Source organism: Cherax quadricarinatus, chromosome 14, assembly GCF_038502225.1.
Source record: "Cherax quadricarinatus isolate ZL_2023a chromosome 14, ASM3850222v1, whole genome shotgun sequence".
In the NCBI taxonomy this organism is placed as follows: Eukaryota; Metazoa; Arthropoda; class Malacostraca; order Decapoda; family Parastacidae; genus Cherax; species Cherax quadricarinatus.
This window is the reverse complement of record NC_091305.1, coordinates 7008014-7115782: the sequence shown is the minus strand read 5'-3', so window position 1 is coordinate 7115782 and position 107769 is coordinate 7008014. Positions and strand designations below refer to the sequence as shown.

Below are 107769 nucleotides of genomic sequence, written 5' to 3'. Positions count from 1 at the left end.
GAGTTCAAAGTGCTGGAAGTCACTTCCTGCCAGGCCTTACCTATAAGGCTTATGCAATGCAGGATATTGAAGTGATCCCTCCAGAACTCTCTTAGCGTCAGTTCAATGTCCGAAGTCACTTCAAAGAACTTTTGAAACACTGCTTTTGTGTAGAGTTTTTTGAAGTTAGAAATGACCTGCTGGTCCATGGGCTGGATGAGAGGAGTGGTGTTAGGAGGCAAGAACTTCACTGTTATAAAACTGAAGTCCCTAAACAATTGGTCTTCTAAGTCTGAATGATGAGCAGGAGCATTGTCCAGTACCAGGAGGCACTTAAGTGGCAATTTATTTTCCAGGAGGTATTTTTCACACTCGGGCCAAACATTTCATTGAACCAATCAAGAAAATGTCCCTCGTGGCCCATGCCTTATTATTAGCTTTCCAAAACACGCACAATTTACTTTTCACAACATTGTTTTTCTTGAACAGTCTGGGATTTTCAGAGTGATACACTAATAAAGGCTTCACTTTGAAATCCCCACTAGCATTACCACAGAACGAAAGATTTAGCCTATCCTTCATAGTCAGTGCCTTTTCCTTCTGCGTGATGTAGGTCCTCTTTGGCATTTTCTTCCAAAAGAGGCCTGTTTTGTCACAATTGAACACTTGTTAGGGGAGGAATCCTTCAGCATCTACATACTCCTTGAATTCATCAACGAATTCTTCAGCTGCAGGTTTGTCTGAACTTGCAGCCTCACCATGCCTTACAACACTGTGTATGCCACTATGTTTCTTGAATCTGTTGAACCAGCCTCTGCTGGTTCAACAGAGATCCGCATGCAACTGCCTTGCCTTTTTGCAAATGATCAACTCCACAACACTATCTCCCATTAACTGTTTTTCATTGATCCACACCAACAACAACTTCTCCACATCTTCAATTGTTTCTGATCTCTGTTTCATTAGCATATTCACCCCTTTTGCAACTTTTGCTTCCTTGATTTCTACTTTCTTTGCCAGGATGGAACTGATTGTTGATTTTGACTTTCCATACATCCTGGCAAGCTCAGCTAAACGTATGCCACTTTCATATTTTTCTGCAATCTCTTTCTTGAATTCTTTTGTGTTTCTCACTTTCTTTACCAAAGGGCTGGCACTAGGAACTTTCTTTCGGCCCATGGTGGCTTATTTCGCAGTTGTAAACAAACACAAAAATTGTGAAATGTTTCGGATGAATGCTCACTCAACCAGTAACAGAGCCAGACTGAGGCGATGTCCCAGGCGGGCAGACACATCTGATACGTATGATTCCCGGGTCACAGTACGAAATCCGGAGCAAAATTTCACCCCAAAAAATTTTTTAAATCCAAACCATCTGATATTCTGTGCGGTCAAAATCCGAGGTTCCACTGTACACAGTGGAACTTCTGGTCATGAACGCCTCTGAGCAAATCGGTTCATGACCAAAACATTCGTCAAATTTTTGCATCTGGTCATGAACACATAATCAGGTACTGAACAAACACAGCCACATTAATTTTCACATTTCGTACCAATTTTCTCCACTTCCTATTGTTTGTGTACACCTAACTAAGACCCTTGTGATAAATGCAGATTAGCAATGTTTTATCAGCAGGTAGTGTACAAACATCTCACAGTGCCAGTACCTGGCTAGGGCTTGCCATATGATTTTTGGTAAAAATTTTTTTTTTCTCAGTTGTTTGTTGGGCTATCTTATTGAAACTTGGGCAATGTATGATGGAAAGATGCTTCTTAACATACACCAGAAATGAAAGAAATTGGACAATAAATAACAGAGCTTGCTTCTCAGCCCTTAGATGTCCCTTAAAAAAAAATGTTCACAGCAATCAGTTTGTAGGAGCCTAGAACGGACTCATGCAGTTTTAGTTTTCTCTCTTGTTCAAGTTTTTCTCAGTGTTATTCAAGGTTTTTACCTTTAGTTTACTATTAGTTTACTATTGCATTCTATGGTATAATTAACTATTTTTGTGCTTAAAAATCTTACAAAAACAATATTGACGTACAATTTGTAGGGGTCTGTAACAGATTAATTGTGTTTACATATAATCTAATGGGAGAATTAGGCTCAGGTCATGACCAAATTGGGTCACAACCAAAGTTTTGTAATGAATCATGGTCGTGACCAGAGGTTCCACTGTATATATACAGTGGTCCCTCATTTTTCGTAATTAATCCATTCCAGAGAGTGTGACTATTATCGAAATTGATGATTTGTGAAACCATTTTCCCCATAAGAAATAATGTAACTACAATTAATCCGTAACAAACACCCAGAAGTATTAAAACAAAATCATTTTTTACATGAAATATAGATGTACACACACAGAAAATAATGAAACATGAAGATTTACCTTTATTGGCGATTCTTCTTAGTGTACGGAAGACTGAAGAGGGGAGAGGTTGGATTAATTACTGCTTCGAAGGAGAATCCCCTTCCATAAAGACTTCAGGTACTAAGTCCTTTTCTGGGGTTACTTCCCTTCTTTGTTTTTTAATGCCACTAGGACCAGCTTGAGAGTCACTGTACACCTGTGACACTAAATGCTTGTACAGAGAGCTCTGTTTCTGGTGTCTCTTTAAAATTTCCCTAAAATGGAACAAGACTTTGTCATTGTACATGTTGCTGACACAGCTTGCAACAGCTTTGTCAGGGTGATGTTTTTCCACAAATCTTTCCATCCTACTCCACATTACACAAATCTCCTTAATTTCTGAAGAAGGCACCTTCGTCCATCTCTCTCCCTCCTCCTCTGAAGCAACATGCTGAGCTGCGGTCTGTTGCTGTTCCAGTTGAGGCTCTTGCAGCTCTTCAGTGGTTAGCTCTTTGTTGTGGTCCTCCTCCAACTCTTCCACATCCTCCAAACTCACATCCAACCCCATGGAACTCCCCAATGCCACAGTAGATTCCACAACTGGCAAAGGGTCCTCATGGTCAGGACAAACCCTTCAAAATCCCTCTTCTGGACACACTCTGGCCACAAATTTCTCCAAGCAGAGTTCAAAGTCCTGGAAGTTACTCCCTCCCAAGCCTTACCTATAAGGCTTATGCGATGGAGGATACTGAAGTGATCTTTCTAAAACTCTCTTAGGGTCAATTGAGTGTCTGAGGTCACACCTTTGAAACATTGCTTTGGTGTAGAGTTTTTTAAAGTTTAAAATGATCTGCTGGTCCATGGGCTGGAAGAGAGGAGTGGTATTAGGGGGCAAAAACTTCAGTGATGAAACCAAACTTCTCCATAATTAGGTCATCCAAGTTTGGAGGATGAGCAGGTGCATTGTCTATTAGCATTATTTTCCAGGAGGTATTTCTTCATACTGGGGCAACCATTGTGGTTTAGCGCTTCTTTCTGATTATAATAATATAATAATAATTCACACTGGGGCCAAACACTTCATTGAACCAATCAAAGAAAATGTCCCCCGTGACCCATGCCTTATTATTAGCTTTCCAAAACACACACAATTTACTCTTTACAACATTGTTTTTCTTGAACACTAGGATTTTCAGAGCGATACATTAGTAAAGGTTTCACTTTGAAATCCCCACTAGCATTACTACAAAATGTGAGAGTTAGCCTATCTTTCATAGGCTTGTATCCTGGCAGTGCCTTTTCCTCCTGAGTAATGCAGGTCCTCCTTGCCATTTTCTTCCAAAAAAGGCCTGATTCGTCACAATTGAACACTTATTGGAGTTTGAATTGTTCAGTCTGTATGTACCCCTTGAATTCACTTACAAATTTTTCAGCTGCATTTATGTCAGAACTTGCAGACACTCCTTATCACACTGTGTATGCCACTATGTTTCTTAAATCTCTCAAACCAGCCTTTGCTGGCCTTAAAATCATAAATATCAATACTCCTTGCAGGCATTTTCTTTAAAAGATCGTCATGTAACTGCCTTGCCTTTTCACAAATAATAGACTGCATAAGACTAACTCCTGCTAATTGTTTCTCGGTGTTCCACGCCAACAATAACTTCTCAACATCTCAACTTCTCATCATTTCTGTGAGCATATTTACCCCCTTTGCAACAGCAGCTTCCTTGATTTTCTTTTTCTTGCCCACAATAGAAGCGATGGTTGTACGGGGTTTCTTATACATCCTGGCCACCTCTGCCACACGTACGCCACTTTCATATTGTTCAATGATGTTTTTCTTGAATTCTATCATATTTCTCACCTTCTTTACCAAAGGCATGGCACTAGGAGCTTTCTTTGGAGCAATGATGCCTTATTCAGCAGTTGCAGGCACAAAAATGAATGGATTATGAAATGTATTGTATGAATGCATGAGGTGATGGTCACTCACAGATAAACAATGGCACACTGGTTGGGAATGGGGTGTGAGGCCACTCGGGGCTGTGCATATGCGTCCGGGACGAATGACTATTTGCGAGTCAAACGACGATTCGTGAGTCAGTGTTTTGATGAAAAAAGTTACAACTTTTGAAAATTACGACTTTCAATGCTTACTAAAAGTGAGGGACCAATGTATATACAGTGGTACCCCAAGTTTTGTCCATAATTCTTTCCAGAAGGCTGTTCAAGTGCCATTCTAGAGAGATGGGCAGAACATTTTGACAGCGTGCTGAACCGTCCATCCACCATCAACAATGAAGCCATCGAACGTCTACCTCAGATTCCGACCAACGAGATGCTGAATGCCATCCCCACTTTGGAGGAGACTCAGCAAGCAACTGTCCAGTGGCAAAGCTCCTGGGTCTGACGCCATCCCAGCTGAAGTCTACAAAGAAGGCGGAATGGCACTGGTAGAGAAACTTCACCAACTCTTCCAGCTTGTATGGCAGCACGAGACAGTTCCTCAGGACTTTAAAGATGCTTCCATCATGCATCTCTATAAACGAAAAGGAAACCGCCAGGCATGCAACAACCACTGTGGTATCTCCCTGCTCTCCATCGCAGGCAAAACCCTGGCTAGAGTTCTACTCAATCGGCTCAACGAACATCTAGAGCAAGGACTCCTACCTGAAAGCCAGTGCGGCTTCCGGAAAGAACGCGGGACTATCGACATGGTGTTCGCTGCTAGACAGCTACAGGAGAAATGTCAGGAACAGAACGCCAACTTGTACTCCACCTACGCCGATCTGACCAAGGCCTTCAACACCATTAGTAGAGAGGGCCTTTGGAGAATCATGGCGAAGTATGGCTGCCCAAAGACGTTCATCGCCATCGTACGCCAACTTCACGATGGAATGCTGGCCAGAGTCCAAGACAACAGAGAGACGTCTAAACCATTCCCAGTCTCAAATGGAGTGAAACAAGGCTGCGTGCTTGCTCCCACCCTGTTCAGCCTGATGTTCTCGGCCATGCTTACAGATGCATTCAGGGACACAGACGCAGGAATCGGCATCAGGTACCGTACAGATGGGTCTGTCTTCAACCTCAGGAGGCTTCAAGCAAAAACCAAGGCTGCAACTGACACCATCAATGACCTGCTATTTGCTGATGACTGCGCCCTCAACGCTGCTTCAGAAGCCGCCATGCAGCACAGTGTTGGGAAGTTCTCTGACGCCTGCAACAACTTTGGGCTGACAATCAGTTCAACGAAGACTGAAATGATGCACCAGCCTGCTCCGGGAAAGACGTATGTTGAGCCAAACATCACCATCAATGGGCAGCGACTGAACGCCATAGAGAAATTCACCTACCTCGGCAGTACCCTTTCCAGAAACGCTGTCATTGATGATGAGGTGAATGCCAGACTTGCCAAAGCCAGTGCCACCTTCGGCAGGCTCCACAAGAATGTATGGAACCGAAGAGGCATCACCACAAGCACCAAGATCAAGGTGTACAGAGCCATAGTCCTCACCACACTTCTCTATGGCTGTGAAACCTGGACTGTCTACAAACGTCACACCAGAAAGTTGAACCACTTAAACACCACACGGCTCAGAAAAATTCTCGGCATCAAATGGCAAGATAAGATCCCAGACACACAAGTGCTGACTACAGCTGGCCTGCCTAGCATCTACACCATCCTAATGCAGACACAGCTTCGCTGGGCAGGTCACGTTGCTCGCATGCCAGACCACCGGCTGCCAAAGAAATTCTTGTTTGGCGAACTGCAGAATGGAAAGCGCTCTCAAGAAGGCCAAAAGAAGCACTACAAGGACACCCTTAAGACTGCTCTGAAAGCTTTCAACATCAACCACACCATGTGGGAGCTGATAGCTCAGGACAGGAATGACTGGCGAGCAGTTGTCCAGAAAGGGGCAACATCCTGCGAGGCAAGCAATTGGCCTGACAAGTCATCTGCGTACCCTCCAACTTCGACCCCAGGATGACTAGATGGTCCTCGTCAAATCGACGGACAAACAACAACAACACCGAATGAATATGTTCCCATATGGAATAATGTAAATTAGATTAGTCCATTTCACTACCCCAAAAATACACTTACAAAGCACTTACAATAATACACTTACATAACTGTTCGAGTTGGGAGCTGTACGAAACTCGAGGTACCACTGTATACACAGTGGACCCCCACCTTACGTTATTAATCCATTCCTGAGAGCTCATCATAAGCCGAAATTATCGTTAGCCGAATTAATTTTCCCCATGAGAAATAATGGAAATCAAATTAATCTGTTCTTGACACCCCAAAGTATGAAAAAAAAAATTTTTACCACATGAAATATTAATTTGAATACACATAAACTGAAGAAGACATGCACATTTACTACTCTACTAAGAATAGAATACATGACACTTTCCTTTATTGAAGATCTAGTGATGATTGATGGGATGGGAGGAGGGGAGAGGGTGGAAGTTATTGTTTAGAAGGGGAATCCCCTTCCATTAGGACTTGGGGTAGCAAGTCCTTTTCCAGGGTTACTTCCCTTCTTCTTTTAATGCAACTAAGACCAGCTTGAGAGCCACTGGACCTCTGTCACACAACAAATCTGTCCATAGAGCTCTGTACCTCCCATTCCTTTAAGACTTTCCTAAAATGGGCCATAACATTGTCATTGTACAGGTTGCCAGCATGGCTTGCAGTAGCTGTGTCAGGGTGATTTTCATCCTTAACCCTTTGACTGTCGTGGCCGTATATATACGTTTGCGAGGTACCGTGTTTGACGTATATATACTCATAAATTCTAGCGGCTTCAAATCAGGCAGGAGAAAGCTAGTAGGCCCACATGTGAGAGAATGGGTCTGTGTGGTCAGTGTGCACCACATAAAAAAAATCCTGGAGCACGCAGTGCATAATGAGAAAAAAAAAACTCCGACCGTTTTTTTTAATTAAAATGCCGACTTTGTGGTCTATTTTCGTATAGTATTTGTGGTTGTATTCTCGTTTTCTTGGTCTCATTTGATAGAATGGAAACTATATTATAGAAATGGAGGTGATTTTGATTAATTTTACTATAAAAAGAACCTGGAAATGGAGCACAAAGTACAGGAAATGTTTGATTTTTGCCGATGTTCAAAAGTAAACAAATGATGTCATTGTCCAATAAATGTCCAAATAGCCATTCTAATACGCAGTCATGAATGGGTTGATGTAATTTTTACAATTATTACAGTATTGCAGTAGTCTGCATAACAGTAAATCTTCTATTTTTTGTTTGAATAAAATTTCAAAATAAAAAGCAAGAGTAATATCACAGGGACCTGGAGACATGACTGATGAACAAAGAAAATGTTATTTTAGAGCCAGGAATGTCTGCATTGTTCATTCTGGACCTTATTTTGAAATTGTCGTATTTTTTAATTTTCGTGAAATTGGCCAAATTGCAAATTTCTGACCATGTTATTGGGTAGTTGAAATCGGTAAATGGGCAGTTTCTTGTACTCAATCGATAGAAAAAATAGAGTTCTGAAGAAATAGTTATGAGTTTGGTTGACTGGAATAACGGAATTAGCCGAAAATAGGGCTCAAAGTGGGCGAAATTGCCGATTTTTAAATATCGCCGAAGTCGCTAACTTCGCGAGAGTGTAATTCCGTCAGTTTTCCATCAAATTTCGTTTTTTTGGTGTCTTTACAATCGGGAAAAGATTCTCTATCATTTCATAAGAAAAAATAATTTTTTTTTTTTTTTAAATTTTGCAACACCAGGAGACACCTCAGGATTTGGGGTTGCGACAGTCAAAGGGTTAAAGGTTTGCAGTTCAACCCAGCCCTTTTTACCACAGGGATGGCACTACAAGCTTTCTTGGGGTCCATTATGACTTATTTTGCAATTTTATTTTATTTATTTTATTATCACACTGGCCGATTCCCACCAAGGCAGGGTGGCCCGAAAAAGAAAAACTTTCACCATCATTCACTCCATCACTGTCTTGCCAGAAGGGTGCTTTACACTACAGTTTTTAAACTGCATCATTAACACCCCTCCTTCAGAGTGCAGGCACTGTACTTCCCATCTCCAGGACTCAAGTCCGGCCTGCCGGTTTCCCTGAATCCCTTCATAAATGTTACTTTGCTCACACTCCAACAGCACGTCAAGTATTAAAAACCATTTGTCTCCATTCACTCCTATCAAACACGCTCACGCATGCCTGCTGGAAGTCCAAGCCCCTCGCACACAAAACCTCCTTTACCCCCTCCCTCCAATTTTTCCTAGGCCGACCCCTACCCCGCCTTCCTTCCACTACAGACTGATACACTCTTGAAGTCATTCTGTTTCGCTCCATTCTCTCTACATGTCCGAACCACCTCAACAACCCTTCCTCAGCCCTGTGGACAACAGTTTTGGTAATCCCGCACCTCCTCCTAACTTCCAAACTACGAATTCTCTGCATTATATTCACACCACACATTGCCCTCAGACATGACATCTCCACTGCCTCCAGCCTTCTCCTCGCTGCAACATTCATCACCCATGCTTCACACCCATATAAGAGCGTTGGTAAAACTATACTCTCATACATTCCCCTCTTTGCCTCCAAGGACAAAGTTCTTTGTCTCCACAGACTCCTAAGTGCACCACTCACTCTTTTTCCCTCATCAAGTCTATGATTCACCTCATCTTTCATAGACCCATCCGCTGACACGTCCACTCCCAAATATCTGAATACGTTCACCTCCTCCATACTCTCTCCCTCCAATCTGATATTCAATCTTTCATCACCTAATCTTTTTGTTATCCTCATAACCTTACTCTTTCCTGTATTCACCTTTAATTTTCTTCTTTTGCACACCCTACCAAATTCATCCACCAATCTCTGCAACTTCTCTTCAGAATCTCCCAAGAGCACAGTGTCATCAGCAAAGAGCAGCTGTGACAACTCCCACTTTGTGTGTGATTCTTTATCTTTTAACTCCACGCCTCTTGCCAAGACCCTCGCATTTACTTCTCTTACAACCCCATCTATAAATATATTAAACAACCACGGTGACATCACACATCCTTGTCTAAGGCCTACTTTTACTGGGAAAAAATTTCCCTCTTTCCTACATACTCTAACTTGAGCCTCACTATCCTCGTAAAAACTCTTCACTGCTTTCAGTAACCTACCTCCTACACCATACATTGCAATTACAAGCACTAAAAACACTGAGATAATGTGAAATGTACTGAATGTATGTGTAGATGCGACCACACCGAGTGGCTTGTGAACACTGGCGCTGAAGCAACACGTGGGATGTGTCCCGGACGAATCACATAAGACGAGTTTTTTATCGTGAGGCGAGGCAAAATTTTTGCGTTCAAATGCTTCATATGGCGGATTTAACGTAATGCAATGCGTTCGTAAGGCAGGTGTCCACTGTATATATATAATTGCATGTGTGTGTGTGTGTGTGTGTGTGTTTACCTGGAGTTTACCTGGAGAGAGTTCCGGGGGTCAACGCCCCCGCGGCCCGGTCTGTGACCAGGCCTCCTGGTGGATCAGAGCCTGATCAACCAGGCTGTTGCTGCTGGCTGCACGCAAACCAACGTACGAGCCACACCCCGGCTGATCAGGAACTGACTTTAGGTGCTTGTCCAGTGCCAGCTTGAAGACTGCCAGGGGTCTGTTGGTAATCCCCCTTATGTGTGCTGGGAGGCAGTTGAACAGTCTCGGGCCCCTGACACTTATTGTATGGTCTCTTAACGTGCTAGTGACCCCTGCTTTTCATTGGGGGGATGGTGCATCGTCTGCCAAGTCTTTTGCTTTCGTAGTGAGTGATTTTCGTGTGCAAGTTCGGTACTAGTCCCTCTAGGATTTTCCAGGTGTATATAATCATGTATCTCTCCCTCCTGCGTTCCAGGGAATACAGGTTTAGGAACCTCAAGTGCTCCCAATAATTGAGGTGTTTTATCTCCGTTATGCGCGCCGTGAAAGTTCTCTGTACATTTTCTAGGTCGGCAATTTCACCTGCCTTGAAAGGTGCTGTTAGTGTGCAGCAATATTCCAGCCTAGGTAGAACAAGTGACCTGAAGAGTGTCATCATGGGCTTGGCCTCCCTAGTTTTGAAGGTTCTCATTATCCATCCTGTCATTTTTCTAGCAGATGCGATTGATACAATGTTATGGTCCTTGAAGGTGAGATCCTCCGACATAATCACTCCCAGGTCTTTGACGTTGGTGTTTCGCTCTATTTTGTGGCCAGAATTTGTTTTGTACTCTGATGAAGATTTAATTTCCTCATGTTTACCATATCTGAGTAATTGATATTTCTCATCGTTGAACTTCATATTGTTTTCTGCAGCCCACTGAAAGATTTGGTTGATGTCCGCCTGGAGCCTTGGAGTGTCTGCAATGGAAGACACTGTCATGCAGATTCGGGTGTCATCTGCAAAGGAAGACACGGTGCTGTGGCTGACATCCTTGTCTATGTCGGATATGAGGATGAGGAACAAGATGGGAGCGAGTACTGTGCTTTGTGGAACAGAGCTTTTCACCGTAGCTGCCTCGGACTTTACTCTGTTGACGACTACTCTCTGTGTTCTGTTAGTGAGGAAATTATAGATCCATTGACCGACTTTTCCTGTTATTCCTTTAGCACGCATTTTGTGCGCTATTACGCCATGGTCACACTTGTCGAAGGCTTTTGCAAAGTCTGTATATATTACATCTGCATTCTTTTTGTCTTCTAGTGCATTTAGGACCTTGTCGTAGTGATCCAATAGTTGAGACAGACAGGAGTGACCTGTTCTAAACCCATGTTGCCCTGGGTTGTTTAACTGATGGGTTTCTAGATGGGTGGTGATCTTGCTTCTTAGGACCCTTTCAAAGATTTTTATGATATGGGATGTTAGTGCTATTGGTCTGTAGTTCTTTGCTGTTGCTTTACTGCCCCCTTTGTGGAGTGGGGCTATGTCTGTTGTTTTTAGTAACTGTGGGACGACCCCTGTGTCCATGCTTCCTCTCCATAGGATGGAAAAGGCTCGTGATAGGGGCTTCTTGCAGTTCTTGATGAACACAGAGTTCCATGAGTCTGGCCCTGGAGCAGAGTGCATGGGCATGTCATTTAACGCCTAAATTCTAGTGCCCTCAAATCTAGTGGGAGAAAGCTGGTAGGCATACATATGAAAGAATGGGTCTATGTGGTCAGTGTGCACAGTATAAAAAAAATCCTGCAGGACACAGTGCATAATGAGAAAAAAAACTTTGACCATTTTTTTGGAATAAAACAGCGACTTTGCACTGTATTTTCTTATGGTATTTATTGTTGTATTCTAGTTTTCTTGGTCTCATTTTACGGAATGGCGGACATATTACAGAAATTGAGATGATTTTGACTGGTTTTACAATGAAAAGTACCTTGAAATTGAGCTCAGAGTAGCAGAAATGTTTGATTTTTACCAAAGTTCAAAAGTAAACAAATCATACCAGGCATCCAATACACGTCAACTGGTGAGTCTAATATTCTTTTGGAAGTGCGCCAATAGTATTTATATCATTTTTTACACTAATGCAGTAGTCTGCATAACAGTAAATCTTCGATTTTTCATGAGAATAAAAATTCAAAGTGGAAAGCAAAAGAATGTAAGAGGGGCCTTGAGACATGACTAATGGACAGAGGAAATGTCATTTTAGTACCAGGAATGTCTTTCTTGTTTATTCTGGACCCTATTCGGAAATTGGCATCTTTTGAAATTTGTGTGAAATTGGCAAAATTGCTAAATTCTGACCACTGTAGTGGATAGTTGAAATTGATAAATGGGTGGTTTCTTGCACTCATTCGATAGAAAAAATGGAGTTCTAGCGAAATATTCATGTTTTTTTGTCGACTTGTACAGTGGAATTGGCCGAAAATGGGGCTCAAAATGGGCAAAATTGCTGATGCGTAAACATCGTAAACATCGCTGAGACTGCTAACTTCACGAGAGCATAATTCCGTAAGTTTTCCATCAAATTTCAAACTTTTGGTGTCATTATGATCGGGAAAAGATTCTCTATCTTTTCATAAGAGAAAATTATTTTTTTTTTAAATTTGGCTGACCCTGAGAACGAGTCTTGGAGAGAGCCTGTCGACCCTCAGAGGGTTAAAGATATATTTTTCCCATTTATGTTACTGTAAAAATTAATAATTTTGTAGCAGAAGAACCTTAGAAAACTTACCTTACCTTATTATAACAAGTGCAATTTAATTTAGTTTAATTCAACTAAATAAATTTTGGATAAGTTTACAATAATTTAATAATAAATAAGCACAAAGAAATATATTTTTTTCATTAAGTTCAGAATGATTTTACAGGTCCTCCATCACAAATCCGACATCATTGGGACCTGTAGTGTGCCGGATTACTGAGTTTGCCAAATTACAGAGTGGTTAGGTTAGAATACACTTAATAAAATTAACCAACTTGACTTACACAGTTCATTGAACATCGGCAAAAATCGAACATTTCCGCTACTTTGAGCTCAATTTCAAGGTACTTTTGTCATGAAAACAATCATAATCATGTCTATTTCTGTAATATATCTTCCATTCTATCAAATGAGTCCAAAAAATGAGAATACAATCATAAAAACCATACGAAAATATACTGTGAAGAGGCGGCTAATGGCTGAGAAGTGAACTCCTTTATTTATCGTCCGTCTTTTTTATTTTGTTGCACGTTAAAGTGGTGACGTGTACTTAGCTCTGTGAAGACCTGTTTGCGCGCTCTCTACGAATTGAAGCAAGATGCCCTCCATCGAGCAACTTTACCAACAGCTTAAGGAAGAATTGAGGATGGCGAAGATGGAGATTCGGCGACTGACCGAGGAAAACAAGAAGATTCGTAGTAGTCCTCCTGTTTTGAGTCCTCAGGTCAAGAAGGGAAACTGGTCAGTGGCTGGACAGCAGGGAACGAAGTTGACGATCAAGAAGACGAATGGAAAGGTAGAAACGATGAAGAAGAAAGAGACTGCCGTGGAAACTGTTGTGGAAACATCTAATACATTCTCAGTGCTACCCGACGAATGTGAGTCGACTACTGGGAACGTCACGACGAACGACACCAAGGAAGGTAAGAATATTGTTGTTGTTGGGGATAGCCAAGTTAGGTATATGGATAGGGCGTTCTGCTTGAAGGACAGGAGTAGGAGACAGAGAGTTTGCTTTCCTGGGGCTGGGATGGAGGATATTGTTAGCCGTCTGGATGACATCATGAGAGGTAATGGGAGCAATCCTATTATCTGTCTCAGTGCTGGAGGCAACGATGTTGGCAGACGTAGGAGTGAAGACCTGATTAGCAGGTATAGGTCAGCAATAGAAATAATTAGGAGGAAGGGTGGGAACCCTGTCATATGTGGTATTTTGCCAAGGAGAGGAGTTGGAAATGAATGGTTGTCCAGGGCAATTGGTGTCAATTGCTGGCTGGACAAATACTGTAAGGAAAATGCGGTAACATTCATTGACAACTGGGACCTCTTCTATGGCAGAAATGACATGTATGCCAGGGATGGGGTTCACTTATCTAGGTCTGGGGTGGGAGCACTGGCAACTGCAGTGGAGGGAGCTGTTAGGACTTTAAACTAGGAATAGTTAGTGGTATGGGTTTTGGCAGGAAAACAGTGAAGTCCCAGTGTAGTAATATTACGAGTTCTAGGGGAACTAGTAATAAGCAGAACGAGGTAGATATTGAAAAGCCAGTGACACTGGGTGATAAGGACAGTAATAGGTTTAGTAGAAAAACAGAAATGAGCAGGAAGGGTAAAGAGAAAGGAGAGTCTTTCAATGTTTATTATGCTAATAGCCGTAGTGCTAGGAATAAGATGGACGAGTTGAGATTAGTTGCTAGTGCAGGTAACATTGATGTATTTGCCTTAACTGAGACGTGGTTTAATTCAAAAAGTCGGGACATGCCTGCGGAATGTCACATTCAGGGTTTTAAATTGTTCCAAGTAGATAGAAGTATCGGGAAGGGGGGTGGGGTGGCATTGTATGTCCGAGATCGCTTGAACTGTTGCATAAAAACGGGTATTAAGTCTGAAGTAACACATACAGAGTCTGTTTGGATAGAATTTTCAGAGGGGCATGAAAAACTGATTTTAGGAGTGATATACCGTCCCCCAAACTTAGATAGGGACCAAGGGAGACTACTATGGGAGGAAATTGTTAAGGCCACAAGGCACGATAATGTAGTAATTCTAGGAGACTTTAACTTTAGTCATATTGATTGGAATTTCTTGACTGGGAATTTAGAATCATACGACTTCTTAGAAGTAGTTCAGGATTGTTTTTTGAAGCAGTTTGTGACAGAACCTACAAGGGGAAATAACCTGCTTGACTTAGTTCTGGCAAACAATGAATCCCTTGTTAATAATTTAGAAATTTCAGAGGAACTGGGTGCTAGCGACCACAAATCAATTACATTTAGCATTGAATGGAAGTACGATAGTAGCGATAACTCAGTAACAGTCCCAGATTTTCGCTTAGCAGATTACGATGGGCTTAGAGAACACTTATCATCTGTTGACTGGGGTAACGAAGAGAGCTATCAATATGACAGTTTTCTGAACACTATACATGCTGCTCAAAGAACGTTTATCCCATATAAAGAAATTAGATCAAATAGAAATGACCCAAAATGGATGAATAATAGGCTGAAATATCTACTAGGGCATAAGAAAGGAATTTATAGGCGTATCAAAAGAGGTGAGGGTCATCTTATGAATCAGTATATTGACATTAAGAGGGACATTAAAAAGGGGATAAGAAAAGCTAAAAGGGACTATGAAATTAAAGTTGCTAGGGATTCTAAAACTAACCCAAAAAGTTTTTTCCAGGTCTATAGAACAAAAGTTAGAGATAAGATAGGTCCCCTTAAAAATAACTATGGGCATCTTACTGACAAAGAGAATGAAATGTGCTCGATTTTAAATAATTATTTTCTCTCGGTTTTTACACAGGAAGACACTAACAATATTCCAGTAATTAATTTTTATAGTGGGCTAGAAGAAGATAAATTATGTAACATCACAGTCACTAGTGAAATGGTTGTGAAGCAGATAGACAGACTGAAGCAAAATAAGTCGCCGGGTCCTGATGAGGTTTTTTCAAGGGTTCTTAAGGAATGCAAAATGGAACTCTGTGAACCATTAACTAATATTTTTAATTTATCTCTTCAAACAGGTGTAGTGTCTGATATGTGGAAGATGGCTAATGTAATTCCTATTTTTAAAACAGGGGACAAGTCGTTACCGTCAAATTACCGCCCAATAAGCCTGACCTCAATTGTAGGCAAATTACTAGAGTCAATTATAGCTGAGATTATAAGAAGCCATCTCGATAAGCATAGCTTGATTAATGATACTCAGCATGGATTCACAAGAGGCCGGTCTTGTCTAACTAATTTATTAACTTTCTTCAGTAAAGCTTTTGAGGCTGTTGACCACGATAAAGAATTTGATATTATTTACTTAGATTTTAGTAAGGCTTTTGATAGAGTTCCGCACCAAAGACTGTTAAAGAAAGTGGCAGCTCATGGCATTGGGGGAAAAGTGCTCTCGTGGATCGAGTCATGGCTCACAGACAGGAAGCAGAGAGTGTCCATAAATGGGGTTAAATCCGAGTGGGGATCTGTAACAAGTGGCGTTCCACAGGGATCAGTCTTGGGCCCGTTGTTGTTTATAATATATATCAATGATCTTGATGAAGGAATTACTAGTGATATGAGCAAATTCGCCGATGACACAAAGATAGGTAGGATAATTGATTCAAACGTAGATGTTAGGGAACTTCAGGAGGATTTAAACAAACTCTATTCTTGGTCAGAAAAGTGGCAGATGCAGTTCAATGTAGATAAATGCAAGGTTCTGAAGCTCGGGAGTGTCCATAACCCTAGCACTTATAAGTTAAATAATGTAGAACTTAGCCATACAGATTGCGAAAAGGACTTAGTTGGTTTAGAAAGACACGTAAGCAAACACTATAACATATTTATTAGAAAACGTTTCGGTCCTGGGACCTTGATCACTTCTAACATACAGAGGTAGAAAGACATTATATATATAGGCGGAGAGTGAGATGTGACGCACGTGACCTGAGGAATGTCATAAGAACATAAGAATGGAGGAACACTGTAGAAGGCCTACTGGCCCATGCGAGGCAGGTCCTTATCAAAACAACCTCTGCCTATGATGAGGACGGGTAGACGATGAAATCATGTGACTCCTGTGTTGTTGGGTTGGTGCTGCTTAAGTATCATGTATGCCAATGTTTTTGAAATTTTGTAGTTTCCAGTGTTGCGTTCTATAGTGTCGGTGACGGCGATTAGTGAGGCTTCTAGGCACCGTCGGCGTCTGAGGTCTGGTTCGGTGAGAACGAGTTGTGCCTCGTTCCAGTTCATCAAATGCCCCGTGGAGTCTCTGTGGAGGACACAGGCGTACCTTACATCGTCTCTGTTAGAGGCATTTCGATGCTCATTCAGGCGGACTGCAAGATCTCTGCCTGTCTCGCCTACATATTTCTTGGGACAGAACCCACAGGGGATAGTGTAGACGCCTGCTGTAGAAGTTAGAGGTGTGGGGCTGCGTTTCGTAGTGAGGTCTTTGATAGATGATGTGTTTATGGTGGAAACGTTGATGTTACTCATAGCAAGTGCCCGGCGAGTATTCGTGGCAACATCGCCACATGGGAGTACTATGAACTGTTTAGGGGGCTGTTCCATGGGCGGTTTGTTGAGGATAGCTTGTGCCTTGAGTCTGCAATCTCGGATGAAGAAAGATGGGAACTGAAGACGTGTAAAGGCTTGTGTTATGTAAGTGTTCTTCTTCTAGAAAACAAGGGCTGGAGATGCGAAGAGCTCTCAAGAAGAAGCCAATGAGGACTCCTCTCTTAGTGCGGGTGTCTTGGTGTGAATAAAAGTGTATAAGATCGTCCTTGTTGGTAGGTTTTCTATACACTTTGAAGAGAAGTTTGTCACTGTCGGGAGATCTGCACAGTAGAACGTCGAGGAAAGGAAGTTTGCCATCATTTTCGAGTTCAAGTGTAAACTTTATTGATGGTTCAACTGCATTGATCTTGTTGAGAAGGGCCTGGATATTGAGACGTCTCGGATAGAAAACCAATATATCATCAACGTATCTTAGCCAGGTAACGGTGTTGGGAATGAGCAGTTGAACCATCAATAAAGTTTACATCTTCAATATCCAGGCCCTTCTCAACAAGATCAATGCAGTTGAACCATCAATAAAGTTTACACTTGAACTCGAAAATGATGGCAAACTTCCTTTCCTCGACGTTCTACTGTGCAGATCTCCCGACAGTGACAAACTTCTCTTCAAAGTGTATAGAAAACCTACCAACAAGGACGATCTTATACACTTTTATTCACACCAAGATACCCGCACTAAGAGAGGAGTCCTCATTGGCTTCTTCTTGAGAGCTCTTCGCATCTCCAGCCCTTGTTTTCTAGAAGAAGAATGCACTTACATAACACAAGCCTTTACACGTCTTCAGTTCCCATCTTTCTTCATCCGAGATTGCAGACTCAAGGCACAAGCTATCCTCAACAAACCGCCCATGGAACAGCCCCCTAAACAGTTCATAGTACTCCCATGTGGCGATGTTGCCACGAATACTCGCCGGGCACTTGCTATGAGTAACATCAACGTTTCCACCATAAACACATCATCTATCAAAGACCTCACTACGAAACGCAGCCCCACACCTCTAACTTCTACAGCAGGCGTCTACACTATCCCCTGTGGGTTCTGTCCCAAGAAATATGTAGGCGAGACAGGCAGAGATCTTGCAGTCCGCCTGAATGAGCATCGAAATGCCTCTAACAGAGACGATGTAAGGTACGCCTGTGTCCTCCACAGAGACTCCACGGGGCATTTGATGAACTGGAACGAGGCACAACTCGTTCTCACCGAACCAGACCTCAGACGCCGACGGTGCCTAGAAGCCTCACTAATCACCGTCACCGACACTATAGAACGCAACACTGGAAACTACAAAATTTCAAAAACATTGGCATACATGATACTTAAGCAGCACCAACCCAACAACACAGGAGTCACATGATTTCATCGTCTACCCGTCCTCATCATAGGCAGAGGTTGTTTTGATAAGGACCTGCCTCGCATGGGCCAGTAGGCCTTCTACAGTGTTCCTCCATTCTTATGTTCTTATGACATTCCTCAGGTCACGTGCGTCACATCTCACTCTCCGCCTATATATATAATGTCTTTCTACCTCTGTATGTTAGAAGTGATCAAGGTCCCAGGACCGAAACGTTTTCTAATAAATATGTTATAGTGTTTGCTTACGTGTCTTTCTAAACCAACTTGTCGGTATTTATTACCAAGGTTTATACCATTACTACACGTACATGTACAAGGTATACAGACATAGCTGACATCAGTGACATACTACTGTATAGAAAGCCACTTGTTATGCTGAGTATTTCAAGAAAATTAGGTCAGTGTCCCAGGATAACACCCACACTAGTCAGCTAACATGCAGGTACCCATTTACTGATGGGTAAACATAGACAACAGGTGTAAAGAAATACGCCTAATGTTTCTACCCTGGCTGGGAATCGAATATTTACCAAAAATCATATATGGCTAACCCAAGCCAGGTACTAAAAATAAGCCACAAGGACTTTTTTGGAGTTATCCTAGGTTCTCTATACATATGCTGCTATGTGTGATAATCTATAGAGAGAAAATAACTTTTTTGTTTCATGTTTATGGTGGAGTACGAGTGTATATCATAGTTAGCCCTGTGCTATACTCTGTTTTCTCTAATATAAGCCCCCAAGACAAGGATAGGAGAATGGTATTTGTTTACCATATCCTCTTCATAACTCTGTTGAACTGCTCGGTGTTATGCCAAATATTATTCATTCTGGAGTATTTAACATGTTTTATGTTATTTATATTGTTTCTTATGTCATATTAGATCAATTGTGATAGGCAAATAAGCTGTAGTGTTGATATTAGCGTAATAATAAAGCATATTCTCCTACTTCATGAGACGCACCGACAGTGGCTTCAAAGCCACCTTATCTTTAATGGATAATGTACTGTGTAGGTGCTTTACATAATGAGAAGCATTTCTTTTATTCATTGGAACCATGGCTAGGGCTAAAAGTAAGCAGGTTAAAACAATAAATGGAGAAAAAGAAATTGGAATGACTTATGCAGCAAGTAGCGCCACCAACCAGTACCAGCAGGTTGGTGTGGCGACCCTGGAAATTTGAAATTATGCTAGCCAAAATTAGTGCCGAATAACTGATTGCCAGATTTAGAGCTATTAGCTGTTAGAGCTATCACTTGGGAACAAAAGACCTCCAATCCGCCGAGGAGTGAGAAACTTCTTACCGCGAGGCATGGTGAAAATGGACTACCAAGATGGCGTTCCCACAATGCACCGCTGAGTCCCAGATTTTTTTCACAGGGTGCACACCCACCACTGAGACCCATTCTCTCTCATGTAGGCCTACCAGGCCTTTCCCGCTTGATTTGAAGCCGCTAGAATTTATGCGTATAGATACATCAGAAACAGTGGCGCGTAAGATGTATTTATATGGCGTAAACAGTCAAAGGGTTAGATGTTACCATTTTCTCGTCCCTCCCTTTTAAATGGACATGCTGTCTGGTGGGTGGCTACCCCATAATTGCCAGTGACTTCTATATCACTGACAATATATTTATGTATGTAGTAGGTTGGTAGACAGCAGGCACCCAGGGAGGTATTACCGTCCTGCCAGGTGACTGTGAAACAGAAACCTGTAACTGTTTTACATGATGGTAGGATTGCTGGTGTCTTTTTTCTATCTCATAAACATGCTGGATAACAGGTATATCTTGCTACTTCTACTTACACTTAGATCACACTACACAGGCATGCACATGCATATATATAGATGTACACACATCTAGTTTTTCCTTCTTTTTCTTAATACATGTAGCTCTTGTTCTTGCTTATTTCCTCTATTTACCAACAGCCATTATAACTATCTTGTTAAATCATGCATTTTAAAGAGAATAAACTCAAGACAGCATAGTATTACTAGATTAGGCTATTAAAGTAATGACATCATGTACCTATTATATTCAGCATAACCTCTATTGTCCATGGGGAAGTGGAAAAGAATCTTTCCTCCATAAGCCATGCGTGTCGTATGAGGCGACTAAAATGCCAGGAGCAATGGGCTAGTAACCCCTTCTCTTGTATACATTTACTAAAAAATGGGAAGAAGTAAAACTTTATAAAACTGGGATGCTTGAATGTGCATGGATGTAGTGCAGACAGGGCCAGATTAAGAAGTCTCCGGGCCCTAGGCTATTCAGATTGGCGGGGCCCCTTTGAGTTACGGGTAAGCGAAGCGACCCCTTCCAGCTTGGGGGGGGGGTCGGTGTGAGCCTGTTTAAGGTCTAATTAAATACATTCTGCCTATTTAGATTAAATTTAATAGGGAAAGTACATCAAGACAACCAAAACCATTTACCAACAGCCATTATAACTATCTTGTTAAATCATGCATTTTAAAGAGAATAAACTCAAGACAGCATAGTATTACTAGATTAGGCTATTAAAGTAGTGACATCATGTACCTATTATATTCAGCATAACCACTACAGCACTATTATTCCCTTTATAAATCACTGACCATTATTATTATCATTGCATCATGCATAAGACTATCAAATCATATAAACTCAAGAAAGTAAAGAATTGTTTATATTCACAGGCACTTCTTAAATAAACTTTTTTCTGGATTTCATATTGGCAAAATCATCAATTATATTCTGAAAATCAATATTTCTTGTTAGATCAGACTCAATGGTCAACAAGGCCATTGTTGAACGGAGCTGGTTTTTCACTCTTTTGAAAACAGAAAATGAACGTTCTCCTTCAGATGATTGCTGATGTTATGAATGAAAAGAAGTTGGATGTCCTGGCCCCAAGCAAAACAAAGCTGAAGGGGGTAGGCAAGTTTCAGTGGGGAGAAATAAATGGGATTGGAATTAAGTCAGGAGTATCTGAGAGAGTTAGAGCTAAGGAAGGGGCAGCAATAATGTTGAAGGATCAGTTATGGAAGGAGAAGAGGGAATATAAATGTGTAAATTCAAGGATTATGTGGATTAAAATAAGGGTCGGATGCAAAAAGTGGGTTATAATAAGTGTGTATGCACCTGGAAAAGAGAAGAGTGTAAAGGAGAGAGAGATATTTTGGGAGGTGTTAAGTGAATGTATAGGAACCTTTGAACCAAGTGAGAGAGTAATTGTGGTAGGGGACCTGAATGCTAAAGTAGGAGAAACTTTTAGAGAGGGTGTGGTAGGTAAGTTTGGGGTGCCAGGTGTAAATGATAATGGGAGCCCTTTGATTGAACTTTGTATAGAAAGGGGTTTAGTTATAGGTAATACATATTTTAAGAAAAAGAAGATGAATAAGTATACAAAATATGATGTAGGGCAAAATAACAGTAGTTTGTTGGACTATGTATTGGTAGATAAAAGACTGTTGAGCAGACTTCAGGATGTACATGTTTTTAGAGGGGCCATAGATATTTCAGATCACTTTTTAGTTGTAGCTACAGTGAGAGTAAAAGGTAGATGGGATACAAGGAGAATAGAAGCATCAGGTAAGAGAGAGGTGAAGGTTTATAAACTAAAAGAGGAGGCAGTTAGGGTAAGATATAAACAACTATTGGAGGATAGATGGGCTAGTGAGAGTATAGGCAATGGGGTCGAAGATGTATGGGGTAGGTTTAAAAATGTAGTGTTAGAGTGTTCAGCAGAAGTTTGTGGTTACAGGAAAGTGGGTGCGGGAGGGAAGAAGAGCGATTGGTGGAATGATGATGTAAAGAGAGTAGTAAGGGAGAAAAAGTTAGCATATGAGAGGTTTTTACAAAGTAGAAGTGATGCAAGGAGGGAAGAGTATATGGAGAGAAAAAGAGAGGTTAAGAGAGTGGTGAAGCAATGTAAAAAGAGAGCAAATGAGAGAGTGGGTGAGATGTTATCAACCAGTTTTGTTGAAAATAAGAAAAAGTTTTGGAATGAGATTAATCAATTAAGGAAGCCTAGGTAACAAAGGGATTCGACAGTTAAAAATAGGAGAGGAAAATTATTAAATGGAGAGTTAGAGGTATCAGGAAGATGGAGGGAATATTTTGAGGAATTGTTAAATGTTGATGAAGATAGGGAAGCAATGATTTCGTGTATAGGGCAAGGAGGAATAACATCTTGTAGGAGTGAGGAAGAGCCAGTTGTGAGTGTGGGGGAAGTTCGTGAGGCAGTGGGTAAAATGAAAGGGGGTAAGGCAGCTGGGATTGATGGGATAAAGATAGAAATGTTAAAAGAAGGTGAGATATAGTTTTGGAGTGGTTGGTGCTATTATTTAATAAATGTATGGAAGAGGGTAAGGTACCTAGGGATTGGCAGAGAGCATGCATAGTTCCTTTGTATAAAGGCAAAGGGGACAAAAGAGAGTGCAAAAATTATAGGGGAATAAGTCTGTTGAGTATACCTGGTAAAGTGTATGGTAGAGTTATTATTGAAAGAATTAAGAGTAAGACGGAGAATAGGATAGCAGATGAACAAGGAGGCTTTAGGAAAGGTAGGGGGTGTGTAGACCAAGTGTTTACAGTGAAACACTATTTAGATAAGGCTAAAGAGGTTTTTGTGGCATTTTTAGATTTGGAAAAGGCATATGACAGGGTGGATATGGGGGCAGTGTGGCAGATGGTGTAGGTGTATGGTATAGGAGGTAGGCTGCTGAAAGCAGTGAAGAGTTTTTACGAGGATAGTGAGGCTTAGGTTAGAGTATGTAGGAGAGAGAGGGAGATTATTTCCCAGTAAAAGTAGGCCTTAGACAAGGATGTCAGTCTGGCTTTGTCTGGGTGAGTGAGGAAGCTTCTGCTCATTCTTCCAAATATTTCGCTATAATCCATTGTTTTTCGTGGTTATTGATTAAGTGCAACTGTGAAATAAGTAAGCATGGCCCAAAGAAAGTTCCTAGTAAAGTTCCTTTGGTAAAGAAAGTGAGAAACACGATGAAATTTAAGAAAGAAGTTGTTGAAAAGTATGAGAGTAGTGTTCAAGTACTAGAACTTGCCAGGATGCATGGGAAAAACAAATCAATAATCACTTCTATTCTGGCAAAGAAAGAACAAATCAAGGAAGCTGATGTGGCAAAAGGAGTAAATGTGATAACCGAACAAAGGTCACCAATAATGGAAGATATGGAGAAGTTGTTGGTTTTATGGATTACCGAAAAACAATTAGCGAGAGATAGTGTTGTGGAGTCGATGATTTGTGAGAAGGCAAGGCAGCTGCATATGGATCTTGTAAAAAAAATGCCTGGAACAAGTGCTGCTGTTAGTGAATTTAGGGCCAGCAAAGGCTGGTTTGGGAGATTTAAGAAGCATAGTGGCATACACAATGTGGTAAGGCATGGCGAGGCTGCAAGTTCTGACAAATGTGCAACTGAAAAATTCGTGCAGGAATTAAAGGGGTATGTAGAGGCTCAAGGATTTCTCCCCTAACAAGCATTCAATTGTGATGAAACAGGCCTCTTGGAAGAAAATGCCAAAGAGGACCTACATTACGCAGGAGAAAAAAGCACTGCCAGGACACAAGACTATGAAAGACAGGCTTACTCTTTTGTTCTGTGCTAATGCTAATGGGGATTTCAAAGTGAAGCCTTTATTGGTGTATCACTTCGAAAATCCCAGAGTGTTCAAGAAAAACAATGCCGTCAAGAATAGATTGTGTGATGTGGAAAGCTAATAATAAGGCATGGGTCACAAGGCACATTTTCAAAAAATGGGTCAATGATATGTTTGGCCCCAGTGTGAAAAAATACCTCCTGGAATGTAAATTGCCACTTAAGTGCCTCCTGTTACTGGACAATGCTCCTCCAGGCTTGGAAGACCAATTGTTTAGGGACTTCCATTTTATAACAGTGAAGTTTTTGCCTCCTAACACCACTCCTCTTATCCAGCCCATGGACCAGCAGATCATTTCTAACTTTAAAAAACTCTACACAAAAGTAGTTTCAAAGGTGCTTTGAAGTGACCTCGGCCACTCATTTGACCCTAAGAGTTCTGGAGGAATCAATTCAGTATCCTCCATTCATAAGCCTTATAGGTAAGGCTTGGCAGGGAGTGACTTCCAGGACTTTGAACTCTGCTTGGAGAAAAACTGTGGCCAGATTGTGTCCAAGAGAGGGATTTTGAAGGGTTTGGGGCAGACCCTGAGGACCTTATGCCTGTTGTGCAATCTATTGTGGCACTGGGGAAGTTCATGGGGTTGGATGTGAGTGGCAAGGATGTGGAAGAGTTGGTGGAGTACCACAGGGAAGATCTAACCACTGAAGAGCTGCAAGACCTTCAACTGGAACAGCAACAGACTGCAGCTGAGGAAATTGCTTCAGAGGAGGAGAAAAAGAGAGGGAAGAAGGTGTCTTCTTCAGTGAATAAGAACATGTGTGCAAAGTGGAATGAGTTGCAAAGTTTTGTTGAAAAGTATCATCCTAACCAAGCTGACACAAGCCATATCTGCAACATGTTCAGTGACAAAACCTTGTCCCATTTAAGGGAAATCTTAGAGATGCCAGAAACAGAGCACTCTGAACAGTAATTTTGTGTGACAGGGGTCCAGTTACTCTCAAGCTGGTTCTGGTGGCATTAAAAGACAAAGAAGGGAAGTAACCCCAGAGAGGGACTTGTTACCTGAAGTCCCAACTTTCTCTCTCCACCTCCCTATCTTCCATACGCCAACAAGTCTTCAATAAAGGTATGTAATAGTGATTTAATTGTTCATGTATTTATTTTATTTAGTTCTCATTGTTTTGTGTATGTAAAACTATAATTAATCTTTAAAAAATGTATTTTTTGTTAATATTTTTGGGTGTCTGGAACGGATTAATTGTATTTACATTAATTCTTATGAGAAATATTATTTCAGTTTTAGGCCACAATAAATCATCTCAGACCACTAATTACCCAACAGAAGGCTGCAGTCAGAATGATAACAAATTCCCACTCAAGGCAGTATACTCCACCAATATTCAGAACTCTAAACTTACTCACCATATAAAACATCCACATTTATTATTGTGCCTACTACATACATAGAACACTAAACTTGGATATAAACCCTCCCCTCAAACTTCTCCTTACCAACCTCAACAGAACACATGACCATAACACAAGATGTTCCCCGTGTCCATCTCATACTGTAAAAACTCAATGCACATAAAAGGCCCAAAAATATGGAATTCATTACCTGTGAATATAAAAGAAATACTGTCTGATTATCAATTCAAGACTCTTCTTAAAAACCACTTACTCAACCACAACAAAATAAATACTGAATAACTATTTTTTTTTTTTTAATTACATTACCTAACAGTATACTCTATTCTCTTGAATGCACAGTAGCTCATCTAATGACCATATGACCTGTTTCTGCACTACAATTCATTGATTTTACTCGATCTGATTCAATTATATTATACATTGTTATGCTACAAATTTGTACAACTTTTATGCTTCTTGTTTGAAATACTCATTTGTACTTCATGTTGTAATTTGTTTACTGTAATTTTTACCACTGAATATATCATTGCTTAGTTAATCTTAAGTTAATTTTAAGCCTGCCCATAATGCTCTGCATACAAGGGGCTTTTGGCATGTACACCCAATCACTATATTTCTTTGTACAACTATGTATCATGTCAAAATAAAAAAATAAATAAATAAATGTAGTGTATTTTACAAGAGGATAAGGACAACACACATTTGTGAGTACCATCAGTGAGAAAATAGTCTTCTCACAAACCATCCCTTGTCTTTAACCTTTGACTGTTTTGGTCGTATATAGACACCTTACGAGCCACCGTGTTTGATGTATATATACTCAAAAATTTTAGTGGCTTCAAATCAAGCAGGAGAAAGCTGGTAGACCCACATGTGAGAGAATTGGTCTGTGTGGACAGTGTGCACTATATAAAAAAAACTCCTGCAGTGCATAATGAGAAAAAAAAAATTCCGACCGTGTCTTTTGGATTAAAATACTGACTTTGTGGTGTATTTTCGTATAGTATTTTTGGCTGTATTCTCATTTTCCTGGTCTCATTTGATAGAATGGAAAACGTATTATAGAAATAGAGGTAATTTGGGGTTACGACAGTGAAAGGGTTAATGTTACTGACCCAATTGACATGGCAAATGCAATAGGGCACCACTTTACTCAAGTCTCATAATTGTCACATTTGTCTCCTGATTTTCTTCAGCCCAAATCCATACACAAGTCCACTCCATTAAATATTACCTTAACAGAGATAAACCCTTCAGTGATCTTTTTTGCCTGTCTTGATCTTGCTTTATTATTGTTAAGGCATTACTGTACTTCACAGTTAATAGATCTAATGCTGTACAGGTTTTCACAGTGGAAATCTATTGTGGATCTTTCTTTTCAAAAACTAGGTGTATTGAGGCATGATCCTTCCAACTGTACATTTACAGCTCCTGATAACTCCATTTGCAAATTAACTGAACACACAGGTAATAGGAGATGAGTATGGTATTGGGAGACACACATGTTTATTCCTCTAACAGAGTGGATGCAGAAAGGGTTATTCCATTTGAGTAATTTGTTTTGGGATATAATACTACATTTCCAATATGGGTACTATGTATGCATATAAATAACAGTTGACACCATTTTTACAAATGCATACATTATAATTTTTAATAAATTTACTTCTTGAATGACATTATTCATATCCAGAGATAGTGTCTGTGTCTGGGGTCTTTTGCTTCATTCATAATCAAATCTTCATCACAAAATCACTAACATATTCATTGTCTCTTATCTTGTTTGCTTCTATTATCTTCATGATTCTAGGACCTATGTAATTATTACTCTCCTAAGTAAAGAACACCTTAAGTCATTGCCGCTCATTCTTTGCCTTCAAACTCTTGCAGTATCAGTCTGTTGCCTTCCTCATTATGTTTACCCTGTTGGTTACTCTTCCCTCCAACTATGAGAAGTCTTAAGAATAAGAATAAGAAGCATATTTTGACATGATACATGGTTGTACAGAAGAATATAATAGTTGGATGTATGTACTAGAAGCCCCTTGGTATGCAGAGCATTTTGGGCAAACTTAAGATTAAGGCAAACTTAAGATTAGGAAGGCAATAATAGTTCATATGGTCATTAGTTAAGTTATAGTGAGTACAAGAGAATTGAATATTCTTTTAGGTAATACTACATGGCTTTGATAAGTCTAGTAGAGAATAATTACTCTATTGAATTAGTTTATAAAGATTACAGTATTACAATAGAACAATTTAAAATAATTTACAATATGATGTATTACAATTTAGTACTATGTATTTAAAACAATGAAATTTAGACATCTTAATTTTGAAGTAGTGGGTAAATGGTTGAGCAATCCTCAGCACAATATGAGTAGCTCTTGAGTAACTGGTAGGTATTAGGTACAGTTTGTTTATTAATTTTGGGTGATGAGGTGATTTCTTAGTGGGGCTTTAAACTGATTTGCAGACAGGGGTCCTTTACTGTGTTCTGGCAATGAATTCCAAATCATTGGGCCCTTTATGTGCATAGCATTTTTGCATAGGGAGAGATGGACATGAGGGATATCAAAGAGTGATTTGTGTCTTGTATTATGGCTGTGTGTTCTGTTATAGTTATCAAGGAGTTTGAGAGGAGGGTTTATATTTGAGTATAGTTGGTGATGTGTATCTGTCCATGCCTCATTCCATTCCTCAAGCTCAGTGTATCTTTACGATGGACACTAGCACCCTCTTCCCTGAGCATTTTCATTCTCACTCACATGCTACTGCTGTGTACACCAGTGGCTTCAATTCCTCTGGAGTGAGATATACGAGGCAGTTTTTCTTGACAACACTATCCAGGGAAGCTTACTCATTACATTGCGTCCTAGTATTTTCGCAGTAGAGTATGCTAACACCTTTGGTGTCAGGATCCTTTTTTCCATATAGAGGTGAGTGCTCCATATGGGCTTGGTTCTTTTGTGAAAAAAAATTATTTATTATGCTACCCTTAGATTTTTACTCAATCACAATGCTTCCCAGATACGATAGAGAGGAAAGTGAATCTTCTTCCAATGTAAAATGCATGATGAAGTTAGTTGACAAAGTGAAATTATTCAGCATGTTTACTAATGGTGACACTTTTACCTCTGGCTGAGCATTTTCTTCTGTGCATTATATTGAGGTGGTGGCAGATAGACACTTTTGAAGCCAGTAGTTCTAAGGTAGCTATGTTTGTAACCCCAGTGTTCTGAAGATGGGAGCCTGCCTTAATGTTTAGAGTGAGTAAATGCAGCAATAGATTTTTTCTGTTGGATGGGCCCATTATACATGGGAAGACCTATGGTGTTTTAAGTCTTGTAATCTTGGGACACTTGGTGGTGCAAAACCCGTTGGTGCAAGTAAGTGCTGGTTTCATAAGTTTACAAAGAGTTACAGCCTGCACAGTGTTCAGATCATGAGAGGCAGAAGCATCACCAAAATTATCCTTCAGAGGATTTACCCTTCTGATTTTGTAAATGTCATTTGCATCACTTTCATCTCTGCATCATTTTTACCCCTGCATTGCCTTCACCATTATCACTACAGTTATAGTAAGTCATTTTTATATAGCTAATTGAAATAAAAAATAAAAAATACCAGCTTCTGTGTTCTAGAGTACTTTTGTGGATTTTTTTTTCATAATCACAGAACTTCCTGGTAGGTAACTGCTATGATTGTGGAAGTTTCCCTGTATATTTATCAGACATGGCCAAGCCATGAGGCTCATTTGTTCAGTCATTGCAGCTCACAAGGCAGTATCTAGGGTCACTTCTTATTTTTGTACTGCTGCTCTGGAGACATTTTTTTGCCATCGGGTAACTTTTTCCTGATATTAACATCTGAAAATTGTTGTGTATATTGCTTTGATCATGAAGGCTTGGCCACTTCTGGCATATAAATATAAAGAACATTAAAATATTTGGGGTAGAAAGCATAGGAACTGGAAATATAGTGTGATGAAAGCTACAGAAACAGTCTGCCCCCACACCAAAACTATATCTTTAAAATTACTTGTGTATACCCTTTGTTTTTATTTTAGGTTAGATTACTGTGTTAGTTTAATGATGAGTAACATGAACACGTGCATTGTTTATTACATGTTTTAAAACATGAAAATGCATTTCTACATCATGGTCCAGGTGGCCCACCTGGAATTCACTACTTAACTTGGTAATAGAAGCCAGTTCCTCCACCTCTCTAGCTGACATTTGAGTTCGTCTCACAGGTGTCTTGGGGGTCAGTCTTGGCACAGAATCACCAGTTCACAATAACAAAACAAAGGAACTGGGGAGGAGAATCTCCATAAGCCACCAGGTTTAATTCATAAGTGTGTTTTTCAGTTTTTCAAAAAAATTATTGTGTAGTGGGGAGCCTGGTGGACCACTTGCAACTTTACCAGTGGCACACATGGAGGAGGCATTAGTAGAATGGACTAAAAATTCAATTATTCCTGTCATATGGACCAGAATTTACATTTATATCTACAGATGGGTGATGAATGTTGCAGCGAGGAGAAGGCTGGAGGCAGTGGAGATGTCATGTCTGAGGGCAATGTGTGGTGTGAATATAATACAGAGAATTCGTAGTTTGGAAGTTAGGAGGAGGTGCGGGATTACCAAAACTGTTGTCCAGAGGGCTGAGGAAGGGTTGTTGAGGTGGTTCGGACATGTAGAGAGAATGGAGCGAAACAGAATGACTTCAAGAGTGTATCAGTCTGTAGTGGAAGGAAGGCGGGGTAGGGGTCGGCCTAGGAAAGGTTGGAGAGAGGGGGTAAAGGAGGTTTTGTGTGCGAGGGGCTTGGACTTCCAGCAGGCATGCATGAGCGTGTTTGATAGGAGTGAATGGAGACAAATGGTTTTTAATACTTGACGTGCTGTTGGAGTGTGAGCAAAGTAACATTTATGAAGGGGTTCAGGGAAACCGGCAGGCCAGACTTGAGTCCTGGAGATGGGAAGTACAGTGCCTGCACTCTGAAGGAGGGGTGTTAATGTTGCAGTTTAAAAACTGTAGTGTAAAGCACCCTTCTGGCAAGACAGTGATGGAGTGAATGATGGTGAAAGTTTTTCTTTTTCGGGCCACCCTGCCTTGGTGGGAATCGGCCAGTGTGATAAAAAAAAAAAAAATCTACAGAAAAAAAAAATTCTACTGAGCTGCTGGAAAGCTCATCAGTCCAGGTTTATTGCAGAGGCTGTTTTGTGGACCTTTAGAAGAACTTTGTGCCTGATTATATTGCTCAGCTTTAGCCACCCTCTCAGTGTCAGCATATCCTGCAAAATGCATACATGACGTGTACAGAATCATAGCAGGAAGCAAGTTACCTTGCACAGTCCTGTGTATCAGTACCCATACACTTGTGGATGCCACTGGTGACAGATACCGTTTGGAAAGTCTATTTGGTGGAGTACCTTATTGCTACTATAGACTTGTGAAGAGTGATACTTTGATTGTCAACATTTATAGTCCAAGTTGTACCATGAAGCTAACATGAAATTCAGAACCAGGTGTAATATCTCCTGATAGACACTGACAATTATGGAAAAATGCCCACCTTTACAAAAACAGTGATGCCTAAAGTCGAAATCTGACATAGAAAGAAACCGTAATTTTTACTTGCAAGAAATGATTGGTGTCAGGTGGGGAAACCATCTGAGTGAGAACCTATCTTAAGATACTCCACAGTCTGAGTGCATGTATGTCACTAGAAACTGTTGCAGATGCAATTGCAGCAATGATAGGGTTCTGTAGGTAAGAGCAAATAACAATGATGAGCACTTCATAAAGGTATATGTCCCTAGGAAGTTGTAAGTTCCATGTGCATGAAATTAATGCAAAAAGACTTTTATCAAATGACAAGCAAGCTACAAGGACACCAGAGTCAATTTTGATATAGGCAATATAGAGAGACAAGGACCTGCCATGGTAGATGCCATCTTGATATTGGCATTCTATACATATGTGACTCAAAATGGGCTATAAATTCACTAGAGGCTAATACCAATCCACACACAAATATGAGAAACCTGCTGCTGTTCCCTGGAATGCAATGAACAGAAGTTTTGTGGTAATGCAGTCAAAAAGAGCCATGTAGGAATGAAACTCCAGGGGACATGAGGAGTCAGATGTGCCTGGAAGTCTTCAAAATTAGCTGTATGCTTTCATTGAAGAGGTCCAGAGGATTCTTGACATCCACAACAAAGAAGCTGGCAAAACCAGAGGTTTTGCCAGCATGGGAAAGTGTGTCCTAGTTGAATGTAGACTGACATGAAAAATTGCACTCATATTGAAATCAGCTTGGAGTAGGCATTAAGACCAGATGTTGGGGAGGTATGAGTAGTCCTTAAAAGCTTAAATAAGATATAATTGAACACACAGTAAGGCATTGATTTGTGAGGTCCATTGGAATGCAATGTGAACTAAGAACTCTCCAATTCTTAGAGTCTAAACAGTCTTTATGTTTGTATCAAATAGACACTTCTGCTTAGCAACTACATATAGGCAGAATATCCATTAACCCTTGAGTTTCCTTATAACATAGGCACATTTATGGAATGAAAATCAGTTTTCTTTTTGAGGAAATGGTGAATTCATTGCATATCTGCATCTTTGTGAATATAAGAGAATGGAGGAAAGGGCTGAGTAAACAGAGGGAATATTCTTGATAGAAAAATGTTGGGAGGCCAGTCCCAGATGCCCTACAGTGAGTACCAGAATAGCAAGATGGCCTAGCACAAAATGTGATTGATCAGAAAGGAGGTAGATTTTGAATTGTTCATTGTGGAGAGAGAGCTGAAGTTGACTATCCTGAATGGTTGTTTATTGATAAGCCTATACTGAGATGAGCACAAGGGGCCTGTCATCATAAGCAAGAGATGACTTTCAGAGAGTTGAGGTATGTGCATCTAATACTGAGTGAATTAGTGCATACAAGGCCTTACAGGGTCTGGAGGTAAGCATTAGATGTGAACATCAGCTAGTTGTGTTCTCCATGTGGGCCACTACACTCCTCCATATAAAATATCATAAATGAGCTTGTCATTACATTTCTCTTTATCTTTTACATTATGTTCATTCTTTAGATACTTTCAGATGGGAGGGTATGCTCTTGTCTGTATGCTTTAATCTGTAGAAAAAACAGCTCTTTTTGCCTCATTATTTTGCTTTTTAGCAGTTACTAAATATTTTTTATATCTTTCCTCCTTGGATGCATTTAGTTTAACTCATGTGTTGTTATAATCTTGCAGTTTCTTTGTTTGACTAACCCTTGAATAGTTACTCCTTATATATTATCCAAGAGAAAGTTACTTATATCAGCTTGCCCTTGTCTTTGTTGTCTCTTTCAGTATGCATATGTCCTACCATATATTATTTATTGTTGAAGTTAGGTATATATATTGTAATCTCTTCAGTTTGACATATTTCTTAATTTGTCTCAGTCACTTATATTACTATATTTGTAGTGCAGCCAAAAATGATTACCATATTTTTTTCTTATCCACAGTTTCTTTCAATAGCTTATGGTTATTTCTAGCTTCCCTTTCAGTCTCCATTCTTGTAAGTGAGGTGGTCCTTTCTTTTGCCTCATCCAACTGTTTCCTTGGTTCTTAGTTATTACACTTGCTTAGTTCTCCTTTAGCTTGTATTTGCTTGAGCCAGTGTCCATGCTGGGTTATTGTCTGGCTTAACTTGTCTGACTTGTTCTTTTGTTTCCTGTAATTTAGTTCCATATATACTTCCTCTGATTATTATCTTTGTTGCTAATTCAATTTCTTTTTTATGTAACTAACTGATTTTGCTATCTTGTCCAGGATGACCTTCCTCTGGTTACATTCTTGTGATTTTTATAGATTTTATAGCTCACTTTTTAAGTTCAAAATTTATTTATTGTGGTTATTTGGATGTACTTCACATTGTTCCACATTTACTAGAAAATTTTTCAAAATCTAAGAAATAATTTTCAGGATATTGTTTACTTTTTTTATGTTTGTCTTGTCATTCTCAGATTTCAAACTATAAGTGGTGTGTGAAGCTCTTTTTAAATACTCTTGCAGCTCTTAATATTCTTTGCAGTGAGACATGTTGTTAGAGATTTTTATTAATACAGAACAACTTTATTGGCATCCCCCTTAAACAAAATGTTAAAGTTTTGTCCAGTGACATTATCTAGCTAGGTTAGTCATTGAAGTGTTTTTGCTAACCACTGGAAACCATGCTAAACATATGAAAGAAAAATGAAGAAGTGGAATGAAAACAAACGCTAGCAGAACTATGGGTAACATTCACACAAAGCTCCACATCTTTCCGCTAGTAAAAAGGTAAGTCCTGCAGCATCTTTGTACCTCTGGCATCAGTCCCTTTACCTAATATTAGTGGCTCAACCTCCTGGCATTGGATATTAAATCTCCTCAGTTCTCTCTCCACCTGTGTTACTCTATGTGGAGTTAAACACACATTGTTTTACCTGCATTAAAAACTAAGTACAGGTCTCCCTCAACATTCGCGTTTTCAACTTTTGTGGGCTTCACACATCCGCGAATTCCCAACTGCCAAATTCCCAGCCTCCAAATTCCCAGCCGCCAAATCATATTTAAGTTTCCCGCCACCTGCGAGTCCCTACTACCCTCCATCCGACCCCCACAACTGGCAGCCAGCCCTCCCACCACTCAGTGTGGCGAGTGCTTTGTTTGTTCATTATTTGCTGTTAAACTACAGTATAAATAATGTAAACCCATTCATGACTGCATATTGGAATGGCTATTCGGACAGGTATTGGACGGTGACATCATGTGTTTACTCTTGAACACAGCAAAGAATCAAACATTTCTGCTACTGCTAATAATAACAATAGTAATAATAATAATAATAAATAATAATAATAATAACAATAATAGTAATTGCGATAGAATTGAAGAAGGAAATTGTACAAAAATAGGAGAGAGTGGTTGACACATCGTCAGTGTGGCTTTGTTTATGCTGGAGTGAGCATTAGTCTCCGTGCTCTTCCAAACATTTCACAATAATTCATTGTGTTTGGTGCTTGTAGATTGAGTGCGACTGGAGTGGTAGAGGCAGTGGTTGAGGAAGCGGTTGAGGCAGTGGGTGAGGCAGTGGGTGAGGCAGTGGGTGAGGCAGTGGGTGAGGCAGTGGGTGAGGCAGTGGGTGAGGCAGTGGGTGAGGCAGTGGGCAGAGGCAGGTGGGTGAGGCAGCGGGTGAGGCAGTGGGTTGAGGAAGCGGTTGAGGCAGTGGGTGAGGCAGTGGGTGAGGCAGTGGGTGAGGCAGTGGGTGAGGCAGTGGTTGAGGCAGTGGGTGAGGCAGTGGTTGAGGCAGTGGGTGAGGCAGTGGGTGAGGCAGTGGGTGAGGCAGTGGGTGAGGCAGTGGGTGAGGCAGTGGTTGAGGCAGTGGGTGAGGCAGTGGTTGAGGCAGTGGGTGAGGCAGAGGTTGAGGCAGTGGTATTTAATAACATACATGTTATTAATAATAATAATAATACACGTTAATATGTATTATTATTATTTATAACATGTTATTAAATACCACTGCCTCAACCGCTGCCTCACCCACTGCCTCACCCACTGCCTCACCCACTGCCTCAACCACTGCCTCAACCATTGCCTCAACTGCTGCCTCACCCACTGCCTCAACCACTGCCTCACCCACTGCCTCACCGCTGCCTCAACCACTGCCTCACCCACTGCCTCACCCACCACTGCCTCACTCACTGCCTCACCCACTGCCTCTACCACTGCCTCAACCACTGCCTCAACCTCTTCCCCAACGACTGCCTCTACCACTCCAGTCGCACTCAATCTACAAGCACCAAACACAATGAATTATTGTGAAATGTTTGGAAGAGCACGGAGACTAATGCTCACTCCAGCATAAACAAAGCCACACTGACGATGTGTCAACCACTCCCTCGTATTTTTGTACAATTTCCTTCTTCAATTCTATCGTATTTATTATTATTATTATTATTATTATTATATTATTATATTATTATTATTATTATTATTACTATTGTTATTATTAGCAGTATCAGAAATGTTTGATTCTTTGCTGTGTTCAAGAGTAAACACATGATGTCACCGTCCAATACCTGTCCAAATAGCCATTCCAATATGCAGTCATGAATGGGTTTACATTATTTATACTGTAGTTTAATAGCAAATAATGAACAAACAAAACACTCACCACACAGTGGTGGGAGGGCTGGCTGCCAGTTGCGGGGGTCGGAGGGAGGGTAGTAGGGACTCGCAGTGGTTGAGGAAGTGGTGGAGGCATTGGTGGAGGCAGTGGTGGAGGCAGTGGTGGAGGCAGTGGTATTTAATAACATACATGTTATTAAACCATAACATGTATGTATTTAGTACAATTTACGATGTTTTCATGTATTTTATGATTGTTCATGGTTCAACAAGTTAAGGAAGCAGTATTGTATTATATTTCCCTACAATATATTGGGGCATCAAACATTCACGATTTTTCAACATTCGCGAGGCTCTTAATCCCCTAACCCCCGCGAATGTTGAGGGAGACCTGTTGTTGAAGCTATCCTTGTTGTAGTATCTAACACCTGTGTGGAAGCTATCATTCTTGTAGTATCTAGTGCCTGTGTGGAAGCTGTCATTCTTATAGTATATAGCATGTGTTGAAGCTATCATTCTTATATCTAACACCTGTGTTGAGGCTATCATTTTTGTAATATCTAACACCTGTATTAAAGCTATCATTCTTTAGCATCTAACACATGTGTTAAAACTATCATTCTTGTAGCATCTAACACCTTGATGGAAATTTATCATTCTTGTTGTATCTACCACCTGTGTGGAAGCTATCAGTCTTGTAGTATCTAACACCTGTGTGGAAGCTATCATTCTTGTACCATCTAACACCTGTTTTAGTGATATAACACTTATGACATGTGCCTTATCTCTCCTTTCTTCTTGCTCTCTCCTTTCTTCTCTTTTCTTTCTTCTATTTTTTCTTCATTTACTTTTCTCTCCTGTTGCTTTTCTCCTCTCTTTTTCCCTCTTCCTTCTTCTATCTTCTGTTTCATTTTCTTCTCTTCTTTTTTGCTTTGCTTTCTTTTCTCTACCTTGGCTTTTTCCATCTCTTCTCTTTTTTTTTAACACAATGGTTTTATAGGGTTAGGTTAAGGGTTCCTACCTTTATTTCCAAGCTAAGAGCTGTTATCAACTTCAGCTCATTTGAAATCCTCTTTATTATTAAGAGATACATGTATGCAGTTAGGGAACAGGATGAAGTTGTAGCCATCTGTGGGACAGTGATTTCATTTGGTCAACACTTTATTTTGTTGATGTCATTATGCTGTACAAACATGTTCCAGACTCAAATCAACTTAAGAATAAATGATCTCAGATGAAGTGATGTTTTTGAGAAGGGTTCAGTCAGAGTGTAGTTGCTTCTTGCTACCCATCTTGTTTTGGAGAAGCTCACTTCTTCCTGTTCATGGAGTGGAGCCAGTTCATACCATGACAATATTGACCTTGTACACAACAGTAAGGCTACCCACTTTCCTCTGGTGTTGAAGGCTCTGCTGAAATGACAGATCTGTCAAGGCTGGGTCCAGGCAAGAGATGAGTCATCTTGCTCTGTTCTCTATTCTGTCAAGAAGCCATAAGATAACATTTGTTCTGATTTTTATCTTGGATGGTTAGCCACCCAGGATAACCCAAGAAAGTCACTGTCTGACTTACTTCCATTAGGGTCCTTTAATCTTCATCTACAGGATGTGACCTACACCAGTCAACTAACTCTCAGGTACCAACTTACTGCTAGGTGAACAGGGACAGCAGGTGTAAGGAAATATGTCCAATATTTCCACTTATGCTGGAGATTGAACCATATACACTCAGTGTGTCAGATGACAGCATTGCCAAACGAGCCACGGGACACATAAATGAGATGGGGCAGGCAATCCGAGAAAGTGGAACACAATCAAGGTGTGAATGCACTTGAGCCTCACACAGAATCTTGTAACCTCTACTGTCGAGCACATGTGAGATACATTGAAGTCTATAAGCTTCCTGGCTGTTTTGTTTGCAAGATTTACTACATGGTTCTTCATAGTCAGTTTGAAATAAAATTTCACAACTAGGATATCAACTTCATCCCTGGGTACCAACATTCTCCCTTTTTTTTTTCTTATCACTTATCCAGTATTACCATCACTGTGCCTAAAGACCATCATCATTTGTGTTTTTTCAGAAGTAAATGTGACCTGCCATTTTCTCCAGGTTAATATAACTGTAAGCTGGTGATTGATGTAAGTTAGAGCAACTGGCATTTCTCTCTTGGATAAGTAAATGTCAGAGTACAGTCGTCTGCATATCATTTTTTTACATGGTTTTACAAGGTTAGATTTAGGGTTCCTACCGTTATTTGCAAGTTAAGAGCTATTACCTACATCAACTCATTTGAAATCCTTTTTAGTGTTAAAAGATATACAGATAGGGAACAGAATGAAGTTGGAGCCATTTGTGAGACAGCAATTTCATTTGGTCAACTGACTTCATTTCATTGATGTCATTATGCTGTACAAACATGTTCCATACACTAGGAATAAATGATCTCAGATGAAGCAATGTTATGGAGAAGGGTACAGTCAGAGTGTAGTTGTTGCTTACTGCCCATCTTGTTGTGCAGAAGCTCAATTTTCTCTGTCCTCAGTGTGGGGCCAAGTGTGGTACTTTTACAATATTGGCCTTGTACATAACAATATGTCCACCCGCATCCCTCCTGTCCAGGCAAGAGATGACTCATCTTGCTCTGTTATCTGTTCTATCAAGAAGTCGCAGATGAGACAGAGAGCAGGCAATCCAAGAAACTGGAGCATACTCAAGGTGTGAGCATACTTGTGCCTCATACAGAATCTTGCAACCTCTGCTGTCAAGCAGATGCAAAATACGTCTAAGTGCTGTAAGCTTCCTGGCTGCTTTGTTTGCAAGATTTGCATCGTGGTTCTCCATAGTTTGGAGCCAAATTTCACCCCAAGGATATCAACTTCATCCCTAGGTACCAACGCTCTCCCATTCATTCTTATCACTGCTCCAGCATTACCATTGATGGTGCCTAGAACCCATCATCATTAGTATTTTCTCAGGAGCAAATGTTACCTGCCTTTGTTTTCCCCAAGCTGGTGATTGGTGTAACTTAAAGCAGCTAGCATTTCCTCTCTTGTAGAATTAAATGTCAGAGTACAGTCATCTGCATATGCATAGGATTCTGGGATGAGTTAAAGATCATAGAAGTAGACATTCCATAACAAAGGCCCAACACACTTCCTTGTGGAACATTTGTACCAATAGAGTGTCTTGTTGACTCTGCCCCATTGAGAACTACTCTTAGAGGTAAGATAAGATAAGATAAGATTTCGTTCGGATTTTTAACCCCGGAGGGTTAGCCACCCAGGATAACCCAAGAAAGTCAGTGCATCATCGAGGACTGTCTAACTTATTTCCATTGGGGTCCTTAATCTTGTCCCCCAGGATGCAACCCACACCAGTCGACTAACACCCAGGTACCTATTTGCTGCTAAGTGAACAGGACAACAGGTGTAAGGAAACGTGTCAGAATGTTTCCACCCGCCGGGAATCGAACCCGGGCCCTCCGTGTGTGAAGCGGGAGCTTTAGCCACCAGGCCACCGGGGTAATCACTGAAAAGGCATAGTGCAGAGCCTGTGAATCCTAGTGCTTGCAGTTTTATCAAGATTCCTTGGTGCTCGGTCGAAAGCACCAGCAGTGTCCAGTGCTACTAAACAGCTGATCATAGATTCATCAAGTGACTGGTGTCACTTAATGGAGAGGTTTAACAACAGATCAGCAGCAGAGTGACCTTTTCCAAAGCCATATTGATGGTCACAAAGAAGCAAATGGTAGTTGAAAAACACTGTCATCTGCCGCAATATTATTGTCTCAAGAATTTTGTCAGTGATTGACAGGAGTGACACTGGTCTGTAGTTGTTGATTTTTGCTCTTTTCTTCTTTTTGTAAAGAACGATTACATTTGCCTCTTTCCACAGAGAAGGCCATTTACACTGCTAGGGAGTGCTGATAGATGTGAGTTAGAAGTGATGATATCTTGGTTCACCATATCTGGGCCCACAGTATTTTCTTGGTCCAGCAATTTAAGAAGAAGACACAGTTTGTCCTGCCATATCGTCACTGCTGACAACCTTGAAACAGTTCCTGTGGCTAGCTAAGGAGGTTTCCTTGCTGGATCAAGTACTTCCATCTTGACAGCAAAATGTTCGGCAAAGAGGTCAGATTTCTCCTGACTGCTAGTAGAGATGGTCCCATCCTGTCAATTTAAAGGTGGAATAATTTCCACAGGTGAATAGCCTTGTCAGTCCTTGACCAAGAATCACCAGGTTTTGGAGCCTACCATTCCTGATGCCAGCTTTCTTTTTGTGTCAGCCTCCCATTTAGAGATGGCCCACTTTTGGACTTCTCTCATTTGCCAACAGGCTTGCCTGTGCAAGTTCCTGTTAGAGATAGTGGGATGCCTCCTATACCTTTTCCAACCCCTGTACTTGGCAGTAGCAGCTTCTTGACAACAAAAGCCAAACTAAGGCTGAACTGTAGGCTTTGTCACATACTGCCAGTGAGGGATGTGGGACTTGCTGGAGATTAAGGATGTGTTCAGTGACATCATTCACTTGGTTGTCAACATCACCTTTTAGAAAAGCATTCCAATTAGAGGTGGCAAGCTCAGAGCAAAGGGCTGGCCAGTTTCCTCTTTCCCACAGCCAGGTTGTATGTGTAGATTCTTTACCTTGTTCTTTTGGAATCTTCAGTGTCGTTAAGACAGCCTTGTGGTCAGATAATCCAACATAGCCAAGGGGTTGACAAATGACTACACCTTCTGCCAGATCACTCACTACTAAGTCGAGGGAGGAGCCAGAAATGTGAGTAGGGAAATCATCAGAGTTTCTCATGTCAAACACTGCAAGAAGGTCATCAGAGTCCATCTGTATAAAATGTTGGTTGAGGTCACCAACAATTATAATATGTTGACATTTGGTTAGCTGACTTTATTTCATTTAGATGTGTTACCATTGAATAGTAACCTGTTATTTAATGACTTAAATGATTCAAACAGTTACTGTAATTACTACACAGCAGAACAATCAAAGGCACTTCTCAGAGCTAACAACAACATAACTATCTTTAACTACAATATCAGATCTTTAAGCAAGCATTATGATGACCTCCTAGCATTACTAAATTCCTTGCATGCCAATATGTCCATCATTACACTAACTGAAACCTGGCTAAAGCCTGATACTACAGATGTCTATGCCATTCCTGGTTACACAGCCATACACAACTGTAGGCCAGACCAACAAGGGGGTGGCACTGCTATATACTACTCAGACCAACTAGAATGTATCACTAATACTTGCACAAGGGATGAACATGGGGAATATATAATAGCTAAATTCAAATCCAAATACCTACAAAAACCTCTCACAGTGATAAACATCTACAGAGTTCCACAATCAAACATTAGCCAATTTAGTCAAAACCTAGGAAGTATGATAACTGATGCACGCATGAACAAAGATCACTTACTACTCTCAGGTGACTTCAATATAAATCTCCTGCAAGACCAGGACCCACACGTTACTGAATCCACAAACACAATGAGTAACTGCATGTTGCTACCAACAGTAACAAAACCTACAAGAGTTACAGAGACTAGTGTTTCCCTACTTGACCACATCTGGACCAACACCATATCCCCTTTAAAATCAGGCATAATTACAGATAATACCACAGACCACTACCCTACTTTCCTCATAACAACTCTTGGTAAAATACCCCAAGACACTACTAAAGTCACCTTCAGACTTCACAATGAGGCAGCCATTAATAACTTCACAACAGCAGTAACAAACATTGACTGGCACACTGAGCTAGAAATCTATACAGATATTGACGAATGTTTTAATAATTTTCTAAAAAAGACCCAATACCTCTATAACAAGCACTGCCCTAAAAAAACTAAACAGATGACAGCTAAGAGACTGAACAGTCCCTGGCTAACACCCAGCATTCTCAAATCCATAAATACAAAACACCGATATGAAAAACAGTACAGAATGGGTCACATAACCAGAGACCAAACAAAACGTTACTCGTCAATCCTAACCAGCCTGATAAGAAGGGCAAAAAAATTGTATTATGAGAACAGATTATCCAACTTACGAGGTGATATAAAAAAGACCTGGAAGACCCTATCAGAAATTCTGGGAACAAAAAAGATATCACGAAATAGCGAAATAAAATTAGCAAAATCAGATGAACCCCAACTCCCACCAACAGAAACAGCAAACAGACTCAATGATTTCTTCTCCACTATAGGACAAAACCTTGCCAATAAAATCCCAAGCTCAGATACCCCACCAAATGACTACCTCACTGGCAACTACCCGAACACACTGTTCCTAGCTCCGACTAACCCATACGAAGTCTCCCTTATTATCAACACACTAAAAAACAAGGCAGGAGATTTAAATACCTTACCACCCTTTATATACAAAAAAGCGTCACAAGTACTATCACCAATCATTGCAACACTCTTTAACAAATCCATTGAATCCTCCACCTTCCCTACAGTTCTCAAAATAGCAAGGGTCACCCCGATCCATAAAGGAGGAGACCAAACAGAGTTGAATAACTATAGGCCAATATCCAATTTACACCCTCTCTCAAAAATCTTCGAAAAATTAATTCATAAACGAATCTACTCCTACCTCATCTCCCAAAACATTCTCAACCCCTGCCAATTTGGATTCAGGCCTAATAAAAATACTAATGATGCTATTATACACATGCTAGAACATATATACACTGCAATAGAGAAAAAAGAAGTCCCACTGGGGATCTTCATTGACTTACGTAAAGCTTTTGATACAGTTGACCATGACTTGCTCCACGTAAAATTGTCACACTATGGTATTAGAGGGCACTCCCTCAACTACCTCAAGTCTTACCTCAGCAACAGAAGCCAATATGTGTACGCAAATGGGGCAAGCTCTTCCGCACAACCAATTACAGTTGGTGTCCCACAGGGAAGTGTCCTTGGCCCTCTTCTCTTTCTCCTATACATAAATGACCTACCAAATGCTTCGCAATTACTCAAACCCACACTTTTTGCAGATGACACTACATACGTCTTCTCTCACCCGAGCCCAGTCACGCTAGCCAATACTGTAAACACCGAATTACAGAAAATATCTACCTGGATGAGGACTAACAAACTTACACTAAACATTGACAAAACCTACTTCATTCAGTTTGGTAACAGAGCTACAGATGTACCTCTTAACATAACGATAAACGGATCACCTATCACAAAGCTAACAGAGGGAAAATTCTTAGGAATCCACCTTGATAATAGACTCAAATTTCATACACATATACAACAAATTTCTAAGAAAATTTCCAAGACTGTAGGCATACTATCGAAGATACGGTACTATGTTCCACAGTCAGCCCTCCTGGCCCTTTATCACTCTCTTATTTACCCCTATCTCACCTATGGAATTTGTGCATGGGGCTCAACAACAATTAACCATCTCAGACCACTAATTACCCAACAAAAGGCTGCAGTTAGAATGATAACAAATTCTCACTACAGGCAGCACACTCCACCAATATTCAAAACACTCAACCTACTCACCATACAAAACATCCATACTTATTACTGCACCTATTACATACATAGAACACTTAACTCTGATATTAACCCTCCCCTCAAACATCTCCTTGCCAACCTCAACAGAACACATGACCATAACACAAGGCACAGATCACTCTTTGATGTTCCTCGTGTCCATCTCACGCTATGCAAAAACTCAATGCACATAAAAGGCCCTAAAATCTGGAATTCATTACCTGTAAATATAAAAGAAACACTACCTGTTTATAAATTCAAGTCTCTTCTCAAAGATCACTTACTCACTCAAAACCAAATAAATACTGAATAACTGAACCTTATAAATTGTATATCCTAAATGTTACTCACAATTATATCACACAAATGTTAAACCTAGGACCCAATCTAACTTTATTATTTTTTTAAATACACTACCTAACAGAATACTCCATTCGACTGAATGTACAGCAATGCATGCAACCATATGACCTGTCTTTGTAATACTCATTTGTGCTTTATAGTTATCTGTTTACAATAATGTTTTATCACTGATTTCATCATTGCTTAGTTAATCTTAAGTTAATTTTAAGCCAGCCCGTAATGCTATGCATATAAGTGGCTTTGGCATGCTGCTCTTACCTGTATTTTTTGTACCTCTGTATGTATGCTTAAATTACTAAATAAATAAATAAATAAATAAGAGCTGACTTTGATGAACGTAAACGAGGGTGGGGGAGGGTGAGCAGGAGCAAGAAAAGATTAGAGGTGACATCATAAGCCCTCCTTTGTTTTCGCTGCTACACAAACATGTCTGTCTATTTGTCTGTCTGTCAAGCTCTCTGTCTATCTGTCTATCCGTCTAGCTCTCTGTCTCAGAGAGAGCCACAAGACTGCGTCATCACATTTACTCACATCTTCAAACAGAGTATAGCACTTTGTCTGGATTTCTTGGGTTATCCTAGGTAATTTACACTATGTATACTTGTATTTATGTGTACCTATGAGACAGAGATAGACAGACAGATAGAGAGAGACTCCATATCTCCGTAAGTATTGATGGTAAAATTTTTTTGTTTATCCTATATGTTTAGAAAAAAAAAATTTTTTTTTGGAAATTTGGCCGACCCTGAGAACAAGTCTCTAAGAGGGCCTGTCGACCCTCAAAGGGTTAAGCCAGGTCTCAGTAAGAATAATGCAGGAGAAGGGTGTCTTTAGCGACTCAAGGAGTGGCAGGAGGTCATCATAGTGTTTGCTTAAGGACCTGATGTTATAGTTAAGAGCTGATAGACTTTGAGCAGTGTTTAGGATAGTGCTGGCTTGTGATGCTGTGTAATAAAGGCAGTTACTTTCCAATAAGTTTTGATTGTGTGTTATGGCTTTTAGTTCTTCCTGTGATTCTTGTCTCCTGTAAGATTCCTTCAGCTTAAGTTCGATATTCGCAATTTCATTGACTAGTGCCTCCCTTCATATTTCAGATATATTAGCCCCACTCAGCAGCTCTGTGACTCTTTGTCTTCATCTGTATAGGGAGCATCTCTCTCTTTCTAGTTTACATCTTCTCTTTCTTTTTCTTAATGGAATGTCTCTTGAGCAGATCTCAAGAACCACGGAATTCATTTTTTCAAGACAAAAGTTCAGGTCTGTGTTGTTTAGGATATCTTTCCAGCTTGTTTCATTTAGGACATGGTTTACTTGATCCCATTGTATGTTTTTGTTATTGAAATTGAATTTTGTGGAGAGACCTTCATGACTACTCACATTTTGATGGTCAGGAGCCCTGTGCATACATGTTTGTACCTCTATTATGTTGTGATCTGAGTGTATTGTCCTTGATACGGTTATATTACGTATCAGATCATCATTGTTAGTGAAGATGAGGTCCAGCGTATTTTCTAGCCTTTTAGGCTCTACTATTTGCAGGTTTAAGGTGAATTTGGTGCAGAGATTTAATAGTTCATGTGTGTGCAAATTTTCATCTGAGCTGCCTCCTGGGGTGATCTCTGCTAAAACATTGTTTTCTATACTCCTCCATTTTAGGTGTCTCAAGTTGAAATCTCCTAGTAGTAAGATGTTTGGAGCAGGAGTTGGGAGATTTTCCAGACAGTGGTCAACTTTCACAAGCTGCTCCTGGAATTGCTGGGAAGTTGCATTTGGAGGCTTGTATACCACCACAATGAAAAAAATATCATAGGTGGATTAATGAAAATGTTTGTATTAGCATATTATATGACATTTAATACTCCTCAGAGTGATTATTATTGCATATTATTATTATCATTATTAATATGGCATCATCAAGACTAATAAGACACTCTTAGTGATTGTAATGTGTACTTGCATGCCAGCACAGTGTGTAAGTTAATTTAGGTACAGATACACATAAGTATAATTATCAGAGTACATATAAAACAGATATATCAGATCAGTGAGAGTAAAAGGTAGATGGATACAAGGAGAATGGAAACAGCAAGTAAGAGAGAAGTGAAGATTTATAAACTAAAGGAGGAGGGAGTTAAGGTAAGATATAAACAACTGTTGGACAGATGGGTTAGTGAGAGTATAGACAGTGGGGTAGAAGATGTATGGGGTACATTTAAGAATATAGTGTTAGCATGTTCAGCAGAAGTTTGTGGTTACAGGAAAATGGGTGTGTGAGGGAAGAAGAGCGATTGATGGAATGATGATGTAAAGAGAGTAGTAAGAGAGAAAAAGTTAACATATGAGAGGTTTTTACAAAGTAAAAGTGATGCAAGGAGGGAGGAGTATATGGAGAGAAAAAGAGAGGTTAAGAGAGTGGTGAAACAATGTAAAAAGAGAGCAAATGAGAGGGTGGGTGAGATACTATCAACAAATTTTGTTGAAATTAAAGAAAAGTTTTAGAGTGAGGTTAATAAGTTGAGAAAGCCTAGGAAAAAAAGGCATTTGTTAGTTAAAAATAGGAGAGGAGAGTTATTAAATGGAGAATTAGAGGTATCAGGAAGATGGAGGGAATATTTTGAGGGAGAACCTTTTGTGAGTGTGGGGGAGGTGCATGGGGCAGTGAGTAGAATGAAAGGGGGTAAAGCAGCTAGGATTCATGGGATAAAGATAGAAATGTTAAATGCAGGTGGGGATATAGTTTTGGAGCGGTTAGTGTTTTTATTTGATAAATGTATGGAAGAGGGTAAGGTACCTAGGGACTGACAGAGAGCATGCATAGTTCCTTTGTATAAAGGCAAAGGGAACAAAATAGACTGTAAAAATTATAGGGGAATTAGTCTGTTGAGTATACCTGGTAAAGTGTATGGTAGAGTTATTATTGAAAGAATTATGAGTAAGACGGAGAGCAGAATAGCAGATGAACAAGGAGGCTTAAGGAAAGGTAGGGTATGTGTAGACCAAGTGCAGTGAGACATATAGGTGAACAGTATTTAGATAAGGGTACAGAGGTATTTGTGGCATTTATGGATTTGGAAAAGGCATATGATAGGATGGAGCACATACGTACAGCATTATGAAGCTAACGAGATAAAGTCAGTTGATCAGATGAAAATGCTGGCCCACAGATGGCTCCAAATTGTATGTCTCATAACAATAAAAATGCTTTCAAATGAGCTGATGTAGGTAAAAGCTCTTAGCTTGTCAATAAAGTTAGTAGGAATCTTTAACCTGTAAATAGTTTGAAAGTGGTGAAAAGTTTTAACGAGGATAGTGAGGCTCAGGTTAGAGTATGTAGGCAAGAGGGAGATTATTTCTCAGTAAAAGTAGGCCTTAGACAGGGATGTGTAATGTCACCATGGTTGTTCAATATATTTATAGATGGAGTTGTAAGAGAAGTGAATGCTCGGGTGTTGGCAAGAGGTGTTTACCTGGAGTTTACCTGGAGAGAGTTCCAGGGGTCAACGCCCCCGCGGCCCGGTCTGTGACCAGGCCTCCTGGTGGATCAGAGCCTGATCAACCAGGCTGTTGCTGCTGGCTGCACGCAAACCAACATACGAGCCACAGCCCGGCTGGTCAGGAACCGACTTTAGGTGCTTGTCCAGTGCCAGCTTGAAGACTGCCAGGGGTCTGTTGGTAATCCCCCTTATGTATGCTGGGAGGGTGTGGGGTTAAAAGATAAAGAATCTAACACAAAGTGGGAGTTGTCACAGTTGCTCTTTGCTGATGACACTGTGCTTTTGGGGGATTCTGAAGAGGAGTTGCAGAGGTTGGTTGATGAATTTGGTAGGGTATGTAAAAGAAGAAAATTACACGTAAATATAGGAAAGGGTAAGGTGATAAGGATAACATAAAAATTAGGTAACAGAAGATTGGATATCAGATTGGAGGGAGAGAGTATGGAGGAAGTAAATACTTTCAGATATTTGGGAGTGAATGTGTCAACAGATGGGTCTATGAAGGATGAGGTGAATCATAAAAGTGACAAGGGAAAAAAGGTGAGTGGTGCATTGAGGAGTCTGTGGAGACAAAGAACTTTATCCATGAAAGCAAAGAGGGGATTGTATGAGAGTATAGTTGTACCAACGCTCTTGTCTGGGTGTGAGGCGTGGGTTGTGAATATTGCAACAAGTGCAACAACAAGAAGGCTGAAGGCAATGGAGATGATGTGTCTGAGGGCAATTTGTGGTGTGAATATAATGCAGAGAATCCATAGTTTGGAGATTAGGATGAGGTGTAGGATTACCAAAACTATTATCCAGAGGGCTGAGGAGGGGTTATTGAGCTGGTTTTGACATGTAGAGAGGATGGAATGAAATAGAATGATTTCGAGAGTGTATAAATCTGTAGTGGAGGGAAGGTGGGGTAGGGGTTGGCCTGGGAAAGGTTGGAGGGAGGGGGGCAAAGGAGGTTTTGTGTGCGAGGGGCTTGGACTTCCAGCAAGCGTGCGTGAACTTCAAATTCAAATTCAAATTCAAAGTTTATTCTCTATAAGGATTACAGTGCTGAGTTTACAGAATTTGGTTATTGTGTGGTTTACATGTAGTAAAATAATAATTACAGAGTGTACCACTAGAACACCTAGCATGGCTAGGCATTTCGGGCAGACTTAAATTAAATCTTAAGTTTAAAATATTACAAAATTATGAGGTAAGTTGGTATTATGGCTAAGTGACTAAATACTAGTTTGTGAGTTTAGCAATGTGAATGCTTTTGTTTTGGCACTATACATAGTTTCAGTATTGGAGTATCACAGGCCAACTTATGACTAGTTAAGATTCATTATTTTGAGATTGGGATTGATATTTCTGTTTATGGTCAAATGGGTGAGTGAGTGTAAGTGTTAACCACCAGGTGGTATTCGTGTAATTAGTTGACAGAGTGTATCAGGGAGATAAGATGTTTTCTGATGGTAGTTTTGAAGGTGATGAATGTGTCTGCAGTTTTAGAATTTTCAAGTAGGGTGTTCCAGATTTTAGGGCCTTTGACATACATTGAATTTTCGTAAAGGTTTAGTCAGACACGGGAATGTCATAGAGATGTCTGTGTCTGGTGTTGTGCCTGTGGGTTCTGTCGTAACTATCAAGAAAGCGTTTTAGGTCAAGGTTAATATTGGAATTTAAGGTCCTGTAGATGTAGATTGCACAGTAGTAAGTGTGGATGTACTGAACAGGGAGTAAGTTTAGATCTATGAAGAGTGGGGGGGTGTGTTGCCAGGGATGGGATTTAGTGATTATTCTTACTGCGGCTTTTTGTTGGGTTATTATTGGCTTTAGGTGTGTTGCTGCAGTTGAACCCCAAGCACAGATAGCATAGGTGAGGTATGGATATATAAGTGAATGGTATAGTGTGAGAAGGGCTGTTTGCGGCACGTAGTATCGTATCTTGGAGAGGATCCCAACCGTTTTGGATACTTTTTTGGTTATGTGTTGGATATGGGTGCTGAAGTTCAGGTTGTTGTCGAGGTATAGGCCTAGGAATTTGCCCTCATTATGCCTGGCAATTAGAGTGTTGTCGATCTTAATGTTAATTTGCGCATCTCCTGCTCTGCTACCAAACATAATGTAGTAGGTTTTGTCAGTGTTAAGCGTAAGTTTATTGGCTGTCATCCAAGTCGATATTTTGATCAGCTCATCATTAACAATGGTGTTGAGGGTGGCAAGATTAGGGTGAGAGATGACATAAGTCGTGTCGTCAGCAAAGAGAATGGGGTTCAGGTGTTGAGATACATTTGGAAGATCATTGATGTATATGAGGAAGAGCAGGGGACCAAGGACACTTCCCTGCAGAACTCCAGTATCAAGTGGCTGTGCTGTTGATGCTGTGTCTTTAATGGTGACATACTGATACCTATTAGTAAGGTAAGATTTGAAATATGCAAGCGCATGGCCTCTTATACCATAATGGTCAAGTTTGTGGAGTAGGATGCCGTGGTCTACTGTGTCAAAAGCTTTTCTTAGGTCAATAAAAATTCCTAGTGGATATTCCTTATTTTCCAATGCTGTGTTAGGGAGCGAATGGAGATAAATGGTTTTTAGGACTTAATGTGCTGTTGGAGAGTAAGCAAGGTAACATTTATAAAGGGATCCAGGGAAACCGACAGGCCGGACTTGATTCCTAGAGATTGGAAGTACAGTTCCAGCACTCTGAAGGAGGGGTATTAATGTTGCAGTTTTATAACTGTACTGTAAGCATGCCTCTGGCAAGACAGTGATTGAGTGAGTGATGATGAAAGTTTTTTTTTTTCGGGCCACCCTTCCTCGGCGGGAAACGGCCGATGTGTTAATAAAAAAAATAAAAAATAATATAAAACCTGAAATAACTTTAAAACACTTGAAATTTTGGAAAGTTTCCAGACATAATGGAGGCACACGGTGCTCATGGAGAATGTAAACAAACCGGGTGGGGCACAGTAACAGTATTTTTATAAAGTCAGGTGGGGGGTGCCTTATAGTGACTTTTGGTCATAATTTGAAATGTCCTTACTAGCGGAATGTCATAAGGCAAAACACTGTAAAGTGGGGCCCTACTGTACAGTACACACATTACTTACTTTACTATTTATTGTAGGAAATCTGATAAATGAAGAATGACTATAATTGAAAACTGCTGCATACACAAACTGAAGAAGAAATGCGCAGTTACATGACACTTACATTTATTGAAGATCTGGTGATGATTGATGGTATGGGAGGAGGGGAGAGTGTTGATGGTCTTAGTGTTTAGAAGGGGAATCCCCTTCCATTAAGACTTGAGGTGTCAAGTCCTTTTCTGGGGTTACTTCCCTTCTTTTAATGCCACTAGGACCAGCTTCAGAGTCACTGGACTTCTGTCGCACAACATATCTGTCCATAGAGGTCTGTACCTCTCGTTCCTTTATAACTTTCCTAAAGTGGTTCACAACATTGTCAGTGTAATAGTCACCAGCACGGCTTGCAACAGCTGTCTGAGGGTGATTTTCATCCATAAAGGTTTGCACTTTAAGCCACATTGCACAGATTTCCTTAATCTTTGAAGTAGGCAACTTCTTCAATTTCTCTCTCCACTCCTCCTAAGCAGTTTCCTCAGGTCTGGCCTCTTGCTGTTGAAGTTGATCTAGCAGCTCATCAGTGGTTAGTTCTTCATTGTCCTCCTCCACCAACTCTTCCACATCATCCCCACTAACCTCCAACCCCAAGGACTTTCCCAATGCCATAATGGATTCCTCAACTGGCATAGGATTCCCAGGGTTAGCCTCAAACCCTTCAAAATCCCTTTGGTCTACACATTCTGGCCACAGTTTCTTCCAAGCAGAGTTCAAGGTCCTCTTAGTCACTCCCTCCCAAGCCTTACCTATAAGGTTTACACAACTGAGGATATTAAAGTGATCTCTCCAAAACTCTCTTAGAGTCAATTGAGTTTCTGAGGTCACTACAAAGCACCTTTCAAACAGAGCTTTTGTGTACAGTTTTTTGAAGTTTGCAATAACCTGCTGGTCCATGGGCTGCAGGAGAGGAGTGGTATTAGGAGGCAAAAACTTGACCTTAATGAAGCTCATGTCCCCACAAAGTTGCTCTGCCAAGTCTGTAGGATGACCAGGGGCATTGTCTAACACCAGGAGGCACTTAAGGTCTAATTTCTTTTCAGTTAGGTAATTTTTCACATTGGGGGCAAATGCTTGGTGTAACCAGTCATAGATAAAGTCCCTAGTGACCCATGCCTTACTGTTTGCCCTCCACAGCACACACAAATTAGCCTTGAGGATATTCTTTTGCCTGAACGCTCTGGGAGTTTCCGAGTGATACACGAATAAAGGCTTCACTTTGCAATCACCACTAGCATTGGCACACATGAGAAGAGTAAGCCTGTCTTTCATAGGCTGATGTCCTGGGAGTGCCTTTTCCTCCTGAGTAATGTATGTCCTGCTTGGCATTTTCTTCCAAAACAGGCCTGTTTCGTCACAATTAAACACTTGTTCAGGTTTCAGTCCTTCACTGTCTATGTACCCCTTGAATTCCTGCACATATTTCTCAGCTGCTTTTTGGTCCAAACTGGCAGCCTCACCATGCCTTATCACACTATGTATGCCACTATGCTTCTTAAATCTCTCAAACCAACCTTTGCTGGCCTTAAATTCACTCACATCATCACTAGTTGCAGGCATTTTTCTAATTAAATCCTGATGCAACTTTCTAGCCTTTTCACTTATGATCGCTTGAGAGATGCTATCTCCTGCTATCTGTTTTTCATTTATCCACACCAATAAGAGTCTCAACATCTATCACTTGCGATCTCTGTTTCGAAGACACAGATGAACCTTTGGCAAGAACAGCTTCCTTGATTGCCGTTTTCTTGGACACAATAGTAGCGATGGTTGATTGGGGTTTACTATACAACCTGGCCAGCTCGGAGACACGTACTCCACTTTCATACTTAGCAATGATCTCTTTCTTCATCTCTATAGTAATTCTCACCCTTATTCCTGTAGGGTTTGCACTAGAAGCTTTCTTGGGGCCCATGGTCACTTATTTTGCAGATGAAATCACCAAAAATGCTGCAATATGAAATGTTCCGATTGTATGCTTGGATGTTACCGCGGAGGCTGGCTGGTAAACAATGCCACCGGCAGAACATGTGAGGCTGGCTCAAGCCGCACATTAGACGTGTCTTGGACGAATAGCGTTGAGCGAGTTTTTCAGCGGTATGCAAGGCTGAATTTTAGCGATAAAATGTATCGGTATGCGGATTTAACGTTATGTGATGCCAACGGTATATGAGGGTCCACTGTATTAACTTTTCCACTATAGCAAGCAAAATCCCAAATGCAAATACTCAGCCAAATCTGTCCTTACTTCACCTATGGTATTTGTGCCTGGGGACCTACCATGGCAAATCACCTAAAGTAAGCAATAATTCAACAAAAAGCTGCTGTATGAATGATCAATTTAGAAAATGCTAGGCAACATACACCTCACTCTTCTAAAGTTTAAATTTATTCAACATATAAAACATTCAGTCATACTACTGTGCATTCTGTTTATGAGGAATAATCAATACGAATATAAATCCTGCTTTGAAGCTCTTTTGTAGAGTGCTACAACAGAACTCATAGGCATAATACATGAAACAAATCCTTCAGTAATGTCCCATGTTCAGCTCAACTGAGTAAAAGCTCTGCTCATAACAAGTCCTCAAATCTGAAACACTTTACCAGAAGATTTCAGAGGTTCCTACTCTTCCAACTTCTTCAAAACCGTTGTAAAAAAATTGTACCTCTCTATACTAAAGTGATTCATGATAGCAGTAGATATATGTCAAACACATCTCTGAAACCTTCCTAAGATACAGTGGACCCCCGCATAACGGACGCCTTGCATAGCGGACAATCCGCATAGCGGACGCTTTGATCGCTAAAATTTTGCCCCGCATAGTGGACAAAAACCCGCTCAGCGGCCTTCGTCCGAGACGCGTCCAATGTGCGGCCTGAGCCACGCTCACATGTTCCGCGGGTGGCATTGTTTACCAGCCAGCCTCCGCGGTAACATCCAAGCATACAATCGGAACATTTTGTATTATTACAGTGTTTTTGGTGATTTTTTTCTGGAAAATAAGTGACCATGGGCCCCAAGAAAGCTTCTAGTGCCAACCCTACAGCAATAAGGGTGAGAATTACTATGGAGATGAAGAAAAAGATCATTGATAAGTATGAAAGTGGAGTGCGTGTCTCCGAGCTGGCCAGGTTGTATAATAAACCCCAATCAACCATCGCTACTATTGGTGGTACAGCTGCTGCTGCTGCTGTACCACCGTCAGCTGCTGCTGCGCTGTCAGCTGCTGCTGCTGTACCACCGTCAGCTGCTGTTGCTGCTGTAGTACCATCTGCTGCTGCTGTAGCATCGTCTGCTGCTGCTGTAGCATCGTCTGCTGCTGCTGTAGCATCGTCTGCTGCTGCTGTAGCATCGTCTGCTGCTGCTGTAGCATCGTCTGCTGCTGCTGTAGCATCATCTGCTGCTGCTGTAGCATCGTCTGCTGCTGCTGTAGCATCGTCTGCTGCTGCTGTAGCATCGTCTGCTGCTGCTGTAGCATCATCTGCTGCTGCTGTAGCATCGTCTGCTGCTGCTGTAGCATCGTCTGCTGCTGCTGTAGCATCGTCTGCTGCTGCTGTAGCATCGTCTGCTGCTGCTGTAGCATCGTCTGCTGCTGCTGTAGCATCGTCTGCTGCTGCTGTAGCATCATCTGCTGCTGCTGTAGCATCGTCTGTTGCTGCTGTAGCATCGTCTGCTGCTGCTGTAGCATAGCATCGTCTGCTGCTGCTGTAGCATCTCTGTGCTGCTGGTGCATCTTCTGCTGCTGCTGTAGCATCGTCTGCTGCTGCTGCTGCTGTAGCATCATCTACTGCTGCTGTAACATCGTCAGTTGCTGCTGTAGCATCGTCTGCTGCTGCTGTAGCAGCATCTGCTGTAGCATCGTCTGCTGCTGCTGTAGCATCATCTGCTGCTGCTGTAGCATCGTCTGCTGCTGCTGTAGCATCGTCTGCTGCTGCTGTAGCATCGTCTGTTGCTGCTGTAGCATCGTCCGTCAGCTGCTACTGCTGCTGCTGCTGCTGTAGCACCGTTGTTGGTGTGGCTTATTGAGAATACCAAGAAACAATTAACCCCAGAGGATTTGCCACCCAGGATAACCCAAAAAAGTCAGTGTCATCGAAGACTGTCTAACTTATTTCCATTGGGGTCCTTAATCTTGTCTCCCAGGATGCAACCCACACCAGTCGACTAACACCCAGGTGAACAGGGAAAATGCCTGGAACTAGTGCTCATATTGGTGAATTTAGAGCCAGCAAAGGTTGGTTTGAGAGATTTAAGAATCGTAGTGACATACACAGTGTGATAAGGCCTGTTCTGGAAGAAAATACCAAACAGGACCTACAGTACTCAGGAGGAAAAGGCACTCCCAGGACACAGTGTCTCATCAGTCATTGCTGCATCTTCAATAAAGGTAAGTGTCATTTATTCTTCATTTAGTAGAGTAGTACATGCACAATATATATTGTGCATGTACTACTCTACTATTGTGCATGTATCCTTCTCTTTGTGTGTAGGAAAATGTATATTTCATGTGGTAAAAATTTTTTTTTCATACTTTTGGGTGTCTTGCACGGATTAATTTGATTTCCATTATTTCTTATGGGGAAAATTCATTCGCATAGCGAACATTTCGCATAACAGCCAGCCCTCTTGCACGGATTAAGGTCGCTATGCGGGGGTCCACTGTACAGTGGACCCCCACTTAACGATCACCTCCCAATGCGACCAATTATGTAAGTATATTTATGTATGTGCGTTTGTACGTGCATGTTTGGGGGTCTGAAATGGACTAATCTACTTCACAATATTCCTTATGGGAACAAATTCGGTCAGTACTGGCACCTGAACATACTTCTGGAATGAAAAAATATCGTTAACCGGGGGTCCACTGTATACTGTGAACTGGAACTTTAAACTCAGCCCATCATCAAAGTTGATACTGTATTGTTATTCATCCTCCTCTTGTGAGACGGCTAGAAGCATCGTTAACTCTCATTTGTAACCAACAAACTTTTGTATGAAACCACAGTTGTACTCTTGGACATCCTCCCTCCATTACTGCCAGTTGTGGGAAAATAGGCTTGCATATCTACTTATTGAACACAGTAGATTAACACATTGGCATTTAAGGTAGGAATGAGAGACCACTGCAAGGATGGTCAGACCTTCCTGAGGATCCAACATATCTTGATCAATGTCAGACACTTTTGGCCCTATGAAATGTTTGTTTTGTTCACCCTTCACTCTGGCTGCCCTTCTTTTGCTGCAGGCACACACTATAATTTCTTAACTAACACCAGGTTGTTACATCAGCTGTGACCACCCTTCTTTGAGCTGATATCCTTCCTTCAGCACCCTCATTTTTTTCCCCCCGTGTCCCCACACTGTCTTTGTTGTAGACGGAAATATCTGAACAACATCACCAAACTACACATTCTATTTAGAAGATTAGTGGCACTTTGGCCATCCACGAAAGCATTGCCAGCTGCATGTAGAATACTCTGTGGAGATCTTACCCATAATATATATCCACTTTTGCTAGCTGTTCAGTGTTCTCAGGTAATGGGCAGAGTTTGAACCCATTACAATCAGTTCTAAAGCAGTTGTTGCCCAAATTGTTCTAGAGCTTATCCCTTTTATTCTAATTGTGTTCCCTTGTTTTTTAAGGTAAGAGCATGTCATATAGCCATGTCATAATTTGTCTTCGTCAAATTGGCTGTTTGCCAACATTTACGTATTCTTGTGTAGCCTTACCCTCGTGGGTTTAGTGCTTCTTTTGATTATAATAATTGTGTAGCCTGCTTAATTCCATCTTCTGTATCACCCACACTAGCTACACAATATTTTCCCCACTACATACTGGAATAAAGGCATTGGAGGTTCATCCAGAACCTCCCTCCTTTATTTCTTAGGTGTTGCCATCTTTGTCTCATTCCTCTACTCAAGATTTCACTTCTTTGGCTCCTTCCTTAACCCCCCAAGATTTCACATCCTTAAATCCTTCCTTCTCTCTACTTCCTTATCCAGTTATTATCTCCCACTGCTTCTGGAGTCCCTGCAACTATTCTCCTCTCTTCTAAGAGTATCCCAGGTCTCCCTGCATAATTCCCTGTGATTGTTATGAAAATTCAAGATCCTTAATCTTCTATACTCTATCTGTTCCATGCCACCACGTTCAGCCCTTTCCTTCTCCTACATTTATATTTGTTTCAATTCCCATATATTTGTCTCTTTTCCTCTACATAGATTGAAGTGAAAAACACACATTCATGATACTCATCCCTATGTAGATTCTCATTTTTCCATGGAATTGTATCCAAGACTATGGAGTATTAAGTGCAGTGAAGCACTAAAAGGCTTCTCCTCCATCTGCTTTAACATTTCTCACCACTTTATCAAGTTGACAGTCTAAATATTGCTCTAATTTGGTTAATAATGACTTTCACAAGAAAGTATGTCCAAAATGATGAAGATTTGGGTGTGGGAAATCAATTGAGCATATTTTTACAGAAATTCTTTTGTTAGTTTTCAGTTGAGGGGTCAAGCTAGTACTAAGCCAAAAATTTTGCACAGTCAAAAAATTTGAAAAGTAATTAAGGTTATCACAAGATGTCTTTCAGTAAAAGCATTTTACAGTAAAACTGGATCCTACAAATTTAAGGTTAATTATTATAATATAAGGAAAAAAATTGTCATCTGTGTTTATACTTATTGGGTATTTATATTCTGCACATACATTGGCTATCATTTAATGTGTTTCACTTATCCTTTGGCTTGGTAGACAATACTCTTACCTCACGCACTGAGTGTCCATGGTTCATTCCCCGGTACAAGTGGAAACATTGGGTATGTTTGCTTACACCTGCTGTCCCTGCTATTTGGAAGTACAGTAAGTAGGCACCTGGGTGTTAGTCAGCTGATGTGGGTCAAGATTGAAGGATCCCAATAGAAATAGACAGACAGTCCTCGATGACACGCTGACTTTCTTGGGTTATCTTGGGTGACTAACCCTTTGGGTTAAAAATCCAAACAAATCTTATTTTCCAAGGACATGCCTTAGCTGTGTGCCTTATTTGATGCTTGCATCACACGTAACAGTTCATTCACATCCATGCAATATTACAACTAAAAATGGATGAAAATTATTATCAGTCTAGTAATGAAATTCATACATTGAAGGATTTATAAATCCCTGTAGTTTTAAGGATTTAATTTTCATGAGTGCATTAAAAGTAATCTCATCCAAAATACTTTTAACAAGACAATTTACAGTGATAATCTTATCATTATATATTTATCAAATTGATTATGTAATGTCATGTGCTTAACAGAAACATCATTTTTTTATACTAGTGTATCAAGAAGGGTTTATTTTGGAGACTATTTTTCAATGTCATTGTTAGTTTAAATCTCAAATAATTGCTAATATACTGTTAAGAGCATACTGATCATTTATAATAATTACAGGCCCAAAGGGAAGTTTTTCAAATAATCCAGTTTCAATTGTTGATCAGTATTTTGTATGATACTTTAATTTTTAGTTTTATCAATTATATTTTAGTCTTATCTAATATAGATAAAGTAAATTTCATATTTCCCAGTGTAAGAAATCTAAAGTTAATTTTATTGACTAGAAAATATGATTTTTGGACTATTCTTTAATAACCATACTCAAAAGCTTAAAAAATTGTGTGTTCATAACACATTTCACCTTATGACCATGGAGACTCTTGAACATTTTAAAACTTAAGTTTCCTAAATTCATTGTAACTCTAGTATGTGAGTACTTTCTGACCAGTTCAAACTGTTTTTTCATCAGTTAACCATATTAATTGCAAGATTATGAATTGTTTAAAACTAGTTTGATGATTCACCTTGTATTAATTGGCAATCAAAAAATGAAAGTTCATGAACTATTGTGTAATTAGTGAAATACCTTAAGTCTCACTTGCACTGTTCCTCCCCTTCACAGCTAACAGCATCTAAGAGCAGTGACCCGTGACATCGACGTCCTTCCTCTCTCTCTTTCCTCTCTGGGGGCTCACGTAAGCACCGATTACTCGATGCTCTGTTTCTGGAGCACTGTACATCCCTGCTCGTACTTTGCATATAATCTGTCAAAGTTGCTTGTTAAAATTATTCAGAATATCTATAATTAATTTTTACTAAATTTTTTGCTTTGAAGTACAGTACAGTACAAAACTGCACTGTAATTGGTTGTATTAGCTAATGCTTTTGCACAAATTTATAGATATAAAGGTACATAAAAATTACATTTTTCAGCAATTATTTTAAAATATTAATTGGTACTTTAAGGCATTTTAGATTTGTTTATTTAATTTTTTAAATCTTGCTACATGGACATTTAATATTTTAAAATTATGTAAAAGGTGCTACCTGAGTATATTAACTTTCTTTGTTCCTTATTTTCTTAATGTTCATATACAATTTCATAGTAATATAGGGCATTGAATTTTGTCTTAAGTTGTCATAGTTGAGGTTGTGATCTTTTATAACCTACCAGTTAATTAACCTTAAACCGAAAAAACTCAATTCCATTTGAACTGTTGAATCTCTCTATGTAAACTATTATCAAGTCTTCATATAAGAGCTCAGTAAAACATTATACTGTATCTGAAAAAAAGTTTGGTACAATGCTACAAAATGTCTTTATTTCTTTCCAAACCAGAGGTGACCTCTGGTCCTGCATGACTGGTATAATACCACTAGTTATATAGTACACTATGTCTAATTCACAACTAAGCATTTTGTTCTGCTTATCACTTGCTTAATATAAGAAATGCTGCAATATTTTAGTTTATTTTGAAAGACTTTAAACTTGATATTGACTTAAGAGTCAGTGTAAACCACTCTATGTAGCTCTATATATATATATATATATATATATATATATACATGTATATATATATATATATATATATATATATATATATATATATATATATATATATATATATATATATATATATATATATATATATATATATATATATACAGTAGGGCCCCACTCATATGGCGGGTTAGGTTCCAGGCTGTCGCCGGAAAGCAGACATCGCCGGAAGGCAGAACACCATTTTTTTCCATTTATAAATGCATGACAACAAGTATACACTAAATTATATTAGGTTAGTAATAGAACTAGGCATTAAAAACACAAAAAGTAAAATACATTCACAGTAAATTCATTACTTATCTTAAAGTATTTGTAATCTTAATGTAGGGAGAGAGGTGAGTAGTACTTATTTGTAGGAAGTCAGGTGCAGGTAGCCCAGGTGTAGGTAGCCCTGGCTCCCCGTCTCATACTTAATATACGATATTTAAAACATCCCAGAGAGGTAAATTACACATACAGTACACTCATTATTTACCTTAAAATATGTGTAGTCTTAATATAGGAAGAGAGGTGAGTAGTATTTATTTGTAGGAAGTCAGTGTAGGTAGCCGGTAGGTGTAGCTCGCCTGGGCTACACCTACCGGCTACCTACACTGTGGGCCAGAGCCAAATTATTAACATCAACATGCCTTGTTCACTGAATTTAATCATTTCTAACAACTACCTTTATATGCCATCATAAACGAAGGTAGAAGTAATGAATAATTCATGCCGAAAATTGTAAACAAAAGCGGAGTGAGGGAGTGGCTGGGCCAAACGGATATTCATACACGTTTTCTCTGATGGCTGAGCAGAGAAAATGTAATGTTGTCCCTCCACCTGGCTACCACACAGCTCTACAAGTATCATTATCAGAGCACATATAAAATATGCAATAAATGCCAGACAACAAGTTTACACTAACTTATATTAAGCTAGCAATAGAAATAGGCATTAAAAACACAATAAAAGGTAAGATATACGCAGAGTACTACACTTATTACTTACCTTAAAATATTAATATTAATGTGTGAGAGGTGAGTGGCAGGGTGTTTATTGAATAAAATCAGAACGGCACACCATCATCCTCTAACTTGGCACTTAAAGCAAGAGGCATACGACTTCTCTTTTTATTACAGCTAACCTTAGACGCCATCGTCAATGAGAGCCAACTAGTTAATGAAAGAGTAAACGAGAGAGAGAACGAGATACAGAGTTGAGACAATGTAAGAACACAAACTGAACCGGTAGTCGGTGATCACTTGGTCAGGTGAAATAAATGCGTATTAATATGTGTCTACTTTTAGTTCATTCACGTCTATTTGTAAGAGTTTGTAAAACATTTACCTCAATATTTTTTTATTATAATAATAATTACCTCACAATACAAATACTCTTACATTGTGTACAAGTTGTACAAGTTAGTTCAGAATAAACAAACAGCAACACACCATTTTTAGAGTGAATGAAGATAATAATAATAATAATAATATTATTATTATTATTGTTATTATTATTATTTATTATAAAAAGCACTAAACCCACAAGGGTCGTGAATTTCTGGGAACAAAAAAGATATCACGAAATAGCGAAATAAAATTAGCAAAATCAGATGAACCCCAACTCCCACCAACAGAAACAGCAAACAGACTCAATGATTTCTTCTCCACTATAGGACAAAACCTTGCCAATAAAATCCCAAGCTCAGATACCCCACCAAATGACTACCTCACTGGCAACTACCCGAACACACTGTTCCTAGCTCCGACTAACCCATACGAAGTCTCCCTTATTATCAACGCACTAAAAAACAAGGCAGGAGATTTAAATACCTTACCACCCTTTATATACAAAAAAGTGTCACAAGTACTATCACCAATCATTGCAACACTCTTTAACAAATCCATTGAATCCTCCACCTTCCCTACAGCTCTCAAAATAGCAAGGGTCACCCCGATCCATAAAGGAGGAGACCAAACAGAGTTGAATAACTATAGGCCAATATCCAATTTACACCCTCTCTCAAAAATCTTCGAAAAATTAATTCATAAACGAATCTACTCCTACCTCATCTCCCAAAACATTCTCAACCCCTGCCAATTTGGATTCAGGCCTAATAAAAATACTAATGATGCTATTATACACATGCTAGAACATATATACACTGCAATAGAGAAAAAAGAAGTCCCACTGGGGATCTTCATTGACTTACGTAAAGCTTTTGATACAGTTGACCATGACTTGCTCCACGTAAAATTGTCACACTATGGTATTAGAGGGCACTCCCTCAACTACCTCAAGTCATACCTCAGCAACAGAAGCCAATATGTGTACGCAAATGGGGCAAGCTCTTCCGCTCAACCAATTACAGTTGGTGTCCCACAGGGAAGTGTCCTTGGCCCTCTTCTCTTTCTCCTATACATAAATGACCTACCAAATGCTTCGCAATTACTCAAACCCACACTTTTTGCAGATGACACTACATACGTCTTCTCTCACCCGAGCCCAGTCACGCTAGCCAATACTGTAAACACCGAATTACAGAAAATATCTACCTGGATGAGGACTAACAAACTTACACTAAACATTGACAAAACCTACTTCATTCAGTTTGGTAACAGAGCTACAGATGTACCTCTTAACATAATGATAAACAGATCACCTATCACAAAGCTAACAGAGGGAAAATTCTTAGGAATCCACCTTGATAATAGACTCAAATTTCATACACATATACAACAAATTTCTAAGAAAATTTCCAAGACTGTAGGCATACTATCGAAGATACGGTACTATGTTCCACAGTCAGCCCTCCTGGCCCTTTATCACTCTCTTATTTACCCCTATCTCACCTATGGAATTTGTGCATGGGGCTCAACAACAATTAACCATCTCAGACCACTAATTACCCAACAAAAGGCTGCAGTTAGAATGATAACAAATTCTCACTACAGGCAGCACACTCCACCAATATTCAAAACACTCAACCTACTCACCATACAAAACATCCATACTTATTACTGCACCTATTACATACATAGAACACTTAACTCTGATATTAACCCTCCCCTCAAACATCTCCTTGCCAACCTCAACAGAACACATGACCATAACACAAGGCACAGATCACTCTTTGATGTTCCTCGTGTCCATCTCACGCTATGCAAAAACTCAATGCACATAAAAGGCCCTAAAATCTGGAATTCATTACCTGTAAATATAAAAGAAACACTACCTGTTTATAAATTCAAGTCTCTTCTCAAAGATCACTTACTCACTCAAAACCAAATAAATACTGAATAACTGAACCTTATAAATTGTATATCCTATATGTTACTCACAATTATATCACACAAATGTTAAACCTAGGACCCAATCTAACTTTGTTATTTTTTTAAATACACTACCTAACAGAATACTCCATTCGACTGAATGTACAGCAATGCATGCAACCATATGACCTGTCTTTGTAATACTCATTTGTGCTTTATAGTTATCTGTTTACAATAATGTTTTATCACTGATTTCATCATTGCTTAGTTAATCTTAAGTTAATTTTAAGCCAGCCCGTAATGCTATGCATATAAGTGGCTTTGGCATGCTGCTCTTACCTGTATTTTTTTGTACCTCTGTATGTATGCTAAAATTACTAAATAAATAAATAATTATTTTTTTTTTTATTATCACACCGGCCGATTCCCACCAAGGCAGGGTGGCCCGAAAAAGAAAAACTTTCACCATCATTCACTCCATCACTGTCTTGCCAGAAGGGTGCTTTACACTACAGTTTTTAAACTGCAACATTAACACCCCTCCTTCAGAGTGCAGGCACTGTACTTCCCATCTCCAGGACTCAAGTCCGGCCTGCCGGTTTCCCTGAATCCCTTCATAAATGTTACTTTGCTCACACTCCAACAGCACGTCAAGTATTAAAAACCATTTGTCTCCATTCACTCCTATCAAACACGCTCACACATGCCTGCTGGAAGTCCAAGCCCCTCGCACACAAAACCTCCTTTACCCCCTCCCTCCAACCCTTCCTAGGCCGACCCCTACCCCGCCTTCCTTCCACTACAGACTGATACACTCTTGAAGTCATTCTGTTTCGCTCCATTCTCTCTACATGTCCGAACCACCTCAACAACCCTTCCTCAGCCCTCTGGACAACAGTTTTGGTAATCCCGCACCTCCTCCTAACTTCCAAACTACGAATTCTCTGCATTATATTCACACCACACATTGCCCTCAGGCATGACATCTCCACTGCCTCCAGCCTTCTCCTCGCTGCAACATTCATCACCCACGCTTCACACCCATATAAGAGCGTTGGTAAAACTATACTCTCATACATTCCCCTCTTTGCCTCCAAGGACAAAGTTCTTTGTCTCCACAGACTCCTAAGTGCACCACTCACTCTTTTTCCCTCATCAATTCTATGATTCACCTCATCTTTCATAGACCCATCCGCTGACACGTCCACTCCCAAATATCTGAATACGTTCACCTCCTCCATACTCTCTCCCTCCAATCTGATATTCAATCTTTCATCACCTAATCTTTTTGTTATCCTCATAACCTTACTCTTTCCTGTATTCACCTTTAATTTTCTTCTTTTGCACACCCTACCAAATTCATCCACCAATCTCTGCAACTTCTCTTCAGAATCTCCCAAGAGCACAGTGTCATCAGCAAAGAGCAGCTGTGACAACTCCCACTTTGTGTGTGATTCTTTATCTTTTAACTCCACGCCTCTTGCCAAGACCCTCGCATTTACTTCTCTTACAACCCCATCTATAAATATATTAAACAACCACGGTGACATCACACATCCTTGTCTAAGGCCTACTTTTACTGGGAAAAAATTTCCCTCTTTCCTACATACTCTAACTTGAGCCTCACTATCCTCGTAAAAACTCTTCACTGCTTTCAGTAACCTACCTCCTACACCATACACTTGCAACATCTGCCACATTGCCCCCCTATCCACCCTGTCATACGCCTTTTCCAAATCCATAAATGCCACAAAGACCTCTTTAGCCTTATCTAAATACTGTTCACTTATATGTTTCACTGTAAACACCTGGTCCACACACCCCCTACCTTTCCTAAAGCCTCCTTGTTCATCTGCTATCCTATTCTCCGTCTTACTCTTAATTCTTTCAATTATAACTCTACCATACACTTTACCAGGTACACTCAACAGACTTATCCCCCTATAATTTTTGCAATCTCTTTTATCCCCTTTGCCTTTATACAAAGGAACTATGCATGCTCTCTGCCAATCCCTAGGTACCTTACCCTCTTCCATACATTTATTAAATAATTGCACCAACCACTCCAAAACTATATCCCCACCTGCTTTTAACATTTCTATCTTTATCCCATCAATCCCGGCTGCCTTACCCCCTTTCATTTTACCTACTGCCTCACGAACTTCCCCCACACTCACAACTGGCTCTTCCTCACTCCTACAAGATGTTATTCCTCCTTGCCCTATACACGAAATCACAGCTTCCCTATCTTCATCAACATTTAACAATTCCTCAAAATATTCCTTCCATCTTCCCAATACCTCTAACTCTCCATTTAATAACTCTCCTCTCCTATTTTTAACTGACAAATCCATTTGTTCTCTAGGCTTTCTTAACTTGTTAATCTCACTCCAAAACTTTTTCTTATTTTCAACAAAATTTGTTGATAACATCTCACCCACTCTCTCATTTGCTCTCTTTTTACATTGCTTCACCACTCTCTTAACTTCTCTCTTTTTCTCCATATACTCTTCCCTCCTTGCATCACTTCTACTTTGTAAAAACTTCTCATATGCTAACTTTTTCTCCCTTACTACTCTCTTTACATCATCATTCCACCAATCGCGAGAATGTGTGTAAAGGTAGAAAGTTGAAAGTGAACATAGAAAAGAGTAAGGTGATGAGGGTATCAAATGATTTAGATAAAGAAAAATTGGATATCAAATTGGGGAGGAGGAGTATGGAAGAAGTGAATGTTTTCAGATACTTGGGAGTTGACGTGTCGGCGGATGGATTTATGAAGGATGAGGTTAATCATAGAATTGATGAGGGAAAAAAGGTGAGTGGTGCGTTGAGGTATATGTGGAGTCAAAAAACGTTATCTATGGAGGCAAAGAAGGGAATGTATGAAAGTATAGTAGTACCAACACTCTTATATGGATGTGAAGCTTGGGTGGTAAATGCAGCAGCGAGGAGACGGTTGGAGGCAGTGGAGATGTCCTGTCTAAGGGCAATGTGTGGTGTAAATATTATGCAGAAAATTCGGAGTGTGGAAATTAGGAGAAGGTGTGGAGTTAATAAAAGCATTAGTCAGAGGGCAGAAGAGGGGTTGTTGAGGTGGTTTGGTCATTTAGAGAGAATGGATCAAAGTAGAATGACATGGAAAGCATATAAATCTATAGGGGAAGGAAAGAGGGGTAGGGGTCGTCCTCGAAAGGGTTGGAAAGAGGGGGTAAAGGAGGTTTTGTGGGCGAGGGGCTTGGACTTCCAGCAAGCGTGCATGAGCGTGTTAGATAGGAGTGAATGGAGACGAATGATACTTGGGACCTGACGATCTGTTGGAGTGTGAGCAGGGTAATATTTAGTGAAGGGATTCAGGGAAACCGGTTATTTTCATATAGTCGGACTTGAGTCCTGGAAATGGGAAGTACAATGCCTGCACTTTAAAGGAGTGGTTTGGGATATTGGCAGTTTGGAGGGATATGTTGTGTATCTTTATACGTATATGCTTCTAAGCTGTTGTATTCTGAGCACCTCTGCAAAAGCAGTGATAATGTGTGAGTGTGGTGAAAGTGTTGAATGATGATGAAAGTATTTTCTTTTTGGGGATTTTCTTTCTTTTTTGGGTCACCCTGCCTCGGTGGGAGACGACCGACTTGTTGAAAAAAAAAAAAAAAAAAAAAATATATATATATATATATATATATATATATATATATATATATATATATATATATATATATATATATATATATATATATATATCTCTATAAGAGTAGCATTAAAATACAACAAGAAGGATTTGACTTGCTGCTTTGTGTTTGTAGTATACAATAGTAAACCTTGTGATGCATGGTAACACATGTCACCACTGCTGTAGAACCTTTATCTTTATCTTAACATTGTTGGTTTCCTCCTCAGATATACAGAATTAAAATATGCTAAATATTTGTTGTAATATGTTTAAGTACAGTCACTAGTCATAAATAAGTATGCATTACATTCATGATATTAATATTGCATTTATTAATTATTTTCTGGTTCTGAACAAGAGAAGTAATTGAACAAAAATTTGATATACATTTCCAGTTTCTTGATAAATGCTATGACTCAGTAATTATATGTGTGTTTTTGGAGAATCAATATTGTGTATATCACTTGTTTTATTTGCATTTGTTAAGTTGAGTTTTAATAGAAATAATTATTTACTGACCAGGTCAGCTATATTACATTTATAAACTCATTTAAGGTGTAACACATGCACCACCCTTTAAGAGTATTAAATTTATAAACAGAGAACTAATGTAATGTTAAATTATTATTATTATTATTATAATCAAAAAGAAGTGCTAAACCACAAGGGCTATACAGCACTGCAGGGCAGGAAGGAAGCAGGGGTATCAGGTGGCAAAAGGGAGAGGGATAATTAGTAGGGTACGGAGAACAGCGGGGCAGTAGATAGTACAGGGGTATAGGGTAGCAAGAGATTGAGGTAGAAAGGGCTGAGGGGAGTGCAAAAGGTATCATCATCAGAGTTTGTGGAGTAAGTCAGTTGTTGTCAAGAAAATGTAATATTAAAATAATATTAAATAATAAAATATCTGAGTACATGTACCTGGTAAATTTTTCGCAGTTTAAAAGAAAATTCTAATAGAATTATAGAGTATCAAAAACTTAATGTAAATACATAAACAGTTCTTCAAAATACTGAATCTTTTTCTTTTTTTTTTATGGTGTATTGAAATTTTAGGAATTGAAGCAATCTTTGATAAACAAGACACAAAACTTGGGTATTTTTATTGCTGAAATGTTCCAGTTACACAGAAGGCTTTTTCAAGTAAATGCAGAGGCAGCTTTTTTTTACTGGAGACAGTGGAATAAGGAAAATTAATTTTAAGTTGACAGATTTTTCAGCAATGAAGATAACCAAGTCTTGCACTTGTGTCTTATTCATCAACTTGTCTGTGTTGTATACCATTATGTGATTCAATCCATCTTTGCTGGAAGGAAAATTATTTGTTGCACTAACTTGTTTATACAATCTCATTCATATCAGATTTAATCATTTTTTTTTTTGTTTCCCAAAATTAACATACTTGTGTATCCATGAAACATGGATAGATGCAGAATGCTATGTCACACATCTCATGCAAGTACAGTGTATTTTGTCACTGTCTTGACTTTTTTTTATGTGTGACTACACGTAAAACACCTTTTTCTGGGTACGTACTTTTTTCTGTAACAGAAAGAGCCAGGAAAGTGTTTACCAGACAGTAGTCAAAAAGGGTCACTTGCAGCACTATAACTAAAACTAAATTTTTTTTTTATCTTTTAGTTGCATTCATTGTCACTTCCCTCATCATGATCATCACAGTCACTATTGTGTAATGATATACTGTAACACTTTTTTTGTGTGTTTTTTTGAGAAGTATGCTTAGGAATGCATGAAGTTGCTGGGACAGTTATATCTTGTTTGAAATATCGTAGCTTGTGTTTTCTCCACTGCAGATTCCATATTTTTGTAAAGTTTCTCAAAACTACCTTCACCATATTTTGCATCATTGTTATTTACATTACTATACAATACATGGTAAGCCTCTTGATTTGGCTATCATTCATATTTTCATGTCTCCTTGCTATGGAGCCACATGTGGTAATGAACCTGTGCTTCCCATGATGTACTCTGGGAATTAAGATTTGCTGCCTATCAGAGACCAAGTTAAACCGAACCACCAGAGCAGCTGTTTGAAGATCTACACTGGCAGATTGTGGGATATACAAGAGATCTGATTTTTGTGGATATATTTATATCACTAAGAGTTAAAGGGTTAAGAGATACATAGTGAATATGAACTTCATTATAACTCAAATGTATTACATTTAATTCACTGCTCTCACCAAGATAATTACCATATTTAATAATATTTCTACCTGTATTAAAATACAGTATTAATAAACTGTCTCTTACAGCTTCCATTTTCTGAGGTGATTAGCATCATTTTGTAAACACTGTACATAGTCTATACTGCAAATTACCAGATATTTTAAAATACATTGTGGTGTTCTCCACTGGTTAATCCTTCAGTTTAAGATGTTGAAGTCTTTGTTGTTTCTTTCCCAATATACCTGTTGATTTGAAAAGTGCCATCTTTAACATTGTATTGTTTTGAAGGTTGCCATAATTCACCCTGTAATTTTCATATTACAGTTTCAGCTATTATTTATTATTTTGGCAATACCAATAAAACACCAGCAGTATGTATTTAGGCATACAGCACACTGGGTGTCTGTACTTTCATATTCTATATAAATTTAGCTTATAAAATAAACACAAAGCTTAATTTAACAAAACTGCATTTCCGCTCTGAGCAGATACTGTAACGGAGTTACATTATTTGTATCATTGCTAAACAAAGTATACTCTTAAAGTAATTCTCTTATTTTATGAATATTTTTTTCTTAAATGTGCAGTTATCCTTTTCTCATGCACTTATATTAATTGGGATCAAGATCCAGCTCTTGGGCTCCTACTTCCCCCTTCCTTAATTCATTTCACTCTTACTGCCCTCACACTAAAGAATTTCCTTCCTAAATCTCTTTGTCTCAGTTTGATAATGACCCTAGTGGGTTTAACACTTGGTTTTGATTATAATAATAGCAATAATCAGTTTGATATTAATTATCTTTGCCCTCCTGTCTTTATCCTGACCCTTTCAAACATTGCCATACAAATAAATAGCACCTTGATAATCTTTGCTGTTATGATCATGTTTCCCACTGTTCCTTTGGTGTGAGATTCAGCCTTTGAGACCTGCACTCATAATTCAGGTATACCTGGAGTATTCCTGGAGGGTGATCTGGGGTCAACACCCTTACGGCCCAGTCCACGACTGGGTACTAAATCTGTGGAACTTCTTGAGCCTAATTATATGTTAATGCTGCATAATCCAGTTTTGACCACATTTAATTACTTATTATATTGATGGAGACCTTTTTGAAGTTCCTGAAGGTTATTCTTATGTTTGCCTATCTTATATATTCATCAGCAGACATACTGTTTATGATGATCCTTCAGATGTAGGATTGCTGTTGTCAGCCCTTGGGTTTCCCCTTTCTGCAACCCATCCTCTAACTTGTTACAATGTGTTAATTTCTGCACAATATAGGTCAAGACCAAAAGCTTATTGTAAGTTTAGTTATTTTATATTAATCCTTTGAGGGTCCGTCCTGTAGTTCTATGGCTTTGAAGCCTGGGTCCAAGCAGCAGTTCTACGCCATGAGCTCAGCTCACTCAGATAAGCTGTGAGTGGTAAATTTGGGCCTAGATATGAGAGAATGGATCTATGTGGTAATTGTGCACCATGTAAAACAAATCCTGCAGTACGCAGTGCATAATGAGAAAAAAAAATGCGACTGTGTTTGGATTAAAACAGAAATTTTGCAATGTACTTTTGTATGGTTTTTACGGTTGTATTCGTGGTTTCTTGGTCTCATTTGATAGAATGGAAGATACATTACAGAAATAGAGATAACTGGTTTTAGTATTGAAAATAGCTTGAAATTGAGCTCAAAGTAACGGAAATGTTCGATTTGTGCTGATGTTCATAAGTAAACAAATGACCTCATGCATCCAATACACGTCAATTGGTCAGTCTAATGTACGTTTACAAATGCACTGATATTATTTATACAATTATTACAGTATTGCCTAACAGTAAATTGTCTATTTTTTGGTGTGAATAAAAATTCTTTATGTGAATAAAAAATCAAAATTGAATTCATCTGTAAAGCCTGGAAACATAACTAATAAACAGAGGAAATGTTATTTTAGTGCCAGGAATGATTGCATTGTTTATTCTGGACCCTATTTTGAAACTGGAATATTTTGAACTTTGTGTGAAATTGGCCAAATTACCAATTTCTAATAACTTTATTGGGTACTTGAAATAGTCAATTGGGCAGTTTCTTGTGCTCAACTGATAAAATAGAAGTGATACCAGTGAAACAGCTAAGAATTTGGTCGATTGGAATAATGTAATTGGCCTAAAATAGGAGTAAAAGTGGGCAAAATCGCTGATGCATAAATATCGCTGATGCAGTAAAATTCGCAAGTGTAATTTTGTCAGTTTTCCATCAAATTTTGTACTTTTTGTTTTATTACCTTCAGAAAAAGATTCTATACCATTTCATGAAAAAAAAAAAAAATTTTTTTTGAAAATTCATGGACTCTGTGGACAAGGCGTAAAGCTACAGCTTGGACCTCTCAAAGGGCTAACCTGTGTTTACCTATAGTTAAGCACCAGTAACCAAATTACTTAAATGTCTAGTAGCAAAAGAGACTTGGCACTGTTCAAATCTTCAGCTAACAGTTATTCATGTTCACCATCAAACCTTTACTTGGTCTGAACACTCATCTTTTATGCCTCTACTGATTATCTGTGGTTATACCTGTTTCTTCAAATTGGAGAAAGCCTGTGACCACCTGGTAATACCACATTTTTCTTTTTCTGAAAACCTTTGTGAGAGACAATTTTGTGTCTGAGTCATTTGCAACCTTTCTTTATGCATTATTCAAAATGCATTAGTACCACAAGAATGTCCACTTAGAATATTTCTATTCTTAATTGCAATAAATAAACTTAACTTGGTTCTTCCACATGAAATTTGGTCTTCCCTATACATCTGATTTCATCATTGTTTATACTGGCAGAAACATAATGTTGGTAGCCTCCTAATTGCAGTGTTGTATTGATTGCATTCTTCTATCATTTAGGTTATGTTAAATGGCTTCAAGTACATAACATCTTACAACATTACCCTAACATACACTACATCCCTCTGCAAAAAACTGTCATACCTTACAACACTACACAAAATATTACCATATACTACAACACTCCACAATATACTGCCATACACTGCAACACTCCACAACATATTACCATACACTGCAACACTCCACAACGTACTACTATACACTACAACACTCCACAGTATACTACCATACACCACAACACTTCACAACATATTACCATACACTACAACACTTCACAACATACTACCATACATTATGATGCTCCACAACAAAATACCAAACACTGCAACACTCCAGAATGTACTACCATACACTACAACACTCTGCAACATACTGCTATTTACTACAACACTCCACAGTATGCTGCCACATTTAAACCTTACACAGCATGCTACCACACTTAAACCTTCCACAGTATGCTACCACACTTAAAACTTCCACAGTATGCTACCACACTTAAACTTTCCACAGTATGCTACCATACTTAAACCTTCCACAGCATGTTAAACCACACTTAAACCCAACAGCATGCTACCACACTTAAATCTTCCACAGTATGCTACCACTCTTAAATCTTCCACAGTGGTTAAGTATAATGGGTGAAATGTATGGGTAAGACTGAGTAGGATTCCAGAGAAACAAGAATTTAGGAGGGGTAAGAGATGTGCTGACCAAGTGTTTACATGCAAGTATATAAGTGAACAAAGCTTAGATGATGATAATAAAATGTGTCACATTTGTCGCAGCCATATGGCTGTAGAAAAAACATATGACACAGTAGATAAAGGAGCAGTGTGGCAGATGTTGCAAATGTATGGAATGGGTGGTAATTTAATAAAATCAGTAAGAGTTTTATGCAGATAGTAAGACTCAGGAAATGGCAGAAATCGTACACCAAATCCAGTCATTTCTGGAGTGGAACCACAGTCGATGGCCTCCACTCCAAACCAATGGATACAGATACTAGTGCCAGAAAAAAAAGTCCCCCCCGGTACTACCAATACCACCAGTCCAATGACATTCTTCTTTGCAAATATACAGGGTCTAAAGCCAGCAACGAACAACAAAATACCTTTCATCTGTGGACTGCTTACAGAGGCAACTGCAATGTTCACGGCTTTCACAGAGACCCACATAAAGGATCACTTGGAGAACGAAATATGGATCCCAGGTTACAACCTATACAGATGCGACAGAGTAAACAGGCAAAAGGGAGGGGGGGGGGGATTGGCCTGTATATCGCAGAGTCACTTGTTTGCACAGAACTGCTTAATGCCTCAAATGATGTAGTGAAAGTTTTAGCAGTAAAGATCAAGAACCAAAACCTAGTCGTAGTGGTAGTCTACAAGCCTCCGGATGCAACGTCCCAGCAATTCCAGGAACAGCTGTTAAAAATTGACCACTGTCTGGAAAACCTGCCAGCTCCTGCTCCCAACATCTTGCTCCTGGGGGATTTCAACTTGAGGCACCTAAAATGGAGGAATATAGCAAATAATGTTGTTGCAGTGATAACACCAGGAGGCAGCTCTGACGAGAACTGACACACACACACGAGCTTTTAAATCTCTGCACAAAATTCAACTTAAACCAGCAAATAATAGAGCCTACTAGACTGGAGATTACACTAGACCTCATCTTCACTAACAATGATGACCTGATACGAAATGTCACCATATCAAAAGCAATATACTCAGATCACAACATAATCAAGATTCAGACATGTATGCTCGGAGCCCCAGACTGAAAAAATGAGATTAGTAACGAGGGAGCCTTCATCAAATTCAACTTCAATTACAAGAAAATAAAGTGGGACCAAGTAAACCAAGTCCTAAACAATATAAGCTCAGAAGATAGACTAAGCAACACAGACCCCAACTTATGCCTAGAACAGATTAACTCCGTGGCACTCGATGTATGCTCAAGGCTTCTTCCTTTAAGAAAAAGGAGGAGTAGATGTAAAATAGAAAGAGACAGGCACTCCCTTTACAGGCGACGGAAAAGAATAACAGAGCATAGGGAGTCACTGGTCAGAGAAATAGCAAACATCGAACTTAAGCTAAAGGAATCTTATAGGAATCAGGAATCGCGGGAAGAACTAAAAGCCATAAATGAAATCAAAAGAAACTCAAAGTATTTCTTTTCTTAGGCCAAATCAAAGTCGAGAACAGCATCCAGTATTGGGCCCCTACTTAAACAAGATGGGTCCTACACAGATGACAGCAAGGAAATGAGTGAGCTACTCAAGTCCCAATATGACTCAGTTTTTAGCAAGCCGCTAACCAGACAGAGTCGAAGATCAAAATTAATTTTTTATAAGAGCCACAGAATTTGGTTAACACAAGCCTATCTGATGTTATCCTGATGCCAAATGACTTCAAACAGGTGATAAATGACATGCCCATGCACTCTGCCCCAGGGCCAGACTCGTGGAACTCCGTGTTTATCCAGAACTGCAAGAAGCCCTTATCACGAGCTTTTACCATCCTACGGAGAGGGAGCATGGACACGGGGGTCGTCCCACAGTTACTAAAAACAACACGCATAGCCCCACTCCACAAAAGGGGCAGTAAAGCAATAGCAAAGAACTACAGACTGATAGCACTAACATCCCATATCATAAAAATCTTTGAAAGGGTCCTAAGAAGCAAGATCGCCACCCATCTAGATACCCATCAATTACACAACCCAGGACAACATGGGTTTAGAGCAGGTCACTCCTGTCTGTCTCAACTACTAGATCACTACGACAAGGTCCTAGATGCACTAGATGCCTTGGTGGAATCGGCCAGTGTGTTAATAAAAAATAAAAAAAATTATCAGAGTACGTATATACAATGGAATCTCTACTTGCTAGTTTAATCCGTTCCATGACCGTGCTCGCAACTGGATTTGCTCGTTTGCAGAGTCAATTTTCTTCATTTAAATAAATTGAAATGCAATTAATCCGTTCTACTGGAATTCTGTACTTCAATAATTTTGCTAATATCAACTCCACGGCTTATTTATCTATCTCACTTTATCTAATATGACATAATAAACAATATAAATAACATAGAAACCTGATATATACTCTAAGATGAATAAAATACGCCATTCATGTAGTGGTATGGTGGTGTCAGCAGTGGACGAGAGTTTGTCTGGAGACTGGGCAAAATACTTCATGAATAATTTCGTTAATATCATCTATACGGCTTATTTATCTTTCACAGTTCATCTAATGTGACATAACAAACAATATAAATAACATAGAAACATGATATATACTCTAGAATGAATAAAATATGTCATTATGTAACAGGTGGAGGCAGCCACCACCGCTCCCTCTTTGTTGTGGGAAACACTGCCACCTAGTGACGGCTTTTTCAAGCCGTCTATTATTATAATTATTATATGTAGTACATTATTATTATATATGTATTATATATTATATTATATTATATTATAAATTTGTGCACACATACAGAGGTACAAAAAAATACAGATAAGAGCAGTATGCCAAAGCCACTTATACTATGCATAGCATTACGGGCTGGCTTAAAATTAACTTAAGATTAATTAAGCAATGATGAAGTCAGTGATAAAACATTAATGTAAACAGATTACTATAAAGCACAAGTGAGTATTACAAAGACAGGTCATATGAAGGATTCTGTTAGGTAGTGTATTTAAAAAATAATAAAGTTAGATTGGGTTTTAGGTTTAACATTTATGTGATATAATTGTGAGAAACATTTAAGATATACAATTTATAAGGTTCAGTTATTCAGTATTTATTTGGTTTTGGGTGAGTAAGTGATCTTTGAGTAGAGACTTGAATTTATAAACAGGTAGTGTTTCTTTTATATTTACAGGTAATGAATTCCAGATTTTAGGGCCTTTTATGTGCATTGAGTTTTTGCATAGTGTGAGATGAACACGAGGAACATCAAAGAGTGATCTGTGCCTTGTGTTATGGTCATGTGTTCTGTTGAGGTTGGCAAGGAGATGTTTGAGGGGAGGGTTAATATCAGAGTTAAGTGTTCTATGTATGTAATAGGTGCAGTAATAAGTATGGATGTTTTGTATGGTGAGTAGGTTTAGTGTATTGAATATTGGTGGAGTGTGCTGCCTGTAGTGAGAATTTGTTATCATTCTAACTGCAGCCTTTTGTTGGGTAATTAGTGGTCTGAGATGGTTAACTGTTGTTGAGCCCCATGCACAAATTCCATAGGTGAGATAGGGGTAAATAAGAGAGTGATATAGGGCCAGGAGGGCTGACTGTGGAACATAGTACCGTATCTTCGATAGTATGCCTACAGTCTTGGAAATTTTCTTAGAAATTTGTTGTATATGTGTATGAAATTTGAGTCTATTATCAAGGTGGATTCCTAAGAATTTTCCCTCTGTTAGCTTTGTGATAGGTGATCCGTTTATCATTATGTTAAGAGGGACATCTGTAGCTCTGTTACCAAACTGAATGAAGTAGGTTTTGTCAATGTTTAGTGTAAGTTTGTTAGTCCTCATCCAGGTAGATATTTTCTGTAATTCGGTATTTACAGTATTGGCTAGTGTGACTGGGCTCGGGTGAGAGAAGACGTATGTAGTGTCATCTGCAAATAGTGTGGGTTTGAGTAATTGCGAAGCATTTGGAAGGTCATTTATGTATAGGAGAAAGAGAAGAGGGCCAAGGACACTTCCCTGTGGGACACCAACTGTAATTGGTTGCGCAGAAGAGTTTGCCCCATTTGCGTACACATATTGGCTTCTGTTGCTGAGGTATGACTTGAGGTAATTGAGGGAGTGCCCTCTTATACCATAGTGTGACAATTTTACGTGGAGCAAGTCATGGTCAACTGTATCAAAAGCTTTACGTAAGTCAATGAAGATCCCCAGTGGGACTTCTTTTTTCTCTATTGCAGTGTATATATGTTCTAGCATGTGTATAATAGCATCATTAGTATTTTTATTAGGCCTGAATCCAAATTGGCAGGGGTTGAGTATGTTTTGGGAGATAAGGTAGGAGTAGATTCGTTTATGAATTAGTTTTTCAAAGATTTTTGAGAGAGGGTGTAAGTTGGATATTGGCCTATAGTTATTCAACTCTGTTTGGTCTCCTCCTTTGTGGATCGGGGTGACCCTTGCTATTTTGAGTACTGTAGGGAAGGTGGAGGATTCAATGGATTTGTTAAAGAGTGTTGCAATGATTGGAGATAGCACTTGTGACACTTTTTTATATATAAAGGGTGGTAAGGTACTTAAATCTCCTGCCTTGTTTTTTAGTGCGTTGATAATAAGGGAGACTTCGTATGGGTTAGTCGGAGCTAGGAACAGTGTGTTCGGGTAGTTGCCGGTGAGGTAGTCATTTGGTGGGGTATCTGAGCTTGGGATTTTATTGGCAAGGTTTTGTCCTATAGTGGAGAAGAAATCATTGAGTCTGTTTGCTGTTTCTGTTGGTGGGAGTTGGGGTTCATCTGATTTTGCTAATTTTATTTCGCTATTTCGTGATATCTTTTTTGTTCCCAGAATTTCAGATAGTGTTTTCCAGGTCTTTTTTATATCACCTCGTAAGTTGGATAATCTGTTCTCATAATACAATTTTTTTGCCCTTCTTATCAGGCTGGTTAGGATTGACGAGTAACGTTTTGTTTGGTCTCTGGTTATGTGACCCATTCTGTACTGTTTTTCATATTGGTGTTTTGTATTTATGGATTTGAGAATGCTGGGTGTTAGCCAGGGACTGTTCAGTCTCTTTGCTGTCATCTGTTTAGTTTTTTTAGGGCAGTGCTTGTTATAGAGGTATTGGGTCTTTTTTAGAAAATTATTAATACATTCGTCAATATCTGTATAGATTTCTAGCTCAGTGTGCCAATCAATGTTTGCTAATGCTGTTGCGAAGTTATTAATGGCTGCCTCATTGTGAAGTCTGAAGGTGACTTTAGTAGTGTCTTGGGGTAGTTTACCAAGAGTTGTTATGAGGAAAGTAGGGTAGTGGTCTGTGGTATTATCTGTAATTATGCCTGATTTTAAAGGGGATATGGTGTTGGTCCAGATGTGGTCAAGTAGGGAAACACTAGTCTCTGTAACTCTTGTAGGTTTTGTTACTGTTGGTAGTAACATACAGTTACTCATTGTGTTTGTGAATTCAGTAACGTGTGGGTCCTGGTCTTGCAGGAGATTTATATTGAAGTCACCTGAGAGTAGTAAGTGATCTTTGTTCATGCGTGCATCAGTTATCATACTTCCTAGATTTTGACTAAATTGGCTAATGTTTGACTGTGGAACTCTGTAGATGTTTATCAATGTGAGAGGTTTTTGTAGGTATTTGGATTTGAATTTAGCTATTATATATTCCCCATGTTCATCCCTTGTGCAAGTATTAGTGATACATTCTAGTTGGTCTGAGTAGTATATGGCTGTGCCACCCCCTTGTTGGTCTGGCCTACAGTTGTGTATGGCTGTGTAACCAGGAATGGCATAGACATCTGTACTATCAGGCTTTAGCCAGGTTTCAGTTAGTGTAATGATGGACATATTGGCATGTAAGGAATTTAGTAATGCTATGAGGTCATCGTAATGCTTGCTTAATGATCTGATATTGTAGTTAAAGATAGTTATGTTGTTGTTGGCACTGAGAAGTGCCTTTGATTGTTCTGCAGTGTAGTAATTACAGTAACTGTTTGATTCATTTAAGTCATTAAATAAGAGGTTGGTATCAGGATCAATGCTTGTAATCATAAGATTTGTAGTGAATCTATAGTTAGAATTAAGTATAAAACAAAGTAAATAGTCTTAAGCTAAAAAATAGCACCTGAATTATTTAACAAATGTAAAATAATGAGCTAAGGGACTAATACAAATAAAGTGATGATCATATAATAGTGCTTGGGAATATGATAGTAGGTAGTACTATAAAGGTAATTTTTTAAAGTTATAATTATAGTTTAAAATTATAATAAAAAGGGACTAATATAGGTTGTGAATAAAAGAGCTTTGGAATATAATGGCAAGATTGTGAGCTTATTCTACTTTAGCACCTGAGAATAGCACCTTGATTATTTTAACAGTTGTGGATATATAAACTAGGATAGTTATATAAAGCTAAAATAAAGGAGAAAATATAAAAGGGACTAAAATTAAGTAATGGTAAGCAAAGTTAAATGGACAGATGGTAGGAATTATAATATAAACTTATAATATAAAAATACAATTTGAAATGGTACTTGCAATTGCACTAGAGTCTGGTATGGGTTGTTGACAAGATCAAGGTTATAACTATAGATTTAAATTGACAAAATAAAATTCACAATTAAAGTACAAAAGAATAATAGTAAAAAATCACAATGGTAATGTCTTGGTTATAATATGATAGTAAGATGGTAGACAGGTACCCAGGTACACAGGTACAAAGGATAATACAAGGTTGGGGTTGAATATAAAAACTTGAAAATTTGGCAACAAAATGTTATGGGAAGTATAAAATAATGTTTAATGTACAAAAGTAGAATTGACTGGTAGTAAATATGGTGTTTAATAAAATTTTAGTAAGTAATAATGATTACAAAAAAGTGAAATAGTAATGTTTATTTCATTCAATATTGCACTGGTAGTTATACTTGAGGTTATATGGCAGTACAAGGTAATTAAGAGTAATCTAGGATAGTAAATGTGGTATTAAAACAGGTAAAGGTAATTAGTCAAGTAATGGTTATTAAATGTCAAAAATGTTAAGAGTAAATTGAAATTTTAGTAAAAATGATATTTATTAATTTTAGTAAGTAATATCAATTGTAGTATTTAAAAAAAATATGAGGTAGTAATATGGACAGAGAAAGTATCAATTCAGCTAATGTTCAAGCGAACAATAGTAAATAAGAAAATCACATAAGGTGATTTATGCTTACTAGTAAAATCACAAAATGAGGTAGTTGATTATTTAAATACTAAGAGATTGTACAATGAAATTTGAACAATAATGGAGCAAAACATACACTACACTACGTAGACTTTTAAGTTGGACATTGTTTAGTTATTCTCTGTAAGATTAGTATCCCTGAGAAATCGTGATAGATCATTCTCGTTCGTGATTGTGTACAGTTGACCTACATTTGTTTTCCTAACTAGAATTTTCCCATCCCGTGTGAAGCATTGGTGTATTGTGTCATTATTCTCCCGCTTAAGTTTTCTGACTCTATACAGGAGGTTCTGACGTTTTTTGGTAAGACACTCGTTTATGTATACCTCTTTCTTTACTTTAATAGATGCAATAATTAAGTCTTTTTTCCTATCATGTGAGTTGAATCTAAGCATAACACTTTTTCTACCATGGGATCCTAGTAATCTGGCTTCTTTTATTTCAGACTCTGGTACAATAACACTTGTTTGGTCCTTTATGATCTGCAGAGTAATTTCTTTACTGTTTGTTTGGTTCATATCACTGGGAAAAAGTGGACTGTTAACTATTACTGCGTCCGATAGTTTTTCTTGCTCAGTTTTATCTTCTTGGAGAGCAAAGTAGTCACTGAACTGGTTATCTAAGTTGTTCTTCCATTGTTTTACTGCTTCTTCAACCTTTGTATTAAGAGATATTATTTGTTGGGTATGGCTATCTATGACTGTTTGGATGGTCTTGTCACAGTTAGTCATTCCAGGTGTTGATAACTTTTGTTCAAGACTGAGGATTTTGTTCTCGAGTTGTGTCATCCTGGTGTCTTGTTTTGTTAGCGTCTCTCGAAGATTCATATTTTCATATATTATTATTATACATATTATATTATTATTATTGTATTATATTATTATACTATTATTATTATAGGCCATAGACAAGGATGTGTGATGTCACCGTGGTTGTTTAATATATTTATAGATGGGGTTGTAAGATAAGTAAAAGTGAGGGTCTTGGCAAGAGGCGTGAAGTTAAAAGATAAAGAATCACACAAAGTGAGAGTTGTCACAGTTGCTCTTTGCTGATGACACTGTGCTCTTGGGAGATTCTGAAGAGAAGTTGCAAAGGTTGGTGGATGAATTTGGTAGGGTATATAAAAGAAGAAAATTAAAAGTGAATACATGAAAGAGTAAGGTTATGAGGATAACAAAAAGATTAGGTGATGAAAGATTGGATATCAGATTGGAGGGAGAGAGTATGGAGGAGGTGAATGTATTCAAAGACCTGGGAGTGATCATGTCGGAGGATCTCACCTTCAAGGACCATAACATTGTATCAATCACATCTGCTAGAAAAATGACAGGATGGATAATGAGAACCTTCAAAACTAGGGATGCCAAGCCCATGATGACACTCTTCAGGTCGCTTGTTCTATCTAGGCTGGAATATTGCTGCACACTAACAGCACCTTTCAAGGTAGGTGAAATTGCTGACCTAGAAAATGTACAGAGAACCTTCATGTCACGCATAACGGAGATAAAACACCTTAATTACACTAAACCTACTCACCATACAAAACATCCATACTTATTACTGCACCTATTACATACATAGAACACTTAACTCTGATATTAACCCTCCCCTCAAACATCTCCTTGCCAACCTCAACAGAACACATGACCATAACACAAGGCACAGATCACTCTTTGATGTTCCTCGTGTCCATCTCACACTATGCAAAAACTCAATGCACATAAAAGGCCCTAAAATCTGGAATTCATTACCTGTAAATATAAAAGAAACACAACCTGTTTATAAATTCAAGTCTCTTCTCAAAGATTACTTACTCACCCAAAACCAAATAAATACTGAATAACTGAACATTATAAATTGTATATCTTAAATGTTTCTCACAATTATATCACATAAATGTTAAACCTAAAACCCAATCTAACTTTATTATTTTTTAAATACACTACCTAACAGAATCACTACCTAACTGAATGCAACCATATGACCTGTCTTTGTAATACTCACTTGTGCTTTATAGTTATCTGTTTACATTAATGTTTTATCACTGATTTCATCATTGCTTAGTAGCAGCGCTGTATAGTCCTTGTGGCTTAGCGCTTCTTTTTGATTATAATAATAATAATAATCATTGCTTAGTTAATCTTAAGTTAATTTTAAGCCAGCCCGTAATGCTATGCATAGTATAAGTGGCTTTGGCATACTGCTCTTATCTGTATTTTTTTTGTACCTCTGTATGTGTGCACAAATTGGAAATAAATAAATAAATAAATAAATACACCTACACTACCCTCACACCCACACTACCCTCACATCCACACTACCCTCACACCCACACTACCCTCCCACCTACACTACCCTCACATCCACACTACCCTCACACCCACACTACCCTCACACCCACACTACCCTCACACCCACACTACCCTCACACCCACACAACCCTCACACCCACACTACCCTCACACCCACACTACCCTCACATCCACACTACCCTCACACCCACACTACCCTCACACCCACACTACCCTCACACCCACACTACCCTCACACCCACACTACCCTCACACCCACACTACCCTCACATCCACACTACCCTCACACCCACACTACCCTCACACCCACACTACCCTCACATCCACACTACCCTCACAGCCACACTACCCTCACACCCACACTACCCTCACACCCACACTACCCTCACACCCACACTACCCTCACATCCACACTACCCTCACATCCACACTACCCTCACATCCACACTACCCTCACATCCACACTATCCTCACACCCACACTACCCTCACATCCACACTACCCTCACACCCACACTACCCTCACACCCACACTACCCTCACACCCACACTACCCTCACATCCACACTACCCTCACACCCTCACTACCCTCACATCCACACTACCCTCACACCCACACTACCCTCACACCCATACTACCCTCACACCCACACTACCCTCACATCCACACTACCCTCACACCCACACTACCCTCACACCCACACTACCCTCACACCCACACTACCCTCACACCCACCCTCCCCTCACAGCCACACTACCCTCACACCCACACTACCCTCACACCCACACTACCCTCACATCCACACTACCCTCACATCCACACTACCCCTCACACCCACACTACCCTCACATCCACACTACCCTCACACCCACACTACCCTCACACCCACACTACCCTCACACCCACACTACCCTCACATCCACACTACCCTCACATCCACACTACCCTCACATCCACACTACCCTCACACCCACACTACCCTCACACCCACACTACCCTCACACCCACACTACCCTCACACCCACACTACCCTCACATCAACACTACCCTCACACCCACACTACCCTCACAGCCACACTACCCTCACAACCACACTACCCTCACACCCACACTACCCTCACATCCACACTACCCTCACATCCACACTACCCTCACACCCACACTACCCTCACATCCACACTACCCTCACATCCACACTACCCTCACACCCACACTACCCTCACACCCACACTACCCTCACACCCACACTACCCTCACATCCACACTACCCTCACATCCACACTACCCTCACCCCCACACTACCCTCACATCCACACTACCCTCACACCCACACTACCCTCACATCCACACTACCCTCACACCCACACTACCCTCACATCCACACTACCCTCACATCCACACTACCCTCACACCCACACTACCCTCACATCCACACTACCCTCACATCCACACTACCCTCACACCCACACTACCCTCACATCCACACTACCCTCACACCCACACTACCCTCACCCCCACACTACCCTCACATCCACACTACCCTCACACCCACACTACCCTCACACCCACACTACCCTCACAACCACACTACCCACACAGCCTCACTACCCTCACATCCACACTACCCTCACACCCACACTACCCTCACACCCACACTACCCTCACATCCACACTACCCTCACACCCACACTACCCTCACATCCACACTACCCTCACACCCACACTACCCTCACACCCACACTACCCTCACATCCACACTACCCTCACATCCACACTACCCTCACACCCACACTACCCTCACACCCACACTACCCTCACATCCACACTACCCTCACACCCACACTACCCTCACACCCACACTACCCTCACATCCACACTACCCTCACACCCACACTACCCTCACATCCACACTACCCTCACACCCACACTACCCTCACATCCACACTACCCTCACATCCACACTACCCTCACACCCACACTACCCTCACATCCACACTACCCTCACACCCACTCTACCCTCACCTCCACACTACCCTCACCCCCACACTACCCTCACATCCACACTACCCTCACATCCACACTACCCACACTACCCTCACATCCACACTACCCTCACATCCACACTACCCTCACATCCACACTACCCTCACACCCACACTACCCTCACATCCACACTACCCTCACACCCACACTACCCTCACACCCACACTACCCTCACATCCACACTACCCTCACATCCACACTACCCTCACATCCACACTACCCTCACACCCACACTACCCTCACACCCACACTACCCTCACATCCACACTACCCTCACACCCACACTACCCTCACACCCACACTACCCTCACACCCACACTACCCTCACATCCACACTACCCTCACATCCACACTACCCTCACATCCACACTACCCTCACATCCACACTACCCTCACATCCACACTACCCTCACATCCACACTACCCTCACACCCACACTACCCTCACATCCACACTACCCTCACATCCACACTACCCTCACATCCACACTACCCTCACATCCACACTACCCTCAAACCCACACTACCCTCACATCCACACTACCCTCACCCACACTACCCTCACATCCACACTACCCTCACACCCACACTACCCTCACATCCACACTACCCTCACATCCACACTACCCTCACATCCACACTACCCTCACACCCACACTACCCTCACACCCACACTACCCTCACAACCACACTACCCTCACACCCACACTACCCTCACATCCACACTACCCTCACATCCACACTACCCTCACATCCACACTACCCTCACACCCACACTACCCTCACCCACACTACCCTCACACCCACACTACCCTCACACCCACACTACCCTCACATCCACACTACCCTCACATCCACACTACCCTCACACCCACACTACCCTCACACCCACACTACCCTCACACCCACACTACCCTCACACCCACACTACCCTCACATCCACACTACCCTCACATCCACACTACCCTCACATCCACACTACCCTCACATCCACACTACCCTCACACCCACACTACCCTCACACCCACACTACCCTCACACCCACACTACCCTCACATCCACACTACCCTCAAACCCACACTACCCTCACACCCACACTACCCTCACACCCACACTACCCTCACACCCACACTACCCTCACATCCACACTACCCTCACATCCACACTACCCTCACACCCACACTACCCTCACATCCACACTACCCTCACACCCACACTACCCTCACACCCACACTACCCTCACATCCACACTACCCTCACATCCACACTACCCTCACACCCACACTACCCTCACACCCACACTACCCTCACACCCACACTACCCTCACACCCACACTACCCTCACATCCACACTACCCTCACATCCACACTACCCTCACATCCACACTACCCTCACACCCACACTACCCTCACACCCACACTACCCTCACATCCACACTACCCTCACATCCACACTACCCTCACATCCACACTACCCTCACACCCACACTACCCTCACACCCACACTACCCTCACATCCACACTACCCTCACATCCACACTACCCTCACACCCACACTACCCTCACATCCACACTACCCTCACACCCACACTACCCTCACACCCACACTACCCTCACATCCACACTACCCTCACATCCACACTACCCTCACACCCACACTACCCTCACACCCACACTACCCTCACATCCACACTACCCTCACATCCACACTACCCTCACATCCACACTACCCTCACACCCACACTACCCTCACACCCACACTACCCTCACATCCACACTACCCTCACATCCACACTACCCTCACACCCACACTACCCTCACATCCACACTACCCTCACACCCACACTACCCTCACACCCACACTACCCTCACATCCACACTACCCTCACATCCACACTACCCTCACACCCACACTACCCTCACACCCACACTACCCTCACATCCACACCACCTTCACACTTCATATTTCTTGACCAATCTTTACCAAACAAATGTGAGTTCTCAAATATGTATAAAATAAACATACATATAATATAAATGCATTTTGGAAAAACTAACACTTAACCCTTTCTTATTTTTTATTTTGAAATGATAGAGAATCTTTTCCCGATCATAATGACACCAAAAGTATGAAATTTGATGGAAAACTTACGGAATTATGCTCTCGTGAAGTTAGCAGTCTCCATGATGCTTACGCACTGGCGATTTCGTCCACTTTGAGCCCTATTTTTGGCAAATTCCAATGTACCAGTCGACAAAAATTATAACTATTTCGCTAGAACTCTATTTTCTCTATCGAATGAGTACAAGAAACCACATATTTACCGATTTCAACTATCCACTACAGTGGTCAGAAATTGGCAATTTAGCAAATTTTGCACAAATTTCAAAAGTGCCAATTTCCAAATAGGGTCCAGAATAAACAAGACAGACATTCCTGGCACTAAAATAACATTTTTTCTGTTCATTACTCACGTCCCCAGGCCTCTCTTACATTTCTTTTGCTTTCCACTTTGAATTTTTATTCTCACAAAAAAAATAGAAGATTTACTGTTATGCAGACTACTGCATTAGTGTAGAAATGGTATAAATAATATCAGTGTACTTGTGAAAGAATATTAGACTCGCCAGTTGATGTGTATTGGACGCGTGGCATGATTTGTTTACTTTTGAACTTTGTCAAAAATCAAACATTTCTGCTACTTTGAGCTCAATTTCAAGGTACTTTTCATTGTGAAACGAATCAGTCATATCAATTTCTGTAATATCTCTTCCATTCTATAAAATGAGACCAGGAAAACTAGAATACAATCATAAATAGCATATGAAAATACACTGCAAAATCACTGTTTTAAAGTAAAAACATGGTCAGAGTTTTTTTTTTCTCATTATGCACCGTGTGCTGCAGGATTTTTTTATACTGTGCACACTGACCACATAGACCCATTCTTTCATATGTAGGCCCCCAGCTTTCTCTCACTAGATTTGAAGGCGCTAGAATTTATGCATTCTAGTACAGCACCAACCCTGGCATGCAAGCCGTACTAGTATGGCACCAACTCTGAAAGGGTTAACAAAAGTGTAAAAATATAGCAGCACCATCATAGGAATTGCAGAAAACTTGCTCATTAGTAATTAATTGATTCTAAATTGCCAATGTCATAAGTGCAAAACATTGCAACTGGAAACCTTGTTAGTCAGGTCCCTGTTGTTCTAATCTTGCATACAATGTAAGAAATTAGTGGATAAATTCTAGTTTTAATGAGTTTGATGTTAAGGGAAGCAATGGATTCTGAGTAAAGGCAGTAAATATATAATTAACAGTGAGAAATTAAAGTGGTATCTCCTTGTTAAGGAAATGCTAAAATTTCATGGTAATAAAAATAAATAAGTAAACATTAGGAATAGCACTGATTATTGCATCAGAGTTTAATAATAAAATAGTGACAGGGAGAAAGAAAAATCATTTAGCTAGCAGGGAAGTACACACATCATTATGCTACATGAAGCTTTGAGCTAAAGCTCAACTCATTCTGTCATAGTTAAAACAGAATCATTGAGGCTGTTTTTGTATAGCCATAGTTTGTTTAACCTTTTACAAAACATTGGTACATTTTATCTCCATTGTTCAGACAGATTTCTTGGGTTTAGCACTTGGTTTTTTTTTAACACATTGACTGATTTCCACCAAGGCAGGGTGGCCCGAAAATGACAGACTTCTGAGCCCTAATAAAAAAATTTCTTGCTCTTTTGTGAGGCACTCATTTACAAAGATATTTTTTTCAGAATGAAGTATTTCTTTTTTGAGAAGTTATGAAATCTCATCAAATTTGATATCTAAGTATCAGAATACTTCTTTGATAACACTAGGCGTAATAATGAGTAATTATTCTGCTCAACTTTAAAGAGGGGGGAATTTTAGGTCATAACCTTGTGTGATAGTTTGTATGAACATTGGGTTCCTTATGGCAACAGCATCAACTAGCCAAAATGGTTTAATTTGACAAAGTTGTTTATTAAGTAAATCGGATAACAAGCATTGAGTTTTCCAGTCTGTGGAATTTTTATCTTCTTTTTCACTGAATAGAGTTTATTTGGCTTTTCATGATTTTAACTTGTTCACTGTAATTTTTAATGGTGGATTGCTCTTCAAGTTAGATATACTGTAACTGTTTTTTCAAGTTCAGTTAACATGTTCACTAGACCATCAGACTGTTCAGCTTGGGACTACAGCACACCAAAGCTTCTTGTAGGGTTTCATAAAAACAAGCACCTCTGGAATTTTAAAAAAAAATTAAATATCTGACAGATCTGTGCATTAGGTGATTTTTGTTAAAGCTGTTGCATATAAGCTTTTATAAGATTCCCATTGAGGTTTATTATGTCAGCATCTGAAATTCTGTATACAGCTTCTGTAGTGGTTAGTGCCTTTAAATTATTATTAGCAAGATGAGGTGAGCAAATATATATTCTCCATTGGCATCACTTGTGTTCATGATATTCTTACATTGCATCTCTTTTTGCATGGTACAGTAGATTGAAATACAGTAATTAGTTATGTAAGTATAAGCCATACAACCCTGGTGCTGTACTATGAAGTAGAGGTGATCCAGTTTTGGGTCAACAACTTATCTGGTCATTTCTAGGTATTGCATGTCTTACAATTTCCAATATTTCATGAGGCTGCAGACAAGCAAACAACAAAGTTCTTTTTCCCACCCACCTACCCACATATCAGATTTTCTCTTGCAATGTTAAAGAAAATAATACACTCTTACCTATATTTATTGCTTCTGGTATTTGAACAGTTATTTATATATTAACTGAATAAACAGCAGACTAGACATTATGCATTAGTGCCACTTTTGTTAATATTAAGTTGACAGCTGGCCAGTTATTGGGACAGAATCATAGATTTGGCAGATATTCATCTCTTTAATAAATCCATAGTCTTTTATTTTAGTTTAGAAATTGCTCATTTCAGAATGCTCCTGGTCTCAATTTTTTTTTTTCATGCATGAATTCAGTCTAAGAGCTTAGCTCAGTACAATGCTCCAGCCTTATCTAAGGTATACTATCACCTTCCACTATGCCACCTACCATAGTCAGCTAACACATAGGTGCCTCTTTACTGGTAGGTTTAGGGATTCTTGCCCTTACATCTCACCTTGCCCAAAAATTAAACCTAGATCCCTTTGGTTGTTAGCCTAGCACTCGGTATAATGCTGCTTTGCTCTTATTATCCTAAACTTAGCAAAGCACACTGTATTGTGTGATATTTATTAAGTACTGGATACACTGATATACATTGCAATAAATTTCAATGCATGATGGAAAAGTTTCTTTAAACGGAAAGCATGTTTAAGAAGTTAGTGACCTGGACTCTCAAGGAAAGTTTTTATTAAAGACACTTCATAATAGTATTCTTCCTTATCTATCTATCTATCTATCTCTCTATCTATCTCTCTATCTCTATCTCTCTCTATCTCTCTCTCCTCTCTCTCTCTCTCCTCTCTCTCTCTCTCTCCTCTCTCTCTCCTCTCTCTCTCTCCTCTCTCTCTCCTCTCTCTCTCTCTCTCTCTTCTCTCACATCCTCTCTCTCTCCTCTCACATCCTCTCTCTCTCCTCTCACATCCTCTCTCTCTCTCCTCTCACATCCTCTCTCACTCTTCTCTCACATCCTCTCCCTCTCTCTTCTCTCACATCCTCTCTCTCTCTCTCTCTCTTCTCTCACATCCTCTCTCTCTCTCTCTCTCTTCTCTCACATCCTCTCTCTCTCTCTCTTCTCTCACATCCTCTCTCTCTCTCTCTCTCTCTCTCTTCTCTCACATCCTCTCTCTCTCTTCTCTCACATCCTCTCTCTCTCTCTCTCTCTCTCTCACATCCTCTCTCTCTCTCTCTCTCTCTCTCTCTCTCTCTCTCTCTCCTCTCACATCCTCTCTCTCTCTCTTCTCTCACATCCTCTCTCTCTCTCTCTCTCTTCTCTCACATCCTCTCTCTCTCTCTCTCTTTCTCTCACATCCTCTCTCTCTCTCTCTCATATCCCCTCTCTCTCTCTCTCTCTTCTCTCACATCCTCTCTCTCTCTCTCTTCTCTCACATCCTCTCTCTCTCTCTCTTCTCTCACATCCTCTCTCTCTCTCTCTTCTCTCACATCCTCTCTCTCTCTCTCTTCTCTCACATCCTCTCTCTCTCTTCTCTCACATCCTCTCTCTCTCTCTCTTCTCTCACATCTCTCTCTCTTCTCTCACATCCTCTCTCTCTCTCTCTCTCTCACATCCTCTCTCTCTCTCTCTTCTCTCACATCCTCTCTCTCTCTCTCTCTCTTGTCTCACATCCTCTCTCTCTCTCTCTCTCACATCCTCTCTCTCTCTTCTCTCACATCCTCTCTCTCTCTCTTCTCTCACATCCTCTCTCTCTCTTCTCTCACATCCTCTCTCTTCTCTCACATCCTCTCTCTCTCTCTCCCCCTCTTCCCATCTCTCTCTCTTCTCTCTCTCTCCTCCCTCTCTCTCTCCCTCCCTCTCTTCCTACCTCCCTCTCTCCCCCTCTCCCTCCCACCCCCCCCCCACCCTCTCCCTCCTCTCCCTCTCCCTCCCCTCCCTCCCTCCCTCCCTCTCCCTCCCTCCCTACCTTCCTTTCTCCCTTCTCCCCTCCCCAATCACATTTTCCTGTCTCTCTGCATACAGATATACATAATTATGTGAGTAAAATAGATATTTCTTCTTTTAAAATAAAGCAAAGTGTTTTAACCGAACTTGCATTTATGTTTCCAGGAACGCTCTCGGGAAGCAAGTCCCGGCACCAGTCGAGTGACCATGTCAGATGCCTCGAAGACTGAATCTGATGTCTGAAACCCCGCCTGGCACTAGGAACCCTCAGGGACCTAGAGCCCTCTCAGGTTGGAATCCGGCATTTATTGCTTGGCATCCAAAGTCCACTAGAATCTGCAACGAATGAATCTTTTATAAACAGTTCAATGTTTGAGAGAAAGACAGACCTTAACTGATTGACAGTTGTAGTAGCCACTGAAGACATGAGCTGAAATATGAAAACATTTGTTAGTAAATTATGTGGAATAACGTAAGTAAACTGCCATAGATATTTTTATTAACATCTAAAAGCAAGAAGGTCTCTATCTTCTGCACTTAAAAGTTATTAAGTTCAATAAACATGAAGTTAATAAAGCCTTATTATACTGAACTTCATAATATTTTATACAGTACATATACTCTCATGAGAAGTTAAATAATGTTGAAAGTGATAGGCAAGTTTTAGGGAGGGAAAGCTGAGAATTCTCTTTACAATGTAAAGAATTTTCATATCTTTCTGAGTGCTGCTGCATTAACCTTGATCTGATGTATTTCTGATACTATTTGATATAATAAGTTTAAAGCCCTACAGTGCAGTTAAAAGATATTGCTAAATATTTATAATGTCTAAATTCTTGTTCATCCATTGTGACTCTTGGGTGGGAAAATTCTCATCTTCAAATGGATATATAGATAAAAAAAAATGTTTTGGTGTGCAGATAATTTACAGTAGAAAATGGTGCACATTTTAGCAACCGATCGTTATTTGTTTCCGATTCGGTAACACTGCAACGTCCAGGGAATGATGGTAATTAATTTTTAAGATTAAGGTTTTCTGTGATGCCTCACATTTGAGGAGTGGAGAACATATAGTCAGGTTGTGTTAAAGAAATTCCTTATCAGGCTTTGTCAGTTCTAGTTATAACAAAGGATAAAGAATGCACTCAATGAACACAATAAACACTTGTTTTGGTTACTCCAAAACATTCATTCATGTACAACATTTAGCTCTAAGAATCATTTTGGAGTATTGATCTTACTGCATTTTATAATTTGTTATAATATATAGATTTCCTTTTTTATCAGTAGTAAACAGTAATTGATGATAACTGATAAGGGAGTTCTTAGAGGCAATCTTAGAGATGTAGTTACTTGTTAAAACAACGGCTCAAAGGTTTAGTTAATGTTCGCAAACATTATCACTAAGATGAAATTAAGGCAAGTAAATTTCATCAAGTACTCTCATATATAGCATCCATTGTTTGAGTCACTAACTAAGCATTTTGGTCATAATATACAAGAACTCAGGAGTTTCTCTAGTCTCTCACATATGGCTCTCTCAACTCTGTGAATAATATGTTTACTACTGGATAAGGTTACACAGCATTTTCTTACAATATTTAAGTATTTGTAATTTGTAGTCATGAAGATTACAGTAAAGGTTATAGGATCTCAGTAGTATTTGACATCCAAGTAGGGGGTCTGAGTCACTGCAGTAGATGAGCAAAAATTATGTCCATATCACAACATAATTTGTGATGTCAGACTCTTACTGATGAACACGTCACTAATATTAGCAACAGTTTGAAGTACAGTACCATGTTTGAAGACAAGGTGGTTATATCATAATCATAAAGAAACCTTTTATAATTTGATCAACAATTGGTTAACAAAAGTCAAGTAAGTATTGGTTGTTGGTGACTTAGCAAAAGTTTACTACTTATGGTGAGCTGAAAAGTGGTTGTGAGTAGCTTTAATGTTTAAGAAGAAGATGGCAGCATATTATGATTGTGATAGTCTGTGATGCTCTTAAGTATTGCAAAGATACTCTACATGCTCATTCATTAAAGAAAAAATTCTATTAAATAGCCTGTGTCTTGCCATTTATTTTGAAAGTTTACATCTACTTAGCAAAGCCTCTTGTGCCAATTGAATTACAGTGTTCAGAATTTTTCATGAAACTTCAGCCAGAGTGATAGCTCTAATATTTTATCTGCAGTATATAGTATGTGTGTGGGGGGGGGTGGGGGGATATACTTGAGTGCACATATGTGCAATTGTGTATGCATGCATGTGTGTGAATTGTGTTGTACTTTATTGCCAGAATTTGCTGGCTTGGTGTAATTAATAAAACTCAGTTATTTTGCTAGGCAAGAAGAGCATATTAGCTTGGCAAAAAAATCAGTCAAAATGTCACAAAACTAGTGAACCATGTTTCATTGATGTTAAATTTGGATTATGGCAAGTAAGATTAATTTATATTAGGTGAATTCTAGTAAGTTTAGGTTAGGCTAGGTTGCTAAGTTACTTTTGGTGCAAGATTAAATTTTTTTATTTCATATTTATTAATTTGAATATCAGTTCATAAGAAAATTCTGTGTAATATATTGCATTGGGCTCTAATGACCCCTAGGAACTCGACCACTATTACAGTAAATCACCATGCAGCAATTGTAAAATGTAGGTGGGAATGAATGTGCATTAATAGATCTAGCCATTCTAAAATCTAAGCTGAGAGCTTTAGAAACCTAACTGCCCATGAGCATGTCAGGGCAAAATGCCTAAGCTGGCAGTAAAAATGTATAGCTTTCTTTTAGTTGGCACAAAGACTAGGATCATTTCATGCATACCCATTCAGTGGAGAAACTAGTCACCCAGCTAGCACACTTATGTAGTACAGTGTAAAGTGCATTTCCCTATCTCCTGAGTCAGCCACCCACTCCCATCTAGCTTGATTGTGCATTGGGGGAAACCTCCCTACTCCAGTAAACCACACTTGTCCTGTTCCACAATTTTGTGGTTGTTAAGTTGGTTTGTCCCTTATTACTTTGATAGTAAGGTTCTCACTACATGTTCTAGTGTGGGGTAGCTTTTTACTTAATGGCCTTATCTGTCTAGGGGTAATACTTACATCATGGCTGATCATCTTGAGTGTCTGATATCCTCTCACCAGCCCTCTTCACAGGTTATGTAAACTACTACTATAAAAATATAACTGTATTCTCAATAGATATGTACAGAATATACAATTACAGCCTCACACTTTAAAAACAAAGATCTACACACTCCATAGCTGTTCTCCCACATGGTGTATCTTATTAACTTTTGTCCTTCTCTCTTCTTGACATAACTCTGGGCTAACCAGTGTTTTGACACACTTTAGTCACCCTGGGTATGGTGGCCACAGCTTAAATTATAAAAACTCACCCCTGGAGCACACATACTGCCCCAAAAAATAGAAGAAGGACCCAGAGATCCTGCCAGGTTGAAGGTCAGCCACAGAGAGAGAGAGTCAGAGAGGGAGAGAGAGAAAGACTAGCTAAGCTCCTCCCACCAAAACAAAAGACTGTTGCCAAGCACAATTCTCCAGTTACCACAATTCTACCACCCTTAATTTTACTTTTACAAAAAGAAATACAATTTTATAAACTACGTACTTATTTAAATTGTGTGTTTATGCGTCTATAGTATAACCTATTATATTGAGAAAAATAGGCTTGACCCAGCTGCCTCTCAGTCATAAGGTTGATCAGCCCTTATGACATTTAGAACTGAGTCCCCATCAATTCAATATAATTAGGTATTCCAGAGTAACTGTTACTTATAAATACATGTTGGGTCCTATAGCCCCATAACAGTGGTGGGGTCTTGCATCCTTACCTCATCTCCTACCTGGGAGCTGGCATCCTCCAGGCACCTTGATCATTTTTCTCTCTGACTCTCTCCATGATCTCTGCCATCTGCATCTCACTGCTGTGCATCTTCCTCCAACACTGGTCTACCCTACAGTACTGCCTGTCCATGGGTACAGTCACAGTTGTCTCCCAGTAACCAGTTGCATAGGTAACTTGTCTATCTTAGGGGTGTATTGAAATATTGTAGGAGAGTCTTGGAGAGTACTTTTGCCAGAAGGTTGCCTTCTTTCTGCTTAATCACATAAATTGCAACCTCTGCTCGTCTATTAGACTGAGGATAGTGACACCCCTTGGCAGTTTTTGAAAAAAAAAATTATTTCATCACTAGAAAAGGTAATACCTCCATTCATAGAGATTTCTTCAGGAGTCTTGCCTCTCCCACCTGGTAAAATAGCCACCCAACTTCAGGAGGACAGCTGATGAGTCATTGGGAAAGTATGGCACCTCCACCCAACATGTCAGCCTATCTGTATAAGCCATTTACACTTGGCAGTTAAGTTGGACATGTGCATTTCACAAGTCTCACACAGTGATCAGTGTTACTGAAAATCAGCTTCCAGTCCCAGGCTCTGTGTTGAATGTAGCACTGAGCAGCAGAATCTGGGATTACCAGATGCACTCACCCTTGTGTGTACATGTAGGTTACCAACTCATCCACAATGGCCAACTTTTCCCTCACATTGTAGAAGGCCTTGGGACTGGGCATCTCTTGGGCCTGGCCAGTGGACCAGTCCCATGTCCTTACTCTTTTGATTAACAGTTGATATTTAATATTAGCCACTGTTACACTCACCACCATGTTCTAGTTCAACACTACTCCATCCTCCACTGCTAGTGTTGCCAAAGGGGCCACCACTAGCTCCTCATGTTGCAGATAGTCCCTACTTTCCAGCACAGGATAACTGGGGAGAGGGTCCACTGCAGTGTTTTCCCAGGAAGGTATCTGACACAGAATTGGTATTAAAGTGTCTTCTTGAAGAGAAAGAGCCTTCAGTTTGCTGGTAATCAGTAACTAAGGTGAGGAATAGGTGGGCCTTCCTCAAGCACTAGACTACTGTCCAGTCTTTTTTATTTCCTTTTTGTGGTACTAAAATAATGTAGTTTACATGTAATAAAACATTGGTAAGCATAAAAGAAAGCCAGTAGTGTGCCCTCAGCTGACATCAGATGGTGGCTTTCACATAGTGCCAGCTGCCTGAGCAGCAGAATGGCTTTTTCAACCAAAGTGCAGCAGCAATATTGCTGCAGGGCTACAAACCCAGTGCTCTCTCTACTCCAGTCAGTGATGGCCACTGTTGGTTGGGATTTGTCATAATATACTAGCCTATTCTTTGCCACCTGCCAGATTGTGTCTTCAGAATGTTCAGATTTCTGTTGCAGCTGCTGGCTCCAGTGAACCTTTTTCCCATGTGTTTCTTGAGGAGATCCCTGAAAGGTTGCCTGACAGATGTCTTGGCAATGAATGTTTAAGTTGGTTGATTCATTCATGCCATGACCTTATTTTGGTGATGAGTTAACTCAGTATTGGGAAATCTCTGATGGCAGCCAGTCTGTTTCCTGTGGGTTGGTATCCCTCCCATTCTAAATGAAATCTTAAGAATTTCACCTCTTGCTGGCAGAACTTGAACTTTTCCAGGTGTAACACTTCTCCATTCTTGCTGCAAGTCCCGAGGAAGCTCCCTATGTACCAGAATGACTTTGGAAAACTGACATCATAGAATAGGGAGTTGTCTGTGCACATATGTTTATTGGCTATACCCTCATTAAGATCATTGAACCTCTTTGTATATGCATATGAGGCAAAACAATGACCCATTGGGGTGTGGTTGTAATGGTACTTCCCCATAGTGTGATCATTGTGAAAGACTGGCTTGATTCATTCATTTCCACCTGGTGAAACCCCTGATATGCATTGGCTACTGTTTTTACATGTGGAGGGGAACACTGGACACCATGTCAAATGGTGCTGGTGTGTGGTGAGTTTTCCTTCTTGCAACTGGTATTCAGGTATTTAAAATATACAGTGCACCAGAGTTGATCAGTCTTCTTAGGGACCACCACCATTCAATGGCCTCACCTTGTAGTACAGATCATGTTACCCCTCATCACACATCATCCAGGTGCTGCTTGACCTTGGTCTTCCAGTACTTTGGTACCAAGGCAGGTGTATGGTTAAATGCCAGACACTAGGTGTACAGCATGTGGTGGGGTTCTCCCTTCACCAGCATTGATTCTCTGGAGATGCTGAATGTTATAGATAAAAAAAATGCCACTTAAATCATTTTGACAGCTTGGGGAATTTTCTTGCTATACTAGCAGCAGGAAAATAGAAGAACATGAATCACCACCTGCTACATACTGCCCCTCTCCCAGGATTGCAGGTATGGAGGACATGTGGTCAGGAAATTTCTGATTTATCAGCCCCAGGTCTCTAGTGACAGGCACAGAACCTGCACACCCTCAGCAAAGTGCTTCCTGTCCTTGATGATCCTGCAGCCCAGCTCTAGTACATGCACTACCATGTCTAGCACTTAACTTTGCCTCCTGTAATGTGACAGGTCAAAAGTTGTTTGCAGTTGTTGTGCATTGAACATCTCCAGTATTGGAAATATAAACACACATGCAGTATAATGTGATCCTTTATTGACAATGTTTTGCCCACATAGTGGGCTTTTTCAAGTGACTTGAAAAAGCCCACTGTGTGGGCAAAACGTTGTCAATAAAGGATCACATTATACTGCATATGTGTTTATATTTCCATTCTGTCGGTATTTTATACCATTTATTTCCATCTCCAGTATTCCCAAGTGTTCCATGCCCGCCCACCCATCTGTCTGCCCTACCTACCTACCTCAACACTTGTATTGGATGTCAGGATGACTTTTGAGAGGTGATCAGCTACCATTAAGCATGGAAGGCTAATGTTAAAAGATTTCTTGCTTCAAAGTAGGATTGCTCACCCCTGCAATTTTGGTATGTAGCTGTCACAATCTAATTTGCTTTGTTGTCATCTATTCATAAATACCCTCAGGTTCAGATCGATCAATCGATCACTGTACCACATTCTTGTATTAGCTTGAAGAATCTGTCCTACATGATGGCAGTGATGGGAGCATTGTGCACAATGCTTCCTACACCATCCACTGGCATTTTCTGGCTGTAACACTTTCCACTTGGATTTTGGGAATTTGGCATTAAATTTCCCTTTTCAGTAATGGAGGCTGGGTTAGCTACCCTGGATAACCCAATGAAGTCAGTGTGCTTTATTTCCATTGGAGTCCTTAAATATTCTTCTTCAGGATGATGCCCACAACAGTCAACTAACACCCAGGTACCTGCTTACTGCTAGGTGACCAGGGACAACAGGTGTAAGGAAAAATGCCCAACATTTCCACTCATGCCAGGAATCAAACCACAGATACTCATTGTGTGAGCTAAGTGTACTATCAGCTGAGGCACTGGCTCAAGCAGGTGGTTTGCCATTTGGCCAGTACTGTGTTGCCCCTCCTCCTCTTGTTTTAAAAAACACAAGCCATACAGCAGGCATTCATACACCTGTAAAATCACACAAATGGATCAGGTTTTTGCACTGGGGAATCTTGCAGGATCATGATTACATGCAGATTCCCACCACAACCACAATGCTGGCACAGTGTAGCAGTAGTTATAATTTAATATCTTTATTATGCACCCCATACCCATCCTGTGGGAAATAGTCAAAAGATTACAGAGGTACATAATGCATCCAGGGACTGGGCTGCAAAGTTTTGATAACTGAACACATTACATTGGTAATGAACTATTTGCATGATTATATCTGGTTACAGTCATAATGAATTATTTATGCAGACATGAATTAGGTCACACGCACACACACGATGTTTAAGTGGTAATGCATTATTTACAGTGGAAAGAGTCTGTATTTTTCCAGAATGGTTGGTAATGTACCACTGTGGATAAAATACTCTGACATTTCTTGAACATTTATGAGTGAGTTGTCTCTGAATTCATTAATTTTATCGCATTCCAGAACATAATGATGCAAGGTGTGACAGTCAGTGGTAGGGTGATAAAAAAAAATGACCAGTAATCCTCCACTGCAATAAGAGGAAAGTTGGTGACATTAACATGATTGAATGATGGTTGGAGTCTGGGGCATTGCTAGGTGCCCACTCAACACCAAAAATAACTTGCTAACTACCTTCAAAAGTGATGATGCTGTGCTGAAAGTGATCATGTGTGCTGTCAGCAGTAACAGCCTGGTTGATCAGGCCCTGATCCACCACAAGGCCTGGTCATGGACTGGGTCATGGGGGCATTTACCCCCAAAGCACCCTCCAAACATACTCCAGGTATAATATGTTTATAATTATACACCAAAGGTAACATGGTAAATCTTTCCTAACATGGCTATATTTAATGTAATATAATTTAATTAAATCCTGCTCAATTTATCTTGCATCAACTTAAATTTAGTTTGTATTATTTGATATCAATGAAAGATGACAATTTTGTGTTGTACAGATTTATTTTCACAAACTTAATACAACAGAAAATTTACACAATACTTGTTGGGGAAAAACAATCATTGCTTTATAAGCCAGGTAACAGTCAGTCTTTGCCTAAAAACCACAGTACAACATGAAGAGGATTGGGAAGGTATCACTGGCCAGTTCTTAGTTAAGTTGCTGGAGCTTTCAAAATATGTATGGTAAATTAATGAGTGTATCAGGTAAGTGGGAATAGGATTCATGTAGAATATTGACTGATAAAATCTTTGAACACCTGGGGAAGCAAATGGTCTTGGGATAATTGTAAGTAATAGATTTTCATAAAGGGTCCAGTTGTGAACCTTATGCATTTTTGCTACAATATATTTTAAGATAGCTTTCATATACAGTACTGTAATTTCTTATTTACTTGGACTAATGTGTGCAGAGAGGTGTCCAATTCACATCATACCCTCAATATAGTTAAATGTCTCCAGTCTGGTATTCCGTATTCCAACACCACCCATAATGAAGTGAAGATAGTCACTGCAATAGTACACATGTATTACAGACACTATTTACAAAGACTTGCAACATTGTACACATTCAGAACCTGCATAAATACCAAGCTTACCTGATGATTCTATACCTGAGCCAAATTTTGAGCATCTCACTGCATTGTACCAGCTCCTATGATGGAGGAAATGGCATACTATCTTTGTATTTCCCATTGTTGCACTCTCATCTTGGATTTTCTTTGACTCTGAACTCCTTGACTTATCTTGAATTACCCTCATATTCACATGAAGATAGAGAATTCAAATTCAAATTCAGAGCTGGTATTCACAGCACTTATAAGGTTCCACAGCATCCTTTGTTCTTACACATTCAAAAGTTTTGTTTTATTCTGGACCTGTGCCAGTAGATGGCACAATGCTCTTGGCTCTTTTTTTTTTTTATAATTTGCATGCCATGTTTTGGTGAAGCATGCAGAGTTATATGGAGATAAATACTGGGCATATACTTTTTGTTATGGGACTATGGGACCCAACACATATTGTTGTACATAAGTAACAGTTACTCTGAAATACCTAATTATATTGAATTGATGGGGACTCAGCTCTAAATGTCATTAAAGTGATCTGCCCTTATGACATTTAGAGCTGAGTCCCCATTAAGTCAATATAATTAGGTATTCCAGAGTAACTGTTACTTATATAAAACAATATGTCTTGGGTCCCATAGTCCCATAACACTTTTATACAAAAATATGCTCTAGTTAGTTTTCATTTCAAGTATTGTGGTGTCCATACTATAATTGTCACAAATTGTTCAGTCTACAGTTAGGTTTTCTTGACTTTCGTATATCTCATTTTCTGGCTTACAAAATTTGTAGTTTAGCATCTATCTAGCCCATTTCTTGCCAGACTGGAGTATGATAGAAATATGAATTTTCTCTCTTTGGTAACAAATGTTGGAATTATAAAGATTTTTCAAATAGAAAGTAAGAATTTCTACTTTTATTCAGTAGTGGCTGGGTGAGAGTAAGACTTGTCTAGCATGAGCCAGTTGGCCTGCTACAGTGCTCCACTATTCTTATGTTAATTCTGAATGTCAGAGAATGTTCAAAATTCAAAATTTCAGAAAGCATTATTATTTGGAAAAAAAAAAATGAAATTATGAATTAATGCCATACTGTGTGGTAAATTCATGCTCTTATCTAGAACATTCCAAATTTCTGAGGTCATTCCAGAATATAAAAAAAAATAGAAAATATCGTTCCATAAGAAAATCATGAATTGGAGATAAGTGTCAGAATAAATTTTTGCTTGTTTTTGAAATGTTCTGAAATTCCAAGATAATTTTTGGGTAAAAAAAGGTTAAAATTGCAAATTTGGTTGTATGAAAATAAAATGAATATTAGATTTCAAAATGAGAGAAATTATTTTACTGTATATGAATAGCTGACTGTTAAAGAAATTATTTACAATATATGTTAACATAAAATTCAGATATGCAGTAGAAGTGTAGCATGTGCATATGTATAAATGCAGACAAAATATATTACAATACACGCCGGGTCACCATCTGGAGAAGACCCCGGTCGGAAGTACCGGCAAATCCCTAATGAATGAATGAATTACAATACATCAAGAATACCATAAAATCAATCCAAGAATTAAAAAATGTGATCTACAAAGAAAAACCAATGACTTTCAAAAGTTTTTTGTGACTAAGCCACAAACTGAAGATGGAACTAAATGAAGCTAGTCCATCCAAGATCATTATCAACCCATGAGTGAAAAAAAACAAGTGAAAGCCAAAAACCAGGTCATGTGAAGAGATGTTAAGATGACCACCCTGCTTGCCTTCCCAGTACTATATAATAAATTGTCAAATGTTCTTTTATTCAGAACACACATGACTTGATCTGACCCTCACTTGCCTAACCTCTATTCACTTGACCTGATTTTAGCTATCACCTGACATGATTTCTGGCATTTAACTATTTTCTCTTTCATAACTTGATAATAGTCCAGAATGAACCAAAATGTTATCTAGTTTAATCTCCAATTTGTAAGTTAGTTGTGAATTGTTTCTGCAGCAGCATTGTGACTTGAGAAGCCAATGGTAAATGATTGGAGCAAAAACCACATGCAAATTTATAAATTTATATGAAAAAATTAAACTTAAGTTTTTTTATAGCCAACAACATGGTAACCAAGAGGATACTATTTTAAACAAAAAGGCATGAGATGCAGAGAAGATAATAGAAAATATGGTACAGTACTCGACAAAATGGCAAATTTGCCAAAGTTTATTCAACGAGGAAGTAATGTGTGCTTAAACTTCTGAAAACTTTCAAAATATACAACATATGACTTAAGTTTATTATAGAAAGAGGGACACCATAAGCATAAGTGTATTCAAGTTTATTATAGAAAGAGGGACACCATAAGCATAAGTGTATTCCTGTAATTACTGTTAAGTAAAAATTAAATCAGTAAAAATATTCACATACATGCCTACAGTACATATATACATACATTTGTAGGGGAATTTTGAATTTCAAAAAATATATTATAAATTTTAACTGCGGCATATTGTAAAATGACTTTACCATGAGTAACCAATCTTTAATATTAACCCTTAAACTGTCCAAACGTAGATCTACGTTTTTTCAACATTTGAAAGTATGTAAAAAAAGTAGATCTTTGTTTTTTTTAGATTTGAAAACGTGTAAAAAAACTTTGATCTACGTTTTTTTTCTTTTTTTTTTTGTTATTTTTTAAAATATGTAAAAGAAACGTAGATCTACTCTTGGAGCACTACGCATGTGAATGTAGATCTGCTTGGACAGTTTAAGGGTTAATAAGTCATTATCACTTCACTTTGATGGTGCATCTGAAACTGAGCATATAGTCCCAATTCCTGTGAAGAGGAGCCATGCTGGAACCTTGTGAAAAGTTGAAATAGTTACCCCTAATACATGTAAAATGCTGGAAGTGTTGCCCTTGAGTCCTGTGCCAGAGTGTATCTGTGCCTTCAGCTTCCCCATCACCTGCAGGGCCTTCATTTCTCTTGCTGTTTTTTATTTTTACCTTCTAATGTTCATCACATTTTGCCCTCTTAACTATGGTTTTTATGATTGTTTATTATGGTGCATCTAAATACTATGAAGCTGCTTCTGTATTCCATCAATAGTATTTAGCATTATTGTTTGCATACCTCTGCATTTACCTGCTGCTCCTATTAATCCTCATTTATAACTAAATCACAGCAAAGTACAGTACATCATGTATTCAAATTAGCCCATTGTAACAGTTCTTGAAATATGATAGATAATTTTAAAGTCAGAAATGGTAAATTAATCTGGGTGTATTTTTCTTTGCTTTAACTCACTATTGAAATGTAGTAACAATATACCATTAAGCTTGAATTTTCATCTTGACATCTCTTAGCTTACAGATTCATATTGTAATTTATTTCATTGCATACATCATCCAATTTCATTGTTTTTCCTTCAGTAGTTTCAAAACAAATACTGTACCATGTTCTTTTGTTTTTCTATGCAATCAATTCTTTATAATTCTTTTTTCCTACCAAAAATCTTAAAAATATATTCAGAATATTTATTCTCAGACTACTGTACATGTACCCAGCTCTGAATTAATCATGCCATGAAAACTAAATTGCACAAAACAAAATTTGGAAATGGTGATCCTCATGCTGTTGACTTTCTTCTCAAACTATGGATTTTTGTAACTACTGTATTTAAAAATAAATTAGTTTTAAATTTCTGTTAAAAACAAGGTCTTTAATTCTTGTAATTGCTTTTGTAGAACCCTCATATGTATTAGGTTAGCCTTAAGACTTTTATCATTTTTTACCTTTTGTCCTGTTATTTACTTAAGAATTACATGCTTTTTCTTATACCCTTGAAGCTAGTGATTTTGTAACTGTTGCTGGGAACCTTTACTATGCTATTGAATGCAGTTATCTTGACCTAAAAGTTGTCTAAAGTCAAATCTCCAGAGTTCTTGGCCATTTTTTTTATACAGTTAGATCCCTTGGTCTCCTCAGTACATTGCTGTTATTATGTTAGATGACCCTGACTTTCACAAAACTTATGATTTAAACTACCATAGTTAGGAGACCTTTGGCATTCTCTACTTGATCCCTTTGAGTCTTAATCCTTCTCCGACTTACTGTTGGAACCCTTAACTTCCTCCACCATACCCCAGGTTGCCTTGGACCCACCTGGGTCCTGTACATAACTATGTGACCACCAGGTTGTGAAATACTTGGGTCACACATTTGCCCCTGTCCTGGCAAGATGAGACATGTACCTGTCCCTGCTAACTGCATAGATATTGTCACTGTTTATATACATATTTAACTGTCACTGGTGCACTAGCAGTGTTAGTTAAATGGCAGTTTGTATATACTTGTATATTTAGCCAAGAAAGGTGCTTCTCTAAGAATTGTGCTCCAAGCACAAGTTGGTCATACAGTACTTAGGAGTTACAACGACAGGTCAGAAGTAAGTTGGTGCATGTAGGGACAAGTTCTTAGCCATCATTGTCCCAGCTTAACATCATGTTGATATGTTTCAGTACATCTTTATAGTTTAGGCTTAAACACTTGTATATCATAGAGTAATTATAGGCATTGTTTTAAATCTAAAAGTAAATTTATTTACATTGATCAAAGCCAGATAACATTCATGTACTGTTTATTAATTAAGATGCCTAGTTATTTGATATCAGGGACATAAAAAATAACATTGCTTTTTTCTTGAAATCTTGTTCTTTACTCATTAGGGAAAATTTCATTGGAGCCTATATGTTGTTAAATTTTATACATTTATCATTTTGACTCCATCATTTTATGCAAAAAAATATTTGATTATCTCGAGTTAATTCCAATGGTTAGAGGCACACACATTACCAGTTAAACTATGGAAAAGCATAAAAGTATGGTATTGACAGTCATTTAAATATTTACAATGGTCATGTTATGATACCATAGGCATGACTGAGTTTACAGTGATTTGATTATTTCAGATATGATATTCAGTTGTAATACTTAATGTGTTTATCCCACCCAGAAGACCCATGTTTGATCCTGGAGTACATACCTTTTCATACATTGTTATACAATAGTCACAGCATTGAGAAATTGCAGTACATACTGGACTCAGTTGGGGTGAGGATTTGGGGAGTGCTGGGTATGTTCACTATAATATCTCAAAATATGTTATACCTTAATATATAACTTGATCACACTTAAAAAGATAAATAAATTGTGAGTGTGTCAGTCACATTCATAAGGTGCTCAATGCACTCTATGCTCCTTGAGTGTGGTGGATACATCAGGAAAATGCTTGAAATTTCTTCTATTGATTATGGTTAATAAATACTGGTCACTGGCACAAACAACACCACATAAAAACACTAAAATAGAAGATAAGATGAGCACTATATTGCAGTTTCTCAGTGAGACCCTCTTCAGCAAGCTAAAAAAGGTACATGAGATAGATTTTATACACAGGCAGGCTATGTGACTTAAGGCTTGAGTGGAAACAGGTGACCTCAAGGTAAGTGTACTGATAGCTTCAGGTTTTCGTTGACTATTTGAGTTAGTTTGATGGCTTCGTTAGGCAGGGGTGGTGACCTCCACAAATGACTCAGGTAGGTATATGATGAATCCAGGGGCTGGGTCACAACATTTTGTTAGCTAAATAAATTACAATAATTATGAACTACAATTTGCAAATTTATTGATTGAGAAACAGTCGGCTGTTTACATAATTAATGAATTTAGTCACATGAACATGCCTTGTGAGATGTTGAAAGTTGAAGATATTGTAATAAAGTTGGTAGAATTACCGACAATATGTAAAGTAAAAGGACACAAGTGCAACTAATGTGACATTTTATTGTGGCAACGTTTCGCTCTCCAGGAGCTTTATCAAGCCATTACAAACAATACATGGACACAGAGGGTATATAAAGGCTCAGAGTGAGGTGCAATACTAGTGAGGTACCATTTCGATGTTCACTAGTGGTAGTAGTAGTAGTAGTACAAAAGTAATACAATATGGTAGAGCAATTAATTCGTACATGAGAAAATTGCTCTAAGTAATACTTTTGTATCCTTTTACTCATGTACGAATTAATTGCTCTACCATATTGTATTACTTACTACTACTCACTACTACTACTACTATTACCACTAGTGAACATCGAAATGGTACCTCACTAGTATTGCACCTCACTCTGAGCCTTCATATACCCTGTGTGTCCATGTATTGTTTGTAATGGCTTGATAAAGCTCCCTGAGAGCGAAACGTTGCCACAATAAAATGTCACATTAGTTGCATTTGTGTCCTTTTACTTTACAAGTGGATAGGGGAGCAATGTGGCAGATGTTGCAAGTGTATGGAATAGGTAGTAAGTTACTAGATGCTGTAAAGAATTTTTATGAGGATAATGAGGCTCAGGTTAGGGTGTGTAGGAGAGAGGGAGATCACTTCCTGGTAAAAGTAGGTCTTAGACAGGGATGTGTAATGTAACCATTGTTGTTTAATATATTTATAGATGGCATTGTAAAAGAAGTAAATGCTAGGGTGTTGGGGAGAGGGGTGGGATTAAATTAGGGGGAATTAAATACAAATTGGGAGTTGACACAGTTACTTTTTGCTGATGATACTGTGCTTATGGGAGATTCTGAAGAAAAGTTGCAAAGGTTAGTGGACGAGTTTAGGAGGATGTGTAAAGGTAGAAAGTTGAAAGTGACCATAGATAAGAGTAAGGTGATGAGGGTATCAAATGATTTAGATAAAGAAAAATTGGATATCACATTGGAGAGGAGTATGGAAGAAGTGAGTGTTTTCACATACATAGACAAGGATGTCAGCCACAGCACCGTGTCTTCCTTTGCAGATGACACCCGAATCTGCATGACAGTGTCTTCCATTGCAGACACTGCAAGGCTCCAGGCGGACATCAACCGAATCTTTCAGTGGGCTGCAGAAAACAATATGAAGTTCAACGATGAGAAATTTCAATTACTCAGATATGGTAAACACGAGGAAATTAAATCTTCATCAGAGTACAAAACAAATTCTGGCCACAAAATAGAGCGAAACACCAACGTCAAAGACCTGGGAGTGATCATGTCGGAGGATCTCACCTTCAAGGACCATAACATTGTATCAATCGCATCTGCTAGAAAAATGACAGGATGGATAATGAGAACCTTCAAAACTAGGGAGGCCAAGCCCATGATGACACTCTTCAGGTCACTTGTTCTATCTAGGCTGGAATATTGCTGCACACTAACAGCACCTTTCAAGGCAAGTGAAATTGCTGACCTAGAAAATGTACAGAGAACCTTCACGGCGCGCATAACGGAGATAAAACACCTCAATTACTGGGAGCGCTTGAGGTTCCTGAACCTGTATTCCCTGGAACGCAGGCGGGAGAGATACATGATTATATACACCTGGAAAATCCTAGAGGGACTAGTACCGAACTTGCACACGAAAATCACTCACTACGAAAGCAAAAGACTTGGCAGACGATGCAACATCCCCCCAATGAAAAGCAGGGGTGTCACTAGCACGTTAAGAGACCATACAATAAGTGTCAGGGGCCCGAGACTGTTCAACTGCCTCCCAGCATACATAAGGGGGATTACCAACAGACCCCTGGCAGTCTTCAAGCTGGCACTGGACAAGCACCTAAAGTCGGTTCCTGACCAGCCGGGCTGTGGCTCGTACGTTGGTTTGCGTGCAGCCAGCAGCAACAGCCTGGTTGATCAGGCTCTGATCCACCAGGAGGCCTGGTCACAGACCGGGCCGCGGGGGCGTTGACCCCCGGAACTCTCTCCAGGTAAACTCCAGGTGCTCTCGCAAAGTTAGTAGTCTCGACGATGTTTACGCGTCAGCAATTTTGCCAACTTTGAGCCCTATTTTCGGCCAATTCCAGTGCACTAGTCGACAAAAATTATAACTATTTCGCTAGTACTCCATTTTTTCTATCGAATGAGTACAAGAAACCACCCATTTACCGATTTCAATTATCCAATACAGTGGTCAGAATTTAGCAATTTTGCAAATTTCACACAAATTTCAAATGATGCCAATTTCCAAATAGGGTCCAGAATAAACAAGAAAGACATTCCTGGAACTAAAATAACATTTCCTCTGTTCGTTAGTCACGTCCCCACGTCCCTCTTACATTCTTTTGCTTTCCACTTTGAATTTTTATTCTCACAAAAAATAGAAGATTTACTGTTATGCAGACTACTGTATTAGTGTAGAAATGGTATAAATAATATCGGCGCACTTGTGAAGGAATATTAGACTCACCAGTTGACGTGTATTGGATGCTTAGCATGATTTGCTTACTTTTGAACTTTGGTAAAAATCGAAAATTTCTGCTACTCTGAGCTCAATTTCAAGATACTTTTCATTGTAAAACCACTCAAAATCATCTCAATTTCTGTAATATGTCATCAATTCTATAAAATGAGACCAGGATAACTAGAATACAACAATAAATACCATACGAAAATACAGTGCAAAGTCACTGTTTTAATCCAAAAACACGGTCAAAGTTTTTTTTTTCTCATTACGCTCAGTGTGCTGCAGGTTTTTTTTTATACTGCGCACACTGACCACATAGACCCATTCTTTCATATGTAGGCCTACCAGCTTTCTCTCACTAGATTTGAGGGTGCTAGAATTTAGGCGTACTAGTATGTAAAAAATCCTGGTGCGTAAGCCGTACTAGTACGTTCGAAACCCTGAAAGGGTTAGATAGGAGTGAATGGAGATGAATGGTTTTTGGGACCTGACGAGCTGTTGGAGTGTGAGCAGGGTAATATTTTGTGGAGGGACTT

At 39.5% G+C, this 107769-nt stretch overlaps 2 long non-coding RNA genes across 3 annotated transcripts; one reads left to right on the top strand and one right to left on the bottom strand.

Moving 5' to 3' along the window:
- Positions 1-54653: 54653 nt before the first annotated feature.
- LOC138852675 (uncharacterized) lies at positions 54654-96543 on the top strand. 2 transcript variants are annotated; one of them, XR_011391995.1, is made up of 2 exons: positions 54654-58200; positions 90138-96543. It is a non-coding gene; the product is annotated as an uncharacterized lncRNA (long non-coding RNA). The 2 variants fall into 2 exon arrangements; XR_011391996.1 differs by lacking the exon at positions 54654-58200 and adding an exon at positions 85999-86083.
- Positions 86083-93461, bottom strand: LOC138852676 (uncharacterized). The gene is made up of 3 exons (XR_011391997.1): positions 93381-93461; positions 90124-90308; positions 86083-86423 (listed from the first exon to the last, which is right to left on the bottom strand). It is a non-coding gene; the product is annotated as an uncharacterized lncRNA (long non-coding RNA).
- Positions 96544-107769: the final 11226 nt, after the last annotated feature.